The sequence below is a fragment of the Ictalurus furcatus genome, chromosome 6 (genome assembly GCF_023375685.1).
Source record: "Ictalurus furcatus strain D&B chromosome 6, Billie_1.0, whole genome shotgun sequence".
In the NCBI taxonomy this organism is placed as follows: Eukaryota; Metazoa; Chordata; class Actinopteri; order Siluriformes; family Ictaluridae; genus Ictalurus; species Ictalurus furcatus.
This window is the reverse complement of record NC_071260.1, coordinates 3,117,164-3,261,342: the sequence shown is the minus strand read 5'-3', so window position 1 is coordinate 3,261,342 and position 144,179 is coordinate 3,117,164. Positions and strand designations below refer to the sequence as shown.

Below are 144,179 nucleotides of genomic sequence, written 5' to 3'. Positions count from 1 at the left end.
GCAGTAAACAGAACATTTTAAGGAAACAAATGGTCTCAGACTTTTGGACCTCACTGTACATTAGGCTTGTAGCTCCAGTTCGGAATTAAAGAAGGACATTTAGATCCTCGACATCCAAAATCCCTGTCTGATCCACTACATTTTGGAGTTTGTTGAAAATCATGTATATTTTTGCCGAACTATGGTTTTAAACTCTCTGCTTGACATGAGTAAATTCATACTAATTAACTTGATCTTCCTTGCATTAGATCATCATTTTTGCCTTCCTGCTGTAGTCACACTTATGCGTTAATCACCATCTGGATGACTGCTGCGTTTCTGACACTAAAAAAACCTTCCCACCGTCCCAGATTTCTATCTAATTAGTGGAATCCACCTCCTTATCCACCCAACTCTAGAGATTCTCACTCACATTATCAGCACACATTTCTCTTCTAAGTTTTTCTGTCAAATTTATTTTCAATTTGGACTGCAGGCTTATTGGAATTAGGCCTCATTTAGGTTACGTTGTGTATAAATCTTTATGTAGGTAACTCAGTAACCGTGAGTTATCATGCAGAAGACTTACATTTAGCGACGCCCACAAAACTCCATAAAAGGCAAAGCTCACAGAGAGCTGAAGATGACAAAATGGTGACTAAATGGTGAAAGTGCGCCTCCTTTATGTGGGGTATGCTAAATCTAAATCTTCTGTAATGCAGCTTAGGCGTTGTCCTAATGGCCCTTTTAAAGGGTGCCATTACTTTTGTAATAATTGAATGACTAGTCTGATTTTTCTTTTATGTATTGATTTGTTTTGGATTGCTTTCTTTCAAGACAGTAACATGAAATAAGAGTTAATAATTTATATGTATATATAGTTTCATTTATACTATTTGAAACAGTTCCATCGAGGTTCAGATTATAGTAGGTTCCTCTCCTTCTATGTAAATTTAAACAAACTCTGGAAATCTTATAGGATACAATTGTTTCCCAAACGAAGTAGATTTTCCTGAATGCCACATTTCTTGAGGAGTAAATAATTAACGAATAAATGATTTCTTATCAGGTTTGATAAATGAGTTGGACTTCTGTGCCTTAATTCCATTAAAGAGCGTTTACATCCTGACTCTGAGGGCTTCTGGGCTGTGGTTGCCATGCCAACCTCCTCTCCATGTCTCCCGGCTTGTCTTCCAAAATGTCACTCTGATTTTGTCGTGTTGTTATGCGGGTGTTCTTTTAGATGCTGCTGGCTTTTTTTAGCTATAAATGTCGATTCGAATCTCGAGCTAGAAATGATCATTTAATTATATTTTGAACGCTAACCGACCGGTCACTTGGATGGACCTGGGTTAAGATAAGGATAAATAAGACACCTGTGATATTAATGTGCTCCTTGGAGGAAAACAGATCTCCTAAACTAACTTGAAAACCTTTTCTGAGTTCCTTCTCTGATACCTGAAACTTGTGGAAAAAAGTGTGAAAGAGCTTTTTGTTCACTGGTTTTCGTGTTCAGCTCTGGAAGTCAGGAGAGTGTAAGCCAGTGTGGATATTCAGTGTCTTGGCACCTGAAACTGGGCCAGTGCACCATCCTGACAGGTTTACACACCCTGTCGCACCTGGAGGACGTGTCAGCGGAGTGGGAGGTGCCGCTGGGGGTCAGCGTGTCCACCAGAGGGCACTGTTCAGGAAAGAGGAAAAGCTACACAAAATACACTCGCCATGATTCAGTAGGAGTGAAAGTATTTAGGATTACTGTGACTCTGAAGGCTTACAAATGCATTAAAAGTGACCTGGATATTTAACCTGTAAGAGAGAAGCGAGGAAAGAGAAGAAAATAACTACGTTCACGTTTACAAGCTCAGATTGGTCCATCTTTACGGTTCACATTCAGGTTTGCAATTGATCAGAACCTGGGTTTAACCTGGGTCTGGAACAGTTTTTACCCCACCTCTGAGTGCATCTTAAATGCCTGAATATTATACCGATTATTCCTGTCTATTTCAAGTCTTTACTACAGTGCTGTTGGATTCTCAATTCTGATTGGTCAGAGGCAGCAATGAAAAGCGCAGGTTTGTGTTTATACGCTCTTTCTAATACGTTATTGTTTTTATAGTAACAAATGAATTAGGATTTGTATGGCGAACGCCACAGATCATTTAATCCAAATTATATACGGATGACATGTAACACTTAAGCTTTAAGTTTAGGTTAATTCACAAAAATACTCTGCTCTCATGGATGTTGGACTATATTCAAAAAAATATATCTTTGGCAAATATAGATGTGCAACAATTATTGGCCATTATAGTATGAATTCATATGAGAAAAATATATTTGAAGTACACCTGGGTGACTAGGAACAGGAAATTGTTCAACCATGACTTCCTGTTTCACAGGGGTATAAATATGAGGTAACACATGTAAGTTAATAAGATCGTTCTCAGTTCAAAACCGTCCAGGCTCAAAAATACAGACATATCAATATTTCCAAATTTCAACCACTCTTTGGATTCACCTTTTGGAGTTTGAAATATCGACATCTCTGTATATCAGTATGTCGGGCAAGATTCGAACACCATCATAATTAGAATTTCCAGATTCCAAAGGATAATCCTGAGTAAACGGGAAAGGAAAGAGGCATGCACAAAAGCCTAACCAGATACAAAGATACAAAGACAAACAAGATACATGTGCACGATAACCGATGAAAAGTCTGGAGAATTTGGGGGAGGGTGCCCTCTGGTGGTATGGCGGTCCCTTTCAGATATGAAGTGATAGAAAAGGAGCAATTCTGAACAGTAGTTCGAAATCAAGTGTTCTCCATTAGTGTTTTATACCTCATTTAGATTTACATTTACGGCATTATCGATACTTACGAGTACTTTACGTACTTTAAGTACTTTACTTAATCAATCAAAATGGAAGTCTAGAAGGCCGTGCGTTATTTATTTATTGATTGATAAAAAAGATACCGAAAGTTATTTTTTTGAGATCACAACATATTTTTTCTTATGTTGAAATGCAGTACTGAATGGATATATAGATGAATGGATGAATGTATTTTATTGATCCTGAAGGGAAAATTTGTGAAACATATACACGCAAGACCTTTCAGGACTTCCGTACGTCCCTCGATTGCTCCGATTCTCGTATAAGTAGCCAATCTAGCCCAACATATTAACATCACAGCTATGAAACAAGCACAATTAAGGATGAAATCTGATTTGTGCTTCTACAACCTTGTAAAGTGAATGTAGTCAGAGAGAGAGCGAGAGAGCAATGGGGGGAGGTGGTTCAGTGAGGTCCTACTGTATTTTACAGATTGTTTAATATCAGGAGTGCTATCATTTAGATTTATGTTGGCCTTGTGATAAAAGTGTCCATATTAAATAAGCAGATTTATTACCCACAATGCACGGCACCCTTCACATCTCTGTCAATGTTATTCTAATGAAGCAGCACGGATGGATTCAGGTTTTCAGTGATGGAGGAGTACTTCGCTACAGCGTACTGTCCTCAGACAAGCTCTTCACTAGAGCCTCCGTTTGAGATCGATTGTTTGAGACGTCCATGTTTTAGGCGAAGGAACCTTTGGAGGGTGTCGTTTAGAGGTGAAAGAAAAGCCGAAACATGGACCGTGCAGCGTGTGTCAGACGTTCATGAAGTTAAAGTAATTTAATTATGACCAGAGAGACCTGTACATTGCAGCACATCAGATTTATTATGTTTTTTTTTTGTTTTTTTTTCATTGCCTAGTTATGACCTGTTCTATGGTATGAGTCCTGAAAGAGTCTTAAAAACAGAGAGGATGCGTCCGAAAAACAAACCTTGATTTACAAATGCGGTAAAACACCGTGCATTAGATCGTACAATAAAACACCATGGTTATAACTCTATATATTATAAATAAATATATTACTTTTATATACTTTTTTTCCCCCAAAGAGTTTACATTACATTTCATGGAGCATGGATTGTTTCATTGTTGTTGTTTTTTTAAATTATTATTATTATTATTATTATTATTATTATGATTAATAGCAGGGATGGTCTGATCTTCACGATCCTACACTGAATGAATCTGAAGGTCCACCAGGAACCTTTTATTACCTGTAATAGGTAATTAACACAGAACAGTCTATAACTTCAACAAGAACCGCATGGTATAACGATAACGAAGGCTCGTTAACGGCAAAAGACGAGCATTTCCAGTAAACACATTCATTCACCTGTAATCGGACAGGAAGTGCAGCCATGAGCGCGTGCAGACCTCAGAGTGAGTGAACGAGTGAGTCGGAGGAAAGACAGGATGATGCTTCCAGCAGAGAGAAAAAAGAAAGGGAGAGACAGATCTGTTCTTTTTTGTTTACAGTGGAAGGTTTTAAGATGAAAGGAAAGCTCTCTGGCCAGAAGGACAAAGGGGAAGGACACACACACACACACACACAGACATTCAGAGTAAGGTTATTCAAGATTATACCATACCTCCAAGGTTGCCAGATTTTTCTTGAGTAAAATCCCCAAGATGGGGTTTTTTCACTAGCATCAAGACCACCACCTTTAAACATAAGCACTTGCCTTTAAGCCTGCTATAATCAGGGATAGAAAATGCAGACTGAAGCTAATTATTTGTTTCTTTGCTGTCAAATGTATTATGATGTTTAATACAGTATGATGAATCACACTACATTACATTACATTAGAGCATTTGGCAGACGGCAAATCCGTTATCCAGAGCGACTTACGATTATCTCATTTTTATAAAACCGAGCAGTTGAGGGCCTTGCTGAAGGGTCCAACAGTGGCAGCTTGGCAGCACTGAGATTTGAACTCACGACCTTCCGATCAGAAGCCCGACGTCTTAACCGCCGAGCTTCCACCTCCCGAGGGCGGCACAGTGGGAAGCATTGCCGCCTCATGTTTCCAGCGTCCTTGGTTTGAACCTGATATCAAATCACTGTTTGACCTCATGGGTTTCCTCCGGGATCTCTGGTTTCCTTCCACTGTCCACAAACATGCAGATTAGCTAAACTAAATAGCCCAGAGGTGAGGATGTGTCCGCATGGTGTCCTTTGATGGATTGGCATCCCATTCAAGATGAATTCTCCTGCCCTGTACCCAGTGTTACTGGGTTTTGCTCTGACTCGACTGCGACTCTGACCAAAGCGCTTACTGAAGATAAGTGAATGGAAAATAATTAGTCAGGAGCATTTGTTTTTTTAACTTGAGGGGTGCCAAAAAGTCTGGAGCGTGATCGTATGGGGAGTCAGTGATTTTCGGGTACGGATGTAACAGTATGTTGTAGGTTCAGATGTCGGTGCTGAGTCTTGGGCTCGGGCTTTCTAGCAGTCAGGCTGTGGGCAGGTGGGAGTGATAAACTATTGCTGACACTGTCGCGGCTCCTAACGATCGTCTCGAGCCGCACCGATGAGGCGTGGGAAAAGAAGGAAAAAACATCTCATCTTTACGATCAGGATCTGAGCGCCTCCTGATGTGATGCACAGAGATGAAAGCCCGCGTTCCTTTGTTCATTTCTCCGTTCCTGTCTTCACTGGCATGGCTTAGAGAAGCGCTGAGCTCAGCGATTTGCTGACGACCGTTTCCTTACGATGCTGGAATCGGTGTGAAAGGACTCGGCGGGAATCCTCCCAAACTCTGGCGCATTCGAGAAAGCGCTGATTCGGCTCGAAATCCCCGCGATCATGCCGAGAATCCCAGAAGTCCGATAAGTCATGCGCTGAGCTCCTCACACACACACACACACACACACACACACACACATTGATTTTAGCTGAGTGCTAAAAATGCACTGCTATGTTAAACATATCAGGAGTGTGTAGTAAAGAGTGGAAAGGAAAAACTTAAACGAAACAGTGATTCGATCTCTCTTTCATGCTTTTTTCGCATTTTCCGAGCAGAGACGACCGTCAGTTATAGTAAACCAACTCGAGTTTGTAGTTTTTCATCAGTTAATCGTGCAAGTGAGAAGCGCTACTGGGACGAGATGTGTTTTAGGACACATTAATATCCAAATTATTCAAATAAGGACGTGCTGTAACAGTCATTACAATGTACCGTATAAAACATATCGTTGCAGCTAGCTAGCTAGCTAGCTAGATTTGAAAACAAATTAGCAGCACTGAAGCAAATTAGCCCGCTATCAACAACTTCTGCATCAGGGAAACAATTAGCATATGGGCAGGTCTCATTAGTTGATGGCTGAACAATGAATACAAGTCAACGTATTTATTAATGCTTATTAACGGTGCAGTGTTAATTGTGTTCATGACAAGAATGATCACACATCCATGTATACGTAGAACCTTTTTAGATCTTTGAGCCCAAAAATTTTTTATATATATATATATATATATATATATATATATATATATATATATATATATATATATATATATATATAAAACAAAGTGACTGAGGAAATGTAGTGTTTTGTTCTTTGGTCTAAGCAGGTCAAAATGCTAGCACATGCTTTTTAACATTGTGGGCGTGAAACTTGCTAGCTTGTTATCTGCCGTGGTTATAGGACACTTCACATAAAGGTCATCAGTTGTTTTTTTGTTTTTTTTAAATCTTATCAGTGGCTGACCCTTTAGTTTAATATATGCTAGTTGAATGGGCTTTAGAACGAGGATGTAATTAGCAAGCTAATAGGACACCTTTTCTCTGCTAAGTTGCACATTAACTAGCAACGTACGGGGCGGCTGTGGCTCAGTTGTTAGAGCAGGCTCTAAACTTATCGTAGGGTTGGCGGTTCGATTCCCGGCACGCGTGACTCCACATGCCGAAGTGTCCTTGGGCAAGACACAAGTTGCTCCCGGTGGCAATTTAGCGCCTTGCCTGGCAGCTCTGCTACCACTGGTGTGTGTGTGAGTGTGTGTGTGTGAATGGGTGAACGAGACACAGTGTAAAGCGCTTTGGATAAAAGCGATATATAAGTGCGCCATTTACCAATGTAATGTTGGCTATTAGGGGTTTTTCGAAACGAAATGAGATGGCAATTAGCGCGTTTTAGAAAACAAAGTGAGACGCTGAATAGTTGCTAAGAGATGAATATGAAGCACTGGGATTGTTCCCTCTCTCTCAGCATGGGCGCCTCACTCTCTCATTTAGCACAGATCAGATCTGACACTTGATCATTGTATTGTATTAGCACACCGCCATCTAAATCACCCCCAGCAACTCCTCTGCTCTCTGCTTGATTGGATTTTTCTTCAGAGTTTCAGCTCCAACCTCAGATGGTAAATCTTCCCACATGTAAAGGCATCATATTTCAGCTAAGAACATTTCCTTCTCTGTCTTTCAGCAGTAAGGCGAAATCTTTTCCCATCCGCCGGTTCTGATGGCAGACGGTCGGCAGCCTGAGGACAGCGCCTCCCAGTGGGCATCGCCAGGTACCCAGGACCCCTCCAGTCCCGTGGGAGAGAATGGTTTCCCGTACAGGACGTGCCAGCCTGGTGCTGCGCACGCCGCCACCGCTGCTTCCTACGCCAAAGAGAACGGCTTTAACGGAGACCTGCCCTCGGGCCATGAAGTTACTGCAGGTAGGAACATGAAACTGAGAACACCAGTCATGGTCTACATGCTAGACATGGGTTCTTTAAGGGATCAGTGGACGGGAAAGAGTTCCTGAAGGGGTTCCACGTCCCTCACCTCTAAGGGTTCCTCTAGAGAGACACTCCATTTCCCTTTAGGGCGCCAGATACAGTCACCTCCGAAATTATTGGAACGGCAAGGCCAATTCATTTACACCATGGACATTTGGGTTCGAGATCAAAAGATGGAGAATAGAGTTTATGGTTTCAGCTTTTATTTCTTGGTATTTACATCTAGAGGTGTTAAACAGCATAAAACATAGAACCTTTTGTATCAGACCACACAATTTTTAGGTGAGCAAAAGTATAGGAACAGATAGGTTTTGAAGTAAATAACACTTCATTTGTGGTTGCACATCCCTTGCTTGCAATAACTGCATCAGACCTATGACTCACCGACATGTGACGCTTTCCCAGGTTTTTACCAGTACTTCCTGTTGATTGTCCTTAGTCTAATACAGAAACTCTCACTGGCCCTTGAAATATAGCTCTGTCACAATTCTACATTTTCTTCACTTTATGTTGTTGCACTACAAGCAATTCTCTAATATTTTCGGTTAGATTTGTTACATGATCAGACTGAATTCATTCTTCTTCTTTTTTTTTTTTTTTACTCTAATAGCTAACTAATTCACCTTTTTTTTTTTTTTTTTTTGCTGGTATCGGCCCAATCTCGAGCCTGAGTATCGGATTGGTGCCATCTTTACTAAAATATACACTAACACCGTTCTCTGTCTGAGGAGGAAGATACAGATCTCGCACTTCAGCAGAAATCGGAGGTAAGAGCGAGAGATTGCAGGGATGTGGAACAAAAGGCTGCACTGACTGCAGGGGATTGGGTGCCATGGCAACTCTCAGAAGCAAGTACTAACGCCAGGAGCTTGGGTTAGAGAAAAAAAGGCACACGCTTGAAAATATGTACGAAAAATACGCACTGTTTCCGGTCCTGTCGCTCGATCTGAGCGAGAACAAAACAGAATCTAAGTCAGAACAGAACAGAACAGGAAATAGTGCCCATATTTAGCACCTGGATGATGAATCTACTGGGATCAGATTCTCAGTGTTATACACTATACTACTGAAACAGTATACTAATACTATTACCTCACACACACACGCACACACTTTATTACGAACACCAATTCACTCATGCAATGTATCGGCATGATTTTATGTATTGCTCTGCTGACATGATCGACTGCATGAATCAGCAACTGTACAGGTGTTCCTAATAAAGTGGCCATTGAGTGTATACATTATGCACTATACACACACGTGCATTATGCACATATACACTATACACACACATGTGTACATCACTGACTGACTGGCACACACAAACACACACACACACACACACACACACACACACACACACGCACACGCAGGCCACGCCCAGTTGTCCTTTTTTCCCTTTTCTTTCATTTCTTTCTTTCTTTTGTCTTTTTGGCCCCTGTCTTTCTTTTACTTTCTCTTTTACTCGCTCATTTCCGTTCTTTCTTTCTTCCGTTCTTTCTCTCCTCTTTCTGATACATACCTCACAGGCCGACTTTCTCTTTCATCTTTCGTACTATAAAGCCGTGTGTCTGTGTGGCGGTTTGTTGTGGTGATGTTTTGCTGAGAGAGAGCGTTAGAGCGGCTGTTCACATTCAGTGTCGTGACTTGAGGAGGAGTGCGGAGTGGGTGATGTGGGAAGCGGCGAGAGGGAAAAAAGACAGTAAGGGAGGGGAAATGATAAAGGGGAGAGCGATGAGAGGAAAGAGACTGAAGATTAAGAGAGAAGGACGCAAAGAAGAGGAGAAAAAGGTTGAAGACTCTCAGGCATCGGTCAGAGGAGTACAAGGATGTGGGAGGCAAGGTGTGATCTACAAAAGCACTTTTGGATGTGTGTGTGTGTGTGTGTGTGTGTGTGCAGACTCTAGAGGACTCTCTGAACTCCACTATACATTTTGCATGCTGTTAATAATGTGTATCCCTCCTTTCATCGGTCCATCCTGATCAATCATTCTTGCTGATGCTCTTTATCCCCCGGTCCCTGAGTCTCTCCAACCTTCTCTGTTTTTCTCTGCTTTTCTTTCTCATCCCCCTCCCCCCATCTTCCTTTTCTTTCCCTGATAACTGTGTTTATAGCACCTTAGCACCTTTCATATACAAAAAAAAGCAAGAAAATTCTTTCTCAACAGTAAAATAATATTTAAACAAAGACAGAAACAGAATTAGCTGTCTAACAACAACAACAACAACAACAACAATAAAGTCAAGGACTAGAACTTGTAGATACAGAGGCCACATCTCCTTCACTGAACCTGCGGGTACATCGGCCATGCCTCCTTCACTGGGACTAATATTAATAGGCCCCACCTCCTTCCCTGGAACTGACAGGTGCACCGGACATGTCTCCTTCACTTGGGCTGATAGATATATAAGGCACACCTTCACTGGGACTGGCAGATAAAGAGGCCACACCTCCTTAACTGGAACTGACACATCAACAGGCACTATAAGCCACACCTATTTCACAGAAATTGACAGATACACAGGCCACACCTCCTTCACTGGAATTGACAAATACACAAGTTACACTTCCTTCACTTGGGCTGACAGATATATAAGCCACGCCTCCTTCACTGGGACTGACGGATGCAGAGACCACACCTCCTTCACTGGAACTTACACTATGACTGATTTGTAACGGCGAATCTTCACGCCCTTACTTCTCTGACTTAATTATTAATCCCATCACATCTCTATACCAGCGAGCGTTCCCTGTCCGTGTGCGGCGCGGCATCAATCATGAGCCTGTCACTAAAACCATGAAACCCCATCGACCTGTTCCTCTCACAAACATGCGAAATTAATGAGCTTGCTTTGCTCGTGTAATTTAGTCATCATGTGTTTCTGTGGCCTGAGGGTATCTTCCTGCCTCTGCTGTACCTGGTGTAACGTTCACGCTAGAGCTTTAGCATTCCTGCAGAGTTGTCAGGAAAGACCTTGAACTGGAGCACAAAGCCAGAGATCAGTGGAGCTTTGAGTGAGCGTGAGTGTGTTTTACAGAGCCAGGAGCTGTATAGTTATAATCTTTCCAAACACCACAGAGACTTTTAAACCAACTCTGGCTTTCTGGTGTCGCTCTATGACATTAAAAGCGAGAGAGGAAGTGATTTGGAAAGAAACAAGGTGGAGTGGTAGAGATTTATGTTCTAGTTGGCTCCGTTTCTAGCCTTTCCACTTTCCAAAACGACCCAGGGCGCTCTACGTCTTTAAATTTGCAACCTCGCGCTCTTGACCATCGTGCCTGTCCGAGCTTACCCACCATGTTTAACATCTCAATCCATATGCGTCATGTAACTGGCCATGAGACATTTTTTTCTTTCTGTCTTTTCTCTCCAGAGTTTTGATTAGACATTCACAAAAACAACCCTGACTTTGACTTTGCGTCTTGTCCCTCGATATAGAAATTCCCGTCTTAAATCTTGTGATGGAGAGACGAAGCGTCAGCAAGTGTCGAAGCTGTTCAGAAGCCGGTGTTGAAAGATGGTTCATTACTAACGGACTAACGATAACTCTAACGGGCAAAAACAGTATACGCCTGCAATTGTCACTGATGTAATCACGTCTGTAAGATTCGACTCTCCAGAGATACTTAAGACTACGTGACTTCACTTGGACGACGATGGTGGTTTGTTTAAATGGGCAACGAATGAGGCGTCCACCTATGATGTATAAATAAGTAGTACGCTCTTCCTGACAAAAAAAAAAAAGGGTACAAAACTGCTTGTATTCGGGGTGATGGCTTCAACGTACACCTTTTATATACCGAGTAAGGTAAACAGTGCACATTAAAGGGACTTTTAAAAAGACTTAAGGTAAGATTTGTGAAAATAGGTCTCGAACGGGTTAAATGAATGGAGTTGAATAGGAATTAAATGCTTTTTTTTTTTTTTTTTTAAATCACTGAGCCCGCCCTCATGTTTTCCAACCATGCACATAAACCTCGGCCCACAAAACTTATAGGGGCGCAACTAGAGTTGATATTATTAGCAAAGAACTGTCATAACATTCGACTTCTTGAAAACCAACATATAAACATGCAAAATTCTTTGAAGGGGAAATTTGAATGGGGGGGCGGGGTCTATAAAATGACCGACAAGAGGCCAACCCAAATTCAAACAGACATTGTGGGCCAGAGGGCAGGTTTCCAAATGGAGTGTTTTACCATCTGTGTAATACACTTGTTCTGTGAAAATGCCTTTTTTATTTATTTATTTATTTAGTTAGTTAGTTAGTTAGTTATAATGGACTATATTCACGTTTCCAGCTGAAGGTACAAAAGACAAGGGCAACAAGGAAATGTACAGTCTAGTACTGTTTTTTTCTTTTGAGAGTGTATGTCCTGTTCACCTTGTACATTCGATAAATATAAATAACTAAGTTTCTGATTCAGAGAGAGAGAGAGAGAGAGAGAGAGAGAGAGGTAGTGTTGGATAGCAGAGCCTGCGGTAACTGTTGATTTGAAGTGCGGTGATTATATCGGAACGTCTCACGTCTTTTGAGCACCAGCCGGATCGACCTTCTGCATCCCGCTGTGAAAATTTATCGCCGTCTGAGGAGCTGCGATTCTCTCTGACTTTCCAAGACATTCTCAAAGACTTTCTCGGCCCGTGATGTCATCCTGCGGACCACGGGCGATCTGTGCGTACGGAAAATGCAAGAAAGCACTCGATGACACTGCATGCTCGTGTCGTTGCTCTGTAGGATTGCTGGTTCGAGAGACAGCTCTCGGGATCAAGCAGAAGTCGTTATGATGGAGGGTGTGTGTGTGTGTGTGTGTGTGTGTGTGTGTTGTTTTTTTTTTTTAGTACGGCAGAGAATATAAGCCTGTAATAAAGTTAATGATAGAGGATGTTTCTCAGGCTGCACACGACATGAGTCAAGAGCGCGCACACACCCACACACGCTCTGTTGGCCAAGGCGTGCTCAGAGCGTGAGCTCGTCCCGGGCCTAGGCGGCACGTTGCCGTGGCAACAGCTCCGCTCTTGTGTGCCGGGTGTAGTAGCCGTATCCCCCCACCTCGTCGGCTTTTTGTTTTTTTTGGGGGGTTCTTCAGACCTCGTACATGCACCGGCGTGCCTCAGTAGCTTCTCTTCTGGGTAAGTCAGTAGATTTGACACAGTCGGGGGGTCTTTTATACGAATCTGGTGGTATTCTGTCTTTTATCTGGCGTGAGGGTCGCATTATAACAGATGGTACGTTACTCTATTTCTAGTCAGGAGAGCATGAGTAAAGTGAGTCTTTGTGCTTAATGGTGATGTATTAGGCATGGTTAATGCACTAGAACTTTGTTTCATATCATGTGGACTGGTTATGAATTTCTTCAGAACGTGTCGGAATGATGTAACGCTCGCCGCCCTGATGGACGAGGGTTCTTTTGTTTTGTCGTATTTATAAAGCTATTACGAAAAAGCAGCTGATACATCTTGCTTTATATATATTCTGTGTGTGTGTGTGTATGTGTATATATATATATGTGTGTGTGTGTGTGTGTGTGTGTGTGTGTGTGTGTATGTATGTGTGTGTGTGTTATTAAGATAAGACTTGATCCATAAAGGAGGTGACCTCATGCAGATTATTTGTGTGTATGTGTGAGAGTGTATGAAGAGTATCTGATTAGTATTCTGAACGTATCTCAGCCAGACGGGACCGTTTTGCTTGGAGGGGGGAGGGGGGGAGGGGGGATGGACCGCGGGGAGGGGGTTGTACTCGGACACGTCTGGACCAATGCGGCCGCCTGTCTGCCAGACACAAATTGGACAAAATGGAGGACTTGGATCAACAAAAGAAACAATGATTTGTAAAGACAGAGAGAACAAACCGGAATACTCAGTGAAATGTTCATGTTTAAATTGCACTGGGGGGGAAAAAAAATTAAAAATGCTGCGTTAATAAAGCATTCGACAAAGGCACTGATGAGCTGTCACATGTGCCCAGACGTCTGTGGGCAGACGCCGATAGTTACGTTGATGTAGGGTCGGGTTCATCCGCCCACGCCTTAACCTCGCTTAGAATATCCCGGCTGCTCACGTTATTAAAAATATAAAGGAGTAAAAACGGAAGGGAACGGGGTACGATTTTTCCCCCTTTTGCACAAACATATTCAAATGTATTCATTCAGCTAAGATGTTTAGTTTCCAGAAGATTCTTCTGACATTTCTCACACAGTTTCTTTCCATAAACGTATCTATTAACGTCATCGTGTTTTCTTAGGAACGTTTGTGTCCTAGCACGGTTTATGAGGATCCGTATCAGAGTGTTTAGGAAGAATTCAAATCCAAGCACCACAAACCCGCTGTTGGATCGCTGAAACACGACTCCAACCCCTACATTCACACTAGCGAGCTTGTGAGCTAGCGTATGGGCGTGGCCTGTCTAGCTTCTTTTTTTTTTTTTGCTTCCTATGAGAAACAGTACTACGTACAATATATGTAACGTCTAAAGCGAACTAATTAAAGACAAATCAAAGTACAGTCTAGTCAGTGTGAAATTTGGTTGTTTGATATACATGTTATGTGCTTGGATTCGTATAATCGTTATTGGTAGATTAAACTGTAATAGCTACGTACGCTCACTAGAGGCGCCAACGATCTGTGCTACTTCCTTCCAAGCTTTATTTTTCTTCGTGTCTGTTTTACACATATACATATGAGAGATGTATATGGCAGGATAAGATGAAACCAGGGTTATATGGGTTTTTTTTTTCTTTCCATTTTAGTAAATGGGAATTAATTGTTCTGTAGGTAAAAGTTGTGAGTGGAGGAACTGAAGAAACATCGGACCACAGGAATGGTCAGAGGAATCGTTCTAGCAAATTGTTTGAATTTGTCACGCTGTATTGGCATTCCTACTTTGCAAAGAATGAGAAAATGTCAGTTCAGATTGTTGTTTTAACCGTTAAATCGTAAGTCGCTTCGGATGAAAGTGTAAATCGCGACCTTGGTATCGAACGTCTCTGGCATTTTGGTCAAAAATTTGTAAACCTTATGAACGTAATATGTGGGAGAGTTTCGCAATACAGTTTTGCATTAAAACGGTAAAATTGTTTGATGATACTTTTTCCATCCATCCATTTAACATACCACTTATCCTACTCTAGGTCACGGGGGGCCTGGAGCCTGTCTCAGGGAAGTCGGGTCACAAGGTGGGGGACACCCAGGACAGGGTGCCAACCCCTCGCAGGGCACAATCGCACGCACACATTCACACACTACAGACAATTTTTGGAAATGCCAATCAGCCTACAGCGCATGTCTTTGGACTGGGGGAGGAAACCGGAGTACCCGGAGGAAACCTCCAAAGCACGGGGAGAACGTGCAAATGCCACCGAGGCCCCATGATATTTCATCAATGTCTAATTTAACTTTTTATTTAAAAAAAAAAAAAAAAAGAATAGAAAAAAGACATTTTTAAAAATGACACATTTAAAATTGACATTTTTAAAAATTTAAATAAATAAATAAAAAAACATTTAACATAACAACAGCTGTTTCCAGCTGTCAGTTTGTAATTACTTGAAAAAATGAATAAAAAAATATATCGTAGAAAAGCGGACTGTGAAATAATTTATCATGATATCGATATTATATCGTTATATCACCTAGCCCTAAACCTCAGTATGGCAAGCCAAACGAGCAAGTAATCTCTCTCTCTCTCTCTCTCTCTCTCTCTCGCTCTCTCGCTCTCTCTGTATGTCTCTCTTTTCTCTGTCTCTCCCCCCATTTCTTTCTTCCCTTCCAATTCCACCTCTGTCTCCTGTCTTTCTCCCTCCATATCTCTCCCACTTCTCTCTTTCCTTCTCTCAGTCTCTATCTCAGCACATTTCTAATCAGGCATGTGGGTGAGAGGACGTGCAATTACAGCAAGCAGTTCTCTCGGTGTTGTACTAGGGAATGGCTCGTTCTCTACGTTCTCCGTGTTCTAGTGAACACCGATTATTCCCCAAAGCAAAACGCCACACAGATCGCCAGCCTGGCCTGAGCACTGGTTGGATACCTCCAGTTTGCGAAATGTGATGCTAAATAAATTAGCTGTCGCTGACTGGCATTTCGAGGTGTATGAATCATGCAGAGATGGATTTTACACCCTGGTTCTGGTGAAAGGAGAGATCTGGGATTAATGAAAGATACTGTAACACTATAGATTCTTTTTAAAGAGAATCGCACTGTGATTAAGCAGAGGTCTTGATAGTGTGTGTGTGTGTGTGTGTGTACTGCGTAGGCGGTTTTAGTTGTTTTGTTTTGCTTACATGTGTTTTGTGTGTGTGTATGTGTGTGTGAGATAAGATGTGGGTGGAAGACGCTATGACTGAAGAGCACAGAAGCACTTTCTATAGCATAGAGAATGTGGGAGGATAAAGTGGTGCTTAACCAGTATATTTTTTACAGCCTTGATGTCATGCACCAGAAAAAGACTTTACAGTGCTTAACACACAGCAGTTCACTCAGCAATTAGCTGTATACTAGTGAGTCAGTGCTAATTCATAGAAATGAACCGTGCATACGTGTGAGAGTAGGCTGATATACTGTAATGTGCTGATATTCGCCTATGCTTTTATCAGTTTACGATATTACCATGACATTGCGTAAGAGGCACTTTGTTGTCTGCCTTTTTTACTTTTGAACTGGGACAGGCTTTACGTCGGAATTGAAATTGCTGCCTAGACGTTATACACAGTAGGGTCATTCCATCTCAAGTGATCCAATACAGGTTGCTCGTACCTCTATATGTTAGCATTGAAAACCCAGCAGTTTTTTTTGGGGGGGGTTTGTTTTTTTTAGATTCTACTACCCCTAGCTCTGTAACCAGTGGAATCTCAAACCCAAATTTTTTACAGCAGAATGCTACTATAGAGGACTTATTTCTGTGAAAATTTCAGGTTCGTATCTGGTCCCCCACCGGTGTTTGGTAAGTTACTCAAAAAAAAGTAATCCACTACAGTTGACTAATTGCTCCTTTCAAATTGCAATTTGATTACATTACTGATTGCTGCATGTAAAAAGTAATCAGATTACTAATTGTTTACTTTCATGTTACTTTCAAGATCTATCAAACCTACAAAAATACACTACAAAGTGAAACTCGGAGTTCTCTCAGTAATTTTAGCGCGCGCCGATGTATGACATGATCAGAAAAGGTTGGATTTATTATAAAACGTGCCTCGGGTGTTGTTATTGTTTTTAGTACGACCAGACTGATGAAAATTCAAACTTTTCTAACTCTAACTGAGCTCTGCTCATATCATGTTCACGTAAACTGGAACTCGTATAGACATTTAAACACCTTGTTTTCCTGCTCAGCATCAGAGGATGTTAGTGTTTCAGTTTCCCCTTTACTGGTTTAAAAAAAAAAAAAACTTGTATATCCATTTTTCTTCACACTGTCTGTGAGCGAGGTTTTGGCAGAATTGAGAGCTGTCAACCAATAAGACACGAGTATTTCTACGTATTTTCCTGTAAACGCTGTCGGATCGGTCTCGCCTCCGTTCACTGCAGATGCAAAATTACAACACCGCCGTCTTCTACTACTGCTGTTCAGAATTATTCGGGGCTGAAGAAAAAAAATCTTCAGGGCAAAACGTGATTTATTTTAAAAATGAATTTTTACTTAATATTGTTTTCTTAACGCTAAATTCGTAACTCAAGTAACATCGTTTTATTGACATCAGTAACAGTAATCAAATTACATCCATTTAAAATGTAATGCGTTACATTACTGCATCATCAGGAAAAGTAATTCGATTACAGCAACGTGTTACTTTGTACTTTTTACTTTTTTTACACCCGAAATATTCGAGATGTTCAACTCGAAAGTTAGGAGAATTTTTAAAAAGTGCACTTTCTCACCCCATAAAAAAAATTATAATAAGAGAAGTCTCAAACCTGAAATGTTCTCCATGAACACTATACTTACCTAGGTACCAACCTAAAAAATGAAGCCTGAGCCTCAAACCCTTCCCATTATACATTGACCTTAAAAATGGAAGTGTGAGCAACATTGAGTATTATAATTGGACTTAAGTTCTAAGTCTAAAGGAACATGAATGTGCAAAATGTTTATATATCTACACATACCTCTTGTAATGTGCTCTAGAGATCAATTTTCGTTCCGAGGAGCTAGGTCCATCCTAGGTCCAAGATATATAACCAGATGTATAACCAAAATTTGTTGGGTGCCATAACACAAAGATGACCATCGTAGTTAAACCAAGTAAAATATATATATATATATTTTTTAAATCAAAAACCTGGTGGTTTTGCAATGCGAATATTTAGAGGTAATCACTCCAAAAAAAATTTCAACGGTCCGGCAACAAACTTGAGATGGAATGACCCAGTAACAATATGCTGAATATCACAATTCATACCACCAAAAGGGGGCTTCAACAAAGTAAATTACTGTCAATTTTTTAAATTTTCCTCTAAAATGTTTTTCACTTAATTTGTGTACATTGTATTGTCATATTGAGGGTAGAAAATCTTCTGATTTATTTTGAGTTCATTTTTTGCATCACAAAAAAAAAACAACAAAAAAAACCCGTCTGTGATTATAACAGGAGTGTGTAGACTTTTTATATCCACTCTGTTGTTTAGTCTCCTAATGAGAGGTTGCTTTATTATTATTTTCAATGCGCTACTATAATGTCTTGAGCCCGCTTATGTCAGCTTGTTCTCTTGCCAGTCATCTAGATGAGTTTTCCATCCTGTGGTAATGTGATGTCTGAACTCATTTCCTTGAAATACTCAGCGACATATTAATTAGCAACAAATGGTCACTTTGTAAAAGCCTCAGGCTTGAATGAGCTTCATGTAAATTGTCTGAGATTCAATGCCCAGATTATGAAGTGCATAATCTCTAGCCTTTGAGAATCATTAAGACATTTTTATTGGATTCAGAGCAGTCAGTCTGTAAGCTTCATACATGTCCACTTTTAATTTCGAAGCTTTCTGTGCTCCTGTGTAGATCCCTTCCGCGTCTATAATGCAGGTTCTCACAATGCTTTTAGAATTTTTGTTGTTATTGTTGTTGTTGTTGTTGTTGTTGTTGTAACAACAACACTATAAGGTCGGAATGAAAGGCCGTCCCATTGTAATCTTTATCTATTTATATGTGTGTTTACATGTTTATGAGTAATGTGACAATATGGTATCAGGGATTTTTTTTTTTTTGTGGCGGGGGGTGATCTAGATGGGTCTATACAGAGGATAAAAATGGTGACACGTGACTTTTTGTGAACTTCATGTACACTTTACCCATTTAAAAAGCAAAACAAATCAAACTGGGTTATACAGCAAGAGTATATGAATAAATACTTAAGCTCTCTGTTCAGTCATTTATTTTTTTAATCAAGTGTAGTGTTCAACATGACCAATCTCCGATGTTCCAGATGTGGAGGAATTAGAGCATGCTCCAAAGCCATGATCCAGGCCACTCTTTAACTATGATACATGACAGGTTTGCAAAGCGTTATACAATATATGCTACCATTGCAGCTACCATTGAACCACCCTGATGATGATGATGATGATGATGATGACGATGGGCGTGCTTGTGTGTGTGTCTTTCAGAGCAAGTGTCTGCGCGCATCGTGCAGGAGGTGACGGCCGAGGCGGTCGCGGTACTGAAGGGAGAGCAGGAGCTCCATCCAGGCACAGCCGTCCGACTCTCCTCAGGTAGGACGGACTGCTATGATTCATTCTCATGGACACTGGAAGCCATGCGGCCTCAAAAATCTGGGTTTTGTTTACATCCAATGTGCTTGATACGGAAAAATCTGTTTTGCACTATATGCTGTTCCTGGAGATGATATGGCCTATTTCTGTCACGCTGCCTCATAGAGCTTCTTTATGCTTCAAATATGTTATATATTTTTCTTTTTCCTGTAAATAACATGAGAACTTTAATACTTTCTTTTTCTGGATATGAATGTATTTGAATATATTACTTATATATTACTTATTTTGCACTCTTGACCTTTGATATTGTTCCAGTTGCTTTTTATGTGCTTCCAAAAAAAAAAAAGTAAACTTGATGATTGTCCTCATTTATTTATTTTTCCTTTAAATATTTAAAATGTTTTCTGTCAGTTGCCAGTGACTAACTTTACTCATTTTAAATTCAGACGAATACGCTTTTCATTTCGGGGTTTGTCACACTAATGCGATTTGCTTAAAGAGCAAGATCAGTGAAACTACGCTCATCTATCTGGCACAAACGTGCTTGTTTATTCAAGACCGTCTAGTGAAAGAACTGCAAAACTCGTGCCTCGGAAATCAATTATTTTAGCGTGAAATATAGTGGAGTTTGGGAGGGGTGTGCCGGGGGGGGGGGCGGGATACCAGTATAAATGTGTCGATCTATAGTGATCTTCAAATACTGATTCTACCGCTGTACCTCCAAGTCTATTGGATTTAATTGAGCTTTTATAGACATCGTCACGGAGCAATGTTACAGGAACCTGGATGAAGATACGGAGTAGATCCGTAATAAACGAGTCAGAGGTGACACGACATGAAGAAGAAAACCTTGAGAGGAACCAGACTCCAAAGGGTGACACTGGATAGTGGGATAATAAACCGTAACGGTATACAGGTGTCGAAGCGAGAAAGAGTATGTTGAAAGGGTGTTCAGTATGAGCAGACGAGCACAGGACAGTCTTTATGATTACAGCAGCAGTTCTTAAGAGCAAGTTGAGAGTATCCAAGTATGATTAAACACTGAAGCAAGGTTGAGACTGGGGTTTTTTTTGGGAAGTACAGGTCTTTAGGGTGTCTATGTGGGACCATCAACAGCAGCAGAAAGTCTAGCAGGAGTATACGTACAGTGAGAGTGAGAGCGAGAGATTATTCGGTACGCTCTTACGCTAGACTGGTTAAAAAAGGTGAACACTGTGATCTGAACACAAGTGAAGACTCCAGAAGGTCTAGCTGTGGGGTTTCTTAGAACGGTTATCTTAACTGAGCTAAAGGTGGCGTTTTGCTGTCATTGTTTCTCATAGAAGGTTTTCCCTTGTTTTCCTGAATGCTGAGGAAAAAAGTGCTTTCAGCATTTATTGCAAAACTCGTCGTCGATATTGTGACTATTGCTAATACGTCTATTAAATCTACTTGAAAAGAACTTGAACAACCTTGGATAGTGGTTCTGAAAGTGGGGTTTGTGAAGTATATCCAAGTAGTCTGGGTTTTTAAAAAAAAAAAAAAAAGTTTATATTTTATTACAGCAGTAGTAATAAAAATCCTCGATTATTATATGGGTTTAATTCAAACTTCTCTAACTTCTAAATGTCATGATGGTGACTAAGAGGTGCTGAACTACATTACCCAACAACTCCCTACATGTCTCAATGATCTGTCGCACCTGCTCTGTGTTACTCCTAATAAGCACCCCTATTTAAGTTCCGGTCTTGTTGTGTTTCACTGCCAGGCTTTTGTCGTTGTTGTATTTGTGTTGGCGCGTATGCCACAACCTCGCTCGTAGTGTGCCTGTTTTTACCTAGTGTCCATTGTTTACATTTATGGTTTTTGGTTGTATGTGTGTACGTTACACAATAAAATCTGCACTTGCATCTGCTGCCTCTACAAAACTGTGACGCTAAGTAATAGAAATATAAATAATGTCAACTCGGACCTAATACTGGCACCCTTGGTAAATATAAGCAAAGAAGGCTGTGAAAAATTGTTTAACCTTTCGATATTTTGTTAAAAACAATTCACAAAAATATATTTGTTAAATATATGTGTGCAACAATTCCTGGCATCAGTTACTTTTAGTCAATACTTTGTGCTACCTCCCTTTGCCAAGAAAACAGCTCTGAGTCTTCTCAGGTAGGAGAATACATGGCAAGGGATCTGAGACCATTCCTCCATACAGAATCTCTCCAGATACTTCCAATTTTGTGGTCTACACTTGTGGACTCTCCTTGTGTATCCTAAAAAATGTCCAGGTCCTCTGGCAGAAAAACAGCCCCAAAACATTAAAGATCCACCTCCATATTTAACCGTGGACATGAGGTACTTTTCCATATGTCTACCTCTCTGTGTGCTCCAAAACCACCTCTGGTGTTTATTACCAAAAAGCTCTATTTTGGTTTCATCTGACCGTAGAACCCGATCCCATTTGAAGTTCCAGTAGTGTCGGCACACTGAAGACGCTCGAGTTTGTTTTTGGATGAGAGTAGAGGCTTTTTTCTTGAAACCCTTCCAAACAACTTGTGCTGATGTCGGTGACTTCAGATTGTAGTTTTGGAGACGTTCTGACCCCAAGACACAACTAACTTCTGCAGTCCTCCAGCTGTGATCCTTGGAGATGTTTTGTCCACTCGACCCGTCCTCTTCACAGTGTGTTGAGACGATATAGACACACGTCCAATTCCAGGTCGATTCATAACATTTCCAGTCGACTGGAACTTCTTAATTATTGCCCTGATGGAGGAAATGGGCATTTTCAATGCTTGTGCTATTTTCTTATAGACACGCCCCATTGTGTGAAGCTCAACAACCTTTTGCCGCACATCACAGCTATATTCCTCGCTCTTACCCATTGTTTTGAATGACTAAGAGAATTTGGCCTGTGTGTTACCTCATATTTATACCCCTGTGAAACAGGAAGTCATGGTTGAACAATTTCCTGTTCACACAGGTGTACAAAATTTTTTTTTATATCAATGGGAATATACTTGGGGTGCCAATAATGGTTGGACACCTATATTTAACAAAGATTTTTTTTTATAAACCTGTGTTCTGTTTGCAATTGTTTGATATCCATGAGAGTAGAGTATTTTTATGATTTTCTTTTTTTTTTTAACAAAAGATCAAAAGGTTAAACAATAAAGACAATTTTTCACAGCCTTATTTGCTCATATTTACCAAGGGTGCCAATATTACTGGAGGGCACTGTATATAGGGTTGTTATGGATCCTTAAAAAGTCTTATAGCTTCTGAAAAATATGTTGTATTTTTCATTTAATTGGATTTGTTCCGGTGTCAGGAAGGTAATTTTCATTTTGTCTTAAAAAGATTTTTAAAAATCATTGACATTGTTTAAAATTATTATTATTTAAACAAACAAACAAAAAAAACCCTCAGAGGCAACCCTGACTTTGACTAAAGTAAACTGCCATTTTATTGTAAAAATTTAAATAATGAACCTAATATTTGAATAAGTAGATTATGTTCATGAAATAAAGGAGCCCTGGCTGCGAAACATTTGAGAACCCCTGCCTTTGAAAGTTGACATGTTTGCCGTGGAAGATCTTTGGATGATTGGTGGTTTTGCTTTGCTGCACATGGAGGGAAACAAATAGGAACTAAATTAGAGAAGATCAGTCCTGAATCACTCCGAGTCAGCCAGTGGTTTAGGATTTGCAGTTTATACGGACAGCCTTACTACACCAGCAATCCATCAGTGCAACACGAATGCAAGCAAATTATGGATATTCCGAGTGTGTCTGAGTTTCTTTCATAAGTGGCTGTTTTTTGCTGACCAGGTAGTGTCTGTGTGTGTGTGTGTGTGTGTGTGTGTGTGTGTGTGTGTGTGTGTGTGTGTGTGTTGGTGTCTGAACTGTCGCTTCACCTCCTGCTGATTGGCAAATCCGTTTTGACAGCTGGTCTCTTCCATTAGCACTCTGCTGTGTATATGCATGCTGACTAAGGAGTTGAGAGAACAACCTGTCTACTGGTCCAAACAACCTGTCCTGCCTCCTTGTGTGTGTGTGTGTGTGTGTGTCACAGTGAGTACAAGCATGAGAATGAGAAATGAGGCTCACCTGACTGCTGGTCTGGTTCTCTACAGTTAAAAGAGCCCTCGGTTCTGCCATGTCATGGCGTTTTATGTTTTTGTGCTGCTGTTTGTTTCTATCACACTGACTTAGATTTGTTTATGTTAATGCACCTGTTCTGGTTGTTATTTCTATAGTAACAGCTAATTCACATGGACCTGTATGGCAGATTAAAACAAACAAAAAAAGTATAATAGTTGATCTTGCGAAGTTTTCTGTAAGGAGACATTTATTGTACATGCATGGAAGGAGTCTCCAGTGTCAGGTCTTTGTAACAGTCAGGATGTTTTCTGCCACAGGTGCAAGTCTTCAGGATGGAGGTGTTTATATTGTGCAGATGTAGCATGACAAGCTGTTTTTTATTAACTTGAAGAGAGAGAGAGAGAGAAAAAAAAAAAACAAGGCTGCTAACAGGAGCTAACTTGTTTTGTGGACATCCCACGCCATTAAACATAATTATAAATAAATAAAAGTGCGCCCATTCTTTAATTAATCAACGAATGTAATCTCTGGCTAATCACTGTGGTATAAAACACTTCACAGTGTGCTGTTATTGGAAAGTATTCAATGTTGGAGTGGTAACAATAACTCTGCTTTGTGCTGGGCTGCCTCACACCACCTAGTCGTTGGTTATTCCTATAAAAATAAGTGTTGTTGTTATTTATTCCTTATGTTCGTGAGCTGTTTTTGGATAACAGTTGCTGAAGGTTTTCAGGAGCTGAATAGAGCTTTCACTGTGCTGGATTTAATCTGCAGAAACAGCTCATCTGTACTGTATTGAAAGGATGAGATTAAGCAGAGAGCGTTAGCGCTAAAGAAGACCTGCAGTTCGGATTGCACATCCGAACTAAGCTTTGCTGTGTGGATTTGTTGCTGTTTTTCTTCATATTTATTAATATCCATTTCTCATCCTCGTCTTTCGTTTTCTGTGTGTATGCAGTGGAAGACTCGACCAATCTGCCACCTTCTCCACCTCCATCTCCTGCAGCCGAGCACTTTGGCCCACTGGAGCAAGGTAGGTCCATGTCCGGCTGCTGATGTGTGTGTGTGTGTGGAAAGTGTAGTAGTGTTTGTGCAAAGGTGAGCGTGAAAAACATCTGTGGTTTTGGATGTGTCTTCATCCCTGTTCACTATTGGCCCCACATGAGGGGTTTTGTTTTTACTTGAAAAGTGACCAACACCATTCCTTGCTGGACAGATGATGAGACACACACTTCTGAATGAGCTGGAGAGACCCATGCTAGAAGAGAAATGGGCGCAGGATTGTCTTTGCCACCTCCTCCTCTTCCTTACTTCTCCTCGGCGTGTGTTAAATGCTTGGCTTTATCTTCATCTTAGAGGAAATCAGACAGCCCAAATCAAAACAACACCATTACCCCTTACTTCTCTCACCATCACGTCGTTTCCTACGTACACTCTTCCTGAATCCCTCTCACCCTGCATGATGCCATCCTTCACTCCGGCCCTTATCCGTCCCCCTTAATGCCATCTTGTTGGCATTCAGGCTGATTCCACTGGTATCCTAAAGTCTAGGGAAACTTTACCTCATGCTGTTCTTGTCCTCTTCTTTTGCATGTTATGTACTAGTTGCTGTTAATGTTGTGGGCCTGCACTCATCAGTTTCTTTGTTTGTATGTGTGTTTGTTGTTTATTGTTGTTGATTTTGGTTGCATCTACTATTTCTGCTCTGTGGTTATAATGGTGCTGTGTACAAACTAGTGGAGGCGTGTACAATACTCAGCTTCTTTACCTCTTCCATTAGATCAGTGGTCACCAAGCCTGTTCCTGAAGATCTACCTTCCTAAAGACTTTAGCTCCAGCCATAATCATGACCATCTGAACATTACTTTAAGAAGTTCTTGGTCACCTAAAACGTTAGATTTTGGTTGAAGATGAAACCTGCAGGAAGGAAGATCTCAAGGAAGAGGGTTGGTGACCTCTGCATTAGATGAACTGATGTTTAAAACAAGTTCAGCTTGTTACAGACATGCTACTGAAGAACTGGGGAACATGTAAGCCACTGAATTCAAGTACTTCACAAGCTTTACTGGTGCTATCCGAAATTGTATTGATGTCTGTTTGTTGTCTTCAAAAGTACATTACTACTGTATAATACAAAGGACACTAATTCTTGTGATGCACTGACTACATTTTAAGGCAGCATTGCTGGCTTAACATAAGGTAGCCAGGGGCATTGGATGTACTGAATTCAAACTCTTTTCAGGCATTTCCAATAAGCATTGTCCATCCAGTCCGTATTTGAGGTCAAACAGGCAGTCAGAACAGTAACAAAATGGACTAGGAACTTGGATTGCCAGTTGAACCTTGGAATCTAACAAGGCATCAAGAAAACTATGGAACTAGGAAACAGTGAACCTGAGAAAGAAGGATACTAACCCTTACAGGACTGTGCAAACATAACAGAACACTAGAGGAGTACATACATACAAGCTATTCAGATGTAATTAGCCATTCAACAAGAAATAGGGTCAAGGGGAATTGATTTGGCAGACCCAAAGCAGGAAAAGAAAGATAAATGGGTAGATTCTGTGAGGCAGAACAGATACCGAGATTGCACCAATGGAAACACTGACTTAGACAATCAGACATAAAAGAGGAAGATCTTGACAGGAATAGAGGCCAAGCTTGAAACAGAGTCACAAACTTAGCTGGGTGCAAAAACAGAGATTGAGCCAAGAGTAGAGATAGAGACTGAGAGAGAAATGAAGAGACTAAGATGGAAGTGGCGGTTCAGAGCAGAGACAAAAAAAAAATCCTGGAGCAGAAAGTGAAACCGAGCCAAATGCACAAAAAGAGAATGAGTCTTGAGAATAGACAAGAGACTAAGTTAGACTTTGGATACATGACGATGGACTACAGGATAGACAGTGACAAAAACTAGAATAGGTTCAGAGGAGAAGGAATCGTGGAAACTAGGAACTAGCACACTAGAAAATGGGATACCTGAGAAACAAGAAAACGGGACTAGCCACCTAGGAATGTTTAATTATTGTCAGTTAACCAGTAACGTGCAGTGCAGTAATGTGTCATGATGTGCAAACAGTGATAAACTGGCGAGATGAGGCTAAAACTAATGCAAGCGTGAGGAAAACAGGAGGGCCCCCCCAAAACACATGCCAGAGACAGTTTTGGAGTTGATGCATGTGTTCCATACCTTTCTCCTAATGCACTCTTGGCCTAATGAATTTCTGTTGGCATGTCCAGGTGGACATCAGGGCAGCATATTCTGTTTGGCTTCTGTACTGCCATTTGGCATGTCCACCAGACCAGGGGCAAGTGCTGATCCCAGTTGCATCGGTAGAGTCCAGTTCAAGCATTTGACCTGGCCATATCTCAGTAGCTGCAGTGCTGTAATGCACATTTTCTTTTCAATTCCTGGCAGACCTCTGTCCAGGTTCCTTACAGAAGGAACAATGTGTCTCAGCCATCTATGACAGTAGTGGTACTTTGTTTTTGATTGGATATGCCTAGGCTATTTAATGAATTAGGCCATAGCTACCAAGATAGAATGATCCCATGATCGGTTGTAGTGCTACCTGTTCCATAAGAGCCCACAATATGGTATGGCTGGATAGGAATATGTGGCCATATTCTCTCTCTCATCTCTAATTACTTGACTAACCATCTAGCTGGTTTACTCTCCCACTGCTTTATGACATGGATTCTTTGACTAACCACCTCATTCTAGCACATGGTGTGGATCAGTAGCTTTTGAGAGACTGTTAATTTTTGTGGTCTAGGCAGTATTTTTACTTAATGAGTCTTTATTAGTCACATATACATTACAGTACAGTGAAATTATTTTCTTCGCATACCCCAGCATGTCAGGAAGCTGGGGTCAGAGTGCAGGGTCAGCCATGATACAGCGCCCCCTGGAGCAGAGATGGTTAAGGGCCTTGCACAAAAGTCCAACAGTGGCAGTTTGGCAGCGCTGGGGCTTGAACCCCCGACCTTCCGATCAGTAACCCTGGGCCTTAACCGCCAAGCCACTACTGCCCTCTGACTTGCAGCCAGAGGCATCACCCTGGTGGCACATGACAGCCTAGCCTATGCCTGTTGTGTGAACATGTGCCTTTGAGGCAGTCTAACCTGCCTTATAATGTATTTTTGTCTCAGACAAATCCCAAATTGGTATTTGGTATACCCATCAGACTGGGGCAAATGATGACCCCAGTCCTTTTGGTGGTGGCTAGTTGGGTAGCCAGGCCTAGTACAAACATGTGATCAAGCCATATCTCAGTAGGTGCAGTGTGGTAATTCGTTGCAGACCCGTGGCCAGGTTCCCCAAGTTCCCAGCAGATCAGTTGAACAGTTGTGCCTCAACCACCCATGATGGTGGTAGCACTTTGCATTTGGATTGCATATGCCTTGGGCCAATTTGTGAATTAGTCCATAGATACCAAGATCAAGTAAACCCATGATCAGTGGTAGGCGAATGACCCAGTATATTTAGTATCTACAGTATTAGTAAATGCTCTGATTCCTATTGCTGTATAGGACTATGTGATCAAACTCTGCAAAGAACTATTTTCCCTCTTAAGTCTAACCACATGCTGAACCATCTTTGGTCGCATCCTGGTGGACTTCCAGCAACAGATTTACTTAGTTATTGCCTCAAATCTGGTTAGTTTATATCATGTTGGTAATGCTGTCTGACTTACAGCAGTTCATACAGTGTACATTACCCCAGCTTGTTTACTCACCTGTTGGTCTATGACTTGGATTCTTTAGCTAACCATTCTCCTGGCTGATTGATCAAGATTTAAATTAGACCCTGCCTCAGACAATGACACAGTGCCTCCACAGCAGCTATTTCTGTTTGTCGCCATTCGTCTTGAATATATGTGTGTTTTTCGGTGTTGTGCGTGTGTGCGCCACTTCTTCACAATCCCTTTACGTAGTACCTATTTTTCATACCTATTTTCTCTTTCTATTTTTTACTGCTGTCTTTCACTTTGTCCCTGCTCTTTCTCTCCTTCTCACCTTCAGCATCTCTATGGTTCTCCTCTTTACTCACCTATTACTGACCCATACATTGGTATACTTCTATCATTTTCCGGTAACCTTTTGTCACGCCCTCTTTCTTTCGTCCTCTTTTTCTATCTCTTTCAACATCTTCCTTTCTCTCAATGCTTTTTTCTTCCCATAATGCTCTATTATTTCCCAACTCTGGAATTGTCCACCCTTCTGTTCACCCTTTCCTGTCTCCTTTATATCCCCCCTCTCTCTGTCTCTCTCTGTGTCCAGATTTCCCTGCATTTCCTTCTCCTTGTGTCTGTTTGTAGATGTAGGGGATGAGGAGGAGGCTGGGCCTCTCTGCCGCTTCCAAAATTCTCGGGAGAGGTGCAAGTTCCTCGCCCCCTCCATCTCAGTTTCAGTGCCCGAGGATGAACCCTACTACTCTGACGAGGAGTACTATGACCACCCCTTATTCAGCCCTGAGTGGACACTCTCGGGCTCGCGCCCTTCAGGGCAGGCCGCTGCCTTTAGCCAGATTGAAGGTGAACCGCGCATGGTTCCTCTCCACCATCCTCCCCCATTCTCTTCCTTTCTTTCTCTGACTTTTCTATCTTTAATTCTCTTCGGTCATGTTTATCCAAACCTTGGTCTTCCCTTTCTCTCTCTCTCTCTCTTTCTCTCTCTCTCTTTCTCTGGTCTCTTTCTCTTGTCTGCCACCCTCCCTTCCTTCTTTTGTCTCTGTTGTGTTGTGCACGCTCTATCTGTGGAGCGTTCCTTATCCTCGGCGTGCCCTTTCTTTTCTCTCTGTGCATTTTTTGGGACATTTCATCTTAAGTCGTTTGGCTCCCAGCCCAGGCTTTCCTTTCATGGCTAGTTCGTTTTCAAGCGTTGCCTAAATGAAAAACTGCATATTGTAAAACAGCCCCACACGCTCGCTGCCTGATACATTAGTGACACCACTTGTGCGTCTCGTTTTAATAAAACTTGCTCCAAATGTGAGCCAAACGGCTTGCCACATCAGCAGGTCAGTCCAGCATGGTGTGCATTTTTTTGTTCTTTGCCTGTTTTGTGGGTCTGCTTTTTGTCTGTCTGATTGTATGTGTCTCCATCACCTGGCCCATGCTCATCTGTCCATTTCCCTGCCCCATCACTAAGCCAATTCCCTTTCCCCCTGCTGATGTACACATGCTGTAGATCACAGGAAGACTTTCAGCTCTTCTACGTTCGGCACAAACATGCAAACACGCACACATTTTTTTCCACTCTATTACTGCAATGCACCAGTCAATAAAGACAGGGCATGCTTTGTCAGTTCTTGTTAGTTTCTTGGCTGAATGAAGGACCGTACATTAGAGAACCCATGTCTTTTTGCTCCTATATTTCTCTGTCTGTCTCTGTCTCACTGCCGCATCTTGCTGAGAGTTGACCTAGCGTGCCCTGTGCTGCCTGACTCCCGGCAGCACTCATAAACACACTGTAGGCTGCAGACTTTCTCTTCTAAGCAGCAATTTTGAATCTTAGACCCTCATTCACTGTGACAGCTAAGACATTATTATACCCCTCCTTCTGGTCGCGTCCTAATGCTAAAAAACATGCCAAGCTGTCACAGATATGAACAAGTCCTGATGGATTATTGCTTTCACTTTACTCACATACACGTTGAAGGTTTTAATGTCAGAGGTGGTTTTTATTTCATACTTTTTCTTAGTGGCGTTTAATGAAAATGTTAATAGTCATAGATTTATAATAAGTACCATTGACCACAAGTGCTACAAGTGTTTGACTTAAAAGGTCTCCTACAACTCTCTTCACATACAGGTCAGTGTCAAGTCGGACTCATTCCAGCACACTACCACATTGAAAATTTGGTAGATTTCATTGTTTACATTTTTTGGAAGTTATATCCCTGATCCCTCCGCTGTGATAGACAAAAATGTATGATGTGTCCTTCAAGCCCAACTCAGGGGAACTCAGGATATCATGGCTATCCTAAAACTAGTTCTAAGTTCACTAAATCAATTTAAACAGATATTGTACATCTTGTTGGGATTAATCTTGTTCTTTACCCAATCCTTCTATATGGTTGATTCCTTTCCGCTGATCCTTCATGTTAGTTCGTTCGCTCTGCATCACTAAACTTTTAGCATGAAATGCGTTTGAGAGTTTTATATAAAACCCATGGTACCATTGGTTGTAAGCTAAATAACCACTTGTAACCACAAATAGCCACATCTATTGTCTTGACAATGCATGCCATGCACATTATGTGGTTTCCTAGCGGTTTGAGTCTTTTTGTATTGTCTCTGATTAGAAGTTATTGATATGTTTGAAGTGTTATTGGGTGTGTCAAGAACAATCTATATATTTTAAACTCAAAAACAGAAGGAAAACTTTGCCACATCCAAACTGAAACAGTACACATGCAACATTTTGATGTGTCTTCATTCCCATCCCAGAGCTGAAAGTGTCCCACTTCCTCCAACCCCTGTAACCCAAGTCTGTGTTGTCTGTAGTCTTGATGTTTCCACTTGTCCCCTCTTTATTAAGTAGAAGAGACCATAGAGGCTCTCTCCGCAGCGGAGGAAGATGAGAACATTGCAGCAGCAGCAGCTTTAGAGGAGCAGGAGGAAGAGGAGGAGCAGTGGAGTGGGGAGGAGCCTGAGCAAGAACCCATATCCAAGCTCTTAGAGCAGGCAGAGGTGGTAGTCGGGGTGCAGACTTTGCCCTATCTGCAGGCCGAGGACCAAGCACTTACTGCTGGCCCCGGAGCTCCTAACGGGAGCACTGAGGAGGCAGGGAGGGGCGAGTGCCCTGAGAAAGGTGTGTCCTCCCTTCTCTGTGGCCTGCATGTTTTTTTTTTCTGCCTTTCCAAAAAAGAAAAGCTAAAGCGTTATGACAGCTATGAGCTAAGGCAATGTGGAAGAATGGCTCGAAATTGTCCTCTTCTCTGCTGATGCTGCAAGGCAACACAGGCTTGATGGTGACCTGCTTCTGTGGCCAGAGCTGTGTTTGTTTATAATTTTCTTACTTTTGCTTTCTTTCTTCTCATTATTGAATTGCCGTTATCAGTACAGGTGCTACCTTCTTCTTTTGGTGAAGCTTTCTTCGAAGCAAATTGCTTAATCTTATGTTGGTACTATTGCTGCCAGGCTGACCTTTTTCCCCATCGACCCATCACGTGTAATCCATTGCTTGGTGTCTTTTTTTGCCAGCTACATTGCCAGTGTATTTTTTCTTTTTCTTTTACTGCATGCTGTGATGAATCACTTATTTCCTTAAGTATACGGTTCTGTTATTTAAATTTTAACTCCTATGATTTTGTTGTTGTTTTTTTTTTTTTTTAACTGTTGTCTGCTTTTAATTTTGCAATATCAAGCACAGTCATGTCATTTGTTTTACTACCAAATGTGAAATGTACATATGTATTATTTTTTTTATCATGTTCACCTCATGTTTTACCTGTAAACCACTGGGAAAAAAAGAAAAAAGATTTGGTCTACTGATATGTTGTTCAAGGAATAGAACATTCATCAAAACAAACAGCTAAAAATATTTAATTTATAAGATAATACTTCTTTTTATATTGGCCGAGTGGATACTGCGTTAAAATCCATCTCTATCAATTGTAATAACTTTTAACACTCTAATGCTTTCGGGAACCTATGTTCAGAATGTTTAAATACAGTGTTAATGTCTAATGGGGATGTATATATATATATATATATATATATATATATATATATATATATATATATATATATATATATATATATATATCTCTTTACCAAACATTATTAAATCCATCTTATCTGTGATATACAGATGAGGTGTTCTTGGAAATTTCATCCTCATTGTGTGGATCTCATCTATCCAGCATTTTGCATGTTGGTCTGCTCACATCCATGCCTTCACCTTATTCATCACTGAATTGGTATGTGCTCTTTTGTTTCATCTGAGACTCTGTATGCTGTGATGTTTGCTGGTCTTTGCCTGTCTTTGTGGCGGTTGGCCTGGCAAATCCTTGAGCCCATATCTATAAGTTATGCAGCACAACCAGATCACTTAAGATTTGCTTTCAGCTGTGAAGATGGATGCAGAAAAGCCATGTGGAGAGAGGACTGCACCGGTCAGCATGGACTTCACTCAGTCAGAGGTGCACCCAGAGGATCTCGCCTCTTACCAGAGTGTTGTTCCTCACAAAGAAATTCCAGATACATCATTACCCAGCCTAAGTGACATGGAGGCTTTTGCCGTTTCCCCAAATGGTCAGAGCCATGCCAAAGAGCCCATGGTGAATCCTGGTCAAAAGCCTGACTCACCACCGAATATTGAGAAGCAACCTTCTACAGATGCAGTTTCTTCAGACCCGAATAACTCTCAAACACATGGGAAGCAATTACTAGAAGTGGAATTCACATCTACTGTAGACAAGCAGATAGATGTTACAGTAAGTGCCAAAAGTCCAGAAGTGCCTGGAAAAGAGTCTGCCAGCTTAGATAAACAAGGAGAAGAAATTATGGACAAGTCTGGAATGTCTACTTATTTTGAAACAACAACACTGAAATCAGAGGAGACGAGGGGACAAGGTGAAGGTTACTATGAGCTTAGTACTGCATCAGATGAGACAGAGTCTGCCTCTGCCATTTCCTCAGTTCCAGAAATTAGCTACAGTACCCTGGCTCAATCTCAGTCTATAGATGAAAAACCTGAAAGTCAAAAGGGTACTGAAGAGCAACAAAAGGTCCTCCCGTCATCTGAAAAAAGAGATGATTGCAGGCTCTCACCTGGAAAGTTGGCCTTGGAGCAAAGAAGTTATTCCCTGAATATCACCATTGGAGCTGTGGATCAGAGTGGAGGTCAAGGACGACCCAGAAACTTCTCCCCATTAGCAACTGACATCATGTCTTATACTAGTGGAAGCCTTGATGAATCTGCTGACTACCTTCCTGTCACAACTCCATCAGTGGAGAAACTCCCCTCTTTCCCACCACTGATCGTGGAGACATCAGCCTCTGTCACCACTCCATCAGCTTCTCCACCACATGACACAGTAGCTGATATCAAGACTCCAAGTCCACAGCCTGAATCCCCAGGTTCTCCCTTTGCTAATAGGTTTAGCTATAAAAATGGTGCTGTGATGGCGCAAGATCTGCCTGAAATGCTAGATTTAGCAGGTACTCATACAAGACTAATGTCCGATAACACTGATTCTGAAATTATAAGAAGGAAGTCAGTTCCCGCTGACATGCCAGCCCTTGTGAGTGACTCCTTAGCCCACTTGTTTCAGGGTCAGCGAGGTGCAAAAAGTGAGACTCAATTGGAAGAACATGGATACTGTGTTTTTAGTGAGTACTCCGGCCCCATGCCATCTCCAGCAGATGTTCACAGTCCATTGGATTCTCCACCAACACAAATCTTCAACAGAATGATATCAGAGGAGAAAGAGACAATTCCTGCTGCAAGTGGACAGGAAAGCCCATCCAATCAAGTTCTAAAAGAAGACACTCTTCCAGTCACAGAGGAAGAAAGTGATACAAGAGAAAAAACATGCAAGTATAATAGTGCTGGGGCAGAGCAGCCAAACCAACAAGTTGAAACTTTTCCCACTCCAACTGTTACTGTTACTTTGGAAGGAGTGAAGACTGACCTTGATGCAGAGGCCAAGCTTGCAGCTGAAGAGGCGGAAATAGCCGATTACGAGAGACAAATTCGCAAGCTGGAAATGGAAGACAGGCCTTTAAGTGTTGAGGAGGAGAGGGAGCTCCAGGAGCTACGAGAGAAAGTAAAGAATAAGCCAGATTTGGTGCACCAGGAAGCCTATGAGGAGATAGATGCCGAGGATGTGTACCAGCTCACTGGAGTTGCCAAGGACAGGATTGCTAGACCAATAAGACCATCACCAACATCTTCAGTGGAGAGTGCTACCGAAGAAGAAAAAGTGCACGTTGACACAGAGAAACCTAAACCAGCACAACATGGTCAGAAAGAAGAGCCTGTGAAATTGTCTCCTGTTAAATCTGTTGAGAAACCAAGTAAAGATGATAATCTCCTAGAGGAACCTGGCAAGGAGAAGGAGACAGAAAAACAGCAGTTGGAAATTGCAAAGGCGGATGAGGCTTCAGTTTACACCTCAGTGGCACAAAGTGCAGAAGAAGAAATAGAACTAGCTGAGGAGCCTAAGGAGTACATGCAGGAAGAAAAAGCAGACAAGCCTTCAGGTTTGCCAAATGTGCCTGAGATACCAGAGAAGGTTGAACCACAGAGGACTGAAATAGTTACGTTTGAAGTAAAACAGAGTGAAACAGAAGAGCCCAGAATTGTTGAGAAACATGAAGCGCCCAAAAGTGTTGAGAAAGATGATGAGTGCAAAGTTGTTGAGAAACATGAGGAGCCCAAAAGTGTTGAGAAACATGAAGAGCCCAAAGGTGTTGAGAAACATGAAGAGCCCAAAGGTGTTGAGAAAGATGAAGAGCGCAAAGTTGTTGAGAAACATGAGGAGCCCAAAAGTGTTGAGAAACATGAAGAGCCCAAAGGTGTTGAGAAAGATGAAGAGCGCAAAGTTGTTGAGAAACATGAGGAGCCCAAAAGTGTTGAGAAACATGAAGAGCCCAAAGGGGTTGAGAAAGATGAAGAGCGCAAAGTTGTTGAGAAACATGAGGAGCCCAAAAGTGTTGAGAAACATGAAGAGCCCAAAGGTGTTGAGAAAGATGAAGAGCGCAAAGTTGTTGAGAAACATGAGGAGCCCAAAAGTGTTGAGAAAGATGAAGAGCACAAAGTTGTTGAGAAACATGAGGAGCCCAAAAGTGTTGAGAAAGATGAAGAGCACAAAGTTGTTGAGAAACATGAAGAGCCCAGAGTTGTGGAGAAAAATGAAGAGCCCATAGTTGTGGATAAAGATGAAGAGCCCAAAGTTGTTGAGAAACATGAAGAGGCTACAGTTTTGGAAGAAGATGAACAGCCCAAAGTTGTTGAGAAACACGAAGAACACAAAGTTGTTGAGAAACATGAAGAGCCCAAAGTTGTTGAGAAACATGAGGAGCCCAAAGTTGTTGGGAAAGATGAAGAGCCTAGTGTTGGGAAAGATGAAGGGCCCAGTGTTGTTGAGAAAGGTGAAGAGCCCAAAACTGTTGAGAAGGATGAAGAGTCCAAGGTTGTTGAGAAAGATGACGAGCCCAGAGTTGTTGAGAAAGATGAAGAGTCTAAAATTGTTACACGAGACAACAAGCCTGAAGTTGTTGAGAAAGATGAAGAGTCTAAAATTGTTACAAGAGACAAGCCTGAAGTTGTTGAGAAACATGAAGAAACTGGACTTGTTGAGAAAGATGAAGAGACCAGAGTTGTTGAGAAAGATGTTGAGGAAGAGCATGATGAATTGGAAGGGGCAGGGGCAGTAGTACAAGAAACCATAGAGCCCCGAGCTGCCATTGAGTCCGTTGTAACAGTGGAAGATGACTTCATCACTGTGGTCCAGACCATTGATGAACGAGAGGGACCTGGGCACAGCGTACGGTTTTCCACTCCTCCTGAAGAAGAACCACCTCAGATGCTTCAAGATGAAGAGGAGGAAGAAGATTCTATTGAAATGGCTCAAGAAGCAGAGATAGAGGCTGCTAGCCTGGAGGAAGTCCAGGATGTTCCAGAAGCTGTACAGGCCCCTGTCTGTCCTCCTAAGGAGGTTCCAGAGAGCGAGGGTCCCACTGAGAGCTACGATGACTACAAGGATGAGACCACTATTGATGACTCCATTTTAGACAGCTCCTGGATGGATACTCAAGGTGACGCTATGATTTTCTCTTTTTTTTATTTTGGAATTTGAGTAAACAGAAGGCAAATAATTTAATTTATTGATGTTTACATTAAGGCTTTTAGTCTAGTGAAAATGTATAACTAGATTTAATCGGTTCTTTATAATGATACCACAACACTGCTGAATGCTCGATTCATCAGAAAGCATTGATTAATTTCTAATAACAACTTCTCTGACAGTACCTCTGGCCGCAAAAAGTTTATAGTAATGAGCTTTTGCTAATACGTTATCATTTCTGCCACAACAACTTACACAGGGACTTTTTTTTTATATAAGTCAGTATACCGATAGTTCTGGTATAAGGGGAATTACACAATACATTTATTATTCAGTTATTATTCATATGATTATTTTAGTAGCAAAAATGTCCTTGTGCTGTTTGTAATTTGTAGTTGAATGCTGTCAGCATATTTGTATTAGCATCATTTGTCATATAAGTTTCACATTCTATACATACTGCAGATGATGATAAGAGCATGGCCACAGAGAAAATTGAGGCTCTTCCGAGAATGGCAAGCCCTGCCAAGAAGATCTCTACTGAGAAGCTGGTCAAACAGAAGGGTAAAGCAGGCAGAGTCAAAGGCCGAGTTTCCACTCCGGAACGCAAACCTTTCTGGAAAGATCCAGGACCAGTCCAGAAAGAGGAGCTGAAGAAGAAAAAAGGTTGCTGATGCAAAAGTGACTGTACACATTGCTAAAATGTCGGATTACTTACTATTATATAAGATTGTTGCTGCTGTTTGTAACATATTCCTGTAACTTCCTGTAAATGCGTACCAAGTAGAGGTCGACCGATAGTGGATTTTACCGATGCCGATAAGTATCATTGGGTATAAGTTGGTATAATTTGGGCAGCACCTGCCGATAACCGACTAATCAAGCGATAGTTTTTAAAATTGATACAGAATGAAAACATACCATTCAAACTTTGAACTTTATTACAAACATAAACCGTACTGACTGTATCATGAAAATGTACTGTACTTTTTTAAATGAAACAAATATAAATGAACAATTAATAAATATTAGAGTGAATAAAAGATATACCCCCAAACTCAACCAAAAAGTAACACTCCGAATCTAAATCTAAAATGAATAAAAAAAAAACACTTCAAATAACACAACAAAATTTGTCAGCGATAGTTCGATATGTCGCCTCTAGAGGCCGCTATCGTACCGTATAACGACAGCGGAACCTTCTCAGCCGCTCCCGCGACGGACGCAAGCGGGAAAAATTGTCTGTGTGGATTTTTGCCCAGCAGTTAAGCTCCAGCAATCGTTTATCAGTGCTGATTAATCGTCAAAACCCATCGATCGGTTGACCTCTACTACCAAGAATGAACGCTGATTTAAGCTGCTGATTTCCTGTAATGTATCGCAGTTATCAGCAAAGCTTCTTGTAAAGGTTTGCTTCTTAAACACTGTTTGGCTCGTTCAGAAAACATGTGGATATTTAGTATTTTACTAAACGTCTGTATCATTTCAAATCCCCATGAACTGAATCCTACAGTTTCCCTGACTCTGTGTTTCCCTCTTGTAGCTGTGATTAAGAAGGTTGAGGTCACAAAAAAATCTGAAAATCAGAGCCGCTCTCCCTCCAGGAAGAGTGGTTTAAAGGCCGCCGTAAGGCACCCTAGAGCTACCCAACATCACATCTGTGCTAAGCGGAAACCCACAGGTGATCACACAATCACAGGGAGACTGCTTGCAATGTGGCTGGCAAATACACTGGCATGTCACGTTAAAGATGGTGTTTGTGTTTGTGATTTACAGGTTGTTGTTTTTTTATGTTGGCAAAATGATTTATTTTTATTTATTTTTTTATTTGTTGTGTTGTTTATTGGTGTATTGTTGTTTTTTTTTGAGTGAAATTGTACACTATTTTTAAGTTTTGTGCTTTATCTGCACTTTCTTAGTGTCTGCTTCTTTTTGTTTCTTTTTTTTTTAGTCCTTGTGCTAATCTCCTCTTCGTTGCGGTTCTCTTGTGAACTAACTCTAACACCGTTTCCTGAATGAGTGTGTCTGTGTGTCTACTCTGTGAACTGTAGTTGTGTTATGATTCTCTGAAGGAACAGTGCAAAAATATATGACCTCCCAGTTTATGTAACAAATCTGCCAGAAGAGTCTCTCTTGGATACAGGACGTCTACGGTGGTTGCTATGCAACTGATTGAGTAGGAGACGACTTGGCCTCCTGAGAGAGAGAGAAAGAGAGAGAGAGCGAGAGAGCGCCCCCTCTGTCATCATCGATCCCCTTCTGCTCTATTGGAGAATTGCAATTAAATTGATATATTTTAAAATATCTACCGAATTTGCTTCAATTTTCCCCCGAGTGAATGTTACCAAAAAACTCTCTTACGTAAGGTTAAGTTAAAGCGTGTCGTTCTCTGCCGACAAATTTCCAACAGTAGCTGCTTTCCAAAAAAAACGTAGTTGAGATGAGATGCGTTTCCATTTGATATCTATCCCGTATTTCTGAGAGAGGGACAGGAACAGAACCTGGTTCTGACTGTTTAGAGCTTCTACAGCATAAGAAGCAACATTAAACGTAACCATAAATGGATAAAAACGTGCATTGTATATAAAGATGTGTCATTTTTCAGCACGTGTTATTCTCTGCCAAATCACCTCAAAGCGGTTGCTTAATAACGGATGCGGTTCTGTGAGAAATTCACGCTCCATATGTGTGTTGTAAATACTCTGTGTGTACATACGGAGGTGCTTGTTTAAGAGAGAGAGAGAGAGAGAGAGAGAGAGAGAACGGATGTTTTTCTGTACGTCTTTAATTTCCTACTCGTTCATAAGTACGTATTTTGTTCTCTCTCTAGTATCAGCAGATGGACGGCTGCCGTTCAGCTCGGTGCGACACTCCAGAGACCGGGCATCCGTGAGTAGCACTAGATTCTTACACGCTTGCACACTCTTTCAGCAGTTTCAGGATTAAATACCTTCAATATTTCATCTGGATGTAGTATCGCTAACAGCCGGAGTGCACTATTAGCCATTTATTCGGAAAGTGTTTTTTTACGATCTTAGAGACATTTTGTTTTCCGACATCGCGGTAACGCTTTACATTAACCTTCTCTCAATTATCATTATTAACTAACAAGCATCGTCAACGTGTCTTGACTGACCTTTGTTTACCGTAATGAATTGATATCCAGCGTTTACTAAATCTCTGTGTGAAAGGATGTCATGAAGCATGTTCGGGTCACGTGACATAACATCGTTAATTGCTGTATATTTCATTTTAAAGTTCGCTGTTCGGTGTTAGGATTATTGTCCAGACCAGTGTAAAAATCTTAATTTACTACCCTTTTTATTTAATAAATAACCTGCTAGATCCTATTCACTTTTGACATGCTAGCTAATCGCTTGCTCGTCTACGGTATAATAACTTAACAGTTTGGAGTGTTTTGTGTCGGATGTGTTAGAAACCAACCCTTAATTACAAACGCCATCAGTGACACAGACTATTTTGTTCAGCAAGAAAGTAACGGTCATGGATGCATGATTATCTTTTAACGTATATTGTATCGCTAGTTTGAACTGCTAACCAAAAACTGCAACGCGCCGTGTACTATAGCTAATGGCGTTTTTGTGAACCGAGTGCAAGTCGAGTCAGGTTAGCAACATTTTGTCGTCAGGCCTGGAGCGTTCTACCATTTTGCCTTAGTTTGTTTTGTTTTCTTTCGCTTCTATTATTAAATAGGCGTAGCTAAGAGTCACTGCACAGTGAAAGTCGTTTATTCGTCGTTTAAAGCGTATTAACCTTCATCGTAAGCGTGAAAATGGGTCCGCATTCTGGGGACACACTGCTGAATAAACAAATAAATCAATAACCTTGAAGCCTAGACTAGCGAAAGGATAGCAAATGAAGAATTAGCTCGTCTGAAGAATTCCTGTTTTTATTAAACATCGTTCTTTGCCTGCTAATCTCCATAATGAATCCAGTTTCGCATTTCAAACCCAAAGACGATCTCAGTGTGTATGTTTCACTCCAACCTTTCAGCGTTTCCCACGCGTCTCACTGACGCAACTCACTCTCACGCGCTCATACTCCATTTCCTCCATCTTGTGCTTCTGCGTGCGCTCTTTTTTCTGGATGGCCTTGCATTAGCGTTAGCGCAGACGTGACATTTATTCCGCTCTGGCCTTCCTGACCTTCAGCTTTTCTGATTGCTGTCATTTACCTCGAATGCAGATTTACTCCGCCTTTTTCCAAACACCACGGTTTGTACTTTGTGTACGTCCCGTGCTTTTTGTCGGCGGAAAAATTCCGGAATACCAGCTCAGCAGATTTCAATTTCAAATTCCGATTCGACGTCTACGTCACGTGTCCTTTGCGTGATAGAATGTCAGACGAGTTCAGATTAAGCACTTCATCATAGACGGGATGTGAATAGGATCATTACATCATTTGTGCATGAGACGTGTCATGTTCATTATCCTTTGATATATCATTGTGTTCTTTTTGCTTTTGGTTTTAAATCCTCTCTCACGTGACTTTTCTCCTCCATTGGTTTTTATTTGTGCATGAACAAACGTGTGCATCTTCGTACCACCGTTCATCACAGACCCCCAGCCCAACATCACTAACAAAGATTCCCACCTGTAAAACGCGGTCGTCGGCTCTTCCCCAGCCCCGCCCTAACTCCACCTGCTCCTACAATAAAACAAGCTCATTGGTGGAGGCCGATGGGCCCCGCCCATTCTCAGCAGACTTTCAAGATTCCCTCTCAATTAACAGGAATTTAGAAAAGGTAAGAAAGGGCCTACAGCTCTTATGCTAACACTTGACTCAAACGGTGGGGTTCATAGGGCTTCACAAAGCCTACACAGACCCTTTATGACAAGTAGCGCAGACCTTCATGAATATTTATTAAGGCGGGTCAGTTGCCCTGGAGGATGTGTATAGATGTACGTAATGAAGCTCTATGAACACCATCACTGAGTGAAGTGCTATTTTTCATTTTAATCTCGTTACAAACAACATAACTAGGAAAATTACGCATCGTGTATTTAGGAAATGGAAAATAAACACATCAGCCCAGTCATTTGGGACAGGAATTGTAGCGTAGAGTCATTTGTAGATGATATCTAGTCTTGCTTACATGTGTACTTTTTGATTCAGTACTCTTTGACCTGCTCACAGGTCTCTCTCACACACACACACACACACACACACTTTATGTGGTGTACAGTTTAAACAGTGCACACATCCAGCTGAGTGTTATTGGAGCGTTAGCTGTGGAGCGTGGTGTGTTTATGTGTTTATGTGTTTATGTGCTGTGGTCAGAGTGTAAGGCTTTTTGAGACGTAAGATAAATGTGTCGTTCAGGACGGAGGATCTCGGAGCCCGGAGAAGAGGTCGTCTCTGCCTCGGCCGGCCTCCATCCTGACACGGCGCGTACACACCGGCGAACACGATGAGAGCTCCACCTCCATCACGAGCTCTGGATCGACAGCACCACGCAGGCCCACGTGTAAGCCATACACACACTTTAATACTCATTCAGGTGACTCACGGAGTTTACAAACACTTTCTTTGTTTAATCTTGTATATGGAAGATCAGTGGTTAAGTTGTTGACTGCTGATCGGAAGGTCGGGAGTTCAAATCTCAGCACTGCCAAGCTGCCACTGCTGGGCCCTTGAGCAAGGCCCTTAACCCTCAAATGCTCAGTTGTATAAATGAGAGAAATGTAAGTCGCGCTGGATGAGGACGTCTGCCAAAATGCCATAAATGTAAATATATATATATATAAGTATATTATATATAAATTATCTACTCATTAATTTAGCACCTGCTCACTGCACTCCATACTCGGAGAAGTGTGAGACCAAACTAATTAGCAAACGAGACAAAAGTATTCATTCTGCTTTGATTAGGACGCGACAATCTTGCTAATAGTTCTGAAAGCTTGCTGAGAGAACACAAGGCTAAACTCCTCTTTTGGCTGTCTTCTTCCTGTCTTCCTCATCTCTTTCTCTTCTTTTCTCTTCTCTTATTTGCTCTTCTCTTTTCTTCTCTCCACCTTTCTTGTCTTCTTGTCGCTTCTCCTCTTTTCTTCTCTTCTTTTGTCTTCTTTACTCTTCCCTTCTTGTCTCTTCTCCTTTCTTCTCTTCACCTGTCTTCTCTTCTCTTTTCCTCTCTTCTCGTCTCATCTTTTCTTTGCTCTCCTCGTATCTTCTCCTCTTTTTTCTATCTCTTCTCTTCTCTGGACCTTGCTTCTCTTCTCCTCTTGTCTCTTTTCTTCTCCTCTCGTCTCTTCTCTTCTTTGCTCTCCTTCTCTTCTCGTCTCTTCTCTTTTCTTCTCTTCACCTTTTTTCCTCTTCTCCCCTTGCCTCTTTTGTTCTCTTTTCGTGTCTGTCTGTTTTCTTTTCCTCGCGTCTCTTTTCTTCTCTTCACCTGTCTTCTCTTCTCTTTTCCTCTCTTCTCTTCTCTCCTTGTCTCTTCTCCTCTTCTTTTCTCGTCTCTTCTCTTTTCTTCTCTTCACCCTTTTTTCCTCTTCTCCTCTTGTCTCTTTTCTTCCCTTTTTCGTGTTGTCTCTTTTCTTTTCCTCGCTTCTCTTTTCTTCTCATCCCCTCTCTTTTCCTCTGTCCTCTTCTCTTTTCTTTTCTTCTCTCTTCTGTTCTCTTTTCCTGTCTTCCCTTTGCTTCTCTTCCCTTCTCCGCTCTTCTCTTCTCTTTTCCTCTCTTCTCTTCTCTTCTCTTCTCTCCTCTTTCTTACCCTTCTCCATCTCTCCTCTCCTCTGTTTTCCCGTGTAGCGTTCCGTACTGAAGTCAGAGCTGAACACAGGACAGGTCGATCTGCCAGTATGACAGGTAGATCCTCCGTTTTTAATCATCACATCTTCCATGTCATACCGTCCTGTACCACTAGGAGTCACAATTACGGTTTTAGAATTGTCCTCATTTCTGCTCAATGGCATTTTCCGTTGTTTTTTTTAATTCTTATTTTTTTTTACTGTTTTACACACAGAAAATCCTCCATATCGAAATACGTAGCAGTTGTAGACTTGAGAATGCTGTAAACGTACAAGATGGGTGATTTTGCTGTTTAAATCTGAACATCGTTCTAAATTCCGCTGTCCTGCTGCGTGTGTTTTATCTGATGTGTAGGCACAGAGTCGCACCGTTCCCGCTCTGCTCGCTCCGGCACCTCCACTCCCCGTACTCCCGGCTCCACGGCCATCACTCCCGGCACTCCTCCCAGCGCATCCTGTCGCACCCCAGGCACCCCGCGCACCCCGGGCACCCCCAAATCCCTCAGCCTGCTCTCACAGGAGAAGAAGGTGGCCGTCATTCGTACGCCCCCGAAATCTCCCGCCACGGCGGCCAAGCAGCTGCGTGTCATCAACCAGCCCATGCCTGACTTCAAGAACATCAAATCCAAGGTCGGCTCCACGGAAAACATCAAGTACCAGCCGAAAGGAGGACAGGCAAGTATTTCCTCCGTGTTCTCGCTGAACTTAGCTGCTCTGGTTGTTACAGAATCCCAGGAATGTAGCGGGTCTTGTTCTAGGGTGTGTTCAAGTGACACCGTTACTGTAATCGATTTTAAATGTTTAACATTTTTAGAATGCAAGTGGTTTGCAATAAGAGCTGAATTTCTCGAACACAAAGGCCAAGTTTCACTTCCTGTGTCCTTTTCTTCCTGACTTTAGCGTCCTTGACTGTTATCAGTGACTCTCATGGCCGCTGACGTTGCCTTGCACCCCCATGTGACTCAATCAATCCTTGATTGTAACTATAGCAACAGCTCATTCACAGGGACTTCTATTTAACAAAGAAATATGCATCTCTGATATGGTGAACGTCGATGTCGTATCACGCGATACGGTCAAGCTTTCTCCTTCCGCGTTTGTGGAAGGAGTCTGCAGTGTCAGGGTTTTGTAACCGTCGGAAAGTCTTCAGGAGATTAAGCTGCGCTGTTTCGTTTGTCTGTCGTTGTGTTTCTTATTCAAGATGTATGCGATCTCATGTAAGAGATCACAGGAACTGTCACTGCCGTCGAGTTCTGTCGGAAATGTCGTGATTATGAGGCGAACGCTTGTGATGCTTTTCCAGGTTCTTCTTTCAGTTGTTTGTTTCCGGAGGTTTCTCCGTTCAGGAGGTGAAATGCTACTCAGTTGGGTTAAGGTCTGGTGATTGACTTGGCCAGTCTAAAACCTTCCACTTTCTCCCCCTCCCCCCCTTTATTGAGTCGGCATTGTGTTTTGGATCGTTCTCTCGCTGCATGATGAAGTTCCTCCTGATTAATCTGGATGCGTTTCTCTGTAAACTAGCAGACAGGATGTTCCTGTAAACTTCTGAATTCATTCTGCTCCTACCATCAATAAAGATTAGTGAGAATGTTCCAGAAGCAGCCATGCAAGCCCAAGCCATGACGCTACCTCCACCATGTTTCACAGATGAGCTCGTATGTTCCGGATCATGAGCAGATCCTTTCTTTCTCCATCACTTTGGTAGAGGTTCCAGAACTTTTGTGGCTCGTCTCTGTATTTCTTTCCGATTCTTACTGCCGATGAGTGGTTTGCGTCTTGTGGTTAAAACTGATTTAGGGAGCATTTACAGATGAGCTCAGGTAGGGATCTCCTGATTATTAGAGGATAATAAGGTGGTAACTGAAGGAAAACCAAAACACACACACACAAACATTTCACATTCTGTCATGTTCTCCGCTCTCCTCCTGGCAAGCTCAGCACGATGTTCAGACACAAGCAGTACTCTGTCGGTAGAGATCAGCTTGTACGAGGCCCTCTGTAATGGACACACCTCGGGCAGCATGTCTCTGTGTGTGCAGTGACATGTTTATGTCTGACACGAGGAGAGACAGAGGAACCAGACAAGAGCGCAGTCGGGTCACGGTAGAAGGGAGCTGATAGCATTGAACAAGATATAAGGTTTTTAGTGGCGTATTAGAATTGGTCATGTTCTGTAGGTCCGGTAACTTTATCGCAGAATGAAACTGTTAAATCTATTTTTTTTTTTTTAAGCTTATTATGTTCTATGATCTATAATATAAAATAATTGCTCTTGTGCCACATAACAGGCTCTGACGGATGACGGACACTATTCAGTAGTCAATGGTCTGCACTTATATAGCGGTTCTACAAAGCGCTTTTCTCATTCACACACACACACACACACCAAGGGTAGCAGAGCTGCCATGCAAGGCGCTAGCCTGCCATCAGGGGCAACTTGGGGTTAGTGGACACTTTGGCATGTGGAGGCATGTGGGATGGAAATCGAACCGCCAACCCTACGATTAGTGGACAACCCGCTCTACCACCTGAGCCACAGCCGCCCCGTATTACACATCAGATCTTTTAAACTTTTCATTATATATATATATATACACACCAGCATCATCTTTAAACAACAAAAAACTAGCGATAAGTAAGAATAAACTCAAGAAAGTGCACATGGGGTAAATGTGGAGGTCAGCCTGGTGAACTGGATGCCCTGGGTTTGCTGGAGGTTAAGGTTATGTAACTCCTGCAGCAGTCTCAAGCTGTCTGGCCCCAGACAGACATTCATGCGGAAATGTCTCTCTGGAGCAGAACTCACACACAGGGGCTAATCGGGTGTGACACTATGCTGTAGCACACTCTGGGGTGAATGTCTGGGCGTTCTGTGACTGAGACAAGGCTGTGTTCATGTGTGTGTGTGTGTGTGTGTGTGTGTGTGTGTGTGTGTGTGTGTGTGTGTGCTGGGATGCTTAATGTGATTACCATCAGTGTGTTAATGATCGAACTTGTGCAGTACAGGGCAGTGAGATGAGGAAAGCATACACAGGCTTCACTGCATTCTTCTTGGTTGGTGAACAATTTGTTCGTGTTTTCGAAACTTTTAGCCCGGCGGTCTGATTTAGCTTAGCATGCTGACACTCGCACTTGGTTTGCTTGATTAGAGGGGAAAACAGTCCCGTCTCTGAGAAACGGAAGACTTTTTTCAAGAACTCCAAATAGTGTTGTTTTCCGTGAGGCCCAGAACAATGTCAGACTTTACTCCTGTCTGATCCATCCAATCATCTATAACTCCACCCATCCACCTATTCATCCATCTATCCAGCCATAAATCAATCCGTCTATCCAATCTTCCATAACTCCACCCATCTGCCTATTCCTCCATCTATCCAATCTTCCATAACTCCACCCATCTACCTATTCATCCATCTATCCGGCCATAAATCAATCCATCTATCCAATCTTACATAACTCCACCCATCTACCTATTCATCCATCTATCCGGCCATAAATCAATCCATCCATCCATCCAATCATCTATAACTCCACCCATCCACCTATTCATCCATCTATCCAGCCATAAATCAATCCATCCATCCATCCAATCATCTATAACTCCACCCATCCACCCATACATCCATCTGTCCGGCCATAAATCAATCCATCCATCCAATCTTCCATAACTCCACCCATCTACCTATTCATCCATCTATCCAGCCATAAATCAATCCATCCATCCAATCTTCCATAACTCCACCCATCTACCTATTCATCCATCTGTCCAGCCATAAATCAATCCATCCATCCAATCTTCCATAACTCCACCCATCTACCTATTCATCCATCTATCCAGCCATAAATCAATCCATCCATCCAATCTTCCATAACTCCACCCATCTACCTATTCATCCATCTGTCCAGCCATAAATCAATCCATCCATCCAATCATCTATAACTCCACCCATCTACCTATTCATCCATCTATCCAGCCATAAATCAATCCATCCATCCAATCTTCCATAACTCCACCCATCCACCTATTCATCCATCTATCCGGCCATAAATCAATCCATCTATCCATCCAATCATCTATAACTCCACCCATCCACCTATTCATCCATCTATCCGGCCATAAATCAATCCATCTATCCATCCAATCATCTATAACTCCACCCATCCACCTATTCATCCATCTATCCAGCCATAAATCAATCCATCCATCCATCCATCCAATCATCTATAACTTCACCCATCCACCTATTCATCCATCTATCCAGCCATAAATCAATCCATCTATCCAGCCATAAATCAATCAATCCATCTATCCATCCATCCATCCAATCTTCCATAAGTCGACCCACCTTTATCGATTAACTGTGTCCATAAATAAATCCATTCATATAATTGTCCATAAATGCACCCATATACCTATTCATTTCACTCATCCATCCATCAGTAAAACCATCTATCTATAAATTCACTCATCCACCCATCCATTTATCCACCCATCCATCCATCTATCCATCCATCCATTGTGTCTATCTATAAAGGCGTCAATCAGTCCATCCATCTTTTCATAGATCCATCTCCCCAGTCGTATATAAATCCACCCATCTACCTATTCATTCATCTATCCAACCATAAATCCATCCATCCATCCATCCATCCATCCATATAATTATCCATAAATCCATCCATCTATAAATTCACTCATCCATCCACCCATCTATCCATCCATCCATCATGTCTATCTATAAAGGCGTCAATCAGTCCATCCAGCTATCCATCCATCTATTCATAACTCCATCTACTCAATCGTATATAAATCCACCCATCTACCTATTCATCCATCTATCCAGCCATAAATCCATCCATCCATTCACAAAGCCACCCATGTTCATAAATCCACTCATCTACTTATTCATTCGTCCATTCATCAATAAAGCTGTCCATCTAAAATTCACTCAACCATCCTTTCATCCATCCATCCATCACGTGCATCCATCTATCCTGTCTGCATATAAGTACATCTATAAATCCACCCATCTGCCTATTGATTCATCCGTCCAACCACAAATCCACCCATCCATCCAATCATCCATAAATCCATCCATCTATTCATTTATTAATCTATTCAACTCCCCATCGGTTAATTCTAAGCTGTATTGAGTAAAGGTTTCTGTCTAATTAATAAAATGTAAATGTAAAGGAACTCCGTCAAGTTGGGAATTAATTGAATACACGAATACGGGAAGCAACATTATTTAGCCCCGCTGTCCTTCTACGATTACTAACATTAATATTAAAGATAGCATTCATCTACTGCCTGAAATAAAAAAAAATCAAACGCCTCACAGGAGACTAGCAAAAGGTTTTAGATCAAAATGTCAGTGTAACTCTACATGAATAAATGATTTTGTCTGAGGGAAACTTATCATCTCTCTCCATGGCCTTTTTATCTCTTTATCTTCTCACAACATTTAACATCGCTGTCATGTGAAGACGGAGTCGCCTCCGAGACACGAATCTGTTTATCCTCTCGCTCCGTAACGCCCGATCAGCTTCCATTACTGTGTCCATCTATTCACTGAGCGTGCTAATATGTATTACTAATACATATACAGAGTGTGTGTGTGTGTGTGTGTGTGTGTGTGTGTGTGTCCCCATATCCATGTGTCTCCATTAAAAGTCACACGTGTGTATCATCCATCCATCCATCTTCTATACCGCTTATCGTACAGGGTCGTGGGGAACCTGGAGCCTATCCCAGGGAGCATGGGGCACAAGGAGGGGTACACCCTGGACGGGGTATGTGTTTATCGTTCTAGATTCAAATTTCAAAGAAGCTGGACCTCAGTCATATACAGTGAAAGTGTGGAGCCAAGGATATAATGGATACAATGAATGTACGGCTCATGTAGCAAAACCCCATCTCTCTCTCTCTCTCTCTCTCTCTCCTTTTCCAGAGACAGTCTGCTGCTGGCACACTTATCACCCAGTGCAGTATACACATGTTGTTCCTTTGAATCATCGTGTTATTGCCTCTCATTCTGACATTTTGACGAGTGTTTATTCTGCTCTATTCACTGGAGTCTTCCTTCCTTCCTCTTGTTCCTGAGATCTGAAATCTGAACCGCCGCCCTGCTTCCAGTCTTCTCTCTCTCTCTCTCTCTCTCTCTCTCTCTGCCTCTCCATGCACTTCTTCACACGAGACTCCTAGACAGAGACCCTTCTTGTCATCAAGCTCGATGTCCTTCTTTACTATGTACGCACGCTCATTCATTCATTTATTTGTTTGTCTGTGTGTTTGTTTGTTTATTTATTCATTCAAAGTCATGCGCATCAGTTAACGCTGGATCAGGAAAGAAAGACAGACGTATGAAAACAGAGATAGATAACCCTACATGAAGGTGTTGGTTCAACAGTTTCAACAAACAAACAAAAAAAAAAGAATTTAAATCATTTGTTTATTCGTTAAATGAATAGACATATATGTAAGGAGACATAAAATTGTGCATGGAGGTATCGGTTCATTTTTTTTTTTTTTTTTTTTTTTTTTTTTTTTTTTTTTTTTAAAGCCATCAAATAAATAAATAAATAAATAAGGATAGAATATTCATGCCTGAAGGCATTGGTTTATCATTTCTAATAAAATAACTGATAACTCAATAATCTATTAAACAGTTAACCCAATAAACATCAAACGCATGAATTCATTAAGATAGAAAGAAGACTTTTTGATTTGATTGATACCTTCGACAGTTTTCCACCTAAAAAAATGGAGACTTTGTGTACTCTGTGTTAGCAAAGAGTGAGAATCTGTGGGATGCTCGTATGACGGTGAATATGACCGGGACATGTTGGGTATTTGCTTTGATTTTTCTCTCCTATCCGATTCTCTTCTTATTCTTCTTTCACGCTTTGGTGTGTTCTTACAGATGTTTATTCGATTACAGCTGTTGACAATAGACGTGGAATATCATACAATCTGAATTGCTTTGCTCGTGCATGACCACGTTCGTTTGCATAAAGAAACGCCCCCGGACCACCGTATATGGTAAACGATGTCCTTTTGACAAGCCTGGTAGCCTGATGGAGTATGTTGAAATGTCTGTGAAGATGTGAAGTAGGAATAATGTCCCGCGTAGGAACATGCACATGCGTGGTCAGAAGCGTATGTAAATATACGCACGTCCTTACGCACGAGAAGAAAATTGATCGATAAGGTTCCGTGCGTAGAAACGTGCGTACGCACGGTTACACGGTGTCTAAGCAGAGCCTGTCGTTTTTCAAACCTGACCCCCCGATTCTACCTTAACGTGCCATGACTTCTGTTACAGATTCAGATTCAAACGAAGAAGCTCGATCTCAGTCATGTGACCTCCAAGTGTGGCTCGCTGGACAACATCCACCACAAGCCAGGTTAGCGCGTTCACCGACACGCACGTCCGCTAACGCACGCATCCGCTGACGTGCTGTTTAAGCACGTTCAGGGCCCTAAATGTAGAAAAAAAAAGTCAAGTCATGCTGATAAACTAATGTAACTTATTACTCTGGTTGTCCATTAGTGAGTCACAGAACAACACCGCCACCTGCTGGTCATGTGCTTCATGAACAAACAATATGAATTGCAGCTCTAATATTCAATATACTTTTATCATAAACCCATATTATTCATATAGCACTGTATACTTTAGTGCATGTAAACATTCTTCTTATTTGACACTTAATAACTTAAAGCTCTACCAAATGTTTACATCACACCGCTCATTTATAATATCAAGTAAAATGATCCTTTAAAAATAAGGCTAATTTATTAAAGTTCATGAAACGTTGCTTTTTACGATCGAACCCTGTCGGGCGTATTAATCTTGAGGATGCAGATAAATAAATAGCAGGAGAATCTGAAAATCATGTGTTAATAAGTCATAAAATCTAAGAGCCAATCATGTTCCAATATGCAAATGCAGGCAGTAAGACACTGGTTTAGCTAGGAGAGGGGTGGAGCATACGTACTAATATTAATATCATTTATTCAGTTATTTGTAAGTAAATGTGTAGACATTTCTGTGCAGTGTAAAGTTTTATAGAGCTTCCCCATCAGGAAATGATTGTAAAAGTACCAGATTTAAAAAAAGGTTTTTATAATTGTTTCTAAAAAAAAAAAAAATAAAATAAAAAGTTGCTATCTTTAAGCATGTTTTATAGAAAAACAATATTTAATTTATTAGTTCAATCTAGGACGCAGTCTTAATAGACCGGGCTATAACTTTATTATTTTACAAAGATTGCGGACATTTTTAATCGGTGGACGATCACACTTTGGACGTGAAACGCCCACTAAGATTTTTCTTGCACCTCCGTTCCTGCAGGTGGCGGTAACGTGCGCATTGAGAGCGTAAAACTGGGCTTTAAGGATAAAGCCCAGGCTAAAATTGGCTCTTTGGATAATGCCCATCATGTACCAGGAGGAGGCAATGTGATGGTGAGTGAGCTCGACCTTGAAGACTTATTATACTCCTGTATAACAGGCTTTATTTTGTATAACAGTTTTTATTTCTTTATCTTCGTTAATGCAGAATTCCTTTTTTTTTTTTTTTTTTTTTTTTTTTTTTTTACTCATTTTAAACATGCACCCCATGAGCTTTTAGGCTTAACACACTGATCTATAATTATCTTCTTTTGTTTGACCAAATTTGTGCTGAAAAAGCACATTTTGTAGCTCTATACATGCATGATATACTGTAGCCTCCGGTAGCGATTAAAGGGTCCAAGCACTTTGCGAGACAGTGTGACATTAGGAAATTTATATTAGGAAACTTTTTCATTTACAGGATTAAATGAATTCATGTCATGAACGTTACAAGGTTGATGTTTTCCTGAGCATTTCGTACAGCCGTTAGTTATAGTGCCATCTAGTGGTGGAGTAACACGTGACAGTGATCTTAAACCCGTCTATTAAGTTTGCTGTCAATTACTAGCAGACTCTTTGCCTACTCCCTGCTTGTAGAGCATCTGATATCTTTTATACACCTTTCTGGCCACAAGCCAGAAGAAGCTTCTGTTCGAAGAAGGTTTGTTCGAAGTTGAATTAGCCAGATGTGTTATGTAGTATTATATAGATGACCACCTGAATGGTCGTATTGTAACTTTGCTGCTCTTGTCCTCTCAGATCGAGAGCCACAAGCTGGCGTTCCGTGAGTCAGCGAAGGCTCGCGTGGATCACGGCGCTGAGATCGTCACTCAGTCTCCGGGTATGTCTCCTCACCACATGTCGTCCTCCGGCAGCATCAACCTGCTCGAGTCCCCACAGCTGGCCACGCTCGCCGAGGATGTCACAGCTGCTCTCGCCAAGCAGGGACTCTAAACAGAAAACAAAAGAAGACCTTCACCATCCTCTATAACGCCCAGCTACGTCATCAGCTACACCCAGCTATATATAAATATATATATATATATACAGCAATCCCCTCTAGTGGTGTCGTAGTAGTGGCTAACGACCCTCTGAACGTTTCTGGGACACCGCATTTCCCCTCCGACACATCGAACCTCATCCATATCACAGTCGTTATCTGTCGCCGGAACGAGAGCAGCCACCCGGAGCTGGAGCGGACTTTATGACGGGAGGAGGAGAAATCGGTGGAAAAAAAATAAAGAATTGTTTGTTGGATTTTTATTCCTATTTTATGCTATTTGAATCATTTTTATTCTAGGATTCCAGTTAATTAGCTAGAAAGGTACCAGTGCATTGATCTCCCTGTATGCTGTGTGATTTTCTTTTTTTTTTTCCCCTATCTATCTTTCTCTTCTCTCTCTCGCTCTCTTTTTTTTTTTTCTTTTTTTTTTTCCTTCTAAATTACGATGGTGTACAGACGCTGATCAGGTTCCGATCAGGTTTAGTGTTCGGAAAAGGACGGAGAATGATTTGGGGCAGCTGTTTCCTCCTCGTTCTTTTGCGCAGAGCCAGTGCATGGAGTCCAAACCCCGCCTCCCAGAACAAAAATAATAATAACAACAATAACAATAATAATAATAATAATAATTCGCCCACCCGACCAACAAAATGATATACAGTGTGTATTAATATATAAGTAAAATGACACCGATTATTTCTCAACAGCATCTCTTGATTAGAAACCAATAATAATAATAATAATAATAATAATTCTTCAATATCATAATATCTGTACAAACACTTTATTGCAAATGAAAAAAAAAAGGAAACAACGATGCGCATGTGTCAATTCTAGTATTTAAAAAAAAAAAGACCTGTTTTCTATTTGAAAAAACGGATTTAGTAAGTTCTTTGCTGAGTCATTGGGTAAAACGATCACTACATGTTTTTAGCTATTAATCATGACAATGTTATGCTTGTTTGATCATTTGAAATGACTGCGTTGGCTTTGCCCAGGGGTCCAGGCATCAGACACACACCTTACAGTACGTCTGCAGGTAAAGGAACACTCCGGCGTTTTTCAACCTCATCTCTATCTACCGCGTCTGTAGTGTGCATGTGGTTACTACAGACAGGAATTTCACCGCGGTGTGTTTTCTCTTTACTCCAAACCTACTCCTAATAGAAGTCTAACGGCAGGTGTTGAGATAATTCAGATAATAAACATTTCAATTACGTCTCCATATGACGTGATGGATAACGTGAAAACTACAACGATAGTTGTAACAAAATAGTAGTTCCGGTTAGGTTTCGTGGTTTCCTTGAGTAGTCCCGATCTCCGAAAGGATGAATCATGCATATTATTATTATTATTATTATTATTATTATTATAATCATCCGATATTCGTCACACACAGTGTATACGCAAGGAAGCGACAAATCTACAGCCGATTATTTCTCGATGCACAGAGCTGCGATTTCCAGCGGCGGCGATTAAGAAACTTTCCGATCGAGATTTCCTTCATCCGTGCAGATCAGGTACGACGCAGTAAACCGATAAATCCAAACCGTTCTTTTAGTTCAACCCTGTGGCGCGTGTGGTCCGACTCGCAACTTGACTCCCTAGCCGTAATTCGTCCCCGTTTACTGTACCAGTCCGTTCCCATTGAAGACGAAACCTGTAGTCGTGGTTTCCTCGTACGATGCGATACGATTCGACCTCTCTTTAAACGTGTATAGCGACATCATGAGGAAAGATCAAGCTTGGAAAGAGATCGTTAGTGCCTCAGGCGAGCGTACGCGACTAGTACAGCTAGCACGCTCTGCTAACTTCCGAACGAATCGGATACGAATCCTGATGAAAGAGTAAATTCGGTCGATGTATAGCTGTATAGCTATATACACTGTATAGTTACGACCATTTCTGATCGGACGTAACCTAATAAAGGAGACGAACTACAAGCGACACACACGGTTAATCGCTCCAGGGTGTTTGGATCCACCACGACGCTGATCGAGAAGAATTCATCGATGAATAAAAATTTGAGCGCATCTTTACGTGTAAAAAAAAATAAAAAAAATCCGTCTGGAGAATCCGTGAAAGCGCCGCATTAAGAAAGATGCAGCTTATAACATCTGATAAAGACATCTGTTAGAAGTACGTTTTAAGGTTGTTTTTCCCCGTGTCGTTTTTGCATGTAGTAATCACACGTACGGTACACATGTGGTAGACAGAGTTGAGGTTGGAAATCAAACTGATCGTCTCTTATTCCTTTAAGAGAAAGATGATCACGCCTGATTTGGATCGCGGTTTAATATTACGACGGACAAGCTACATCAATGTCTCTCCTAGCTTAGTGCAGATTATTGGAAAGTCATGATCGTGTATTATAATCACTGCTGTCCCTGTACACCACGGTGCAGTCGTTGCCTCTGGGCATGTGTTTGTCCGAGAAAGCTTTTTGCTTGTTATTTTATTATCCGCTGTATGGAGCATAAACTCGGGACTCTCAGTCACACTCTCTGTACTTCTGCCGTGTTCTTCTTAGATACTTAGGTTTGTTTTACACGTAATTGTAGGAGGTGGAAATAAAGAGACGAAACAAACGAATTAAAAAAAAAAAAAAAAAAACAGTACAAAAATAATGTTTAAAAAAATGTCAAAAAAAAACAAAAACCAAAACATTTATGAGAAAACTCACCTTGCACATGTTTGAAGTGCTCCAGTATCTTTTTTCTGTCGTCATTTGTGGTATCCCGTGTCCCCGCCCACTTCTCCGTTTTTTGGCTTCTGTATTTTTCTGCACCCTGTTTGCCCTTTTGCTCACTTCCACAGCAAACTGTAAATCTATTTAAAAGGTCCTGTAGATGTATGCAGTTTTTCTCCTGTTGATATGACGCTGATTACAAATGCTCTTAACAGCTACGAAAATAAAGAAAATGGACGAAAGCGATTGTCGCTGGAATGGCGTTCTTTTCAGGCCCCTGGTCCGACCCGACGAGGTTTCGGAAATATCCTGAGTGACGTGTATATACTGTCTTGTGTAAGTAAGTATGCACCTCGTGATTAGTTCTGTTTGAAACCAAAGAAGAAGAAGACGACTTTATTTGTCACATTTGCGTTAGAGCACAGTGATTTTTTTTTTTTCCTTTGCATATCCCAGCTTGTTAGGAAGCTGGGGTCATGATACAGAGCGGAGAATTTTAAGGGCTTTGCTCAAGGGCACAATCGTGGCATCTTGGCAGTGCTGGGGCTTGAACCCCCAACCTTCTGATCAGTAACCCAGAGCCTTAACTTTTCAGCCACCATTGCTTATGTTAAATAGATTTATTGCTGCTCTGTGGTATGGTCAAAGCTTGGGATTTATTTAGTTTTCAAATAACCAAAAAAATGGGTACTTTTCCAGAACTTTGTCCCAGAGTTTTGGGGGGGCAGTGGTGGCTTGGTGGTTAAGGCTCTGGGTTACTGATCAGAAGGTCGGGGATTCAAGCCCCAACGCTACCAAGCTGCCACTGTTGGGCCCTTGAGCAAGGCTCATAACCTGTTCTGCTCCAGGGGGCGCTGTTTCATGACCCCAGCTTCCTGACCTGAAGGGAGGGTATGCGAAGAAAAGAATTTCACTATACTGTAATATATATATGATTAACAAAAGACTCATTATGATCATCAATACGTTGAGATCACTTGGCACCAACGCTAATTTAGGCGTTCAAAAGCAACAGAGTGAATACTTTAGCAAACACAACTTTTACATCATTTTTTTTTTTTTTTAATTTTATTATGGGCAAATCACACCAAAATCTAGTGCCCTGCTCAAAACAGCAAAAAAAAAAAAACCCAACAATAATACATTTTTTAAACGGTCCCTTACTGATTTTACGATATTACTATAAAGTGCTGATGCCCTGCGTTTCTGAAAGATTGTCTTCAGCTGGCTGAAAATTTTAAAATATGCTCAATTGGACTTCGATATAGGTATGTACTGTCTATGATGGTAGCTAATTGCTAACTCTGCGATGCTAATTGTTGCTTGCTATTTAGTGGAAAACATAAGAAGCAAAATCGACTAAAATGAAACTGCACTAAGACGTGTAAACATTCCCCCCCCCCAAGAAGAATTGTTTTTAAAATGAAACTGCACTAAGACGTGTAAACATTTTTTTCCCCCCCTAAAGAAGAATTCTTTTTAAAATGTGTCCCATTTGAGGTCCCATTCGTCTGCCGCTAAGTTACAGAACAGGACACACACCCAAATCCTCACATCTTTACTAATGGTTGAACAGTTTTACGTACAAGTACTACAGATGGGGTTGCATTAGAGAAATGTATCACTGTGATTACGGTAAAAATAAATAAATAAATAAATAAATAAATAAATTCTGGACTTTAAATTCTGTAAAAAAACAAAAAAAAACAAACATTTGCTACCATTTTCCATCTCCTGCATTAAGAGAAAGAACAAGAGCCTGGACAAATAGTGGAATTTGTGAAAAGTTTATTATGAGAAATGACAGAGGCGAAAAATAAATTAAGACTCTGGGGCAAAGGGGAGAGGAGGGCGGTTCAGCGACCAGTCCACAGTGGAGGCGGTGTATATTAGCACCTTCGGACGACAAGGAGTGCGTGTGTGTGTGAGAGAGAGTGTGTGTGTACGTGTGTATCTGGGCTACCCTGTCAAAGAGAGCACCCTGATTTATGCCTCGTTACTGCCCCACTGTGGAGAGACTCGCCCAGTACGAGCAACCCAAAAAACAAGAAAAAAAAAATAGGCTTCCAAATGTGGACACACAAAGAAGGGGGAAAAAAAAAAACATTGACGAAAAGAATGGCTTAGAAATGACATCCCATAGTCCTTTCATCTAAATTCGTTTCCCCGTTGGTTGTGGACACGGTGCATGGACGTCCTGACACCATGGGGTCTGGAGAAATAGACGAGCGTCCTCACAGCCGTTACCTCTTACACGGACATGATGTGTTTCACGAAAGCTGCGGGGGGGTGAAAAAGAGACACGTTATATTATATAAGAAACGAATCAGTAATATTTTGTGAGATGTATCAAGGCCAATATAATTGTATGCCAATAATTGTTTAAATTCAGTACAATGTTCAAGATTCACGAACAATTCGAAAGTATATTACAATATTTTGCATATTATGACCTTGTACATAACAGCCCCAACACCACGCCACCTCGTCGTTGATTATCATTCCTTACTTCTTACTACAAAGTGCTTTAATATAGTGGATTTTATCGTCCTATTATCACTCGACGTACAGTAAGACGAGGTAAAATGCAGTTACTGATACTGAAATCTTGCTTAATTGTCTTAATCATCTAACTAGCTTTATTGGTAAACAGCACTGACCCTCATAGTTGACGCAGCCGTTCTCGTCCTCCTGGCCGGCCATGAGAGCGTCGACCTCAATCTCTGACATTTTCTCACCTGTCAGTAATTCATTTCAACAATAAGCAAAAGCAAATTAACGAAATAAATCTGCACACAGTTCTATATGCGCTAAACAGCTAAGGCTAACGGGAATAGAGACCTACTGGAAAGCTCACTCTAGAACATGGCATCCAGGCTTGTATTTGGTTTAGCACGTTTAAAACTAATGAGCACGTGAGCCGTGGTCAGCAAAACAAAAAACAAAAAATCCCATTTACACCATTAATGTACCGGTTCAAAACAGTCAAGACATCTTTAAAGTCCAAAACTATGTTTTTAACTATGCTTTTACACCAATGCTACAGTCTAAGACTTTACAGAAGCAGCCATCTTGGACAACCAGAACTAGCAAGTTCTTAGCTCTTTTTGTAGCGCTCTACCCATCTGAAACGAATCAGGAAGTGGAAAATATGATTATAGTTCCACGTTATTGCGCTTGAATTTGTACGTACAGGATCATCTGGCTGTTTTACGAAAGAATTTATTTGAAAACCAGATTATGTAGCTCAGTGGTTTTCAAAGTGGCGGCCACCAGGGGGCGCCCGGGGGACCTCAAGCAATTTGGTGTGAAAAATAAATAAATACATGATTTTTTTTCTTTCTCACTCTCAGACAACCCCCCCCAACCCCCCCCCCCCCCCAACACACACAATCAATTCCTAATGTAATGTAATGTAAAGATGTAAGATATAATTATTAATAAGAAAGGGGGGATATATTCAGAAGTCTGTATTTTTAATGTGTTTTAAAGACATCTTGGAAAATGGGGGCCTCGGTCAAATGTTAATCCCATTTGGGGGGGGCCTTGCCATGGAAAAGTTTGGGAACCCCTGATGTAGCTAAACCGTATCATTTCAAATAAGTACTATAATAAGATTTGGGTGTGTTTTAGAGAAATTATATATATATATATTTTTTTTTTTTACTCATAGCTCCAGTGCAAAACTACACTTGGTGTAACGAAGCAAATTGAAAAATGTACATTTGATCAAAAGGACTCAGATGGATTTCTTATTTCATGTAGCGTGTAGCATGCAGGTTCTTACCCAGTGTTGAGAGGACAATGCGCAGCTCAGCGCCCATCACTGTGCCGTTACCCTCCTTATCAAAGACACGCAGACCTTCAACGTAGTCCTCGAAGGTACCCTTATTGGGGCTGTTCACAATGAACTGCAGCATGGGCAGGAAAGCCTCGAACTCCACTCTCTTATTGGCCATCTCTGTACGGAGAAGGACAAGCGGTAGCTCAGTGGTTAAGGCATTGAACTTGATGTGTTCAAATCCCAGCACCACCAGGCTGCCACTGTTGGGCCCTTGAGCAAGGCCCTTAAGCATCAACTGCTCAGATTTTGGTGTATTGGAACTCAAAAAATGCTGACACATGTAGTGTGTGAAACTTGTACTACAATGGCCGTGAAGCAATGCTTATGTAAACTCACTATTGTTTCTGCGTCTCTTTCAAGCATGGATGTGGATTTGTAGAGAAAAATATTGAAATGTATTTTGGAATTAGGTGTAAAGCGTAAGGTGTAGGTCGTACCATCAGCAGTGGGGTTGCCCAGGATTCTGTTCACCTCCTTGTTGGTGGGGTTTTGACCCAGAGCGCGCATGATATCGGCGATCTGGTTGTAGGCGATCTTGCTGTCGCCGACTCTGTCGAAGAGGCCAAAGGCTTCCCTGTAGTCTGAGGGAATGAAAAGTGACAGAGTTTGAATAGGACGTCTGGTTAATGATTTTGATTATGAGAATAATCTGACCCGTTTTCTATTAATAAACACTGCCCATTGTGTCTACTGTATCCTAACTGAATTTTGGCCCAATATGGGATGGATTTCTGATAGATTGATAAGGCAGAATGTAATCCTGATCTGGAAATGGAGGAGGTTTTGGGCTGTTTTCCTCTACTAATGTCAAATCTTGCCATTACTCGCAACCTGCCAGTCAGGTTAGTGAATCACGCCTGCCACGCCAGACATTTCACACACCGATCCTCACACTTTAAGACCAACAGCTGCACACACACTCGCCACAGGCTTTGACCAGGCAATATCAAGTTTGATCCATTTCAATAGGATTTGCATTGGGCTCACTGGAAAGTGAGCTGCAAAAGATTAATGGCTCTCCACACAGAGTCAAGCCTGAGGAAGGCGTTCAGCACACCAACTTGGAATCGATACGCTCCCCTAAGAATATAACTCCGTCCATATAAAGGCACTGGGACGTCTGAGTGAGCCACGTAAAACCGAGAATGCTGACCGGTGTGTAACTAACACCATGCCTGAAGACTGTCTGACCTACGGGGCAATGAGGGGATTCATCTGCTTTCCAAACACTCTGACCAATGAAAATAACTCGCGTTTATAGCGAAAAGTATTTCCCTGGTACCTTTTATTTGATTTAATAATGACAACGACTTTGTCTAAGAGTTCTGCCCAGGCAGATTTACAGAAAAACGTCACAGTTTATACAATTTAACCATTATCTGGCGTTTTTATATGTTTCAATATGTATATATGTTTTGTCCTAGCTGTATAGATCTAAACCTAGTCTCTGACGGAAATACAGAGTAAAATTTATGTCAATTTGGTCATTTGAAAAGTAAAACTCACCCTCCAGCTGGTCTGGGGTGAACTCAACCTGCAGAAAGAATAAAGATCATTTTATTCTGCTCACTTCACTACCCATGCACCATGTAACAGCGCAAAGACAGGAAAGATCGATCGACATGGGAAAAGAATCTTAAAAGTTTACTTAAAATTATAGCAACTGTGTACTTTTAATGTGTTGTTTTTTTTAAAATAATTATTTAGTTAGAATTGTAATGCAAATAGTTACAATCATTATAATAAATGGAGAGAAAAAAAATGGAAGCTTAAATAATCAGTCTTTTTTTGTGAACCTAGCAGCACATTATAGCAGTAATAATAGCATAAATATCATACATTTATTATCATATATAATTAATTAATTTTTTTTATTATTATTTTTTTTTAAGGAAATCCTCCAGATGCTAAAAGGAATTTCTCATTTCTGATAAATTCTCCGAATTTCTGAGAATTTCTGTTTGATTTTTTGAGAAATTTTTTTTAAAACTCCTATCAAACTCCAATTTAAAAGGGGAGAAATTAGTGGCCGCAGTCATTAAAAGTTTTCAGCGAACACATATAACTCTAATCCTAAACGAGCACTCAGTAGGTTTCCGTTTTCAGAATATTCGAAATATAAGATGGGCAATACGTCACGAATGATGCTTTCTGGGAAGTGAGTTATGAATTCTATAAATACCAAACTTGGAGAGTAATAGAGAAAGAAAAAAAAACAAAAAAAAAAAAACGGAGAGTCTTGGTGATGGGGGTAAAGCTACACCTCTCCGTGTGCTTAATTTAGCTTCTTCTGTGATGGTAGCATGACCATGGGAAGTCCATCTTTGGGTGTCTTAACCTTGTCTACATTTGGGTACCTGAGAGTCCTCATTGTAAAGACAGTAAAGTCGGGATAAAGAAGCATAATTTAGTCATATCGATTATTCGATTAGCCGGCTAAGTCAATCAGGGATGGATTAATCAAGCTATTCATAGTGCTGATTTTTCCCCCCCCCCAAAAGATTTTCCTAAAAAATTTGAAGAAGGAGTGATCGTGATTTAAGATATATGCATCACAAGTCTACATTCTTTCCAGATTTGTTGCTATAGTATAGTAGCTGTCACTAAAGAATTTAAATCTTTATTTTTACCTTACTAACGAAGGATGCACAAACAATTTCATGGCTAATAGCGAGGTTGCTTTTAATCCCTTGAACAAAATGACATTGCAAGAACAATAAATACGGATAAAAATTTCCTTTTATCCTACTAGATCAGTAATCCATGTTCTAAAATAAACATTACTGAAATTAATTAAATTAAACTACAAACTTTTTTTTTTTTCACTTTGCTGGGTAATTTGTGTAAAATGTGAGCATTCTGAATCTATTGCTATACGTCATGCTAAAAGGTTTTACTATATTTATATTTACCTTGACGGAAGACAGATCGACTGCTGCTGGTTTGGGTTTGGCCTCGGGTTCTGCAGCAGTTGCAGGTGCAGGTGCGGGCTCGGCCTTCTTTGGAGGCTCGGGCTTCTTAACGTCCTTCTTGGGTGCCATTGTTTAGCTGGAGATTGAGTGTTTCACACCACCGAGGAGGGAGTGGACCACGACCTGGAGGATGCTCAGCGCTTTTACAGAAAGCATGGATGTATATATGCGCCTCTGTTTTACTCCACGCTTGATTTCGGAGCTTGTGGTCCGATTGGCTGGAGAGTGCTGAAGGCCGGGCTCATGCTCTCTAAATGGACATGGGAGGGGGACAGAGCCACAGAATGAATTGGACGTGCTTAACGCTTATTTGGGGTAACAGGTGAATAGTGAAAGGAGTATTCCAGGGTCATGAGGTTAAATACCGCAGCCATACTTTTACAAAAATATAAATATTTCACTACCAACAGTCTCTCAGTGGTGAATCACCGGAAGCTGACTTGGCTACAAAATCTGCAGGGTTAAATGGTCTAATCTTTAACACTGAGGTATTTTGTTGTATAGACACTAAATCTAGATATGTGCATGAAAAAAAAAAACAAAAAACCCTACCATATTTACTAAATGAACTGTGATTCATGGGCATTTATAGAAATTGGAAATCTTAGTCCTCTTCCTATGAGACAGAAAATATGGGAATGTGAATATGTGAGTTTTATTTCAGACCCTAAAAAAGCTCCTGCCCCAGTACCCATCCTGCCCCAAATACTTCACAATATAAATGTAAATACCCAGGAACACACCCAGCTCGTCACTAAATACTCAGTAATCCATGCCCTCTACCTTTAAATACCCAGCAATACTCCTACCATACCTTTAATTAACTGGTAAGACACCTGCTCTGCCACTGAAAATACCAAGCAACAGACCTGCTTTGCCACATAATACCCTAAAACATACCAACCCTGGTTTCAAATACACTGTGTTACTCCTATTATACCCATAAAATAGGTAACATGCACACACACAGACCCTACCACTAAGGACTTGGATCTCTAAATACTCTGCCATTAAATACCCAGCTATACCCAAATTCTGCCTCTTAACACCCAGAAATATTCCTACCATATCTTTCAATACCCAGTAGCACATGGACTCTGCCACAGGATATCCAGTAACAGACCTGCTTTTCCATCTAATACCCTGTCACACCCCCACCCTGTCACTAAATTTTGAGCTATCCAACAACCCTGTTTCCAACAATACAACCACCCTGCAATAAATACTCTGTAATACCCCACCCTGCCACTTAATGCCCAACAATAAATACCAAATGATACACCAATTTCCTCTAAATGCAGATTAAACCCCCTAAAATATCCCTAATCCCCTAATAGTACACCTAACCTGTCTCTCTAAACGTCCAACAATACAACCCACACTGCCAGTAAATACCCAGTGCACAAAGACTTATTAAAAGCTATAAAATGGCTGTTAAATATCCAGTAGGACACCCAACCATCCACGAAAGACCCAACAATATACCCACCCTACCACTAAATACCCTATTAATACATCTTCCGTATCACCAATGTTCATCAGTATATCCCCTGCTCCTAAAAGTCTACCAATACTCAGTCAGGAAGTACCCAGTAATACTCCCACACGTTCCCAAAATATGGTGATACCAGACAAAGAACCTATGTACTACCAAATACCCAACAATATGCCCACCTTGCCCCAAATCACCCAGCAAGGAACCCATCCTGCCCACAAATACCCAATAATATGCCCACCCTATCCCCAAAACAGGGCATGGAACCCATCCTGCCCACAAATGCCCAATAATATGCCCACCCTATCCCCGATACAACAAGCAAAGGAGCCAGTCTACTCACAAACACCTGGCAATATGCCCTCCCCACCTACAAATACACAGTAGTACACCCAGCTTGCCCCAAAACACTCAAATGGAAACCACCCTACCAACAAAAACCCAGTAGTATGCCCATCCTGCCCGCAAATAAACAGTAATATTATACACTCCCTGCCCCAAATACCCAGTAATATCTCGACCCCACTTACCCTGCCCCCAAATATCCGTTAATCTACACAGCCTGCCCTTCAAATAAACAGAAATAAATGCCCACTGTCCACCCTGTCCCAAATATCCAGTAATACACCCACCAAAGTGTCCACCTTGCTGCTAAATGCCCAGGAATATACCCCTAAATACCCACCATTACACCCGCCATGCTATCATGGTAACTTTCACGTCATCTGATATTCTTTTGGAAGAGATTCAGAGTCAGGATAATGTTTTTTAGTTTGTGAAGTGAGTGGGAGGGAGAGAAAATGGGAGTGTATGTGTGTTCGCAGGTTTGGGAGGGGTGTATCCCCTGAGTCATCTGGAAGGGGAAGTGACGTTCGGAAGTACGTACGGGTTTAGATTTGGACCAAGGTATGTAGGGAATGTAATTAGCATCAAAGCCATAAAAGGCATCCAAAGATAAATGGAACGTAGATTATTTTTGTTGTGATGGTTCTAGAAGAATAAAAAAAAATAGCTCCAAAAACACCGAGATCCAACTTGCTATGAAAATGCCAAATATATCATATCAGAATTGTAATTAAATATCATAATTTTGCCAGTATATTGTGAAATATTTGATAGAAATCCGTCATCATTTCTTGGACGCTTGAATGTGGAAACATTTCGTTCATACCCATGGAATGAAGCCAAGGATCTGGATTTGGAGTCTGTCAGTAATTCTTATATTAGCATTAGCGATGTTGGGTCAAGGGTACCTTCTGAACAACTAAGCATTGTGCTTTACAGTAAAGCTCTCTGATTCTGGAGATGGGGGTTGGAGGACGTCTTGCTCTCAGCTGCTGTCGCCTCTTGTCACACAGGGTGATCGGGGCACGATCTGGATCCTCCCAAACATCTAAATGCGTCTAAATCTGAGAAGGCAAAGGCTGGAGACATTCCCCCTCCTCCTCCTCCTCTTCCCCCTCCTCTGCCCCTCTTTTCTCTCTCTGACCTCTTCTAGCAAAGGGTCTGCGAGTGAAAGCCACATCGGCTCAGATGTCCTCAGCGTTCAACCGCCATGTTTTCTACAGGAGACCCTGCACCTGTCTGAGCTGAAACTCCACTCCTCACTGTTTAATGAGTTTAACAGTGTACAGAAACCTGGACAGAGCCCACTCAGCCCTTGCTGGTGCTTTATAGGGGTGTTTAGGAGGCCATTAAGCATGTCAGTAAACATCTACCGTACAACAAGGTGGCTTTAAAAATCTGTGGTCATTAAAAATCCCAGGACCCTTCTCATAAAAGAGGAGGGGTGTAACCCCGGTGTCCTGGCGAAATTCTCCCATCGGCCCTAATAATAATCTCCATCTCTGAATTAGCTACATCACTCTCTCCTCTCCACTAATAGCTGGTGTGTGGTGGGTGTTCTGGCGCATCATCCAGGTGGATGCTACACACTAGTGGTGGTAGCCTGGGAGATCTACCATGCTTTATAGTGCTTTTTCTTCTTCTTCTGCTTCTTCTTCTTCTTCTTGGCAGATCTAAAGAAGCTCTTAGGAAACCTCTTGGGGAAAATCCCCTCATATAAAATTAGCAACTTCGCACACGACTCGTGTTAAATGATGCACCGGGAAACGACCGCTCGAGAGATGAGCATGTTGCCCGCATGTGTTTAATCTCGTGTTTGCTCATTTGGGCTCCGTAAAGAGGCGCCAGCTGTTTCTTGAATGATATTTATTATGATTGAAACGAACGTGAGATGATGACTATTTCGCACATACTCATTATATGAATGTTCGCGGTTTGGTTGAATAACTTATTACGAGGTCTAAAAGCAGCACTCAACCTGTATTTGTAAAACGGTACAGAGCGAGTATTTAAACCGGATCAGTTCTTGACTGTATGTGTAATTGTAGTTATTAGGATGTAAAGAACATAAGCGATCTGTACAATTACTCTGGTAATTACAGCCTATGCTTCCAGAACAGGAATCTTTTGCTTGGGGTTATACGGGTTCCTTGCTTTCCTACGTATTTAGATTAGCGAATAGCATGAGGCACTAATATCTAACTGTCTATGTGCTTGTATGTCAAGAAGCACTATAAATATAACTTACACAGTGCCCTCCACTAATATTGGCACCCCTTGGTTGGTAAATATGAGCAAAGAAGGTTAGCATCGGATCCTTTAAGTCGTGTAAGTTGCGAGGTGCGGCCTCCGTGGATCGGACTTGTTTGTCTAGAACTTTCCACAGACGCTCGATCGGATTGAGATCTGGGGAATTTGGAGGCCGAGTCAACACCTTGAACTCTTTGTCATGTTCCTCAAACCGTTCCTGAACAATTTTCCATTTGGGAATACCGTTACCATGAAGGGGTGTACTCGGTCTGAAACAATGTTTAGGAAGGTGGTACGTATTGGTGTCCATGATCCTGTCACCGATTCACCAGTCGTCCTTCTTTGGACCACATTTGGTAGGCACTAACCACTGCATACCGGGAAAACACCCCAGAAGACCGGCCGTTTTGGAGATGCTCTGACCCAGACGTCCAGCCATCACATTTTGGCTTTTGTTAAAGTCGCTCAGATCCTTACGCTTGCCCATTTTTCCTGCTTCCAACACATCGACTTCAAGAACTGGCTGCTCACTTGCTGCCTAATATATCCCACTGATGAACAAGTGCCACTGTAATGAGATAATCAGTGTTATTCAGGTCACATGTCAGTGGTTTTAATGTTATGGCTGGTCGGTGCATGTATGCATCATGCTGTCAAATCTAAAGAGCTTAAATTATTTCAATGACATATTTCAGTTCAATGAACACTTTGTGAAACGCAGTGACTTTGTATTAATGACACAAAAGAAAGTGATTCCAAAACAAATCCATAAATTCGGATTAAAAAACAAAACAAAACAGCTGTTCAAAACTAATGGCGCCCTTTTAAAAGAGGAAGCATTCGTGTGTGTCTATGGTAGCTGATGCGCTGCAATGGCTGAGCTGCATTACTGGAAGATACATCAGAAACTGCACTTCGAGGCGCTCTTTAACTGTTCAGTCACCACTTTTTTTTTGTTTTCAACTCTTGCTTTTTATGTCGTTTTGTGTGTGTGTGTCGCTGAATGTACAGTCATACAGAACTATCCCCTCACAGCTCCAGGGACCCTGGTCCAGTCCTGAGCTTGGGTTACTGTCTGATCTGACTACTCTAAATTGCCCCGGTGTGAATGAGTGCGCGCGTGTGCCCGATGATAGAACGGCGTCCTGTCGAGGGTGTATTCCCACTTTGTGCCAAGTGTTTCATTGGCTCCGGGAACCCTAACACGTATAAAGATGATCATAAAGATGATAAAAAAAATCCATTTGTATTTTGCTGTGTAAAATGACGGCCAGGTCTGCTCCAAACACATACAGTCTGATTTGTAGAACTATTCTGACCATGACACGCTTTTAAGCAATCGATCACGTGTTCGTATCCTGTCTATAGCGCACAATCAGATTATTGTAGATTTGATGAAGATGCCGCACAAGCGCGAGGAAGCATCGGCTGTACACGAGAGCTCTATTTTTAGCAATGCATATGTAGTTCACTTTCCTTAGCGCCACCTCGCTCTTCTACACAAACCCATGAAGGGATGACAGAATAACCTTTACACAATATCCTTGCAGGCCAGCTGAGCACTTGAGGTTAACTTTAGCCACACAGGAATGCCTTTCGAGTACAACAGAGCTCCTTTCTACGACTTGACCACGCCATCGACTTATGTGCTCTGTTTTATTTAAGCGTTAATGATTTCTATATTTGCAAACATGGAGGGAACCAGGACACTTTATTAAGAGAATAAACAATCTAGGTCTATTATGTGTGCAGTAGAATAAGACAGAGCATAATGTAATGGTGTTTGTTAGAGTAGAGCATTCTACCTACTAATTATTTCGTGTCCCAACACGCAACAAGAGGAAGCAGTTCGGTTTTAAGGGTCATAAATGCCTCTCTCCTCATTCATCTTTTGTGTAACCCCTCTGATGAGTTCATTTCCTGTCTAACGAATGCAACACCGATGATCATGATCAGTTCTGTCAATAAGTAATTTCACTTGTAATACCAATTACATATAGTCAGGTCCATAAGCTCCGCCTCCAGGATCTTAGATAGCCCGTAACGTCGGGTGTCTATAAAATGATTGACAGGAGGTGCATCCAAACAGAAACAAGCCTTCTGGACCGGAAGTACTTATTCCAGACGGGCTTTCTCAGCGAATTAGTACACTTTTGCTGAGGCAAATTGATTCATTTATTTTTTATATTGTGTTCTACATATCTTCGAGGTTATTTATATGGAGTAAGGAAGGAATTAAAAAAAAAAAAAGACTATCGCACCCATTAATTAATTTTTTTTATGTAGATACTGTTTCTCAATGTCTTGTGTTTGTGTATTTGATGTAAGCTACTAGAAGACTGATGCTCAATCAATTGATCTTAAATCAATCAATCAATCAATCAATCAATAAAAACAGTTATTGTTGTCCTTGGTGTAAAGCCCAGCAGAAAGTGATCCAGTTTTGTGGAATCATGGATGCTGGGGGGTTTTTTTTTCCCTCTAAAGTCGGTCCAGTCACTCATCCACTCACTCGTTCAGTCATTTGGTCACTGCACCCTGTCCGCTACATAAGGAATGGCCTTGTAACTAAGTCTAGAGACAGATGGCTTCTATTTATAGGCTTCTGGAGAGGTGCGAAGTTTCTTGGGATCTCTCTGAGAGGTTTTAGCTCCTTAAGGGGCCAGTCCAGTGCCACAGGGCCTTCCCCTTTAAAGCCCGTTCCTCAGCTGAGAATATAAAGGGTACGGCTAAACAAAGCTGCACTCGGCCTCGGATGCTGTTTGTTTATCCGTGAAAGCAATCTGATCCGCACCTCCTTGGAGAAAAAGCTCTATTATTATCTCCCAGTATTAATGAAGTCACCGAAACACGTCCAGCGTCTCCAGTCTTTCCCAATAAAGGCGTCTTAATTGTGTCCCAACCCTCACAGGCATGCCATCTTGTCAATGTAAACACTTTTAGTTTTATAAAACACTGATTTATCCTTCAGGGTCATGGCTAACCTGGAGTCTATCCCAGGGAGCATGGGGCATGAGGCGTGGTACACCATGGACAAGGTGCCAATCCATCACAGGGCACACGTTCACACACCCATTCGGACACTTTGGACACACCAATCAAACTACCGTGCATGTCTTTGGACTGGGGGAGGAAACCGGAGTACCCGGAGGAAACCCCCGCCGCACGGGGAGAACATGCAAACTCCGCACACACAGGGACGTGACGGGAATCGAACCCCCGACCCTGTCGGTGTGACGTGAACTAAGCCACACTATTTATTTATTTATTTTGCATATCTATGGAAAATTAAAAACAATATATATTTATCTCTTTAATACACTTAAGCAAGTGATCCTATCATCAGGAGGTCTCCAGTTCAGATCCTTATGATGCCACAGTCATCTGTGGTTGGGAGGCTAGGGAGCAAAATTGGCCTTGGCGCCTTGGTAGGCGGGGCATACTCTTTCTCCCCGGTCAGTCACAGAGTATGTGAGCTCATGTACGTGGACAACAGTAGATAACGCGTTCCTCCGAAAGTGTTACGCTGCCCTGTGACACAGCATGAGCAGCAGTAGGAAAAATCTTCACATGTTTTAGAGGAAACACGTCGAAGACTTCTTCATCCTCCCCGCTTGGTAGCTGTGGTGTGATAGGAGAGATCTGGGTGATGGGTGGGAACTGAGAGATGACCAAATTGGGGATGAAATGCATAAATTACATAGAATAATGTACAATCATCTCTGGATTTTGGAGATAACTAGTGCTATTTGTTGCATACACTTACTTTGTGTATTAATTTACTCATTCCAATTATTATTATTGTTATTATTATTATGTATTTCTATAGATATTATTATTAAAATATATTATAGATGTCACTTTTCCCCTTTCAGATGTCCATTGGTAAAACTTTCCCACCTTTAGACTCACAGTACCTTTTATTTTTAAGAACTTCTTGCTCCCAGGTCCTACGCCCAGATTAATCACATGACAGGAAGTGAAGTAATTCATCGTTTTAGTGCGACTGATGTATCACTTTATATATGTGATGACTCTTTGGGTCATTATTACAATTATAATAATACCGCGCAGAGTTTTTCTGTTCTTTGCGTTCAAATCATACTCATAACGTATACATTTTTTTCATGTACTGCTCAGTCTAATGCAAGTATTTGCATGAATACGCCAGTCTTCAGTTATATTTTTCTTTAAACAGCAGGAACATTTAAGGAGAATGAAGAAGCGGTTTGAGGACACACTCGAGCTCAGATGTCCCGCATGATCACAAATATCCATAGTGAGCTATTGTCTATGAGTTGATTTGCACTAGTCTTAATTAGGATGAAATGGATTTTTTTTTTAACTGTATAAATAAAAATGTGATTGTTTAATTAGGAGAAACATTTAAAACACTGATTTCATTTTACTTATAGTTTGTCAGAAAAAAAAATTAACTATGTGTATGAATATAGACATTTCATAGACATATACACTGGATGCTTCAATTATTCTTATTTTTTCTTCCATTATCTATTGCAGATAAATGAGTCAGCTCACCTGCCACCGTGTGTTCATCATGAGAACTACACCATTACTTTTGTATAAACTGAATATGTTTTTTGGAATATTAAAAACACACATTTTTAATAATCTATCAATGCACTTATCCTGATTTTGCTGAACACACAAAGGCAGAGTTTAAAGTCAATTTAATTGGACGATGGACAATACCATATATTTTCTTCGTCTTCTTCTTCTTCTTCTATACCACCACCACCACCACCAACAATAATGATAATAAAGTTTTAAATTATCTATATAAATAATTATATTTCTATGTTTACTATCGGAAAGGGTTCAAACTAGAACCTATTTTGATGACAAGAACCCTTACTACTAGACCGTCGAAGGACCCGTTATTCTATCAGTCTTTCACACTAAAGCCTGAGCAATGTGACCACGGTAACCTTTGCTATTTTCAGCGCTCATGTAGTGGGCAAATGGAACACATTCCAACGTGAACGTCCTTCAAGAGACAGAAGAACATCCCATCTGCATCTGCCAATGCTTATTCCATCTTTTCTCTAACAGTCATATGTCTGAGAATAGACAGGGAGCTCACGGAGTCTGATACATCATCTTATGGCTGTGGTTTCTCACCTCAGTGAGTACTGTGAGCCGGGGGCCGAGATGTAGAACTTTATCCCTGAAAAGACTGAACAGAAAAACTACCAATAATAATTATTTATACATTTATTTACATTTTTATTTATGGCATTTGGCAGGCGCCCCTATCCAGAGCGACTTACAGAAGTGCTTTGAAGTCTCGTTTAATAAATATATCCTGATACTGGTTCAATAGGTCACGGACTAAGAATCCCATCAGTCTAAAAACACAGTTGGGGACGTGATATAGTAAGAAAAGCACACAGACAACACATTTTATTTTAAAAGTACTAATATAAGTACTTTAGGAAGAGGTAGGTTTGAAGACCGCCAGTGACTCAGCTGTTCGGACGTCTTGGGGAAGTTCATTCCACCACATAGGTGCCAGAACAGAGAAGAGTCTTGATGCAGGTTTCCTTGTACCCTGAGAGGTGGTGGGACCAGTCTAGAGGATTTGAGGGATTGTGGTGCAGTGCGGGATGTGATGAGTACTTTGAGGGAAGTGGGTGATGGTCCGTTTTTTGGCTATGTAGGCAAGCATCAGTGTTTTAAATCTGATGCAGCGGCTACAGGAAGCCACTGGAGGGAGCGTACCAATGGGGTGGTGTGGGAGATCTCCTTGCAGAGGTCACTCAGAGGAAGACCTGCCAGGACGGGGGTGCGGTAATCCAGTCAACGGACTGAACAAGAAAACCTGAGTGGCCTGTGTGGTTAGAAATGGACGGATCCTTCTGATGTTGTAAAGGAGAAATCGTCCTGAGCGTGTCAGATTAGCGATGCGAGAGGAAAAGGACAGTTGATTGCCGATGGTTAAAACAAAGTTACGTGCAGTAACTGAAGATGAGATCAGAGAGTTGTTTAGGGAGATCACAAGATCGTGACATGGGGATAAATCACCTGGGATGAATAGCGGTTCAGTTTTGCTGGGATTAAATTTCAGATCATGAGCTGCCAATCGTGTATCTGCTGACTGCAGTTCACCAGTATATTTTCAGTGCGTACATAACGTTAGCTACTTAAGTCCGTGGTGATCTACCAGCTAAGGATCCCGTGGTCTCTCGGGAGTTCGATTCCCGGGCAGGGAACCAACCTGGCCACTAGGCGTAGCACTCAGTGCCGGTCCCAAGCCCAGATAAAATGGGAAGGTTGTGTCAGGAAGGGTATCCGGCATGAAACCAGTGTCAAATCGAATACATAGACCAATGATCTGCTGTTGCGACCCTTACCGGGAGCAGCTGAAAGACCAACAACATTATATTACTTATTTATACTTACATTCCATTGATTAACATGATGGATTAGCCAGTGTCGGCTAGCTAGCAAATAGTAGCTCAGTCAGTCAGGACTAAAATTCTTTCCTGACAATCTTAACATCAATATGTGTAGCCTATGCAAATGATATGACTACACTCAAGCATTTCACCTATCGATTCAGAAATAATGCTGTATTTATAGCGTTGAGGTAACGTTCTATTCGCCATCTTAAGTTCAGGTAATATCCCTCGGCATGAGAATGACTAATACGGGTGGGCGAGAGGTGGGTAGGGTATAGTGTGCATGCTCTGATTTCAATGTCTCTTCAAGGTGACTTTCAACTTGACCAAATTTAGGCTTCAAACCCATAAACGGGAGTCAATGGCACCAAATATATATATATATATATATATATATATATATATAGTCATTCAAAAGTCTTAAGTTAAATGTATTTCATTGTTCTACTGCAGATGTTTAGTTCTGTTTAGAATTAAACGCTTGAAAAAAGCAAAATTATCTGCACTTATGTAACAATTACATAAATTTGCCTTTATTGAAGATATTTTCACTCGCTAAGATATATATATTTTTTTGCAATGTAGACCACTACACCTCATTGTACTGTAAATTCTTTTAACAATTAAACTCCGGAGCAATGTTCAAAATGGCCGTGTTTGCCGATTGTGTGATTGTTCCTGGGCTGTGCCGGCAGCGTTTAATGGTGGAGTGGGATTAGTGAGTGTACAGGAGAATGCTGAGCATGGTGGGAATACTGTGCTGGATTCAGCAGTCTGTCTGAAGGTGTGGGTTAGGCGTGAATAATGTGGCCTGGCACCAGATTACACACACACACACACACACACACACACACACACACACACACACAGAGAGAGAGAAATGATCTGTTCACTGATGAAAAGCAGGGTCCCTAATGCAGAGCTCCAGACAGGGAGGAAGCTTCAAATATCCGAGACTATTGCTATCAATCAGTTATATGAGGAGTTACTGTTAACACCCAGAATTGATTTTTTTCCCCCCTACCACACTACCATTTCAGAGGAACTGCTCTGATGGTAACTGATCCACCACCCAAATGATATCTGGTCCATCTACATTAATGAAGAGGAAAGAGGGAGGCCAACAAACTATAGAGCACCAGATGCACCAAAGTCAAAAACCGTATACATACAAACTGACACCTATATGGATGGATGATGTACCGAATAAAATAGCCAACGTCTATGGCTGCATACTGTAGTAAGTGTACCTAATAAAGTGGCAACTCAGTGTATTTATTCTAGTAAAGATACATGCAGGTGGTTGTTCCATGAAAGTGAGAGCGCAATGCTTTTGCTATTATTTTTTTGTTGTTGCTGTTTTTGTTTTATAACATAGCTTATCTGTTCTCTGCGCTTAACATAATAAACCGAAAGAAAGAAAAATGATAAAAATACAATGGATTGCCATTTTATTAGGTACACTCACCTAACTTCACCAGGAGACGCGGACAGGTAATTGACAAACGATTAATGAAATACTTTATTTATCTGTTGTGTATGAAATATAAGTTAACACTTTATATGGTAAGTAAGTAAGTAAGTACGTAAGTAAGTAAATGACCAGTAAGTTAAGTATATCACTGCTGGAAAGTGGAGAATTAATGAACATTTCAAACAAAAACAAGGAATTCATAAAGATGACTCAAACACACAACAAACAAACAAACAAACAAACAAAATAGCAGCAACACCAATATTAACAACAATATAATGATTAATATCCTCACCATAACCACCATCGATAATAATAATAATAATAATAATAATAATGCCAGGAAATGGCAAGAAGAAGATAGTCTTGTAGTTTTGAATAAAAAAAAAAACTACTACTACTATTACTACTACTACTACTACTAATAATGTCTGGCACACTTTTTCTTTTTATGTTTTAATTTATTTATTCATTTTCATATGATTCATTTACATGTGATTCATTTACATGTGATTCATTTTCATGTGATTCATATTCATGTGATTCATTTACCTTTTCTCTTCTCTCCTCCCTTCCCTTTCCCAAATATTTCATTGAGAAGAAGAAAAAAACCCAAAAACAACAACAACAAAAAAAAACCAAAGGAAAACTTTTTTTTATTTATTTTATTTTTTTACTATTTATAGGATGTTTCTCCATTAACACAATATTATTCAACACTAATATCGTTAAGAAATATATAAGAATTAAACCATTTTATTCATCACACACACACACACACACACACACACACACACAGAGAGAGAGAGTTCAGGTTGCACAATTCATGCCCTACACCCTCGGTGCACGTCCCACCTTTTACGAATACTGCCGAGCGCTGATTGGCTACTGTTTCTTCTACTATTCTCTGATTGGCTGCTGGGTGCAGCCCATGCGCGAGCCCACGACACAACGTTGCCTCGTTACCTCATACATTTTCAGAGAGAACTTTAAAAAAAGAAAGAAAGAAAGAAAGAAAGAAAGAAAGAAAGGAATTAAAAGTGGGGTTGAGTAACTAAACGTATGGTTAAGTAACAATCCACCAAGTAAAGTCAGAAACAAGATCAAAATGCTGACAGTCGCTAAATGTATGAGGAATTTCTTTGCTTCAGTGGGACGGAGACCCGCGGCACGTTCCCTCAGCGTCCAGGTAACAAACTATTTCCCAACTTCTGATCCAGAGGATATCATGCCGTAGTATATTTCCATTAGTAAAGTTAAACGTGTATAATATTTGATAGACTTGCTGAAAATGCTTGCTGAAGAAGTTAGGATTAACGTAACATGAATAGTGTAGCCCCATAGCTACCTGTACCTGTCTAACTGGCTCTTTAATATTTGCATAATAATTACTACATAAAGAATTCAGGGAGCCATCCAGTTTGGTTTGTGGGTGATTTTGCATTGCATTGTGGGTTTATTTCTGTCCATTCTCCCTTGCTGTGCAGAATGGAGTTCATTCCTTATGCTACACTTTCTTGAAATAAACTTATTAATACATAACATTTTCATTCTGGACTAGACTAACAGGGTTGATGTAATATTGCATCAGTCTGCATGCCTGGGCAAATCCTCATCATGTATTACAAAATAAGTCCTGCTGAGAAGAAGAGTATATAAGTGAGTTTGGTGATCTGGTTCCACTGTGTTGCGTGCAGGCTCAGACCGCTCACCTGGTTCTTGAAGATGGCACAGTGATGAAGGGCTACTCCTTCGGCCATGGCCGGTCCACGTCCGGAGAGTTGGTCTTCAACACAGGGCTCGTGGGGTGAGGAAACTTCTACTGCTGTCATCTCCACTGACTGGAGTCCTGACACGTGACACTTAGAGAAATGTGCATGTACATTATTACTGTGAGCTTTGATATGAGTATACATTACCGATGTGGACTCTGATACGAGTATACATTACCGATATGAACTCTGATACGAGTATACATTACCGATATGAACTCTGATTTAAGTATACATTACCGATGTGAACTCTGATACGAGTATACATTACCGATATGAGCTCTGATACGAGTATACATTACCGATGTGAACTCTGATACGAGTATACATTACCGATATGAACTCTGATTTAAGTATACATTACCGATGTGAACTCTGATTTAAGTATACATTACCGATATGAACTCTGATACGAGTATACGTTACCGATATGAACTCTGATACGAGTATACATTACCGATATGAACTCTGATTTAAGTATACGTTACCGATATGAACTCTGATACGAGTATACATTACCGATATGAACTCTGATTTAAGTATACATTACCGATGTGAACTCTGATTTAAGTATACATTACCGATATGAACTCTGATACGAGTATACATTACCGATATGAACTCTGATACGAGTATACATTACCGATATGAACTCTGATTTAAGTATACGTTACCGATGTGAACTCTGATTTAAGTATACATTACCGATGTGAACTCTGATACGAGTATACATTACCGATATGAACTCTGATACGAGTATACATTACCGATATGAACTCTGATACGAGTATACATTACCGATATGAACTCTGATTTAAGTATACATTACCGATATGAACTCTGATACGAGTATACATTACCGATATGAACTCTGATACGAGTATACATTACCGATATGAACTCTGATACGAGTATACATTACCGATATGAACTCTGATTTAAGTATACGTTACCGATATGAACTCTGATTTAAGTATACGTTACCGATATGAACTCTGATTTAAGTATACATTACCGATATGAACTCTGATACGAGTATACATTACCGATATGAACTCTGATACGAGTATACATTACCGATATGAACTCTGATTTAAGTATACATTACCGATATGAACTCTGATACGAGTATACATTACCGATATGAACTCTGATACGAGTATACATTACCGATATGAACTCTGATTTAAGTATACGTTACCGATATGAACTCTGATTTAAGTATACATTACCGATATGAACTCTGATACGAGTATACATTACCGATATGAACTCTGATACGAGTATACATTACCGATATGAACTCTGATTTAAGTATACGTTACCGATATGAACTCTGATTTAAGTATACATTACCGATATGAACTCTGATACGAGTATACATTACCGATATGAACTCTGATTTAAGTATACATTACCGATATGAACTCTGATACGAGTATACATTACCGATATGAACTCTGATTTAAGTATACGTTACCGATATGAACTCTGATTTAAGTATACGTTACCGATATGAACTCTGATTTAAGTATACATTACCGATATGAACTCTGATACGAGTATACGTTACCGATATGAACTCTGATACGAGTATACGTTACCGATATGAACTCTGATACGAGTATACGTTACCGATATGAACTCTGATACGAGTATACATTACCGATATGAACTCTGATTTAAGTATACATTACCGATATGAACTCTGATACGAGTATACATTACCGATATGAACTCTGATTTAAGTATACGTTACCGATATGAACTCTGATTTAAGTATACATTACCGATATGAACTCTGATACGAGTATACATTACCGATATGAACTCTGATACGAGTATACGTTACCGATATGAACTCTGATACGAGTATACATTACCGATATGAACTCTGATTTAAGTATACATTACCGATATGAACTCTGATTTAAGTATACGTTACCGATATGAACTCTGATACGAGTATACATTACCGATATGAACTCTGATACGAGTATACGTTACCGATATGAACTCTGATTTAAGTATACATTACCGATATGAACTCTGATACGAGTATACATTACCGATATGAACTCTGATTTAAGTATACATTACCGATATGAACTCTGATTTAAGTATACGTTACCGATATGAACTCTGATACGAGTATACGTTACCGATATGAACTCTGATACGAGTATACATTACCGATATGAACTCTGATACGAGTATACATTACCGATATGAACTCTGATTTAAGTATACATTACCGATATGAACTCTGATACGAGTATACATTACCGATATGAACTCTGATTTAAGTATACGTTACCGATATGAACTCTGATTTAAGTATACATTACCGATATGAACTCTGATACGAGTATACATTACCAATATGAACTCTGATACGAGTATACATTACCGATATGAACTCTGATTTAAGTATACATTACCGATATGAACTCTGATTTAAGTATGCAGTACTAATATTATTTCTTACATCAGTGTACGCTCCTGATTTTGAAAGAAAAAATCTTCCTTTTGCATTTAGATATCCAGAGGCCCTCACAGACCCCAGCTACAGAGGTCAGATTCTTACACTTACCTACCCCATTGTGGGCAACTACGGCGTCCCTGATACGCAGGAGCTTGACGAAATGGGACTGAGAAAGAACGCCGAGTCGGATCGCGTCCAGGTGACCGTACCGCCGTGTGATGGCATCACATAGTGCTGCTAATCTATTTATTATGATATTATCGCTATTAGTTAAAGCTGCAGTACTGAGCTTTTAGCCCGTCTATCGCCATCTCTGTCCGAAACATGAAATCGCAACATACTTGCCGAGTTATCTATTTATTTATTCATTTATTTATATTTTTACGTGGGTTGTCCTGCGGCGCCGCTCCTCTGCGCGGATGAATCCGATGGCCTGAGGTGTTACGTACTTGACGGTTTGAGTGAAATGTACTGAAATAACATCAAAATGAATATACTCTCAAATAAATGAAACACAAATAACAAAATAAATAGCTATGAATTTGCTGCATTTAGAAAGCGAACGGTACTCGCGTGCACATTAGCGGCTTTCGGTGTCGCAGTCGTCACAGGTAGCTTCGGAACAGTACAATGACGGCGTGTTAGCAACTTGGAATCACGTTTTGCTCCATCAACGTTATGACACGTAGTAATATCGCTCCTGTCACTAGTCTCCTTGTGATTTCTCGCCTGTATAACACAGGAACATTCTCGTTTCCTCACTAAGAGCATGTGAAGATCTGTATAATGTCCTCTATATAATATCCGACTGAGTGTGTGTGTGTGATGTGTTTGCAGGTATCAGGGCTACTGGTGCAGGACTACAGTCACGACTACAGCCACTGGACCTCGGTGAAGTCTCTGGCACAGTGGCTGCAGGACGAGAAGGTACTGGGACCGACCGTAACGTTTAGTCTGAGATGCCTGCGCTAATCTCGTGCCGTTCATAGCTTATTATATTTTCATTCCTCCAGCTTTTATATATATATGTAAATTATATATACCTTGCTGTGCATCACATGGGTGATGGATCTGTTGTTTTATTAGTTATCGATCACCCTTCTAGACCTTCTAGACCATTAACTGAATATGTATATATGTTAATTACCGGTGATGTCAACATCCAATGGAAAAAGCCTTCACAAATGCACACAAAGCCTCCTGGTTCACTAAGCTATCTATGTATAAAACCAACTTGAATACACACTACCGGTCAAAAGTTTGTGGACACTCGACTGAAATGTTTCTCCTGATCTTATAAAACCTTTTGATGTGAAGGTGTGTGATTAAATGTTTGAAATCCGTGTTGTAGACCAAAAATGTAATAATCCTGCTGTCGTATTCATTTCTTTCATTAGAAAACGAACATTTTATTTACCAAAAAAAAAAAAAAAAAATCTTTTTTTTTTTTTAAATGGACGACCCGGAGCGAAATATTCCGATAAGCGTCCGGCGTAGGTGGGAACTCCTTTAATACTGTTTAAAAAGCATCTCAGGAGGATTCCTCAAGAAACCGGGGGAGAAAACGCCAAGAATACATTTCTGGAAACTCTAGGCGGAAACGGCGTCTACGTTCAAGATGATAAAATATGAAACTATTTTGATTTATTTTGGATTTTTTTTCCCCCCATAGTTCCATTTGTGTTATTCCAGAGTTTTGATGACTTTCTTCTTCTTCTTCTTCTTCTTATTATTCTAAAATGTGGCGGGGAAAAAAATCTAAATAAATTGATTTTATCTCGATTCTTCTGTTTATTCTGTTTGACTTGCTTAGGCTTTGTATTTCTTTTATTTCTCTCATCGCTCGTTTTGATTTATTCTTACCGTTGATTTTGTTTTCCCGTCTCTAGTGTATACGTCTGTATGTAAACATTGTTTTGAAAGGTGCTATATAAATAAAGCTTTACTTTCTTACTTCCTCACGCTAGGTTCCAGCTTTATACGGCGTGGACACCAGGATGCTGACCAAAATCATCCGAGACAAGGTAGGCCACTTTGGTCGTCTCTGTAGACAGGGCGATTACACCGATGAACGATCATGTTTACACGGAACGATGCAGAAAAAGAAAAAGAAAAGAGGCGGACAAGGTGTGTCCGAACACAAAAGAACCGCCGCCGGAGAGAATCGTATTCTCCAGAGCAAGTCTTTGTCTGAAATAAATGAAATTTCTTGTACTACTTCTCCCCCCCCCTTACTTTTGAAGACCCCACAACCTTTCTTGAAACATGACCTGTGTTTAATCCTTTCAATCATCACCTTTCTTCAGGGAACAGTTTTGGGGAAGATTGAGTTTGAAGGGCAGCCAGTAGAAATGACTGACCCAAACGTACGAAATCTGGTGGCAGAAGTCTCGACCAAGGTAAGCAGACCCTCCCACGAGGAGCTTCACAGCAAAGTCCTACAGGCCTGCGCTACTCTTACACTGACCTCTTTATCTCTTCTCTTCCCCGCTGACGGTTTGTTTTATTTTTATTTTTTTATTAGGAAGTCCAAGTGTATGGGAAAGGCAACCCTATCAAAATCGTGGCCGTCGACTGCGGGATCAAGCACAACATCATCAGGCTGCTCGTCAAGGTGACACACACGTTACGCTAACGGGCGTCTAGCGGCGCACGAGCCCCGCCTAAATCAGTCGTAAAGTTGAATTTATACGCTTCTGTACGAACCGTCGCACCGAGCACCGCCTCTGACGTGCGTGCGTCTTAACGTGTTTATTCAGCGCGGTGCCGAGGTGCATTTGGTGCCGTGGGATCAGGACCTCATGAGCCTCGAGTACGACGGCCTTTTCATCTCCAACGGCCCCGGAGACCCCGCTACGGCTGGAACTCTGATCCAGAACGTCCGCAAGGTATAAATGAGTGTCTGCATGAATAAAAACGAACAAAACAAACAAACAAACAAACAAACAAAGACATCAATGTCAATCTTTTTCCAGTCGATTGCTATTTTTATTTTTATTTTTTCAAATAATTTGGTGTTTATTTATGCAAAAGTGGTTGTAATATGTGTAAATTGGCATACTTTATAAACCCAAAAATCCAGTCTTTGGATGATTTCACTGTATTGTGTTATCCAGAGAAATCATTTTACAGAAGTTATATATACATATATATGTATATTTTACATTTTGCAGGAATGTATATATTTCATTTCTTGTTTAATCAAGAAACTACCTCGCACTCTTAGGAGCTGTGTTTTTATGCTCGTCTTAACTCGAATAATTATGGACATTTTGAGAAATTCCTCGGTAATCAGCTTTTAATTGTGAATATGGATGGTTTATAAACGAAATCGGCATGTATAATCATAATGACCCATAACTTTATATCTATAGTAGGAAACAAGTTTTTTAGGGATATATATATATGTATATACACACTGTATGACATGGTGTGCTAAATCAGTGGTTTTCAGAGTGGGGACCGCGGCCCCCTCGGGGGCCCCCAGGGGGCGCCCAGTGGGCCTCAACGATTTGGTTTGCCCATCCCTCCCACTAGTATGTTTTCTCTTTCTCACTCTCAGACAACCACACACACACACACACACACACACAATCAATTCCTAATGTAATGTAATGTAAAGATGTAAGATGTAATTATTAATAATAATAATAAAAAAAAGGGGGATATATTCAGAAGTCTGTATTTTTAATGTGTTTTAAAGACATCTTGCAAAAGGGGGGCCTCGGTCAAATGTTAATGCCATTTGGGGGGGCCTTGCCCTGGAAAAGTTTGGGAACCCCTGTGCTAAGTGGGCGGAGCTTAAGCCTTGTACAAACGTTTCAGATACTGGGTTGTAAGTGGACAAAACAGTGAAAGAAACATTTTTTTGTGACGCGTCAGGATTTCCTCATTTGTTGTCTGGTGGCTTTTCCACGTCAGGTGCTGGAGAGCGATCGTCCCGAGCCAGTGTTCGGTATCTGTATGGGGAACCAGATCACGGCTTTGGCTGCTGGCGCTCAGTCCTACAAACTGCCCATGGGGAACAGGTAACAGAAATGTTTAAGCGTGTTGCGTAGACCCAGTGAAGAAAGTGTGCAGACTACACAAAACAAGTTCTTTGTAAACGACACAGTGTTGCTCAGTAGACTGGACACTCATGTCTGTCTCTTGTCTGTACCGTACGTGTAGGGGACAGAACCAGCCGGTGCTGAACGTGACGACGGGACAAGCCTTCATCACGGCTCAGAATCACGGCTACGGAATAGACAGCGAGTCTCTGCCTCTAGGCTGGAGTCCGCTCTTCATCAACGCCAACGACGGAACCAACGAGGTCTGGTCTGCGCATTATTATCAATGCGATTTGTCTTTGAATTATGATTTGGGACGAACGGATATGTTCAGTAAAGCTAAACATACACCGCTTTTCTTTCGGCCTCAATTAGGGCATCATGCATAACACCAAGCCAATCTTCACGGCGCAGTTCCATCCGGAAGCGAAAGGTGGCCCCACTGATACAGAGGTACCTCACACGCCGATTGATTGCTTTGTTCTGTTGTAATTACATCCCGAACTTTTCATTTCATGCTCCGTGTCAGACGCGATTCAATTATGCCGCGCCTGTTCAGAGATAACACGGACGCTTCGTGCGCAGGACGTATTAACACACGCGTCTTTTATTCATTTGTCTTTCGTCTCTGTGCAGTTCCTGTTCGATGTGTTCCTGTCGCTGATAAAGAACGGGCGAAACAGCAGCATCGAGGCCGTGATGCCCAAGAAACCCGCAGTTACGCCGAGAGCCCAGGTGATGGCGCCACAGCCACACGCACACACGTACTGTACTGTAGAGGAGATCACCCGAGAGCGACAGAAATCTGGATGTAGAGCACCTTCATAGTGTACAGTTAAAACACAGAATAGATTTTAGCTTCAGATATGAATGTTTCTGGATTTTCTGAGTGAATTTTGATTTTGTCATGTCATGCCCTTTTTTTTTTTTTTGGCAGGTGTCTAAAGTGTTGGTGCTGGGCTCCGGTGGTCTGTCCATCGGCCAGGCCGGTGAGTTTGACTACTCAGGCTCGCAGGCTGTGAAAGCCATGAAGGTAAGACCTTCAAACAGAACGTGCCACACATCACAGCGAAACTCACACCTATTGCCTTCACACCTAATAGTCCGTTCGCCTACGCAAAATCGATACTTTTGGCCCGTTGGGTCCACGCCTGTTTAAAGAACCACACCGAGACGGATAACGCATCAGGGTTCTTGGGAGCTGATTAACGTCTGACCAATGGTGTATTGCACTATCCATAATTAGTGTAAACGGCTATACCAACTCGTGAGATGTGTAAATAAACGACAGTTATAGTAGGCCTTCTGTAAGTAATGATATCGCTCTATTTTTTAAATTTGTGTTTACTGTACAGCCACGTTTCCTTTAATGTGTGATTCATAACTACATCGATGTGAACCGCCCACACAATCAAACGCCGACACAGAGCACTGTTGGCATCGCCGATACGTATATAAGTATCGGGCGCATATTCCGGAACGGCGAAGGATTAGTCAGTATATCATCATAGTCGCTTTGTCCCGAAACGGTCTGCTTTCGTATATTCCAGGTCTTTTAGGATGATTTACGGGTCTAGGAGGAGTACCAGGAGCTGTGCTAGCCAGACTAATACTAATTAACGTGAATTATTTGTCGAGGAGATTTCTTAGCAGCTTTTGCTAGTTAGACCTGTTGCACTGGAGCAGAAGAAACATCCAGTACGTTACATTGCGCTCTGTCGCGCAGGAGGAGAACCTGAAGACGGTGCTGATGAACCCGAACATCGCCTCGGTGCAGACCAACGAGGTAGGGACCAAGCAGGCGGACACGGTCTACTTCCTGCCCATCACGCCAAAGTTCGTGGCAGAGGTGATCAAAACCGAGAGACCGGACAGCATCCTGCTCTCCATGGGCGGACAAACGGCGCTCAACTGCGGTGAGACCCTCGAGGATTTCGGTTTAACGAATAAAATGAGGCGAAAGGCAAACGTGAAGCGTTGTTCTGTGTGTGTGTGTGTGTGCGGTCAGGAGTGGAGCTGTTTCAGAGCGGCGTGCTGCAGCAGTACGGCGTGAAAGTTTTGGGCACGCCTGTCGAGTCCATCATCGCCACAGAGGACAGACAGCTGTTTGCCGACAAGCTGAAGGAGATCGACGAGCGGATCGCCCCCAGCGTGGCCGTGGCGTCGGTGAGACCTGCTCTCGTCTCTCTATTCGCTCGCCACGTAAACACCATATTCCCAATCACCCGCTTTTAAAGGGCGGCAGCAGAGATCTAAAATAAATCAATCAACCAATAAATAAAATGTCTGTGCGTTTACATTAATGCTCCCACGTCTAAGATTATTTATGACAATATTTAAGCACTTAAGTAATATAGACTCTACGTCCCGTTTCCCTCTCCTTATGCTACAGTAATTTAATCTAAAGGAAGCGTAACGTAGATAAGTCGAGGAACGACCGAAGGGAACCGTAACGTAAATGCAACGCTGCTTGTGAAAGGAATCCGAGAGTAATCGCAGCGATTAACGTTGTCCCGTCAGGTGCCAGACGCTCTGAAGGCGGCAGACGAAATCGGATATCCGGTGATGGTGCGTTCGGCGTATGCCCTCGGCGGCCTGGGCTCCGGACTCTGCAGTGACAAACACAAACTGGAAGAGACTGCACGCAAGGTATATCGCTTTTAACTACATCCACGATACGTTTCGGTGCTCCCGAGGTGGTTTGTAAAAAGATCACGCTCTGCTACAGGGCATTCACGTACAAATCAGGCTGTTTGGGAGATATAAGCCCCGATCGAGGTTTAGTTTTCCTTAGAAAAGTGCTGAACGCCTCGATTACTCGTGGTAATGCTGACACCACCCCCATTAGATTTCTGCTTGAAATATACCTTTAATAAGACGCGTCGTTCCAGCGGCCCCCGAGGAACGCTTGTTTCGTGAGTCCCAAGCCCGAGGACCACACTTTTTCTCCTCATTTAGCGCTCCTGCTTCTATATGACCTAATTACCGAGCCCCTGATTATCTGAGCTGGAAAGAGATGTGTAAAAAAAAATTGTGTGTGTGTGTGTGTTGTGTGGCAGGCTTTAGCCATGAGCAGACAGATCCTGGTGGAGAAGTCTCTGCTGGGCTGGAAGGAGGTGGAGTACGAGGTGGTCCGAGACGTCGCCGATAACTGCGTCACCGTCTGCAACATGGAGAACTTCGACCCCTTAGGCGTCCACACAGGTGCGACGCACTGTTTATTATCGTTTTCCATCTCGGATTATGAATGGCTGGACACAATCGTTAGGTAGCGTAAAATCGTCCCTAAAAATGATTTCAGGGTCCGAACCTATAGACCAGAGATCACTGGAAAAATCACTGTAAAGTAAAAAAGGTGAAAGCAGTAACAAGGCAAAAACCGACTCCTGAGCGTCTAAGAAATGAACAGCCGTACACAAGTAAAGCGTTACGTTAACTTCCTGGCCCGAGAGGAAACGCGCGGATGTTTCTTTGTGACTAGAATAACGGGAACCTGAGGGTTTTTCTTCACTATAAGATGAATCAGCTCCTGTTCTCCGTTCCTGTCTCAGGTGACTCCATCGTGGTGGCACCCAGCCAGACGCTGTCCAACGAGGAGTACCACATGCTGCGGGAGACGGCCATTAAAGTGGTGCGCCACCTCGGCATCGTAGGAGAATGCAACATCCAGTACGCCCTGCACCCGACATCTCTGCAGTACCGCATCATCGAGGTCAACGCCCGGCTGTCCAGAAGCTCAGCACTGGCATCCAAAGCTACGGGGTAACGCAGGGTCGACCTTTCACAGCGTTTCGTAATTACCGCTCGTCCTAAAGTCACGTCAGGGAACGTTTTCGTGTACTCCGAGTCGGATTACGCGCATGCTTCTTTATCGGTCACCTATGCATACAGTAGTTCACGCCGTTGACGTGGAAGCATCAGAGACGGTAGGGACGGAAAACGCGGACTGACGTGACAATCGTGTCATTTATTATTATTTTTTTTAATAGCTTATAAAGTCGTTAGTATTTCCTATTTAAAGATCACAATAAAGCCGTTACGAGATTATTATTAAACCCACGTCTAGACATTTCTATTCATTTCATTTCAAGCGTTACACGTGGCAGATAAGTTAGCGAATTCGACGTGTTTACTATGTTTCTAGAACGATTTCCCAAAAGGATAAAAAAATAAAATAAAATAAACTACAGAGCTCGAAATCAGTAAAAAATTACAAAAGTACATATTCACTGCTAATTATGGACCGTAGCGTAAGACGAAGTGCAGTCATGGCTTCAGGTATTTTGAGCGCCGCGCCGCGTGGCTTCTCTACGTGAACTAGACGGTCGCAGGTATCGCGGATCAAAGAGGGGGGAGAAAGGAGAGAAAGATGTCACGAGTCTCACCGACGCAACTTTCAGAAAGTTGGAACGCGAGCGATTAGCACGCCGGCTTTTGTGTTTGTCGTCGCAGAAATATTCAGAAACGACTCCTGCCAGAAATGTTGGAACACGTTCGGATGCCAGACTTTGCAGAAAAACGCCCGCCCACCGCTCAGGCTGTTCGGTGCGAAACGAATCCGTATATTTAGAAAGGCATTTGAAAGTCAAACTGCTTAGAAGAGAACACAAAATCGCATGGAATGAAACAATGGGGTTTTTTTTTTTCTTGCTTATTTGGAAAGTGTGAAAGAGAGAGAGAGAGAGAGAGTTTGTCTTAGAGTCTCACAAGCTTAAAGAGACGTTTAAATGATGTTACGAGAAGGTACGATAAATTACGATTATTCACGTGCACAAGTTTCGGCTTCCGCCATTCATTAAACGTAACTGAGTCGTTAGTAAAGTTAGCTAGCTTGCTAATGTACGATTTAAAAAAAAAAAAAGAAAATTTTTTTTTTGTTTAGTAGTTTCTGACCAATCACAGCGCACTCGGACACGTTTCGACACGTTTCGATGTACATGCGTATGTATTTTGAGTCGCGTAAAGGACTACACATGGCGCCGGATTGTCCGTTCCGATTGGTCGGAGACGGTCGGTTCACGTTTCCGTTGATACGCTCGTCCGAACACGTTATCGTTTTTCACTCTGTTGCGAGACGCGCGAGTTCGTCCGCACGGAAGGAGACGCCAGCGCCAGCGCTCCGTAACGGTCCGAGGTAGAGCGGAGACTTTGCGACGTTTTTACGAGTTTACGTTTTTCTCGGTAACGCGGCGAGCTGCGATTTGGTCTTATTAACTTCGAGAGAGAGAGAGAAGAAAGAGAGGCGGGTAAAGCGAGCGACGGCAGGAACTGCGGGAGAACGGGAACGTCGGACTTAACTGTAAACGGATAAGAAGTGTTGCGTGTTTAAGATGCGCTGTTATTCTAGAACAATCATCTCCCTGTAACAGCACGCGAGCGGTGTGGAAAGAAGTGGATATTTGTTCCTAAATAATCGGCGCTGTGATCCATCTGACAGTAAAGTGAATGAACACTGCTGCGTCTGCGTCTTGCCTCAGGTACCCGCTGGCGTTCGTAGCAGCGAAGCTGGCCCTGGGCATTCCTCTGCCCGAGATTAAGAACGCGGTGTCTGGAAAGACCACGGCCTGCTTCGAGCCCAGTCTCGACTACATTGTGACGAAGGTCCCTCGCTGGGATCTGGACCGCTTCCAGGGCATGTCACAGGAGATCGGCAGTGCCATGAAGAGCGTAGGAGAGGTGAGAGACTCCAGGTCTCCAGACCTACTCACGCAGGCACACACACACACACACACACACACACACACACACACACAGTCTGCTGAGCTTCTGTTCTAGTGACCGGAAGGTTGGGAGTTCAGATCCCGGCTGTTCTCACACTGTTGGGTTCCTGAGAAGTGTGAATAGATCCAGGAGGTTCTAAACGTGTTGTTCTACACCAACATCATTCTCTGACTCTCTTCTCCTCTCCTTCTCCTCTCCTCTCTTCTCTTCTCCTCTCCTCTCCTCTTCTTTTCTCTCTTCTCTTCCCCTCTTCTCTCCTCTTCTCTTCTCCTCTTCTCTCCTCACTTGTTCTCTCCTCTTCTTTTCTCTCCTCTCTTCTCCTCTTCTCTCCTCTCTTCTTCTCTCCTCTCCTCTTCTCTCCTCTCCTCTCCTCTCTTCTTCTCTCCTTTTCTCTCCTCTCCTCTCCTCATTTCTCTTCTCCTGTCCTCTCTTCTCCTCTCCTCTCCTCTTCTTTTCTTTTCTTTCCTCTCCTCTTATCTCCTCTTCTCTTCTCTTCTCCTCTTCTCCCCTCACTTCTTCTCTCCTCTTCTCTCCTCTCCTCTCTTCTTCTCTCCTTTTCTCTCCTCTCCTCTTCTGTTCTCTTCTCTTCCCCTCTTCTCTCTTCTCTTCTCTCCTCTTTTCTTCTCTTCTCTTCTCTTCTCTTGTCTCCTCACTTCTCTCCTCTCCTCTTCTCCTCTTCTTCTCTCCTCTCCTCTCTTCTTCTCTCCTCTAATCTTATCTCCTCTTCTCTCCTCTCCTCTCCTCTCATCTCTTCTTCTCTCTTCTCCTCTTCTTCTCTCTTCTCCTCTTCTCCCCTCTCCTCTCCTCTCCTCTCCTCTCAGGTAATGGCAGTGGGTCGTACCTTCGAAGAGAGCATCCAGAAGGCGTTGCGGATGTGCCACCCCTCCGTGGACGGCTTTGTGCCCCACCTGCCCCTGAAGCGACCCTGGAGCGGGCAGCACGACCTGCACCAGGAGCTCGCTGTTCCCTCCAGCACTCGCATTTTCTCCCTGGCCAAGGTAGCGCTCCGGACTCGCGCGCTGCTCAATAACTCTCGCACATTTATATTCAGGTTTATTCTGGTTCGACTGGTGTAGGCGGCTCAGCATATGCTCTTACACTCACCAGCTCACATAACGATAACGCCTCGCACCCAGACATCATCAACACACTACAGGTAGCATTTTTAAACGCTCTCATTTGCACCTGTTATTTATCTCTATTTATTTTCAGCACTTTCTGCGAACGTGTTTGCGAGGTCAGACTGCGAGCGTACAGAAGCTGCCGCCAGTAACGTTTTCCTGTACACCTGTTAAAAGTGCCACATCCTGTTCGCCTAAATGTTCCTTTTCAGTTGCAGGTCCGCTTCATTATTCCTAACATAATCACAAATAATTATTTTCCACACCCTATAACCGTCTTTAACCTTGAAAATAATCGAATATACCGCATATCGTTGCTGTGTGAAAGCAAATATTTCACGAGTGCCGGATGAAATTAGGTGTTATTAAGAACAAACGGCCCAAATTGCATCAAGCCGGGGAATATCAATAACTCTCAAGGTTAGCCTCGCAGGTAATTGCCATGCCGCGGTCTCTCGGCACTCGAGCGAGGGCCGGCTTCCGATTTGCCGGGCGCCCGAGCGGTCACGGCTCATCTGTGTCGACGTTTTATATTCATCGGACGCGAGGAGCTTACCGCTCGCAATCAGGAGCCCATTATCCCTCGTTTAACAACGACCCAACAATATGGTTGCTGATTCCTATTTTCTAAAACAACCGGTGTCTTCTTGTGATTTGTATAGGAGCGCTGATTAACTTGTTTTGATCAGAGTTTAAGCAGCATGTGTTGACTTTTTTTTTTTTTTTCCTTTTTTCCTTCCTCTTCTAGGCGCTGCATGACGGAGTCAGCGTGGATCGGATTCACGAGCTCACAGCAATCGATAAATGGTTTCTGCACAAACTGAGGCGCATCACAGAGCTGGAGCAGCACCTGCGTCGGTACACCAGGTGAGCACGTGACAACACATAACGTTCGTTTGGGAAACATGTATAAATATAAATATGTTATGAACACGATCATATTAAGTCATAAAGCATAACACATTTGCATGAACCATTATAAAGATTTGTCTAACGAACGCATTCCGACACGATATGAAAGTTTTCGTTGTTTATTGTGAGTATGACATTCGTAGAAAAAGTCTTACCGGCAAGTTTGTAGCACTCGACCAATCAGGTCACAGCATGGGGTGCTGTCGGGGGGAGGGGGGGGGGACCTTATCTTATACTTGAGTGAATGTCAGGGTTATGAGCTAACATAACCCTGCTATTGGCTAGCATTGCTCTGACTGACAGGTGTGACACTTCTGGATCCTGTATAAGAGAGACTTTGATTAGATTTTTGGGTTTCATGCCTTATTTCAGCTTTCGATTACTCAGGAAGCCCGGTTTCTAAAACTTCATTAAAATGCGGCACTGAAATGTTTAACAAAGTGCCTCTATTATTCATCAGTCTCGATGGAATTCATTATTTCAGCGACTCAAACTGTCACTTTCTTCTTCAGCTAGCAGTTTAGCTGCATTTCGGGACAAAATGGCTGACACGGTGTCAGGAATTTTCCCTCATTACTCTCACCTGTTTTCAGTTCGCCCCTTAATCCGTTCGTATATTTCAACCTTTGCGCGTATTTGTTCCTCAGCGTTCAGCGTTCACCCGCCCGTCTCTACTGAGCCTTTTGTTCCACGTTTCCGATTTCCCCATTCTCGATACTGTTCCGTTTCCCCGTTAACGCTCTTCTGGGTTACCTAGTCTCTGACCCCCTGGCTGTTTTCCCGTCCCCGAGATCGAGTCACGTTTCGGATTCGTCCACACGCCGATCTGATAAACGCTCTAACCGCATCCGGACCCGTCCGAACTCTCCGTTCCGTTCCTGACACACTGTGAACGCCGACCTGATTTTAGAAAAAAAGACTTTCGACGTGCATACCTATGAGGCGAGACCGGAAATCAAACGAAGAGGGCAGACCAACCACCACGATTTGAATTCAGAAGTCAGGGGGCGAAAAAAAGGTCCTTTTAGATGTCTCGATACAGGAAAAAAGGATCAGCTGTGTTTATTCTTAGTGTTAGATGTCAGATCCCTGCGAATTCAAGCCTTGGTCTGTGTGAGCCAAAACAAACCAACAGAAATCAGAGCAGATCCTTATTATTCCAGACTTTTGCCAGACTGTTTTCTTGTCCACTGGCACGTGCTAATGTTTTTTTTTGTGTGTGTGTGTGTGTATATGTGTGTGGTAAAATTCTGTTTGCCTGCTAGGATTTTAAACATTAAGAATGTTTGTAAAGCAGGGTGACTCTTTGCTTTTTGAACGACCCGTTTTGTTTTTACGTATGAGCCGTCGTTTGCACCACACGGGCCAGCGATTAACTCTGAGTTTGTTTGTAGTAAAAGCTCACAGTTGGTGTGTGGGATAGCTGACGAGATCGTGCGTCCACAGAGACCGACACCGCGGAGCGTAACAGACCCGCTGCCCCACGCCACTGCGTCTCCCGCCGCGAGTCTTGCTCGCCGCTGAGGGGGAGTCAAAATACGGCGGCTTTCTGTTTTCATTACCATAATCGCACGGCACATTCGTTTGGAATGTAGAAGCGCACGGCCTGTCGCACCGTGTTCACACACCGAGTCTGCGCTCCGGCATTCGTGGAATAAATTAATGTCTCAAGACGAACGGGAACAGCGGAAGCTGCCGGGCCGGATTTCTGGTGTTGCGGCAACAAAGGCAGTTAAGCAGCAGCAGCGATGACAGTGGAAACCACCCACTAGAACATAATAGCGCGCGTGTGTGTGTGTGTGTGTGTGTGTGTGCACATACTCCAGGCTGACTGTAATTACACCAATCTTGTGGTGGCGTAGGGCCTTTTTTTTTTTTTTGGATTATACCATTTGAATGTGAACATTCTGCCTCTGTGAAATTATGATTTATGGATTTTTATATATATATATATATATATATATATATATATATATATATATATATATATATATATATATATATATAAATATATATAGCACCCCATGTTGTCTCTGAAAACATTTATAAAATTACAGAAAGATATTCCTTCATCATTTAACCAAAAATGTAAGATGTACAGCATACATGCGCTATGCAAATGAGCGAGCACTCAAATGGACGGGAATGTTTATCAATAATAAAGTTGAATACAGTTGTGTCTAAAAGTTTTTCACGAGCCAAACAAAAAATGTTTTGGTAACAGTTTATATATATATATATATATATATATATATATATATATATATATATATATATCCATGCGTATAAATTAACATCACAGTCGATTCGCGTTTAGCCACACCCACAAAACTCCATAAAAGGCAATGCTCACAGAGGGCTGAGAACATCAAAATGGCGACCGAACGGTGAAAGAGCACGTCCTCTTGAGAAGTGAGGCGTTCTCAAAAATCTTCCAGTAATGCAGCTCAATCCACCGCAGCGTGTCGGCTACTGCAGACACGCGCTACCTGTTCCTCCTTTCGTAGGGTGCCGGTAGTTTTGTTTCACTCGAACGGCTAGTCTTATTCGTCTTGATTTATGGATTTGTATTCGATTGCTTCCTTATTAATGAAGTCGTTAATGAATATGAAACATCCATCAAAATCGGTGTGTGATTGGCATTCTGTCTGCAACAGTGAGAAATTGTTTAGCAACGAGATGTTATTAGAATGCTAATAAACTGATTTGATTTTGTTTAAGTGTGCATAACGCTAGTCTTCTGTGTGATCTCTCAGCTCCACCATTCCAGCCGATCTGTTGCTGAAGGCCAAGCAGGAGGGCTTCTCGGACCGGCAGGTGGGCCAGGCTCTCAAGGCGTCCGAGGCAGAGACACGCTCCCTGAGACTGAGCCACAACATCCAGCCCTGGGTCAAACAGGTCAAGGACATCATGCTCTAATAACCACCACCACTACTATCAGTCCCCTTTTTTTAAAAAAAATTTATTGAAAGAAAGACAGCTGATGATTACTAATGATATCGACCGCTCTGTGTTTCAGATCGACACGCTAGCTGCGGAATATCCTGCTGTCACGAACTATCTGTACTGTACCTACCATGGCCAGGTGAAACACTGAGCTAATCAGCGTATTAAATAGGCAGATGTGAACTTTTGAACTTGTTACAGTAAACAAATGACGCGTCATACCTTTTATCCATTTATCGTTAACTTTAAGCTCCACAAAACAGGTTAGTTCCTGTTATCACTTACATTATAGCAGCTATAATATGGTAATGGCACTTTGACTTTGTTTCTTTAAGTTAACAAGCCCCCAAAAAATTATATAAAACAATGCACCCCGGTCCCGGTCCATTCTGAAGTTTGTTCCATATTGGAAAACTTAACATATCAGCTTTACGTCTGATTCTTACAAAGCACTGACACTGGAGACTCCTTACAACAATGTTAAACAAACATCTCCTCACAAAAAACTTCAAGAATGCATTTCGATCCTTTTCATACAGAGCGTCTACTGTATTAGCTGTGAATGAGCTGTTGCTATAGAAACAATAAGACATATACAAACTCGTAACTACACACCTGAATTTTACAACATGATATTAAGCAAAATAAATAAATCAATAAATAAATAAAAGCCAATAATACAAAATATCAAACACAATTTATAGTAATGCAAATGTATCATTTTATTGCGTTATTTATTGTATAATTGTTACTACATTGTAGTTCCTTTAATTGTAATACGTTTTGTGTAAAAAAAAAAAATAAATAAAGCGTTGCCAGGAAACTAGAAGGGTAAAATTATACGACAGAACCCACTAAACACGTTAAAAAGATCAGATTGAACGATACTACAACGTTTCTTTGTTGTAGAATTGAAAAACGTTAAAGAGTTAAACAGTTTCAAGGATAAAAAGTTAAAAGGTTAAATCCTATAGTTCTGTTGACCTGGCTGTTGCTAGGTCCCTCGCTAGGGCTGGGCGATATGACAAAAATATCATATTGCGATACTCGAGGACGTTTCTACGGTACACGATGCATATCACGATATACAATGTAGCTAACAAACTGTCCGCAAAACGGCGTTAAAATCCCAAAAGCACAAGCACACTGTATTCCTGTATGGGTTCTATATCTGTTCTAGGTTTCCTGGTTCTATTTTTCATCATTATTAACTATTTAATCGTTTGTTGAAGTTTACTATTACTGAGCACAACGATCCTGGGGAAAAAAAAAACCATACGGTTTTGCTATTTTTTGACATTTTATGACATAGTTTTGACATAAAATGTGAACACATGCTTGTTCTGATCTAACAGGAACATGACCTGGACTTCACAGATCAGAGTGTGATGGTTTTAGGCTGTGGTCCTTATCACATCGGTGAGTAATTGGTCTTTTTAAAAAATAAAAAGAGATGTTTACAAAAGCAAGACTGTTTTTTGCTGCTATAACGTAAGTAACTTGCTTCCTGGACGTTGCAAAGCATTAAGCTCTACTATAAAGGGTAAAGGAATTGCTCTTTAATTAACACAAAGTGGTTAGCTTTAGTGAAATGCTGTTGTATAAGTGGGAAGTGCTTCTTTTGGGTGGTAACAGTAATTGCGCTTCATCTCACTACCCCATCTCTGATCCTTTTCCTATAACAGCGTGCTTTATTTGTTAAAGAAAGTGTTCTGGAAAGTTCTGTATTTTCTAAATTGAGACCCTTGAAAGCTGTAACCTAATAATCTTTAAACAGATGGCTCAAACATTGGACTGCTCCCAAAACCCTTGACTAGTCGGATCAGGTGAAGTGTAATTTAGGTTATTAATGGTTTGGGCACGAGGCATGAGGCACGAGGCAGTATTGGGATAGCCAATAAATTGGACAGTTTAAAGGCCGGAAAATGTTTCCGCAGCAAATCTGCAATAAATTGCACACTCTGACTGCTCAAGGTTTAGTCTCGTGTATTAAACCCCACAGTCTCTCGGTCCTTTTAGTGAAGCCAGTAATAGAGTGGAGAATAAAATGAAATGCCACCGTGCTAATTATATGACGCAAAGACGTTTGGTGAAAGGTTTTAAAGTCTGGAACTCAGTGTTTCTCTACAGGCCACTTCACTTCTAGACCAAACCGATTGGACTAAATTACTACATCCCTGAATCCATGTTTCTACATTGTATTCATTTAGATGTATTCAAACCCTCGTGCCGTCAGAGTCAGTTTCCCTGCCATAGTCTCTGTGTGAAAAGTCACTACAGGGATTTAATAGTTAGTGAGTGAATGTCGGCTCAGTTTGACACTCGCTTGTGTTACAGGCAGCAGCGTGGAGTTCGACTGGTGTGCCGTGTCCAGTATCCGTGCCCTCAGACAGATGGGCAAGCGCACAGTGGTGGTGAACCACAACCCCGAGACAGTCAGCACCGACTTCGACGAGTGCGACCGCCTCTATTTCGAGGAGCTGACGCTCGAGCGCATTCTGGATATTAACCATCAGGAGGTAAGAGGTCAACGGTCTACTCTCCGTACCGCTCATCCTACACAGTGTCACGGGGGAGGCCGGAGCTTACCCCAGGGGACTCGGGGCACAGGGTGGGGGAACACCCCATCGCAGAGCATAATCACACACACACATTCACACACTACGGATAATTTGGGAATCAACCTACAATGCATGTCTTTGGATTCCGGGAGGATACTGGAGTACCCGGAAGAAACCCCCAAAGCACGAGGAGAACAAGGGTGGAGGCGGGATTCGAACCCCAACCCCAGAGGTGTGAGGCAAACATGCTAAGCACTAAGCCACCGTAGAATAAATTACAATGTAATCGTGGGAGTGGAAAACTCTCAAAATTCGCTGAGCGATTTTACAGAACAAAAAAAAGTGGTATTTTGTATTCAGCATGAACGCATCAGGATGATTAAAATTATAAACCTCAATACCTCGACTCAGGGTGGCTTTATAGCTCCTTGGAACAAAAACTGATCTCTAGAGCACATTAGAAGGTACGTGGACATATATAAACATGTTGCACATTGTCACGAATCGGGAACGGAGGCGGAAGCAATTGCTGTTAAGATCTTTATTGACGAGGCAGGCAGACAAATCCAAAACGTGAAACAGATGCGTAGTCAAAAACAGGCAGTGGGTCGGGCGACCGGCAAACAGGCATATACAGCGCGAGACAGAAATCGAAGTCGCGGTCACAGAAAACAGGGTCAAAACACAAAACAAGAAACATGAAACTATGACTGGGAACTGGGAGCGGAAAACACCAGTGTGGTCTAAGTAAACTAATCTATCGTTAAACTAAAATGAATCTATCGTGGTACAGAATATCTACTATCTAACTATATTAACTATAATACTCTGCAAGGTGTACAGGGAAGCGAGCGGTCTATATCCCGAACATAATCAGCGTTAAGTGCTGGCAGCTGAAAACAATGAAGCCACACCCTCGAACAACAACCAATGACAGAACAGGGAGGAGACAGAACAGAAACAAAACAAATGCACATGTCCATAGTAAACAATGTCACTGTTGTCAACATTCGAAGAGCGGGCGCTCGCTGAGCACTCGCACACCTTGCTCGTGCACACGCGCGCCCTCCGGCTCTCCAAGCATGCTGCCTAAAGGGGAGATCGTGACACACATTTTTGTTCCTTTTGTTACTTAGAACGTAAGTCCTAATGCAACACTCACGATTGTTCACAGTTCCACTTTTAGGGTCACTGTAGAATGGGAAGGGTTCGAGTCTCAGTCTTAACTTTTTTAGGGGATACCTAGGTAAGTATAGTGTGTATGCAGTACATTTCAGGTTTAAGACTTCTCTTATTTTATTTATTTATTTATTTTTATAGGGGTGAGAGTGCAATTCTTTTTAAAAAATTTCCCTAACTTTCAGGTTGAATATCTCTGTTGTGGTACCAGATACAAACCTGAAATTTTCACAGAAATAAGTCCTCTATAGTAGCATTCTGCTGTAAAAAAAAAAATTGCGAGCATGAGATAGGAAGTAAACTGCAGGACAGTAGACCTCGAGGGCCATATTTGAAGAACTCTGCTGCTGTTCCTCCTGTGATAAAAACAGTAAATGACTTCTGAGCTATAGTCAGTTACTGCATTTATCACAAGAGAAACAACACCCCAGCTCTGTTATGACACTGTTCATTTGTAAAACACCCAAGTGAACACTATACTTCCATATTTGGATCAGATCTTTTCAGGCATACCAACTGTACACCTGTACCAACATGATAGATCAGACTGGTTCTTCAAATCAAGCCCATACAGTGAAGAGTTGAAGATAACTACTGACAGCTTGATTTTTTAAAAATTTTTTTTGTTATTATTAATATTTTTCATTTCCACCAACTTTTCTTCTACAGTTTGTAATCTTTGCATTGACCTTTTAAACCACAAGAGTCAGACTATCACCAGCCTACCAGTAAAATCCCATTATAGTGAAGTACAGTGTTCAAAATAAAACCGATGAGGCTCTCACAGAGAACTGAGCTCTGATTAATGTCTGTGTAGCTAATAACCCGATACTCTCATCTCATGAGCAATTAACTCAGCAGGAGCTGCTTCGGGACATAAGGCAAACTGGCATTATCTCCATAGAGACTGCAAAGCCCTGATCACGTTCAGACATGTTCATACTAAAAAACAAACCTCCTGCTGAGATTGTCTACACGTGCCTGATGATACCTCTTGACTTTTCCTTTCCCTTTATAAGCTGGCACAAGTAGTGGTCACAGATCACAGGGTGATTATGCATTTATTTTGTTGATTTATTTAGTGGAGGTGAGAGTTCGATATCCATTGTTTCCCTTCATAGAAATTCCCAGATACTGTGTCAGGGTACTTACTAGAAGTGTGTTGCAGAAGTGTATAAACCAGTGGAGGGTAGGGGGTGGTGGCGGTTAGGGTCAGGGGATATGCCAAAACCTGTGCTTCAGTAATGAAGTGGTCATGCATGCTTTTGCCATTGTAATGCATGGAGTGATGGATCAGAGAGATGGAAGGAAGGAACTGGGATATCGGGAGTTGTGAATTCTTGCCTTGGGTCTATAGTGGAGTGAGTGGGAGCGGGAGAGTGGAGGGTCACGCCACGAGATCCGTGACACGTGCTCTGCTTATATCATTGGTGAAAGGATGAGAGCGATGGGGGAAGGGTGCACATTAAAATAAATAATGCAGAGTATAAAAATAAGTTATCCAAAAAAGGGAACAAAAGCTAATAATAATCCCTGCCATAATCGCTGCCAGTCCTGGGACTTAGTTTGTCCAAGTATGGACCGTTACTGTATTCTGTTTTCATAAAAATGAAACATTTTTAAGATAGTCCTTGCTGCAGAACTAAAAGTCCAGTGGGTGGACCTGGGTCTAGTCCATAACCATAATCCTGACCAACACAGCATTGTACAGCATGAGACCACACATTAAACACACTTATTCATCCTGAAACACACTCCACCCCTGCCCCGAGTAAGAGTAGCTGGATCAGGTCTGATTTTTTTGTTGTTGTTTTGCATTGAGGGATATTTGGGTGCTAAATTGGAGCACCTGGAAAATCCTGCTGATTTGTTAAGCCGTTATGTTGCACTCCTTTAATATTACACTCTTGCTATTGTAAAAAAAACAAAAACAAAAACGTACTGATCCATATTATCATTAAATCAGGCAATAACAGGAATCTGTCATCTGTACACATAGCTATACAGTTCCCTCCTGATAGATTTTCCCTCTTTCTTCAGCTTCAAAATGGCTTGCTTTTCTCCCATAGACAGCTCTCTGGTCTTCGTGTTGGTTTATCCTTTTTAACAACAGACACGGCCTTCACAGGCAAAACCCAGAGCCCAAACCAAGAGCCAACATTCAAAGCTATTCATTCTTTAAATACTCAGTTTATCGGGGGGGGAGCTACATATCGAGGTATTCTTCCACGCCTGCTGATGATTTCTGTGAATCCCCAGCAGTCAGCGTGACTTTTGGAAAACGTCCTGACCTTGTCCTTTATCTCTTCTGAAGGGATGTACGGGCTGCATAGTCTCAGTGGGAGGGCAGATCCCCAATAACCTGGCCATGCCTCTGCACCTGAACGGCGTGAAGATTCTGGGCACGAGCCCACTGCAGATCCACCGGGCTGAGGAGAGATCAGTATTCTCCAGCATCCTGGACGAGCTGGGAGTGGCTCAGGCGCCGTGGAGAGCCCTGAGCTCGCTGGTGAGACTGTCTTATACATCAAAATACTAATGTGCTGCTTTTTTTTTTCTTCTCTTTGGGTTTGGGTGCAATTTCATGAGCCCATGCAACACAGCATGGAGAGTTGATGTGAAATAGAACAGCATTGAGCCATCTTTTCGGAATGTATCTTTTATAGTGATTTTTTTATTTCTTATATTGCAATTCAAACTGTCTCAAAGCATCTTTACAGACATGAGTGCATCAAACCCCAACGAGCAAGTGAAGGTTATTCTGTACCTTCCTTGCTATTGGATTATATATACAGTTGCAATCAAAATGATTCAACCTCCATTGCAAATCAGGTTTATTGTCGAAATTTACACTTTCAGCTGTTTGCGATGAAGAAATCAAACAACAGCGATTGAAATAGTTCAACACAACGAATGCTTAAAGCGGTTTCCTCAAATTCACCTGAAAATGCAACTTGTAATGATTTCCCCCAGTCTCAAAATGATTCAACCCCTTCATGGCGAGCGTCTTTAGTACTTAGTAGAGCTCCTTTTGCTGTTATGACCTGCTGCAAACGAGACACCAGTTTCTGGCAGTGTTCCTGAGGAATCTTAACCCGTTCCTCATGAGCAATGGCCTCCAGTTCAGGAATATTCTTGGGTTTGTGTCTTCTTCAAATCCCACCAGAGTTTTTCTATGGGGTTCAAGTCAGGTGACTGTGATGGCCCTGTAGAATCTTTCAGGACTACTTAAGCAACCTAGCCTTGGTGGAATTTGAGGTACACTTGGGATCATTGTCCTGTTGGAAGGTCCGATGCCGGCCAAAAATAAATAAATAAATTTTTTAAATAAAATTGCTTATCCCTGTTCGAGTCATGTCAAGCATATGAACAATTTTGTTACACAGGCTAGCTCCGTTTTTAACACTTGTGCGTTTCTGTATCTCCGAAGCACAACATGCACCATCCGATTCTCCCGAGGAGCGCCGAGTGCTCTCGGGCCTCAGACACTCAGAGTGCTGAAACGTGTCGTGTTTTGTAGAAGCAGACATCATGTCCATTAGCCACGCCGGCTCTTCTGGGCAGAGACGGTGCTGTTGTACGAGGCAGAGAGATGGCAGCGCTGCATTTTAATAGACTTCCCCCAGCTACGGAAACGAACCGAGCTCACTCACTCACTCACTCCGCACTCAGGGACATGCCGGTTCACTTGGTGCGCTGCTCGTTAGGGGAATCAGCAACTTCTTCTCCTTAAAGTACACAGCACCTCCTTGACCTCAGGATTGTTTGCTAGAAGTTTCTCGTTGATTTTTTTTTTTTTTATTTCTTTTTTTTGCAACGTAGGCTGTCATTGAATGATCCGTGTCGAGTGACAATCATTTCCAGTGAATATAGAACACACTCAAAACAAGCACAGGGATTTTAAAAAATGCTTCTGGAAAAAAAGAAAGTCTCTTTTTTTATTTTCATTCGTTTTTTAATATTAGATTTGACTGCCGGTTACGTGAAACTAAACGTTTTTGGAGGTAAATTCAGGCAGCGGTGATTACTTCCTCATCCATTTTCTCTTTCAAGCTCAAAATGGAACGCACTAAAAGCATGTATGAAAACACACTTTACCCCCTGCCTGTATCTGCTTCCTGTTGTGTGCTATTGGATGTCGTGTAGAACAAAACTGCCTGACAATTGATTTATCATTGTGTGCGTTTCAGGAAGATGCCTTCGCGTTCGCTAATAAAGTGGGTTACCCTTGCCTCCTCAGGCCCTCTTATGTTTTAAGGTGAGTAAAGTATATGATAGTTAGCTTTAGGACTAAATTAGCATGTATGTATAAATTCATTTACATACACCGATCGGCCCTAACATTAACACCTGGAGAAGAGATTGGAACCAGGACGCACTGTGGGAAGAAGGCGAGCCGACGGAGGCAGCGTGATGCTCTGGGAAATGTTCTGCTGGGAAACCTTGGATCCTGGCATTGATGTGGATGTTACTTTGACATGTACCACCTACCTAAACATTGTTGCAAACCAATTACACCTCTTCATGGCAAAGGTATTCCCTAATAGCAGAGACCTCTTTCAGCAGAACGGTTTGAGGAGCATAAAGAGTTCAAGGTGTTGACCCGGCGTCTGAATTCCCCAGATCTCGATCCGATCGAGTGTCTGTGGGACGTTCTGGACAAACAAGTCCGATCCATGGAGGCCCCACCTCGCAACTTAAAGGATCTGCTGCTAACGTCTCAGCGCACCACCTTCAGAGGTCATGTGGAATCCACGCCTCGATGGCTCAGAGATGTCCTGGCGGCACAAGGAAGCGGAACCTACGCAATATTAAGCAGGCGGTTTTAATGTTACGGCTGATTGGTGTATGTTGCTGCATTGAGACTGGAATCAACCGGTGTGTTTATAACAGTGTCGGCGTGCCAATAATTATGGAAAACTTCCCAAAACTGTTACGTTGTGAGCGTTCTCAAAAGGGAGAGCCGTTTTTCTTTACTGAAAAACATATTTAACATTTTCCGAAAACAAAGTCGTTCCATAAGTAACACTGATAAAAAAAAAAAAAACACAATTCAGTTTCTTTTAAATATATTGTGAATTTCCAGAAATGTTGGATTTTTAATATAAAAAAAAATAATAATAATTTTTACGCCTTGTTGTAAAACTCTGTACCATACCTTGATATGCCAGCTGTACTGCTCCTGAGTGAGCTGCGCTTTTAGCACTGCTGTTCACTCCACTACGGGACCTGATACTCGAATAACACCACACAAATCTGCTACCCATAATGCCCCAGATGAACCTCAGGCCTGTAGCACACAAAGGGACTGCAGCTCTGAATCTGAACCCATCGGCTTTCCGCCAGCTCAGGCAGTTCATCCAGACAGCTGTGCGGATGCTTTGCAGGACTTGTGTAGGTGGGCAGCTTGGGAAGCAGAAAAGAAAAGAAAAAAAACAAAAAAAGCCGGTGGTTGCTGTGAATAATTTAGTAATATTCTATTCCTTGAACTGCAGACATGTTATTTATTTATTTATTTATTTATTTAGGTCGTTCACAGCAAAATGTGTGCCTTATTTCAATCGTCTATTAGTAGGGATTTTGAAAAGATTCATGCTAGACGAAATGAGCATTATACGAGGAACAGTTATCTGACAAACCTAAATTTACCTACGAATAGATTTACACCATTATAGAGAATCAGAATTCCTGGTACATTAAGCAGGAATGGACAAATGATGAGTTTATCAGCGAGCCACCAGGCAAGTAAACGCTGAGGTGTGCTACCCAGAAACCACGCTAGTGAACGTCACGTAACGTAGCAACGTATCGCGGCGAGGTTCGTTCGCTCTTAAGATTTCTAACGTAGCACGCGACGTTCAGCAGTGCGTTTGCCAAACCTTTAGCCGAGACCGTGTTCTGTCCTCGAGCCGCATATTAAAAAACTGATCCGCCCAACACTGATGTCATTTCTACAACAAAGCAGAGTATGCAGCACTCTGCAGAAGTCAAAGGCCACCATTTTGTTCATTATAAGGCCACTCGGTACTTATTGTTAATTATATTTTGGTGGAAAACAGAAACGATGGGTTAAAAGTTAGTAAATAGTATTATATGAAACTTTTGGCATAAAAATGCTTCTGTTGTTTTGTTCTTTTGGTCTACTTGAGTGGATTCAAAGAAAGTTAAAAACTAGTGAGGTTTTTTTGTTCAGGCGGAGAGTGTCGGGATATTTTGGCTGGTGATTCTCATTTCTCACATTTTACCAAAACTCTCAAATTCTGCCTCAAATGTTGGCAGAAATGTTAAAAAAAAAAAAAAAAAAACTGACAAAGAAGTGTTTGTTTTTGTGTGAAAACTCACTGAATCCGAAAAGCTCGAAGGTCTGGCTGACCCTAATCTCCTTCCTGTTTGGTTTCTCCTGCCTTGCTCGTCATCCTGTTTAGCATTTTAGTTCTGCATTTTGTCGTGTCACTGAATATCCCTGAGGGCTGATTTACCCATGACAGATGCGTCTGCTGTAAAGAAGTTATTACAGGTGTTTTTCTTGTGTTTTGTTTAATTTTTTTTTGTTTTTTTTTTTTTTTTTCCCTTCCTGGTGTCAGTGGTTCCGCGATGAACGTGGCCTACGGCGAGGGGGAGATGAAGCGCTTCTTGGAGGAGGCGACCCAGGTGTCCCAGGTGAGTCGTGTTTCACATCCATCAGCTAGAAAGAAGTCTCATAGCGGTGCACTTGAACGAACCGATTCCATAAAATCCTCGAAGAAATAGTGTGGAGAAGTATTTATGTTACTTTTCACTTACTAAAACGACAGACGCAAGCGCGTGTACTCAGCGTAATATGTCTCGAGGCAACGCGACAAAGAAACTATCGCCAAGCTGATTACGGACTAAGCACAGAACAGGTGCACACATTAGGGGAACAAAGCAATGGCAGGACAGGGGGTGGAGATGGGAGTAGAACCAAAACAATGGCACATGGCGAAACGGAAAGGAAATTACTGTAAATGGAGAACCCAAAACAAAAGCATGCCTCTACTGTTTAAGCACCACGTCAAGCAGTTTATTTTACAATGTAGAAAATAAATACTCCCAAAATATGTTTTATTCAACAATGAATGAATGACTGAACAATGAGTGAGTGAGCGTCCTTTTTTATTTAAAGAACTTGGATCAGATCAGAGTCTGATCTTCACAGCACATGTTTGTGGACGTGTATCATGGCACGAACAAAGGAGATTTCTGAGGACCTCATTAAAAGAGTCGGTGAAGCTCATCAGGCTGGAAAAGGTTACAAAACCATCTCTAAATAGTTTGGACCCCACCCATCCACAATCAGATAAACTGTGTACAAATGGAGGAAATTTAAGACCATTGTTCCCCTCCCCAGGAGTGAAGACCAACAAAGATCACTCCAGGAGCAAGACGTGTAATAGTCCACGAGGTCACAAAGGAACCCAGGGGAACTATTAAACAACTCAAGGCCTCTCTCACACTGGCTAATGTTAATGTTCATGAGTCCACCATCAGGAGAACACTGAACAATAATTGTGTCCATAGCAGGGCTGCAAGAAGAAAGCCATGGCTCTCCTTCTGAAGTTTGCTGAAGATCACATGGACAAGCCAGAAAGCTAATGGGAAAATGTTTTTTGGATGGATGAGACCAAAATAGAACTTTTTGGTTTAGATGAGAAGCGTTATGTTTGGAGAAAGGAAAACACCGCATTCCAGCATAAGAACCTTCTCTCAACTGTGAAACATGCTGGTGGTAGTGTCAGGGTTTGGACCTGTTTTGCTGCATCTGGACCAGGACGACTCACCATCATTGATGGAACAATGAATTCTGAATTATACCAGCGAGCTCTAAAGGAAAATATCAGGATATCTGGCTGTGAACTGAATCTCAGGAGAAAGTGAGTCACGCAGCAAGACAACGAGCCTAAACACACGAGTCGTTCTGCTAAAGAACGGTTAAAGAAGAATAACGTTAATGTTCTGGAACGGCCGAGTCAACGTCCTGACCTTCATCCAGTAGAGATGTTGTGGAAGGACCTGAAGCAAGCAGTTCATGTGAGGAAACACACCAACTTCCCAGAGTTGAAGCTGTTCTGTTCTGAGGAACGGGATAAAACTCCTCCAAGCCGACGTGCAGGACCGATCAACACTTACCCCAAACGTTTAGTTACAGTCAATGGAGGACCTATCAGTTAAGAGGCTCACACCATATACTGAAAGCAAAGGTTCACATACTCTTTCCACTCACAGATATGTAATATTGGATCATTTTCCTCAATAAATAAATGACCAAGTATAAAATTTTTGTCTCATTGTGTGAAAAACCGATGAAGTTTTGGGTCATATTTATGCAGAACTCCATATTTATTCTGAAGGGTTCATAAACTTTCACGTTATGGGGAACGTGCTTCAGTTTGTGGCCATGTTTTTAATGTTGAAACATATTGAAAATAACAATTATGGTTAGGCTGTCAGGGTAAACAGAAACACACACACACACACACACACACACACACACACACACACACACAGAGAGAGCTTGCACTCAATTAAGTTGCATTTATCTCTTCTCTGGCTTGAGGGCATTGTTTATTTGTTTGACTCATCTCTCTTTCTCCACCTCTCTCACGCCTATCTTCTGCTGGTTTGTTGTTTTGTCTGTCATTTTATAACCTCATGCTATCTCGTCCTTTCTGTCATTCTGTCTTTCCTTTATTAACCTTAGTTTCTCTCTCTCTCTCTCTCTCTCTCTCTCTCTCTCTCTCTCTACGCTCTACTCAGTGTTTCGGTATTTTCGACATGTAAACATAAACTCAACCTGAAATTCAGAGCTACACAATAGCATTCCTGACTGTCCATGTCCCTCCGAAACAGCAGGAGCTCCGGTACACACTGACGGCATTAGAGAGAGGTTAATCGCTTAAAAGAGATAACAGCCAGAAGATGATTTACAAACATGTCCGGTTTGGAGAAATCTTGTTTTTGTTTTTGTTTTTTTTACCGACACACCGTTCACATTGGACAAACCGTACCCACTACTCGCGCTGTTCAATGAATCATACGGTATTTCAAACCTGCGGAGATTTAAAACACTGCACACTGATGAATAGTTTGGGGAAAAAGCGGGAAAATACTGAGGTTCTGTTTATTAGGTACACATGGCCACTTGTCTCATGGTTTCTCTAGAAATATACAGATATACTGTGTTTTATCAGTTGTTTCTGATGTCGATGCTGGTGTCTGATTATATATAATCTCAAACACACATCTCCCCAATGAAAGCTTCGTTCGAATCCATTCGTTATCAAGTCCAGGTTATGTGCAGCGTCCAACACACGCACCTCTGTCTTGTCAGTTTATTAGGTACCGAGTAGCTGCTCTTAATAAACGGACAGTCGCGTGTACAATGCATCCGACCATCACGGAATGTTACGAGTCCAGATTTACACTCCTCTTTCATCCGAGTAGGACACATCCCTACAGCTTCTGTCACGCCGGCTGATTTATGACTCCTGTGATTTATGATCTCCCGCTGTTTGACAGGTCAGCTTGACGGGCAGGACTCGTGGTGTCGGTGTGGAATTTGTTCTGGACAGAATTCGTTCTGCAGGCTTAATTTAAAAGAAAGAAAGAAAGAAAGAGGTTTTGGTTACTGAGGTTAAGGTTAGGGTTAGATTATGGTGTAGCATAGCATTCATTACCTGCATTAATTATGCCAAGTACTTGGCATACTATAACAGCCACTTAGAATACCATAGCAACCGCCTAGAGACACCCTAGAAAGCAACTGGCACACCATACCAACCACCTAACAACATCACGGCAACCACCGAGCAACAGCCTAGCAACCACCTGGCATAAATCACTTTATAACTATAACCATAACTTTATAACTACAACCGTAGCAACCACTTAGCAACACCAGAGTAACCACTTAGAATACCATAGCAACTGCCTAGGGACATCCTAGAAAGCAACTGGCACGCCGTACCAACCACCTAACAACATCATGGCAGCCACCTGGCATAAATAACTTCATAACTAAAACAATAACTTCATAACTACAACCGTAGCAACCACTTAGCAACACCCCAGTAAACAATTAGAATACCATAGCAATTGCCTAGCAACCTCAGAGCAACCATCTAGCAACCTCACAGCAGCCACCTAGCAACAGCCTAGCAACTACTGGGCATAAAAAACTTCATAACTATAACCATAACTTCATAACTACAACCATAGCAACCATTTAGCAGCACCCCAGTAACCACTTAGAATACCATAACAACTGCCTAGCAACCACCTGGAACACCAGATCAACCACCTAGCAACCTTACAGCAGCTACCTAGCAGCAGTCTAGCAACCACCTGGCATAAATAACCTCATAACTACAATTTTTTAACCTTTTATCATGTTTTAGCTTTTAAAGTTTGTGTGTAGAATTGTTTGTAAGTTTGACTTGGACTGTTTTCCTAACACATGATTTATTATTTGAAATGCTGATGCATCTTTTTTTTATGGTTCTCTCAACAACAATAATAATCCAGACAATGGAAATCTTTTTCAGAGTTTCACTTTTTTTAAAAAAAAAATATCGAATCATCCTTTTGGAGAGAAAAAAAAAAAAACTAAACAAAGACTAAACAACAAATAACGAGTATGCCTTTCCAGGGAAAACAGCACGTTTGTCTTTGAGGGATTGTTTTACGTGAAATCGTTGCCACACAAGTCTTCCCAGGCATTATGTCTGAAGAAAAGCAGGGAATGGAGCATGTGTTTATCGTACAAAGTGTCTGTAAATCCAAACAGCCTGTTGTTTTACTACCAAAAAAATCGCTGTTAGTCGGTTTGCCTAATCGAAATCAGATGGAAAGTTTATTTATTTATTTATTTATTATTTTTAGTCTGATCCTGTTTCAATTAAAGTGTAAAGGGAAGAGGACAATCTGGCAACGTATTCACAGAAGCGCTTCATTCATTAGTCAAATCCAGCTGTTGTCAGGGTGGAATCGTGTTCTCAGTGCAGTCAGCACCTCCTGACAGAAGTCTCAGACTGTGTGTCTTTAGTATGTTAAGCACATTAATGAAGGATAAACACATCAGGGTCTGATTCAGACAGACTAAACACGCTTAGTCTCTTCATTAGTGCTGAGCTCCTGAGGTTCTGGCAACGCGGAACACGGAACCCGGTATCCATCGCATCGTCGTGGAAGAAACGAACAACCGAGTAACGCTTCAAGGTACAGGTGTCAAACTCGAGGCTCGCTGGTGATTCACGACTCACCCAGTAGAGAGTGCGAGTTCTTCTTAAACCCCTTCCTTCTATCCATCTATTTTCCGTATCGCTTATCCTACACAGGGTCACGGCGAGTCCGCAGCCTATCCCAGAGAACTCGGGCCTGGACAGGGTGGCGGCCCATCGCAGGGCACAATCGCACACATTCACACACTACGTCCAATTCGGAAATGGCGGTCAGCTTACAGCGCGTGACTTTGAACCGGGGGAGGAAACCCTCGAGGCATGGAGAGAACACGCAAACTCCGGGATTGGGATTCGAACCCCCGAGCCCAGAGGTGCAAGGCAAATAAACATGCTAACCCCTAAGCACCGATGCCTCCTTAAATCTCTTTCTTTCCCAAAAGCCCAACAGTGCATACACTTGACTATTGAATACACCCCTCCCCTTTTCCCATCGCCCTCACCAGCAGCTAAACACAGAGTCACGAAACTCTACACACAGAAACCCAACAGTGTCCCGACTCATCTTATAGAAACTCATCAGCTAGAAACCGTTAAAGACAAAACTCATCTCAATGACAAAGTTTAACCAACTCATTAACCGCTTATTCGTCTTCAGTGAGATGCTTCCGGGGCAGGGAAACATCACAGGGTACCTTGTGTACGTTGATCTAAACAGTGTCTGTCGAGCCACACGTGATTTTATGGAGATGCCAGCGATCCTGACCCTTTCTGCTCTCCGGACCTGCCTGATCCATCCTGATGCCCTACCTCTGGATGGAGCTCTCATCAACTGGAGGCTACAGCCTGGAGATCGCTGAGGACGGTACCGCTTGAAGTACCATGGAAATGGTTTTGGACTTCAATTCCACATGGACGTTCTCGCTGTGGTTGCTGGGACTACGGTTACTGCGATGTCCTTGGGACTGCGATTACCACGTACAGTTCTACACTCGGGTCTCCTTTAACGAACAGTGGACTAGTTCAACAAACAGACTTCATATAAAAACCATAATGAACTTTCCTTTACGTTCACACTATCCGTCGCGACCCAGATGAGGACGGGTTCCCTTTTTGCATCACAATACCGTGACAGGGAAACCGCTCAAAACCCTTCATACAGTTTGCTACTCCCCCCCCCCCCCCCCCCCCGAGATTGTAAAAGGTTTAGTATAAAACATTCTGCTTAGGTAAATTTGTTTATCTAACCTGAGACACATGCAGAGAGACTCATTATAATAGATAATGATATGATGGAGGTTGGGAGACTCACTGAATCTGATCCTGCGCTGAATCTCTCTCTCTCTCTCACACACACACACACACACACACACACACACTCAATTACTGATTCCTCCACTCCATTTCAGCAAAGTACCATCTGGCGGTTGATGTAAACTTCATGCCCAGACCACACCATATGCTAATGACGTACGCTCTTCAGACGTATCATTCGCTCCGCTGTGTGTTTATATCCGGAGCATTTTTGAACTCGCGTACACGTGAGAATACGATACTCATACTCATATTTCTTGTTCCCCAGCATGCATGAGGTCAGATTTCCTTTAATCCCAGTCTAGCAGTTGCTCTCAGCGTCTGTTTCTGTCTAATCACAGGAGCATCCTGTGGTCATTACGAAGTTCATTCGTGGAGCCAGAGAGGTGGAAGTGGACGCAGTGGCCAGATCAGGCAAGGTGAGGTAAAATCCTAAACGTTACACTAGCACGGATGGAGTTTCCCAGAAGCATCATGAAGTTAAGACTATGCTCACTCCACTTCCATTTCAATTTTGTTTTATTTATTTATTTATTTTCGTTCTTTCTTTTTTTTTTTTTTTTTGGTGCCGCGATGCCTGTGGCAAACCCGACCCGTACCGTAGAATACGATTAAACAGTAAAACACTTAAGGACGTGGTGTTATAGGAAAATAATCAACCACCGGGTGGTGTAATGCAGCTGTTACGTTGAGTATTTTCCTCTAAAACTCACCCCGAGTGATTTATTCCTCTTACACCGCAGCATTTTGCCAACGATGAGACATTTTTATCCTTTTACTGTTACATTTCCTGTTATGGAATGCCCATGAAACGAGTTCCTGGTATCACATACATTATAGCGGCGACAAACATTTTCTCTTGCTTAGGCTACCTCTCTTTTCCCCACGTCGGAAGACGTACCGGCCGACACCGGAGACTCCTTCCATTGACGTCGCATTAATAAATGCCTCCTTATGGAAAACCTGACCATCAACAATTACACCTTTGTTCTTTGTTAAATAACGACCCCCTTTTTTTCACTTTAGACTATATACAGTATATAGAGATTACGTGGATGGGCGGTTACTATAGAAACGATAACGTATTCGAACCAGCGCATTAATATAAACCTAAACCTGCGATTTGAATTGAATTACAGCGGCGTAAATCGAATCAACGCTACCCGGTTCCCGATTACTCCACGTGCGCGTTACACGCGTCTGAAACAAAGCTCACGCCAGAAAGATGTTTACCAAAGGCAAAGGTCAGACGAAGACGGGTGCGGCGAACGAACGGAATTCGGTCAAAAGGGAAGCGCGAAGCACTCGAATCTGATTGGATGTGTGTGTGTGCGGATGGCAGAGCCACACTAGAGCGACTTCATTATGCGGCAGATGGAGGTTTTCATCTGTCGTGGCTTACCTTCTGGAACAGGGACGTTATCCTCCCATAATAACAACCTTAATGAAAACAAACGTTACACACCGCATCCTGGATGCACTTATTCTGCTCTCCCCACTGCTCTCACAGCTTCGGCTGGATTTGTCAATGCTTTCGATCCTGAAGCCTCACCGTGTTTAGCCTAAGTTAATAAATTTTTAAATCGCCCTTTTAATAATATATTTATTAATCTGTTATTGATTCGTTTAATTTAATCGACTGGTTTAATGTAGATGTTAAGAAGGCGATGCCGATATGAAATGATTCTTTTAAGTGCGGTGATAAGATGTGAATTAGTGTTAAGAACGTATTTCAGTTAGATTTAAAAAAGAAAAATAAGGGGTTGAGGGGTAGAACAGACAGAGGCCACGCCCACTTGACTCTAACTGGCAGGTATAAGAGAGTATGAATGGGAAATGAAGTGTGAAACGTGATAGTGTGTCTAAAAATGTGCGTAGTGTTTGTTTGTTTATTTATTTATTTACTACTTATTTACTTATTTTTACTTTTCATTTAACCAGGGACGTGCTTAAGAACAAATTCTTCTAGGGGAAGAGATGATAACAAAAGGTCAATGACAGACAAAAACAAAGGTACCATAGTAAAGCCTAGCTGTCTCAAAGATGCTCATAGTGTAACGATAAAGCTTTTATTTGATTGATTTGTTTATTTATTTTGTTGCGGTTGTGGGAAACACTATACGGAGAGCGCCGTAGCAACCGTGCGAAAGGTACAGAACAGGTGGTAAAGATGCGACGCCTCCGGCGGAGCCATTTTAAAACTGTTCATCAGCACTTCTCGTAAACGTCGCAGACGGCGGCGCTTCATCTCTTCCTTTCGCATTAAGCTGGCTTCTGTGTAATAACATCAGCAGTAGCTTGGAGAACAAGTGAAATACAAGTAAATGCAACGGGTAGATAAGTAAAGAATAGAACAGTCTGGGATACGCCGTTGTAGGAAAATAATCAACAGTAGGGTGGTGTGATGATGCGGGGTTAGCTGATTATTTTCCTATGTAATAACAGCACTCCTTGATGTGTTTTATTCGCCTTATGTCACAGCAATTTGTCCATGGTTTATTTAAACGCGTACGTCGTGCGTATATTTTTATCCATTTATAATGACATTTTAATCTTGTGGAACATCCTGAAAACGAGTTCGATCCTGTTGTCACTTGTTACCGCAGGTATAGACCGTTTTTATTTAATACTGATGTGTATTTCTCTGTGAGGTAATGCTATCTTGATACGGAATAATAAAAGCAATGAGTTATTATTTACCGTTTAAATCGTGAGTCAGTATTGTGCAATAAGTTCAGTTTTAATTTTAAAAAAAAAAGCTCCGTGCTGAAGACTTTCCAGTGTCTGAAAACTTAAAGTTACAAATTTACTTCTCATTGTTACAAAGAACTGAAACTGGAGACTCCTTCCATAAATGTTCAATAAAACATCTTCTTACTGACAACTTTCTCTTTGGTACAAGTCCTTGGATACATTGTTACTATAGAAACGATGACGATATCAGAACGAGACGAGCGCGTTAGCGTAGTCCTTTAGACCAGAGCGTGTTTGACGTCTAGAATCTGATTGGTCAGAAGGTGCGCGTTATCGTTTTTGTTTAGCGGCACGGCTCGGAAAGTAGTTCCGGATGTAATACGGACGACAGGTTAATATTAATGCGCTTGTTCGAACATGTTATCAGAGGGAAATCGAGGGAGTTACAGTATAAGTATACGTCGTTTGATGTGTGTTCCCTTGTCTTTGGTGCGATTTTTTTCCCTCGCAGGTTCTGGCTCACGCCATTACGGAGCACGTGGAGGACGCCGGAGTTCACTCAGGAGACGCCACTTTAATGCTGCCTACCCAGACTATCAGTCAAGGCGCTCTGGAGAAGGTCGCAGCTCTTTTCTACTCACTTTCTGGGGTTTTTTTTGTTGTTGTTGTTGTTTGTTTTTTTTTTAATGAAATTTGTTCATTTTGAGCCAGTCTCGGCGAAAATTCCTACACTTGATTTACCATCTATAGATGTACAGTTACGGTCTTTAAATCTGGAATCATGAGAAAGAAATAAGGCCATGAATCTGATAAGACATTTCGCATCTAAAACCCATTCGACATGGAACATTTGTAGGTTAAGATCGGAGCCTTCTCTTCGATCAAGCGACACGCCGCGCGCTTTCCGCCCCCTCCGGATCAAATTCAGTCCGTCATATCAAAGTTTCTTTGGCGTTTAGTTTCCGTAACGTCTTTCGTCTCCACAGTGCACCCGGCGCCGGTGACGGGCCATGCAGAACCCCGACAGTGACGGATGTGCTCTCAGCCTCCTCTGCATACGCACAGATTTTAACCTGAGTTATGGGTTCGTACGGTTTTTGTGTGAAAAATGTTTTTTTCTTTTCTTTTTTTTTCCTTCCCTTCCTTCGGCTATTTTCAGGTGAAGGCCGCCACACGGAAAATTGCAAAGGCGTTTGAGATTTCAGGGCCGTTTAACACTCAGTTTCTGGTGAAAGGCAACGATGTCATGGTAAGTTATTGCTGCTCTAGTCACCATGAAAAGACCACACTGAAAATCTAGGATTTTTATTCTTTTTTTTTTTTTTTTTTCACTGAAAATTGTAAATAACCAGAAAAAACTAAACCCAAAAACAAACCAGACAAACAATATAAATGTTCAATATTTTGAATATTTAATATTCAAGATTCTGTAGATCCCCAGTGTTTTATTGCATACTTACGGACATACAGGTTTTTATTACTCACTGACTTATTATTAATCAATTTCCTGCTTTGAATGCTTTTAAAGTGTATGAACTGTTTTTTTTTTTTTTTTTTAAACTTCACGACCGAATAACTTACCACTTCCGTTCGGTATACCTAGCGTACATTGTTAGTTTTCTTTAACTCCCAGGACCTGGCGCTTGGTCCAGACTTCAAATTAGTTTGTCAGTATTTACTGAATAACTAAAGTTACTGAATATTATGCTTTAAGATGCACAATTTAATAATAAGCTTAGGTTAGGGGTTAGGGTTAGGTTAGGGGTTAAGGTTAGGGGTTAAGGTTAGGTTAGGGGTTAAGGTTAGGGTTAGGTTAGGGGTTAGGTTAGGGGTTAGGGTTAGGGTTAGGTTAGGGGTTAAGGTTAGGGGTTAAGGTTAGGGGTTAGGGTTAGGTTAGGGGTTAGGGTTAGGTTAGGGGTTAGGGTTAGGGTTGGGGAGATGAAAGGGTGTGTAATCATTGCGCGCCTGACCTCCTCAGGTGATCGAATGTAACCTGCGTGCCTCACGCTCCTTCCCGTTTGTATCTAAAACCATCGGTGTGGACTTCATTAACGTGGCGACCCAGGTGATGGTGGGAGAACCGCTAAACGAGCATGTTCTCCCGACGCTGGAGAATCCCATCATTCCTGTAGACTACGTCGGCATTAAGGTATGTGTGTGCGTGCGTGCGCGTGTGAGTGTCTGTGTGTGTGTGTTTTTAGAACAATAGCATTGCTGTCATTTTCATGGCTCTTTAAATGAGGCAAAGGTTTAAAAGCCCTTATCTTATCCTTTTTAAAAAAAAAATAGAACTATAATTACTGCTCAAGCCCTAATATCTTAATAATTCAGCCGTTTCTCTGACCTGCTCAGCGTGAGAACTAACCCCGTTATTAACCGCACAAATGATAATGTAATTAATGTGAAAGTGAGACCGATACCTCGCTCTCCAATTAAAAAAAAACTTGTACTCCCCAGACACTTTCCACCGCCTCATAGCATTCAGTTCGTCTTTAAATGACACGGTCTTGACGCGTCTCCAGCTAGGTGTTAAATTACCAGGAGCGGTCGAGACACTGACTTGTATCAGTAGGTTTGGAATTGGAGTCTAGGGCACTCGCTGCTTGAGCGCCGTCTCTGCTTCTCCCAAAGTAATTTCTGGTATAATTACGGAAGAGTGGAAGCACAATGGCCGCGATGAGGAGGCAATCGCGCAGGAATAATCCTCTTCTCCTGCCACTCTCCAAGTTTTAAATACACGGCCAGGCTGCTGAGTTGAATAGCGAACGTGGCTGTGAATATTCTAGAGGCCTGTGAAGAGGCGGAGCTTCAAACAGAACACCAGGTCTGTCGCATGGAAATATGTCAGTTGTGTGGAACAATAACAATACCTTATGTTTGTTTATTTATTTATTTATCATTTCCTTCACACTCTTCCCTCTGATTCAGGCAGTCTAAGAGCTTTATAAAGCTGAGCAGTGAGGCTCTGGGTGTAAAATGTCATCTTCACTCACCTGAACAAGTGTGACCTAATGTATCTATACCTGTATTTCTGTACAACAAAGTTGTTGTTGTTTTTTATTATGTTTTAAATTTTATTATTATAGAAATGTCTTATTATTATTTTGGTTTGGGTATTTTCTAATGAATTTAGTCAGGTCTATTTCCCAAAGTAAACAAGTAAACAAATTAATAGGCTAATAATTAAAAGCACCACGACCCTGACCAGGCGGTTACTAAAGACGCCGTAAATGCAGGTGGTGCAGGTCCGTGTGGTCTTTCTTCGTCCAGCCGGATCCATATCTGACCACTCGCTCACGCTCACGTGGAAGTAAAAACCTCGCGCTCATGAGACTAGAGTCCCGACGCACACCTCCAGTCTCGTTAAATGCCTTAGAACTAATATAAAAACGTACAGAAACGATCGTTTTTCGGGTGTGTTTGGGTCCTCGACGAAAAATCCTTATGTCACTGGTCGACATTTTAGTTAGGTGAAGCACGTTAAGTTTAAATATACTGTACTGTACTAATCTGCACTTAAAATATACCTTGACCATGTTTGGTTCGATGCCAGAATGTGGTGGTAGCAAGGACAAGTTGGTTCACATCCTACATTTCACCACTTATTTTTTAATGAACTGGCAGACTGATGGCAAAGGTTTTGTAGAAAGCCAGAAAATGGTCCTTGGTGTTCTTTTATTTTTCAATTATTATTATTAGCCACACACACATGTCTACAGAAACCCAGTTTCCGCCTGACAGCACACACACACGCACTCACACAGCCATCACACACTGTCTGACAAATGCTCCTGCCACAGTGGGTTTGCTTGCTTGTAAACACGTCAGAATGTGTGAATATATTACTCTTTCTCTCCGGATCTTTCTCTCGGACGCCGTCTCATCTCATCTTCCAGTAACAGACATTCCAAACAGTTTCAGAACTCCAGTGCCCAGAGACAGCATTGTTGTGCACTGGGTATTTCTGTGCTCTGTCTTCTCTCCAGCTCAGGGGGGAAAAAAAAAAAGCATGAGAACATGGATTTTCTCAGCCTAGCAAGCCCCCACTGTGCGCTTTTCTTTGCCTTCGTGAAGTGCGCAACGAATGCTTTTTAAATTACGGCTCGTGGAGGAAAAGTATTTTAGAGAGGAAAAACAACGGGACTGCATGCTCAGCCTTCCCTGAGTTCACGGAAAGGTTGTGTTTTTGTCTCGCACAGTGTGTTTATTCTACTGTGGAAGATCGTGCGACGGTCCTTAAGACCTTGAAATTGATCTTTTCCACAATAGCTTTTCATCATGAAAAGGCTTATGCACATTGACGACGCATCATCAGGTGCCCTGGCCGCAAACATTTCCGACGGCATTGGATGGGGGGGAAAAAAGACATGGCGTATCGCTATGAACTTCATCAGGGTCTTTGATTCTAGTCTAATGGGGTTTAGCACTTCTCTTATACAGGCACGCCTAATTCAATTAAATTGGAGCTATTTAGTGCAAGGAGACGATTAAAGTGCGCACTGTGCCGATCCTCCAGGACTGAAGTCGGGGAACTCCAGAGGGTCTTTACTTGATGACTTTCCCTTAATTTAATTTTGCTACACTATTGATTTTTGCTCTCCCAGGAGTCTTTTTGGTCGTCAATAATGAGGGAGGCCTTTTACCAAGAAATCTGCCTGTGGTTCGATTACATCTAATTGTTCTTGCTGTTAAAAAAAAAAGAAAAAGAAAATCAAAGAACCCACCATTTATCGCATCCAGATACACGACATGGCCAAACGTCTATGGATACCTGACCATCGCACCCTTCCCTTGGGGAACTTCCCCAAACTGTTGGCACAAAGTTAGGATGTCTTTGTACGCTGAAGCATTACAATTTCCCTTCACTGGAACAAAGAAGCCCAAACCTGTTCCAGCTTGACATGGTGTGTTAAGCTTGGAAGAACTTGAGTGTCCTGCAAAGAGCGCTGACCTAAACTCCACCAAACACCTGAACTGGAACTGGAACTGAACTGGAACACCAACTGCACCCCAGACCTCCTCACCAAACACCTGAACTGGAACTGGAACTGAACTGGAACACCAACTGCACCCCAGACCTCCTCACCAACCACCTGAACTGGAACTGGAACTGAACTGGAACACCAACTGCACCCCAGACCTCCTCACCCAAGATCAGTGCCTGAACTCACTAAGGCTCTTGTGGCTGAATGATCACACATCCCCACAGCCACGCTCTGAAAATCTAGTGGAAAGCCTTCCCAGAAGAGTGGAGCTTATTATAACAGTAAAGGGGGACAACATCTGGAATGGGATGTTCAACAAGCAAACGTCGGTGTGATGATCAGGTGGCTTACCCAATGCTGACTTTTGCCGACTTTTACGTCTGTGCTCAGCTCTAGTCTAGTATATTTTTGTGACTGTCCTAGTCAGCAGTTTGTTCCTAGGGGCAAGTTAGAGTTGCCGATTCACCTTCCAGCATGTTTCTGGGAGGTGGGAGGACACCGAAGAACCCTATGGAAACCCACGTGAACACAAGGAACTCCCCACAAACAAAAACCCGAACCCAGGATCGAACCAGAGACCTTGGAGCTGCAACACCAGAGACTGGGGAGAAGATTGAGGCTCCAAAACACAATCCAAAAGGGCAAATCCAAAAAGAGTCAACGAGAATACAAGGCAAGGATCAAGCAAATGAAATAGGAATCACAAGGCTCAGAGCTTTCATTGAACTTTTAGAACTTTTTGCTGTTTGTGTGTTATGTTTATTGTCCGTATATGCTGACCAAACAGGACGTGATGCATAGGTCTTCACTATTCTTGGGAGGAGGACCCCTGTTGAAGTGGAGGAGACACAGCATGAGCTGACGTGGCAATTATTTATTTATTTTTACTACATGTAGCTGCTTGGGTATGCTGGTCAACAACTCAAATGCAGACGGGCCCCACTAGCCAAAGGGGCAGAACAGTGAGTCAACAAAGATGAGGGACAGAAAAGGAAAATCTGAGCAAAGGAAACCAAAACCGAGAGCACGGAAGAAAACAGAAGAAGGGCTAAAAGTCGTGCGGGGACAGAAGAGCGATGAATCCCCTTAAAAACCCTAAAGTACTGAACAGTCTTCGAGGGAGATATTTACAGAAAAAAAAGAATTTGCGTGAGGTAGACCATTCCAGCTCCATAAGCGTGATAGTTCCCTTTCTAAAGAAGCAAACTTAAGAAACATTGGGACTACATTACTGAGCGTGAGGTCTTGATAGAACCGTCCCTGAGTACTTTTTATTTGTTGCGATCATGCACAGCGTGTCAGTGTGGTCTACCTTGTCCTGATGCGAATCTTTAATGGATGTGTCCCCGAGCACAGCAGGATTAGTGTGAGATGCTGGTGTTTATTATCCTCCTCACATTAACATTCATAAGTGAGACTGGCTTATTCAGAGCTGATTAGACTGCTTCAAGGATGTGTTCCCCCAGTGGCCCAGACGTGACTACTCGGATAGAACCTGGGACGCAAATCACCTGCCCCACCGTCCCTTGTCTCATCTCTGCTCCACCCCCGACTCTCCATCTGCTATACCCCCACACTGTCTTCACTCTTTTCCGTCCTGCTTCTGTCATGTCACCTTACTCTTCTGTCCCCTCACTCTTCTGTCTCTTCACTCTTCTGTTCCCTCACTCTTCTGTCCCCTCACTCTTTATCTCTTCACTCTTCTGTCTTCTCACTCTTCTGTCCCCTCACTCTTCTGTCCCGTTATTCTTCTGTCTCCTCACTCTTCTGTCTTCTCATTCTTCTGTCCCGCCACTTTTCTGTCTCCTTACTCTTCTGTTCCCTCACTCCATTGTTCCCTCACTCTTCTGGCCCCTCACTCTTCTGCCCCCTCATTCATCTGTCTCCTCACTATTTTGTCCCCTCACTCTTCTGCCCCCTCATTCTTCTGTCTCGTCACTCTTCTGTCTCCTCACTGTTCTGTCTCCTCACTGTTCTGTCCCCTCACTCTTCTGTCTCCTCACTCTTCTGTCTCCTCAGTCTTCTGTCTCCTCACTCTTCTTTCTCCTCACTCTTCTGTCCCCTCACTATTTTGTCCCCTCACTCTTCTGCCCCCTCTTTCTCCTGTCTCATCACTCTTCTGTCTCCTCACTCTTCTGTCTCCTCACTCTTCTGACCCCTCACTCTTCTGTCTCCTCACTCTTCTGACCCACACTCTTCTGTCCCCTCACTCTTCTGTCTCCTCACTCTTCTGACCCACACTCTTCTGTCCCCTCACTCTTCTGACCCTCACTCTTCTGTCTCCTCACTCTTCTGACCCCTCACTCTTCTGTCTCCTCACTCTTCTGACCCACACTCTTCTGTCCCCTCACTCTTCTGTCCCCTCACTCTTCTGTCTCCTCACTCTTCTGACCCTCACTCTTCTGTCTCCTCACTCTTCTGTCCCCTCACTCTTCTGTCTCCTCACTCTTCTGACCCTCACTCTTCTGTCTCCTCACTCTTCTGACCCTCACTCTTCTGTCTCCTCACTCTTCTGTCTCCTCACTCTTCTGTTCCATCACTCTATTGTTCGCTTATTCTTCTGTCTTTTATTCTGCTTACTTTCCTGTGTCACCAGACTTCGTTCCCCTCCTTCTCATGTCAACTCACTATTTTGTCCACTCACTCTTCTGTCCCTTTTTTACTCCCATCATTTTTATCCTCTGCCCTCTGTCTTATTTTTCCACAACATGGATCCCCTATTCTCCGATCCCTCTCTTCTGTCCCTTATTATTCCTTGCCCCTCCTCTGTTCCATTTTCTCTCTTTCTTTATCCATTCATTTATCCATTCTCTCCACTTTTTCCTCTCCTATAGTTTTACTCTCTTTATTTTCTGTTCCGCCTCTCAGGGGTTCTCTCTCCTCTCCTTCCTTATCCACCTTCCTCTACTTTCCATCCCGTCTCCTCCTGTTCCTCTCGTCCTTCAGGTAACCGAAGCTGTCTGTCTCTAATTGAGGCGATAAGGATGAGCCACCCCAAAGGGAAGTCAGCCAACACTTCTCAAACACACTTAAGTACGACTGCTGCCCGGTTTTTGTCCTGTTCCAAAAAAAATAAGAAGTGGGGGGAGGTTGCCTGCTATGCTCTCCTTTCACGTTGAAAGCGTGCAGGGTCTCTGATAGCAGCCTGTCGTCATTGCTGAATAACAAACAGCCACTTAAGAAGCTCTTTCTGCATTCCTTCGTCTTCTCGGCTTCATGCCGGAGCGTTTTCTCAGTGCCAGTGTAAATGTCAGCATGGAGAAAGTGATTCCTATCTCAGTGGGGTTGGTAGTGGTGTAATAAAGGACAAACAAACAGGCATTGTGGTGGCCTGTAGAAGTAGTTATTTCTCCAATGAGAATGTGGGTGGGTTTGAGGTTTCCACACGTATTTTCACATTTCCACCTGTAGGTGGCAGTGGAACGAAAGATTTGCGGTATTTGACTTGAAGGGTCCATATTATTATCTGGATATTTTTAGCTAAAATGTTCAACACAGCAGACATCTAAATGAAATATCACACTAGTGCTTTCAAAACGATCTCTGTGTCTCTCTCTGTCTCTGTCTCTCTCTCTCTGTCTAGGCGCCGATGTTTTCCTGGCCGCGTCTGAGAGATGCCGACCCTGTTCTGCGCTGCGAGATGGCCTCCACCGGAGAGGTCCAGAGACTCTGTTCCTCCTAATCAGATGTTTTGAATCTGTTTAGTGCTCAGTGGGCCATGTCTCTGCACACGGCTGTGCTTCGTAGTTTCATCATCACTGCAAAAGGACTGAGCTCGTCCTCTTTCCATCTCTCATTTCCTCTCCTTTTCTTTTCTCATGTTTCCTCTCTTTTATTTCTTCTCCTTTTCCTTTTTCTCTCCTCCCTCCGCTTCTCTTCTCTTCACTCTCCTGTGTTCTCCAACTTTTTTCTCGTGTTTCGTCTTTCGCGTGTGTCGCCTCTCCTCAAATTCTCCGTCCTCTTCCTCTCTGCTTCGTCTCTTCTCTTCTCTTCTTTGTTCTCCATCTTTTCTTCTGGTGTCTTCTTTTGGATGTATCAAAAACAATTTCTTCTTCTTTCATTTCTTATGTTCTAGGTCTCTTCCCTTCTCTTCCAGGGTTTTTGCGGGTCCTTAAAAAGTCGTCAAATGTCTTAAATTCCTTAATGTTAAAAAAAAATAAAAATAAGGCCTTAATTAGCATTAAATCTTAAATCCATGTTTCAAAGGTCTTAAAAATGCAACCGGACCGACACCTTAAAGCAGATTTAGATGTTATTTTGGCTCGTCGCTGTTTGACGCGGTAAAACCGTGTGACCGTGTCGCACTCAGAGTGTGTGTGTGTGTGTGTGTGTGTGTGTTAGAGCGGCTCGGCTCACAGTAAACGCCGCTCTACACCAACTTCATCTCAGTCTGTGCTGTGAGTGGCTTATAACCTGCGTTTAAACACAACACGCGCCAGATCCACTTTGCTTTCACGTTAGCGTAATCTCAGACATTTCTTGTGGGCAGAGGTCCACCGCATTTCACCTGATTGGTAATGAGAAGGGAATAATTTTTTATTTTATTTTTTTTTTACCAAAATTTAATAAACGGAGGTCTTCCTGCTGTTGTCTGCCAAAATAAAAGCCACATGGTCTAATACACAGAAATGACTATTGCCACTGTTATAGTACTATCTGTACCGCCAAATAAAATTGTATTATTATTATTATTACTATTATTAAGTATTATTCAGTGGAATAGTAATATTACAAAATAGCCAAGGTTTTAAAGGTGGTAAACTATTTTCTTCTCTACAGAAATGTATGTATATTTATAATGCTACTTGATACATGACCCTGGAATTAAATGACAGAAAAACTTGTAAACACTGCTGCGGGGGGGTTTCTAATACCGCTGATGAGGGGCCGATGGTAAATTCGACGTCTTTTTCTCTTCTGACTGCTCTGTAGCTTTATTTTTCCTCTCTTGGAAAGTCATGGGGAGGAAATACTTGGTTTTTTTTTTCTTTCTTTCACTGTTGGAGCAAACGGTAATGAAACAGGGTGGTCCTGTCCTGTCCTCTATAGAAGTTTACCCTGCTGTAGTTTACTTAAACCCAGCAGTGGATGTATACTGTATGCATGAACACTATAGCTGATGCAGGTCCTGGGTATGGTATTAAAAAGTTTTACATTTCATACCTGCAGATATCTTCTCTTCTCTTTTGTTCTATATATTTTTCTCTTGTTCCTTCTTTCATATTTAACCCCCCCCCCCCTTCAATTTCTTCTTCTTTCCTTCTCTTCTATGTCTCTTTTCTTTTCTTGTGTCTTCTCTGTTCTCTAGTTTTTTCTCTTGGTTTCTTCTTCCATATTTATCTCTTCTCTTTTTCTTCCTTTTCTTGTCTTCTGTCCCTTTTTTCTTTCATCTCTTCCTATAACCTCTCTTCTCTGTTGTTCTCTAGCGGTTTTCTCTCGTTTCTTCAATTTCCTCATTCTTCTCTTCTTTTCGCTTCTCTCGTCTTCTTTGTTCTCGGACTTTCCCCCGTGCTCCTTCCTTCATGTTTATCTCTCCTCTTCAATTTCTTCTTCTTTTCCTCTGTTCTCTGTCTCTTTTCTTCATTTTGCTTCTCTTCTCTACTTCATACTGCGTTTTCCTCTTGTTTCTTCTTTCGTATTCATCCCTTTTCTTCGCTGTTTCTTCTGTTCTGTCTCTTTTCTTCTTTTCTCTTCTCCTTTCTTCTCTTTCGTCTCTGCCTATAATCGCTCTTCTCTTCTCTTTTCTTCTCTCCTTTGTTCTCTGTCGTTTTTCTCTAGCTATTTTTACTTCTCTCTTTTTGCTTCTCTCTCTCTCTCCTTCTTTCCTCTCACCATCTCTCCACGTCTAGCTGACTAATAGTGAATCGTGCCATCGTAATCCCTGCTGCTTTCAGATTCTTTCGGCTCCGTCGTGTTGTGATTGTTGATGTTGATGATGACGACGACGACGACGACGACAGTAACACTGTCTCTATGTGCAGGTCGCGTGCTTCGGACCGGATATCTACTCGGCCTTTCTGAAGGCGATGCTCCCCACAGGGTTCAAGCTGCCTCAGAGAGGAATCCTCATCGGTATCCAGGTGAGTGTGTGGAGCAGTGCTACAGCAGGACAACACCTCCCTCATCCCCACCCTCTACCTGTGGGTTTCATCTTTGCGTGTGCCACACTCGTTCGCTCTTGCTCTTTACGTTAGGCGTTCATTTCTTTAAAAACATAAAAAAAATTAAGTGCTAGACACTCAGAAGGCATGGAGCTGGACCATACAGACCATACTCCTTTATTCCTCCTTTCACATCTTTCTCAGCTGAAGGAGTGCTGCCATTTTAGCACCATTCAAAACGTTGTAGAAATCTTCACACACTACCACCCCCACCAAATGAAGTTTGGAGCCTTTAAAAATAATAATAATAATTAGGACAAAAGGGGATACCTGTTTTTCAAAGTGAGCTTGAGGTAATAATGATATTTTTCTGTCCATCAGCATAGGTCGTAGCTTTACCACTCGCTATAATCTATGAGGGGCCATGTATGTTGGCTGCTAATGAGATTTTAATCAAAATCTCTTTATCGTCAGCCGACTGTGATAACAGTGGTCCTGAATCTCAAATCATGACTATGATTTTTTTCACGTTTTTTTTTCAGTGTTTTTTTCGTAAGCGTTCGATGAAGTAGAGCAGAAGAGAAGAAATACACTTGGTATTTGTCGAAGTAACCCCATGTTTCGCTTTTGAAGTCAAACCAATTCACCGATCATATCCTCGGTAGCCTCCGTCCCTGTAAACATATCCCGAATCTGCACTCTCAGTTCTCCCATCGACTTCTTAAATTGCCATCTGTAGGCACCTTCAGATGAAACGTTTTTAAGGGCAGTTTTTGCAAGCGCAGCGTTTCCCGAGCTACAGTACATTTGACGAGTCCTCCAGTAGTTAGTCGTTAGTGTCTTCCCTGAAAATGTGTAACATGTTAAATTGGGTAGATAATTACATCATTTAAGAACAAACTAAGCAAATCTGGTGATTTAATCACTCCGGAGAAGACTGTCGCAGAAGCTTCAGGGCTCATGAGCTCAGACTCAACATACGCCGGTTCAGCTTGGCACTCAGCTTAAAAAGTTCAGATTGCCATCTGTCATTATATCACAGTACACTGCAGTCTGTGTAATGTACTCGCCTCTACCCCAGCACTGTTCAATTCTCAGTTCTGATTGGCCAGAAGCTGTCTATAAATGCAGCTGTGACAGTAGTGCAGTAGTGCAAATCACAGCTTTACGTTCACGCCCTAGCGTTAGTACAGACTTATACCGCGGACGCGGCGCGTAAACATAAAGGGGAAAAGAAAAAAAACAACAACGTGTGTAATCGCCGAAATACTTACGTTTTCTGTAAGGAGATGTTTATTTCACATTTATGGGAAGAGTCCGACATGGAAAGTCTTCACGTCGAAGTCATTCGATCGAAACACGAGGACGTGCGAGCTGCCGTGGCGAGCCCGAACGGGAGCAGCCGAAAGAGGGAAAAGAAACCCGGTGTATTATCTATTCAGCCAGAATCGCAAAGTTCGGAAACTTTTTGAGTATTGTGTGTGTGTACATGTTTGTTGGCCACACTGACCCCACGTCCTCCACACAGAACCAATGAGCTGTTCATTCTGACACAGCAGCGCCCTTTAGCATGTGTGTCGTGCAGTGTATTTGATTATTGAAAATTTGTTGTTGGTATTTTGGGATTCATGTCTGCTCTCGGGGCTGAGACGCGGCGCGTCTAGTCGGGGTCATTGTCAGGTTGTTACGGCAGCATTATTTTCTAATGGAATCCGGAGTACAAATGAGAGCGTGAAATTTCTCAACGGAAATGAGCTGCCGCTCTGCTCAGCTCCAGCGCTGCCTGCCTAATGGCCGAGCCGGAGGGCCAAGGATCTGTCACGCTCATTACACGGCCATGGTTAAGCCTCTGATGCGGACATGCCGAGAAATAGAAATGTGTCTCGATCTTCTTCTCTATCTGCCTTGCACTGGATGACCCCCTCCCCCTTCCCCTCTTCTTTCTCTCCCCCCCCCCCCCCTCTCTCTTTGTCTCTTTTCATTCCTTTCCCAGCATTCATTTAGGCCAGACTTCCTCACCACGGCTCACAAGCTTAAGGAGGAGGGATTTAAAGTGAGTGAACCATCTTTTTTTCTTTTTTTTCTTTTTAAATCCATTGCAGGATCATTGTGCTTTAGTGACTTGGGATGGAGGAAGATTAGTGAAGTTTTACCTTTTAGGTGTATATCTTTCCGTTTTAGGTGATCAACATGAATTGGTACAAGGCAATAGTGTTTGTGAGCTCAGTGTGACTGCCCTAAAAAACTTATTTATCCATTCATCTTCAGTAAGTAAGCGCTTTGTCCTGGTCAGGGTGTGAGGCAAGAATACACCCTGATTGGGATGCCAATCCATGCCCAGTCCTTCACGCACATATTCATACCTATGGGGCAATTTAGCATAACCAGTAGTGTGCCTACTGGCGTGTTTTAGAAACCGGAGAACCGGGACACAGGGAGAACCCGTGAAACTCCACACTGACAGCAACCTCAGCTAAGGATCAAACTGGGGACCCTGGAGCTGGAGGGACACGGTGCGCTGAGCCAAAGAAATTAAGATTGCCCAAACAGACACGTGGTGACTAGGAACAAGCAGGACCAGGTTCCTCTAACGCACTGCTTATGGTCTTCTTCCGAGCCTCAAAAATATTCACCTAGCGACCAAAGGAAGAACCAAGTTGCACTTGCTCTAGGAAAATCTGGAAAAGCTTTCTGAGCTTTCTTCTGGAGACATTACAGGGTGGTAACTTTGCTGACAGGACTTCTGGAGGAAGGTGTACTTACTGTAAATGTTGGGAGGTTACGAAAGGACCCAAGAACTTCCGGTGGATCAGGAGTAGATAAAAAGCCTCAGAAAAAGTGAGAATGGCTCGCTCAAAATGGCCGCCAGCATCCGGCAGCGACTCATCTTCCCATCTGAATATTGTCAACACATTATTCAGGGCATTACTGTGGACATCTGATCCACAGCAGCAGCAGCAGCAGCAGCAGCATCATCATACTGGAGCTGACGCACAGTTCCGTGGGAAGAACAAATGCACGGAGGACGCTTTTGACAGAACGCTGTCGCAAGGCCAGTCGCTTGTCGATCAGTGCCTTCGGAAAGGGAGTTAAAACGAAGCGTCTGAGTCCGAGGATTCCCAGGAAGTCATGATCATACCACAATCCGGGATCGTTTCTACTCTCGTGACGTCATTTGGAATGTAAAACCTTCCTGTTAAAAGCAGGCGATAGATACACAGGAGCCAAAATCCCGGCACAAGAAGAAAATAAAATCATTGCGTTATTATTTAAAACGTCACACGATCACGGGATAACGTCTACACCAGTCATCACCAACCCTGTTCCTGGAGGTCTACCTCCCTGAAGGCTTTATCTCCGTGCCCACCCGACCATCTGCGGTAATCAGTGCCTTAAGAAGTTCTTATCAACTAAAACAGGTGTGTTGGATTTTGGTTGGAGATGAAACCTGCAGGAAGGTCCCGTAGATCTCCAAGAGCAGGGTCGGTGACCACTGGTCTACACTATATACGTACCTTATTGCCTACTTGTCCTTATATTAAATTGCCTGTGTATAACTGGTGAAAACCCAATATTCCTAGATTCACAGTATTAGATTAGCATTATTTTTTTTTTTTCTTTACCATCTCTCTATTTATGCGTTCATAGCTTTACGCCACGGATGCTACCTCCACTTGGCTTAACGCCAACGATGTGCCCACGATGCCAGTCTCATGGCCCAATCAGGACGGTAAAGATCGCACCTTACCGACTATCAGCAGGTCAGTACGAAACTCAACACAACGTACGCACGGACGTGACGCTACAAGCTTCACGTGTACTATTTACACCTCGTTTTACTACAGACCGACTGTTTTGAACTGAACGCGGTAAGTGTGTGCTGTAAGGGGGCGTGGCTGCACACACGTAGGTCACATGACCATGACGTACTGTATGTAGACCGCGCCTGTGCTAGGAACTCGATAACTAACCTAAAACGAGTAGCTAACTAAGTAGCTAAGAGCGAGCGCTTCCTGAACCGTCTTTAAGCTCAGGACAAAGGGCAAAGGAAGGGGATCGGAATCGTTTACAGCATTCCGATTCTTTTCATAAGGACAACACTGAAGTTCCAGAGATACTCTGGTAATCATTCACGATCGATTCAATCCCAAAAGGGTGGACGAGATTTCTCTCATCATCAGTTAACTGCCAAAAAAGTTGTTAAGTTCACCTTCCTTGTTCAACATCAGTGATACATAAAGGGTTGTCGGTTATTTAATGTTATGGCCAATCGTCCTCATCCTTTGTCTTCAACTTCCTACCTCATTTTTTTTTTTTTTTTTTTTTACCAGATGGCATTTGCACTGCTGAGAAACGACATGCATGTAATGCTGCACAACGAGCGCAGCCTATTCACTGAGCTTCACCGCACCTCACAGCTGATATTTACCCTGCACGCAGTCATAGGCATTCGGAAACCGCATCAATGCCTCTGATCCTTAAGGGTTAGTCAGGACGGGAGACAGGAAGCTGATGCTTTGTCAGCCTCGCAAGCAGCCGGCGTTTTTTTTAATCACCGCACGCATCCAGACGCGGCGTCCAAGGGCGATTCATTTTGCATCAGCGCCACCGTTTTGCGAATTAGGTTCATCGTTTTTGGAGTTTTGGGGATAAGTGTGTGAGTCGTGCATGATCTCAATAAACAAAATGGCAGTTTGCATGAAATTTTCTCAGACGTAGTCCGAACAGGTGCACCGACCGGTGTTTAAAAACGTGTTTTGTCATTGTTGGATGTTTTTTTTTTTTTTTTCTTTCTTGTGCAGCCTGATCAGCGATGGTCATATCGACCTGGTGGTAAACCTTCCCAATAACAACACCAAGTTCGTCAAAGACAACTTCCTCATCCGCAGAATGGCTGTGGACCACGGCGTGCCCCTCATCACTAACTTCCAGGTCGGTCCTGTCTTACACACTTTGTTTCATGGAAGGTTTTTGGTATTAAGTGAAATGTCTATATTAATAAAAATCCCAGACTTAACCAGACGGCCAGCTCGGTGAAATTGAAGCTTGCTCGTTTAATGGTTTGTTAATTTGGCTGATCTGAGCTATGAGCTATGTGCTTTGTTAAGTAATCAGATGGACAGGATGATAATAAAACCGTTTCTTGCCTTGGAATGAAACATCTCTTTCTCTCACAGGTGGTGAAGCTATTCGCCGAGGCCATTAAATATTCAAGCGAATTGGACACGACCAGTCTCTTCCACTATCGCCAGCGGGAGGCGGGACAGTAGGGTTAGAGATCCATCCTCTCCCTAAAACCTGTTCCGAAACCACGCTACGGAACGCACAATGACTCGTACAGGTCCGAAGCGAACCATGCACACTAGAGCCTTTCAGATGCTCCTCGGCTGGGTTTCCGAGTCTGCCTCGAATTTTTTTTTTTTTTTTTTAACCCATTTCCAGGTTAACTTTCCTGTCGACTGGACTTGGGATTAATTTCAACATTTTATTGCTTAACCCTAAAGGGGATCCCAGACCACCAGAGCCTTTTATAGGTTGTGGATTCCTCGTATTATTTGTTGCATGTTTGTGTGTGTTTATAACACGCAGCCTGTTTATTCAGGCTGTAACGGACTTCTATGCATTTGAAGAAGCGCTTTTTTTCGATGGCTTTCCAGCAGTCTTACTGTCACGTCAACGCCGGAATCGGTGTCTCTTCACGCGGAGCGGCCTAGAAACGCGGCTGCGAACTTTAGTATTCCCCGGAACCAAGAGCAGCCTACAAACATGGCCGCCGAAGACTACAACAGCTAACCCGACAGCCGTGACAAACTCTGTCACGTTCCCGGGCGCCATCTTACTGACTACACATCCCTGAACTCGCTTACACAATCACGCCAACAGTATATACAGTAAGGACAGTCATTCCACCACCACAATGTGACGTATACGCATATTATATCTCTCTCGCCATAGTGCTTTCTGTTTACGATTCCTGTTCTGGTTATATGACCTCTTTTGTCTGGTTTTAGCCTTGGTTACTCTGACGGCACGTCGCCACGACAACCGCCTGTATCCTGACTTTGATCTTGCCTTAACGTGTCGGGTTTGTCCGCCTGTTTGTTTTAATAAACCTCCGAACCCGCAACTCCGCCACCTGACCCTTATGCGTTTTTGTCTCGATGTAAATTCAGCGAAAGAAGGAGCGAGAGATTCCTCAAGCAACGTCAAAGCGTGACTTATACTTTTCCACATCTCATTATTCTTGAGTTAGTACATACTACACCACACACACACACACACACACACACACACAGAGTAAATCCCTCTGAGAATGGCTGTGGTTCTACTGTATTATAACGTTTAAGTAATAAGTGCTCTGAATTGTGCTTTTCATTTGCATATAGCACATTTTTATGAAGCTTTTAAATGACATTTCATTTCGCACTTTACTCGTGAATTGTTTTCATTCCCTCGCTTTGTTTAGCCACTTTACTGAGCGAGGCTTTCGGGCACACTCGTGGGAGACGTCGAGCGTCTTTTAAAACAAACAAACAACAGAAAAAAAAAAACACCCTGGCTTAATAAAGGCGAGCAGAGCGAGTTAATAGTGTTTTCCTCCCCGATGAATTGAAGTCTGATTGCCATTGTTTATCAATTGGCGACGAGAACGTAGCATCGATCAAGGCCCGAGTCTCTCACCGCTCGTGCTTTCCGAATCTTTCGAGGAAACATAATCAAGCCGCGTGGTTCGTCCGCTGCGCACCACTTCGAGAGATCTATACCGTTTACTTTATGCTAACTGTCAGCGCTTAACGAATACCGAAGTCTAATACGTCAAGCGGGTGTACCGGAGTTGATTATTTTTGAAACATTTTTATTTTCAACAGCACGTCACGGAGTGTTTTATTCGTCTGACAGCACAGCGATCTGACAGCGAGTACAGTTTAAAAAAAAAGTCAAGAAAATCATTTTAATCATTAAAGACGATTGGCACGTAGTACTTTGTGTCCATTTATAGTTCCGCTTAACGCTGTGGAACGTTAGAACCTATTTCCTTTAAATAGGTACACGTAATCATGCTCTATTTTGTAAGCGATAGATAAATAGAGGTCAGTTTGCCAAGCGGACAGGACGTTTTGTTTCTTGTGCTCGGTTTGAGTAAAGTTTTACCAATTTGAAACACACAGGACGTCGGGGTTCTGCATCGGTTTTGCTTCGGAGCACATTCTCTCATACAACTCCATTAATTGTTTGATTGATTGGGGAAATTAAGCCCATGGTCCACCCCTTACCCCCCACCCCCCCAGCAACACGAGTATGTTACCTAATCGATAACGCTGCTTTTCTCTGCCCGCAGATTAACTCATTCATTAAGCAGGCTGATTAATCCTGCGGATAAGCGAACGAGGCGCTCGCAAAGCAACTTGGCGGAATTCTCCGAAGGTCCAAACAGATCGCTTCAATTAGCTCCGAGTGTTTTTCAACCTTCTGCTGCCCTGATCGAGTTTGAAGACTCCTTCAGCGTTCCTCAAGCGAGTGGAGGTTAATTTGTTTGAGAGTGCGAATCCGATTAAAGGCAGAGAGCCTGGCGGCGCTGATGAGATCCTTCTTCTCAGTCGCCGGGCCGTTAACCGAGCCAGGGAGACCGATAGATTTTACCGAACGCGCGCCACAAATGAGTAAAACGACAGCTTCGAGTAAAACAATCTGACTTTTAGACTCGTAAAAGACGATGAATTTTTGTTTGGGTTCTTTTTGTGCTAAGGACGACCATAAACGCCCGAATAAGTCACATTTACTGACACATTTCATGTCGCAAATAAAGTACCGTGTACAAAAATACACATTTTTAAAAAGCCTAACATATTAGTCTTCAATTTAAACAAGAATGTGCGCTTTTTGAAGGGGTAATGTTAAGAATGGAATAATGGGGGTGTGCTGTTATAGGAAAACAATCAATGACAGGGTGGCGTGATGCGGCCCAACGTGAGGCGAAGTTACTGTATTTATTTCCAATAAGAGTATTTTAGTCTAGTCTGGTTATATATATACTACAACAATTCATTAGTGCTAACAATTATTCATTATAGAAAGACACGTCATATTTAAAAAAAAAAATTATAATTAACCACGGAGCATTTGAAGCTTTCTGGCAGAGGCAGTCAGGTTTTCATTTCATATCTGTTGATATTTGATAGAGTCCATGATGCCATGTATCCTAACAAAATGTCCAGGTCCTCTGGCAGAAAAACAGCCCCAAGACATTAAAGATCCCCCTCCATATTTAACCGTGGGCATGAGGTACTTTTCCATACGGCTACCTCTCTGTGTGCTCCAAAACCACATCTGTGTTTATTACCAAAAAGCTCTATTCTGGTTTCATCTGACCATAGAACCCGATCCCATTTGAAGTTCCAGTAGTGTCTGCACACTGAAGACGCTCGAGTTGGATGAGAGTAGAGGCTTTTTTCTTGAAACCCTTCCAAACAACTCGTGGTGATGTCGGTGACTTCGGATTGTAGTTTTGGAGACGTTCTGACCCCAAGACACAACTAACTTCTGCAGTCCTCCAGCTGTGATCCTTGGAGATTTTTTATCCACTCTAACCGTCCTCTTCACTGTGCGTTGAGACGATACAGACACACGTCCAATTCCAGGTCCATTCATAACATTTCCAGTCGACTGGAACTTCTTAATTATTGCCCTGATGGTGGAAATGGGCATTTTCAATGCTTGTTCTATTTCCTTATAGACACGCCCCATTTTATGAAACTCAACAACCTTTTGCGGCACATCACAGCTATATTCCTTGCTCTTACCCATCGTTATGAATGACTAAGGGAATTTATACCCCTGTGAAACAGGAAATCATGATTGAACAATTTCCTGTTCCTAATCACCCAGCTGTACTAAATAAATGTAAAATATCAATGGGAATATACTTCAAATACATTTTTCTCATATGAATTCATAGGGGTGCCAATAATTGATGCACACCTATATATATATATATATTTTTTTTTTTTTTGATAAACCTGTGTTGTGTTTGCAGTTGTTTGATATCCATGACAGCAGAGTATTTTTGTGAAATTTTTGAACAGCAGATCAAAAGGTTCAACAATAAAGACAATTGTTCACAGCCTTCTTTGCTCATATTTACCGAGGGTGCCAATATTAGTGGAGGGCACTGTATAAACTAGCTTGTATGATAATAGCTGATAAAAAAAAAACCTGCCTAAATAATGTAGCTAATTACATTTATTGCTTATATTTGTAGTGATCGATAGTAGGTAACCTGTGTTAGCACAGAGACAGCGAACCAAATGTATAAACGCACGTATTTCTTCACTTTTGGTGAGTCACTTAGTGGAACAGGAAAACTTTCATTCTCGCTTACTAACACTTAACTATGTCGTTGTGTTGCCTCTGGCTGGTGTGTGTGTTCAGGCTGAACTCCTGCCGCACTGATGCTGAGGGAAATTCGGCACATCCAGCTTGACAACACTGTCAAAATGTCTTACTACTAGTCGTTTTAATACTTTTCTGACCACAGGACACGGACGCGCTGTAAGGCAGAGGCACGATTACTCCGAGTGAAAAGAAAGAAAGTGTGTGTTTTTTTTTTGCTCCCCCCCCCCCCCGCAGTTTGAAAGTCAAGCGAATGCTCTTCGAATATTTGATATTCCGTATGCAGCGAGAACCTTTAATTATACATTAATCAGTTTCCGGGCTTTTTCTCCTCAGTGTCATCCCGCGCCGTCCTCGGGGATCCACGTGCTGGGAGAGACGCGAGCGGAGGTCATCATTAAGTAGTCACACAAGACTGAGCTTTTGATTGAATTTAGCTGGCAAAGTCGAACGCTGGAATGTGATAAGGCAAAGATTGCAGCGTAGGATACTTCTACGAGGATAGTTTAATTAATAGGCATTTAAAGGGAAAGAATTCAAAGCCATTGTCTTTTTTTAAAAAAAATTTAAAAATTGTATTAAAATCCAGCCACTAGTGATGAAATATACATCGGCATTATGATTCTCCTCCCCTGTATCAGGAGGATGAATGTGACTTCCTATATGTCCATATTTGCATCTGATTATTCCGATAATGACCTTCAGAGAATGACCGCAATGACCCGTTCTGGCCCACGTTGTATTTGGGTGTAACATCTGCCAGGTCTGTAACTACAGACTTCATCTGGAAAGTGTTAGCTTAGCCCAGCGGTGTCCAATCTTATCCGCAAAGGACCGGTGTAGGTTCAGGTTTTCATTCCAATCAAGCAGGACCCACACCTGATTCCACCTGTTTAATCAGTTGATCTTGGCATTCAGTAGACTCATGTGTGTGTGTGTGTGTGTGTGTGTGTGTGTGTGGCTTCTGCTTGATTGGAATGAAAACCTGCACCCACACCAGCCTTTTGCGGATAAGATCGGACACCGTTGGCTTAGCCCATTTGAATCGGATCGTAAACGGAAACACCTGCAATTTTGTGTTCATGACTGTGAGGTCCTACATTTAGAGTCTAAGGTTTAAACGACTGAAGGACTCGGATGGCAATATGTATAATCATTAAACGGTGGAACATCGTTCATTAACACGTTGGACTATTTACACTTTGGTGTAAATTGGGCTTTCCTACATTACCCACAATGCCATTCAACTATCTGCTGGTTAAAGCTCTGAGCAGAAGGTTAGGGGTTCAAGCACCTGCGTTACCAAGTTGCCACCGTTGGGCCCTTGAGCAAGGCTCTTAACCCGCTGTGCTCCAGGAGTGCCGCATAATCTCTGACCCCAACTTCTTAACAAGCTGGGATATGCGAAGAAAACATGACTGTACCGTAATGCAAATATGACAAATAAAGTCTTCTTCTTATTATTATTATTCTTCTTCTTCAGTGGGAGTCCAACATCAAAACCAGGACGAATTCCATGACACAACAAACCAAGGAGTGTGAAGGAACAAATGCTTGCTAATGGCAACGGGGGAAAAAAACAACAACTCACAAGTGACCTTAAACTGGGTTTCTAATTAGATGATGGAGGAAATATTTGCCTTTGATTCCTGCGAGGTTTGATTTGTCTTGGATAATGCAAAAGTGCTAGAGACAATAAAGACAAAGGATTTCGTCTGATCAGGTACCAGACAAATGTAATCAGACGAAACCCTTTGTATTTCTTGCCGTCAGCTCTCTGTATCCTGTACACTAGGAACATTTATAACCATTGGTAACCATGTTGATGACCACTGATATCCTCTTTTCTCCTGTTTTAAGGTGAGGAAGGTGGGGTACTGTATATATTTTCAAGGTTAGTAAGTGGCCCACAGATCATAGTCATTCGTGTATGTTGTTTTGAACGCACCCTCGTTGGGATGCCAGTCCATCACAAGGGACCAAGCACCCTCATGCACACACGTTCACACTTACCAGTCCATCTACTGGTATGTTTTTGGGAGGTTGGAGGAAACCGGAGAACCTGAAGGAAACCCAGAAACAAGACCGCGAAAACCAGAAACCCAACCGAAAGTCTGGAAACATGAGAGCAAATACACACAAGCAAAAAAAAAAAAAAAAAACCCAGAAAATTCAGAAGCAGGACAGCAAATTTGGGAAACAGGACACCGGAGGGAAAGATAAGTCTATCTCTGCAGAAAGACAATGGGACAGACAGTAATCTAATCCAATTGTGCACAGTCAGCTATTAAAGCCTCGCCTGGACAAGCTGACTTGACTGGACCTTCAGCACGATCCCACTAAAATCTGTCCAACAAAGCCATAAGCCCTCGTGATCCCCAGAGAAGCCACCTCGATGCCACTACACATTTATTGCGATTGCTACTGAATTGTCTGAGAGCCTTCTGAGAGTCCCATGACTCTCTATCAATACCACGTCTGATTACGCTGCCACTTCATGGACTTTTTCCTCGTGATAGTCCAATCAACAAAGAGCATGTTCAGTAAAGCCCTCCCCTTTCTATTTTGAGTTAACAAAACAGTTGATGTGTCTGAATTCGCTGTCGCGTTTTTGGTTTTGCTTTCAGGTTGCATGGAACGTGCCAGTAAATCTTGGTTGCGAGTGTGGTTTATAAACAGAGACAGAAAAAAAAAAAAACGCCAGCGGACAGATCAGAATCGATTCCCGCTGTCAGAGTGAAGGCTGATATAATGCCGTAGGAGTAGAGAGGTGACCCGGTGAACTGACCCAAAATGGCCTGAGAATGAGCAATAAAGGCACTGAGGGTGAAGGATAGTGATGATGAGAGAAACCCAGACAGAAACGACAATGGAATACTCATCGAGAACGTGTGCGTGTGTGATGTTTCCTAATGACGGAGAGGAGAGTGTGTGAGTTTTCCGTGTGGCTGAATTGCTATTCGGTGTTCGGCGTTCAGCCTCGGGCAAGAAGGAGACAGTTGTAGTACATCCCCGTATGCCATGGGTTACGAGAGAAATATTATACTTGTATGTGTAGGTTCAGCATTGTTCATTTAAGTCGTTGTGGTGCACTGCGTTCGTTTAGGTCCTTTTAAAACACGTTTGTATCTTTCAAGCTCGTTAGAGTTCCGTTATAGTGGCTGATCAGTTATACAGATATCTAGGGTGTTTAGATTTATGCATTCCTTTTCCATACCGCTGATCCTACACAGGGTTACGGGGGAGCCTGGAGCCTATCTCAGGGAACTCGGGGCACAGGGCAGGGACACCGTGGATGGGGTGCCAACTCATCACAATTTGGAAATGCTAATCAGCTCATAATGCATGTCTTTGGACTGGGGGAGGAAACCCAAGTACCCGGAGGAAACCCCCAAAGCACGGTGAGAACATGCAAGCTCTGCGCACACCGGGCGGAGGAAGGATTCGAACCCCCAACCTCGGAGGTGTCAAGCTGACCTCTAAGCAACCATGCTTCCTGAGTTCAGACCTGAAGAGAAATACACAACATCGCATGCGCTTATGAGAAAATAAACAACGACAGGGTGGTGTGGTGCAGCTTGACTTGAAGTGGAGGTGCTTTTTAGTGTTACCACCCTGAAGTTGATGAACTTTCTAAGCGTTTAATTCCGTTTATACCGAAGCAATTCTCTAACACTAACAATTCTTTAGTTATTAAAGAATGGAACACCATACCTTAGAGCTGTTTTAGTTCAAACTAATGTTGTAGAACGTGTGCAAAACAAGTCATGGCTTACACGTCGCAGCTTTAAACAGCCATTCCCTCATCGGCGCTTCCCTTTTTTAAAACGAAAAGTATGATACCATAAACGTATAGCCTGTCGTGCTACACAGAAGCCGCAAAGCACAAAGTGTTCTGTCCTGAAGATGCTTACTGTACATGTCACAGCTTTACTTCTGAGAGTTACGAAGCGCTGACACTGGAGGCTCCTTCCAGAAATGTTCAATCCCAGACTCTTGATAGCTCAGTGTTACTCTTGGATTGTTTTTTGTCTCGCTTGCGACTTTGAATTAACATGTCTGTCAACTAGCTAGTGAGCACGAGTGAATGCCAGAATTTAAATTTATGTCTGAACAAAAGGTACGGCTCGGAATCGAGGGACCCGTATAGCTGTTCGATGGTGACCACTGACCTAGAGCGTAACATGTTTCTAGTGATATTATACCTACTCCAACCACTAGATGGCATTGTGGATTTGGTGCCTTGGTTAGCAACAATAGAAGGAAGAGGGTTTATGATTAGTGTGCTGGCTACAAACAGTTTGTTTAGAACACTGGTTTGTTGTGTTGTTGGTGTTTTGCAGCTGTTCAATCTTTCAGGATTTACAATGGATTGTTGTGGTTTGACTTCCATTTGGAAAATTCATGTTAGAGGTAGTGCAAAGAAATAATCTGTGTGGGTAGAAAACAGTCTGAGGCAACATCATTACATTTACAATATTATCGCTCAGAAAGTTTGAAAAGCATTAAAAGCTTTAACTTAGGCTACGTTAGCAAAGTAAGATTGAGCAAAGTCAGGCTAAATCATGGATACTACTACTACTACTATTACTACTACTACTACTACTACAAACAAAAAGTATGAACAATACTACTTTTACTACTACTCCTGCAACTACTACTAAGACTCCTACTATTACTACAACTCCTATTAATAGTACTTCTACTACTCCTCCTACTCATACTACCTTTACTACTACTCCTACTAATTCTCCTGCAACTACTACTAACACTCCTACTATTACTACAACTCCTACTAATACTACTTCTACTACTCCTCCTACTCATACTACCTTTACTACTACTACTACTAATTCTCCTGCAACTACTACTAACACTCCTACTATTACTACAACTCCTACTAATATTACTACTCCTCCTGCAACTACTACTAACACTCCTACTATTACTACTACTACTACTAATACTACTTCTACTACTCCTCTTACTAATATTACTACTACTCCTGCAACTACTACTAATACTCCTACTACTTCTACTAATACTCCTACTATTACTACTACTACTCCTGCAACTACTACTAACACTCCTACTACTACTAATACTACTACTATTACTACTACTACTCCTGCAACTACTACTAACACTCCTACTATTACTACAACTCCTACTAATACTACTTCTACTACTCCTCCTACTCATACTACCTTTACTACTACTACTACTAATTCTCCTGCAACTACTACTAACACTCCTACTATTACTACAACTCCTACTAATACTACTTCTACTACTCCTCCTACTCATACTACCTTTACTACTACTCCTGCAACTACTATTAAGACTCCTACTATTACTACTACTCCTACTAATACTACTTCTACTACTCCTCCTGCAACTACTACTAACACTCCTACTATTACTACTACTACTACTAATACTACTTCTACTACTTCTCCTACTAATATTACTACTACTCCTGCATCTACTACTAATACTCCTACTACTTCTACTAATACTCCTACTATTACTACTACTACTCCTGCAACTACTACTAACACTCCTACTACTACTAATACTACTACTATTACTACTACTACTCCTGCAACTACTACTAACACTCCTACTACTACTACTACTACTACTCCTGCAACTACTACTACTCCTCCTACTCATACTACCTTTACTACTACTCCTGCAACTACTATTAAGACTCCTACTATTACTACTACTCCTACTAATACTACTTCTACTACTACTCCTGCAGCTACTACTAACACTCCTACTATTACTAATACTACTTTTACTACTACTAATACTCCTGCAACTACAACTAATACTCCTACTACTACTACTACTACTACTACTACTACTCCTGCAACTACTACTACTCCTCCTACTCATACTACCTTTACTACTACTCCTGCAACTACTATTAAGACTCCTACTATTACTACTAATACTACTTCTACTACTACTCCTGCAGCTACTACTAACACTCCTACTATTACTAATACTACTTTTACTACTACTAATACTCCTGCAACTACAACTAATACTCCTACTATTACTACTACTACTAATACTCCTACTAATACTACTACTACTAATCATTTTCGCTAAAAGTGGGCAGGACTTGTTCTTCCAATATTAAACATTATGTGCTTGGCTTCTTTTCTTCTTCTTTTTTTTTTTAACACTGATTTAAAATATATATATATATATATATATATATATATATATATATATATATATATATATATATATATATATGTTTGTTTGTTTGTTTGTTTGTTTGTTTGTTTGTTTGTTTATTTATTTATTTATTTCACAGAGATGATGTTGAAACAAGACAGAATATAAAGTAAAAACGTAATGGCTGCCGTGTTCCCTCACTTGTTTACAGTTCCGCCTGCCATCAGTAGGATCCCCAAACGATGTTGCGTCTATTTCCATGAACATTATTTAGATTGCTCATTCTTTTAATGAATGTAAATGAACTCAATTTCACAGTGGTAGCGCTATAAAATCTTAAGATCTGATGATCTGGCTTAATAGAATATTTATTTGGTAAGTACTGAGCATGAGAGCTAAGCTTTGGGTAAAGTTCCTCAGGTTTAAAGAAGAACAAAACAAAAATGAGTAGCGAGAAAACAAAACATTTTAGCTTCTCTTAATGGTGCCACACCGCAAGAGACAACAGAAGCTCATCAACGAAGATGTGCTGGTTGTGGCCTGGAGCTTCGAGATGGCTCTGAGCTGATGAGGGCGAGGTCAGGAGCTCTCTGAATAATGCACACCGTGCGGCCGAAAGTCTTCTGCTCGCCGAAAAAAGGAGAAATTGAAGCGCTAATTGACGACGGTTCCTCCCACTGAGACAAATGAATAATCCATGGGCAGGGCCTGAGTCCTGCCATGAGACACGGCGCTGTGACTGACAGTTAAACGAAACAGAACTTGGCCGTAATGGAGGAAGTGGCAGCTCACACAAGTAGCAGGTGTCACCACTGGCTGAAAATAGCCTTGGGAGATTACATCAATATGTCTCACACTAGCAGGAAAGAATCGCTAATGAGCTCTCTATGACTGTGGACAAAGCAAATGAGCTTTGCTTATAGTTTTTAGATTTTACTTAAGTAAAAAAAAATACATTTAAAATTCAAGTCATTGTTGTAGCGTGGCAATTCCCCTTCCCAGCACTAACGCTTACAACGGTGTACATTTCGCATATAAAGGATGTTATTTTTGACAATGAATAACTCGATTTTTGTTTAGAACCAAAGCTATCAGCCTTTTGATGATGATAACCTTTCTTTAAGAACTTTGTTGCAAGCAGAACGAGTACAAATGACTTGGATCGTTGTAATTTAAACGTATTTGTCTTACCATTTTTTTTGTTAGCATTCTCCATGCATTGCTTTGATTTAGCATATACACATTTACAGACAAAGACGCATTAGTCTACGCCTGCATCTAGGCCAAACCGAACATCCTACAGTATCAACACGTGTTCAAAACTCTATGAGCTATTATTTGTTTCAAATAAAAAGCTATTCAGTATTGCCGCCCACAACCACCTCCATTTTCTTCCTTCTATTTCTCCTTTCTTTATACTTTTTTATTTATTTTTTTTTATTATTTGAAATTACTTACTGCTCAGAATTGCTTCAGTTCACCATAATTTCGAGATTCTAATTAGTCTTAGATTGTGTTTAGAGAACTGGGAAATGCGTCTGGGAAATTTTCCTTTGTTGTACTTTCAAGGGAGAGTTAATGTACATGAAAAACGAGGCGTCTTGCGGTCGCCGTCATCATCATCATCGTGAAAATTGTGCTTGTCTTATCAGTTCCCTTGTTGTTGGCGTCGTTGTTTTTAGGGTAGGGGGTGGGGTGGGGTGGGGGGAGTGCAATTAGAGGCGTCGAGGATGCAGTTAGTATTCCAAGGGTGAAGGAAGATTCTCTACGGTCCAGTTATGGTAAAGCTCGACTAATGCCCTTAAGAAAATCCTAGGATTTTGTGTTTCTCCTGGGGAGGAAGTCGTCTACTCCTAATTACTGCAAAAAGCTTATTAAGAGGGTGCACTTGTGAGATGGAAACTGGAAAATGCGCACTCGCTATTTACAGATTACTGCCGAGGCCTAATCTTACCCTTCGTTATACCCGCTAATAGCAGGCATAGCATCCAAACTACGGAAATATGAATAGTATTACCCGAACTCAGATTGCTTCTTAACATCATTTTTCTTTTTTGTACATGTTTCTTAGACTGACTGCATTGAGGTGTGTATATTAGCACTCCTGAATATTAGCATTTATACTAAGCCTTGTGTTTATTTGTGGCTCCTTCCTACGAATTTCTTACAATTGTTTCTGCCGGCTAGCCGAATTGAAGTAGTAGTGTTTGGACTTGTCGAATATTTGGAAGTTCCTGAATCCTGGAGAGCACGTGTAAGGTAAATTCTGCCGGTCTACTGCAGTCGCTACTCATTAATAAATCATGTGCAGAGATTGAGGCAGAACTGTTGTGACGGACTGGCTTGGCAGGTATAGGAAAAAGTTGTCCTTAACTCCCCTGTTCCTTTCTCACTCTCCTCCTATAACTGTGATGAACTCTGTCAGCTACCGGAGCACAGAGTGGATAATCGATATCCAACCGGCAACACTATCACCATCTGTTTCCTCACAGCACCACTGTCAGCTGAAGACGCACTCCTCCTGCTGAAGTCCCTCGAACGACTAGTTTCATCTTCTTCTGTTCCGTCCTTCAACTTGGCAGCTTGATGTGTGTCTGTAACGGGTCTCCATTTTAAGACCGATTTAGAGACGGGGTCAGTGCGAGCCCTCTCACCTCGAACAACATGGTAACAAAATAGACTCCAGACCTTCACACCGGCCCTTTCCGGATAAGATTGGACACCCCCTGGTCTAGGTAGTTGCTTGTATTACCTATGTCAAGGACAGATTATAAAATTTACAGCCATTTCACAGATCTCAGGTTCTGCCATGATACGGTGCCCTCAAGCAGATAGGGTTAAGGGCCTTGCTCAAGAGCCTAACAGAAGCAGCTTGGCAGTACTGCGGCTTGAACCCCTTGAACCCTAGCTCTAACCACTGAGCCACCACTTCCCACAAAGATATAAATTCCATTGGGGTTTTAAATGACTTACTCAAGTCTTTAGGCATTTCCTGTGTGGACATAACCAGTTCCAATTTGTAGGGTCTAGTCCATCTAAGGACAACTGGCATTGCACCTGACTGCAAGTGTTGAGACCACAAGATGGGTCAATGTTGCTATTTCAAGCTGATACTGTTTGGCTTACGTGGGTGGCGTGATCGGTTGGTAGAGCGGGTTGTCCTATAATCGTAGGATTGGTGGTTCGATTCCCGGCCCAGGTGACTCCACATGCCGAAGTGTCCTTGGGCAAGACACTGAACCCCAAGTTGCTCCCGATGACAAGTTAGTGCGTCGCATGGCAGTTCTGCTACCATTGGTGAATGGGTGAATGCGACACAGTTTAAAGCAGTTTGGAACTGCTAAGGTTAAAAAAAGCGCTATATAAGTGCAGACCAGACCATTATTGCACGTCGGTGTCGACTCATTGGCTAAATTCTTAAGGCGGTAACATCTTCCTACATCTTCATTCTCCAAGAGTACATTTGATTTATTTATCCCCCCCCTAGTTTCGTCAAACTTCCCTACGAGAAACTGGGTCAACCCTGCATCGAGAGCTTTCTCCTTTTCAGAAAGTGGATGATGTTTGCAAGTGGAACCGTGGAAGGAACATGGTGTTAGCTCGTGGCCTGGCCGCCTCTCCTCTCACAATATACCGCTCCAAATTGATTTCTCTGCTGAGAAGAGCTGGGTTCAGTTTCTACGCCCAGTTTCCCTATATATCCTCTATCCTATGTTCACTTTTAACGCTTTTATTGTCTGCTCCATTTGCCGGCTTTTATCCTCGCACCTAAAGACAGGCTTTCAGTGTGAATGACTTTTTGAAGACGAATGTGCCCTTTGGAGAGTGCTTGGGTAACCTGATGCTTGGACTATTATGAGGACATACAGTACAGTAACTTGCAGTATATTAGGATTAATAAGGTTTAGTATTCATTACACTACCTACTGTTATAATATACACAAATAGAATATCCTTATCAGTCGAATACGGGTTACAGTGGAATTTGACTTTCCAAATCGGTGCAAGATTACTCCGTATAAACGCAATAAATGATTTCATGTCCTTAAAGCATATGATCTTACTGAAACTAAAGCGTTGCACATAATGAGTCCGGCTTGGGTCAGTACAGTCCTTATGTGTGTCATTTCACTATAATGTCCGGGAAGTGTTCATTTTCAGTCTTGGGTATATTCTTCAGCAACCACTTTTACGAACGAACTATACAGGTGGCTCTTGTCCTAAATAGGGGCTTCTGTCTACTATACTCGAGCATGGAAAGAAAAAGAACGGGGGGTGGAAGGTAATGCATGTGGTAGTGGATGTTCTATTGTATAGTGGTTCAGTCAGTAACTTTTTTGGCAGAAATTCTGTTTTTTAATGTCTAATCAATGTGATATGTAACTAATAAAACAAGCGGGGGTGTGCTGTTATAGGAAAATAATCAACCTAGTGGTTGGTGTGATAATGTAGAGTTACTGGTACCACTATAGAATTGATTAATATTCTATACCATCACATTCTGAAGTGTTTTATTCTTCTAATTTGTCACGTGATTAAAAAAAAACAAGAAGCCGTTTCTAGTTACATTTTACAGTGAGTCATCCATGTCAGAAAACTCAGTTTACCTCTGACCGTTACAAAGCTCTGACACTGCAGAGTCCTGTACTAAACCTCACCATATCGTCTTTTACACCGTTTTATATGGAACGTCTGTCATATAAGTCCCTGCATAATTTGTTACAATAGGAACTGTAATGTATTAGAACGAGTGCATTAAAATAAACCAGATCTACCGTCACAAGTAAAATAACCAAGACTGTTCGGAGTTGAGAATCCAGCAGCTGTGTGGTGTGGGATAGGATTAAACACTTTCTACCGTACCGAGCAGTTCGTTAGCCTTGTAGCCGTGGCGTGGGCTTTCTTAATATGTCAGGTGAAGCTTAATAAAATGCGTCAGTGGAGAGGGGTGCTCCAGCTCAGGCCTCTCGTCGATGGCTTTGTGCATCGCTCTAAAGCTACTCGAGCAGAGACGAAGGTGGGCTCGCTTTCAATATTTATGAAATTGGCTCTGTGTGAAATTGGCTTTTGCCTAATGCATCCCTGCATGGCTGACCTCCTACAGAAGACACCAGAGTTGCCCAGACTGAAGGGTGGGGAAAGCGAACTCGGCGCGATACCGTAGTGGAAGCGAACGAGAAGGATGATGCCGTGTTTGAATCGTGATTTGTTTCTTTCTTTTATTTATTTATTTATTTATTTATTTATTTATTTATTTATTTATGTATAGGGGTTTCTCCACTAAAGGTAAAAATAAAAAAGCTAACCGCATTAGAGAAAACGCAGTACTAGGAAATGAGATTCAGCTGTTGAGCCTGGGAAACATTTTGTCTTCCTGTATATATTGCGAGTAGGAGGATATTGAAAAATGCATTACCACGTCGAGAAAGGAAATGAAACAAACCAAAGAATGTATAGACGCACAAGTGAGGCACATGAGGACATTTCATAAAGTGTGTATGGACTTATTAGTACTAATACGGTTTTATTTGTATTTTTTTTCTTCCCGGAAATAAAATCGAACAAAAAGATGTTTTGGGAAGAAAATTTAGAATAATTGAAGCCGTCGAGGAAATCCGATCGGACGTGCTTACATACGTGCGTACGTACACGCTGAGAGTACGAGACCAGAAAAACCCATTCCTCCCCAAACCCG

At 42.0% G+C, this 144,179-nt stretch overlaps 4 protein-coding genes across 9 annotated transcripts in view; 2 read left to right on the top strand and 2 right to left on the bottom strand.

The window, feature by feature from the left end:
• Positions 1-55,308, top strand: part of map2 (microtubule-associated protein 2) — a 133,058-nt gene extending 77,750 nt beyond the window's left edge. For 2 of the 4 annotated variants that reach the window (XM_053626229.1, XM_053626228.1), the window contains 15 exons: positions 7,307-7,544; positions 19,214-19,318; positions 24,362-24,436; positions 30,952-31,221; positions 32,481-36,176; positions 36,671-36,871; positions 37,749-37,886; positions 39,036-39,094; positions 40,785-40,970; positions 41,549-41,693; positions 42,977-43,033; positions 43,331-43,650; positions 50,301-50,382; positions 51,333-51,445; positions 52,133-55,308. In XM_053626229.1, coding sequence (XP_053482204.1) covers positions 7,343-7,544; positions 19,214-19,318; positions 24,362-24,436; positions 30,952-31,221; positions 32,481-36,176; positions 36,671-36,871; positions 37,749-37,886; positions 39,036-39,094; positions 40,785-40,970; positions 41,549-41,693; positions 42,977-43,033; positions 43,331-43,650; positions 50,301-50,382; positions 51,333-51,445; positions 52,133-52,327 — 5,844 coding nt within the window. In that variant the 5' untranslated portion in view covers positions 7,307-7,342 and the 3' untranslated portion in view covers positions 52,328-55,308. The remainder of the gene's footprint in view (positions 1-7,306; positions 7,545-19,213; positions 19,319-24,361; positions 24,437-30,951; positions 31,222-32,480; positions 36,177-36,670; positions 36,872-37,748; positions 37,887-39,035; positions 39,095-40,784; positions 40,971-41,548; positions 41,694-42,976; positions 43,034-43,330; positions 43,651-50,300; positions 50,383-51,332; positions 51,446-52,132) is intronic. The other 2 variants (XM_053626230.1, XM_053626231.1) reach the window with 2 other exon arrangements.
• A 1,525-nt stretch (positions 55,309-56,833) lies between these two features.
• Positions 56,834-62,014, bottom strand: myl1 (myosin, light chain 1, alkali; skeletal, fast). The gene is made up of 6 exons (XM_053626251.1): positions 61,819-62,014; positions 60,413-60,440; positions 59,344-59,487; positions 58,850-59,023; positions 57,723-57,800; positions 56,834-57,341 (listed from the first exon to the last, which is right to left on the bottom strand). Exons 1-6 carry the CDS (start codon positions 61,945-61,947, stop codon positions 57,313-57,315), a joined length of 582 nt encoding a protein of 193 aa, XP_053482226.1. The 5' UTR covers positions 61,948-62,014; the 3' UTR covers positions 56,834-57,312.
• A 12,685-nt stretch (positions 62,015-74,699) lies between these two features.
• cps1 (carbamoyl-phosphate synthase 1, mitochondrial) lies at positions 74,700-129,240 on the top strand. 3 transcript variants are annotated; one of them, XM_053626227.1, is made up of 38 exons: positions 74,700-75,053; positions 75,562-75,671; positions 78,176-78,320; positions 78,959-79,048; positions 80,089-80,145; positions 80,428-80,520; positions 80,646-80,735; positions 80,881-81,009; positions 82,043-82,149; positions 82,292-82,433; positions 82,546-82,623; positions 82,807-82,905; positions 83,108-83,203; positions 83,897-84,086; positions 84,179-84,336; positions 84,691-84,819; positions 85,230-85,374; positions 85,722-85,932; positions 87,648-87,846; positions 88,713-88,889; positions 89,761-89,879; positions 92,681-92,822; positions 92,944-93,009; positions 94,226-94,289; positions 95,208-95,389; positions 98,925-99,119; positions 100,801-100,868; positions 103,195-103,270; positions 109,461-109,538; positions 112,325-112,432; positions 112,973-113,062; positions 113,792-113,962; positions 120,382-120,456; positions 122,780-122,878; positions 124,893-124,952; positions 126,548-126,660; positions 127,702-127,831; positions 128,077-129,240. In XM_053626227.1, the coding sequence occupies exons 1-38, from the start codon at positions 74,973-74,975 to the stop codon at positions 128,167-128,169; spliced, it is 4,455 nt and encodes a 1,484-aa protein (XP_053482202.1). In that variant the 5' UTR covers positions 74,700-74,972; the 3' UTR covers positions 128,170-129,240. The 3 variants fall into 3 exon arrangements, 2 of the variants coding, with proteins under 2 accessions (XP_053482202.1, XP_053482201.1); XM_053626226.1 differs by lacking the exon at positions 128,077-129,240 and having other exon boundaries at positions 127,702-128,063; XR_008386084.1 differs by lacking the exons at positions 122,780-122,878; positions 124,893-124,952; positions 126,548-126,660; positions 127,702-127,831; positions 128,077-129,240 and having other exon boundaries at positions 113,792-114,637; positions 120,382-120,454.
• Positions 129,241-136,538: 7,298 nt separating this feature from the next.
• LOC128609371 (uncharacterized) lies at positions 136,539-138,312 on the bottom strand. The gene is made up of 2 exons (XM_053627902.1): positions 137,437-138,312; positions 136,539-137,315 (listed from the first exon to the last, which is right to left on the bottom strand). The coding sequence occupies exons 1-2, from the start codon at positions 138,191-138,193 to the stop codon at positions 137,113-137,115; spliced, it is 960 nt and encodes a 319-aa protein (XP_053483877.1). The 5' UTR covers positions 138,194-138,312; the 3' UTR covers positions 136,539-137,112.
• Positions 138,313-144,179: the final 5,867 nt, after the last annotated feature.

Coding starts and splice junctions, on each gene's coding strand:
- cps1 (XM_053626226.1), top strand. CDS start 74,973: ATGCTGACAGTCGCTAAATGTATGAGGAATTTCTTTGCTTCAGTGGGA. Junction 93,010..94,225: donor ACTGTACCTACCATGGCCAG/GTGAAACACTGA, acceptor CTGATCTAACAG/GAACATGACCTGGACTTCAC. Junction 109,539..112,324: donor CAGTGGCCAGATCAGGCAAG/GTGAGGTAAAAT, acceptor TTTCCCTCGCAG/GTTCTGGCTCACGCCATTAC.
- LOC128609371 (XM_053627902.1), bottom strand. CDS start 138,193: ATGAGTAGGAGGAGTAGTAGTAGTTGCAGGAGTAGTAGTAGTAGTAGT. Junction 137,316..137,436: donor GAGTTGTAGTAATAGTAGGA/GTGTTAGTAGTA, acceptor TAGAAGTAGTAG/GAGTATTAGTAGTAGTTGCA.
- myl1 (XM_053626251.1), bottom strand. CDS start 61,947: ATGGCACCCAAGAAGGACGTTAAGAAGCCCGAGCCTCCAAAGAAGGCC. Junction 60,441..61,818: donor TCGATCTGTCTTCCGTCAAG/GTAAATATAAAT, acceptor TTCTTTCTGCAG/GTTGAGTTCACCCCAGACCA. Junction 59,024..59,343: donor GGGCAACCCCACTGCTGATG/GTACGACCTACA, acceptor TTCTCCGTACAG/AGATGGCCAATAAGAGAGTG.